The sequence below is a fragment of the Haliotis cracherodii genome, unplaced genomic scaffold, assembly GCF_022045235.1.
Source record: "Haliotis cracherodii isolate W230 unplaced genomic scaffold, xgHalCrac1.p SCAF_2, whole genome shotgun sequence".
Classification (NCBI taxonomy): domain Eukaryota; kingdom Metazoa; phylum Mollusca; class Gastropoda; order Lepetellida; family Haliotidae; genus Haliotis; species Haliotis cracherodii.
The window spans coordinates 14,122,391-14,266,569 of NW_027266275.1; the positions used below are offsets into that span (position 1 = coordinate 14,122,391).

The 144,179-nt window shown below is 39.3% G+C and overlaps 1 protein-coding gene across 3 annotated transcripts; it reads right to left on the reverse strand.

Moving 5' to 3' along the window:
- Positions 1–10,180: 10,180 nt before the first annotated feature.
- LOC139468720 (allatostatin-A receptor-like) lies at positions 10,181–60,462 on the reverse strand. 3 transcript variants are annotated; one of them, XM_071250845.1, is made up of 2 exons: positions 60,305–60,462; positions 10,181–12,368 (listed from the first exon to the last, which is right to left on the reverse strand). In XM_071250845.1, exon 2 carries the CDS (start codon positions 12,323–12,325, stop codon positions 11,201–11,203), a length of 1,125 nt encoding a protein of 374 aa, XP_071106946.1. In that variant the 5' UTR covers positions 12,326–12,368; positions 60,305–60,462; the 3' UTR covers positions 10,181–11,200. The 3 variants fall into 3 exon arrangements, with proteins under 3 accessions (XP_071106946.1, XP_071106947.1, XP_071106945.1); XM_071250846.1 differs by lacking the exon at positions 60,305–60,462 and adding an exon at positions 32,133–32,357; XM_071250844.1 differs by lacking the exon at positions 60,305–60,462 and adding an exon at positions 32,121–32,357.
- Positions 60,463–144,179: the final 83,717 nt, after the last annotated feature.

The following is a 144,179-nucleotide window of genomic DNA, read 5'->3' on the forward strand; positions in this document are numbered from 1 at the left end:
CATTTTATAAGGAGAACATTCGAAAATAGAATTGTCTACGTCCCATTTTCATACGGCTTAATGCTAAAAGCTTTCATGCTGTTGTTAAATGCGCGAGACTTATCATTTATGAACGCATATCACAATTTTATCATGATTGATGACGCTTTTTGGTGTTATTGTCTGGGTTTCCTGGAGCAAGCATAATGCTAATGATCGCCATGTGTGCAGAAAATCCGTATCCCCATTACCGCTATAAAGCAGCGTGTCTACAAATCGATCTGCGCGATGATGCCACGCCGGTTGGAAATAATTCAGCATGTATATGTTTGAAAGATTTCTGAAATAAGGATCAGATACTTGATCATTTAAGCTGCTGCCGTACGCTATAATGGACAACAGTGCGCAAACATAAGATACTGTTTTTAAATGATGAGTTACCGTTTAACAACATTTGTGTTCGAGGTTGGTTTTCATGATGCCATATGAGTAAATGGATATTCCACTGAGTTCAGTAAAAATCATCAACATGGGACCAGAGGGCTTCATTATAACTTAATGTAACGCATGCATCTCCGTGAAGTACTAATGATCGTATATATAAGTGTATTGCTGTTACGTGTCGATTGCCGAACAATATGTTAACCCAGAGCTCTGTACGTCAATGAAGTTATTGCGAAACCAAGAAACAACCAACAAATGGTATACAATTAACAATTGTATGACAAAATTTACTAGGTTTACAAATCAACACCAATTATTGCACAGTAACTACACAGTAACTACAGGTTGTTCGATATTATAGGTTGTTTAATAGTATAAGGCAATATGTAATATGATGGCAGTGGCCAGTATCAAATACAAAGATACAGTTGTGATAGCAAAAGTCAGCGATGATTGTTTACACCCAACGAGGAAGGTGGCCAAGCTATCGGGATGGGCCTAAGCAGGGAATACGGAGTGATGAGTGATCCTCACACGAAAGCTGGTCTTGATATGATAAAATGCGAGAGATACGTAAACACGCTCTTGTCCCACTATATATGCAGTCAAACTAGCCATTGGAAACTTCTACACAGTGCCCTCACCAGTCCGGCGGCACCAGAACACCACCAGTTCACGGTTTACTGGAAGATTACATACCATACTAGCTTCTAAATATAGTAACATCCTTACGACTGCTTACATTAAATAGTACTTCATTCCTGACGACTAATCTTCGTCCAAATACAATGGAACGAGCGTCTTCCGAATCTGAACAGATACAATGTAACACAGTTACAATCATTGTTCAACACTAAAATACACTGCCATATTACATCTGCCAATATCATATTCATTGCGGTGGAACGGGTGGTCCAGATGTCCATGGCGCCGCAATTTACTATGGTCGTAGGTTTGAATCCCAGATTCGCCATAATTGTTTCCAGATATGTTAACGCCATACTCTTTTTTTTGCCCGCCAGAAATATCATATAATGGGTTCGAATCCCGGTTCGCCCCGATTAAGTTTCCAGGTTTTTCAGCATAATTACTTATGCTCGTGGACCAAAGATGTTAACGTCTAAGACCTGCATCCCGTCGAGCTTTCCTCCAATATCAAGCTTACATGAAGGGATATTATTTAATTGCTGTTTATAGTGGCCGTAAACGCAACTCACGCACTCATTCACATACATTGCATTCCCGTATGAATGTCAGTCAATGTATGTCAATGTCATTATATCAGTTACTATGCTACTTTACTTTAAATCATCCCTCACCATTTGGAGCCATTGGTATCATGCGTTCTTTTACAAAAAAACACGCCAATTTATTACTGCGGGGTGGGGTTACATCCGCCCAAATCAACTTTTCAGACGATCAACTCTGATCATCCTATTTATCCTCTAAAGATGAAGATTGTTATGTTCTGAGTAAAACGAGATAAAATACAAGATTATCGTGCCACCTTGTATCATCACTGTTTGATTACCATTTATAAACACAGATTCATGATACAGTTGGATTCGTACATTGAACTCATTTGGGTACTCAATTGAGTTCGTGAAATGGACTCTGCTTTGAGCCGAAACTTTCTGATATATATTCTTTGGCGTTGACGTTTTATGATACATCTTAAGGGTTTCCACGCTTTTATTTATTTGATGGTAGTTCTCGGCAACATGATGCTATTGCATTGGGAACCTTAATTCAATTGTCCTACGAATATAAATGCTTTTTGAAACAAAACTTAAAGAAATAATGTATTTATCCGACTACGCTAAAAGCGGTAAAGGAATGCATACAAAATAATTGGTTTTCCTTCATAAAACATCGGCATGTCTTATGAGCATCAAATTGTAAAAAATAGGCGCACAAAATTTTAAATGACAGTTCGCGACACGCCTTCATGTCGGAGTATGAGGTTTTACCTTCTTATCGTCGACTGCGCATGCTGAAAAGGAAAATATACAGAGCCCGTCCATCATCCGTTCCAGTCAGTATTCGTTTTCTTAACAACCAAACCATGTGATACTATTGTCTATAGATACCAGATTTACCTAACTTTAGTACGTTTTAATTTATACCTCACTTGCTTCCCTTTTAAACACTTTGGTTAACTTTATTTTTTTGTTGATCAGTGCTTTTATGTCGTTTTGTTTTATGGTGTTTATGTGGGTGTTTAACCTCTTACATATGCTTTTACGATGTAAACCACACTTCCTTCTGAATAACAAAGTATTACGTTATCTCTTAAAAAGCCGTATTTTGCTGTGAGCCAAAAACGTATAATCGTTTACGTGATTTAAATAAAATGATGGATGGTCAATGTGGAGTTAACAATTGTGTGTGAATATGTTCTTCAGTGTACTGGAAGTAAAATCACGTTTCCAATGCAGAGCTGTCTTACATGTATAATATAATTATCCGTTTTATACTGAACTGCAAAAAACGTCACTTCACCAAACATACTTCATGAAAGTTTCCCATTGACATATCAATAGAGTTTTGGAAGGTAGCTCTCGCTATTAACATAGCCATATTAGGAAGACTGCATTCTGCTGGTGACCTGATAACGTTGCTGTTATCTGTAGATGGTTCTCACATGGATATTAAAAGCATTGACAACCGTTCTTCTGGCCATCATGCAGTCGTCCTAAAGTCTGGTTCCTCTGATCTTCGTTAGTCTTGGCATGGCGCTAGTTTCGATACAAGAATGTTGGATCCACGTATTGGGTGCTGCTTATCAAGAAATTACACAAGGGAAAGTGAATTTTGATTTTTATGGAAAGCATTCAGGACTGTGTACCATGGCAGTTTGTTAAGCTGCGTTTTAAAGACCCATTATTTCCATAAATCGTGTCACTTTTTGGCCGTTAACATTACATTTGGATACAGACTGAAATAAAAAATGAGATACCTCCAAACCATGCATTGATATTTCAATAGAAAATGATCATGAAGTACTAGTATTTTCATAAAGGGGCCTTTCTTTCGCGGCTCAGTATACTTCAATGTTTTATACATTCATGAAGAACGTATGTAGACATACTAATTATAACTTGCGCTTATTGGTACACGTTGCAAAACGTTTATTTTTAACAAGAATAGCAGTATCAGGTTAACGATACATAAAAACAAACAAGCAGAATCACAAGTAGATTGCAAAGTCACGTGTTCGTATCTGTTATCGTGTTTAGTTGAAATCATTGGTCTACATTTGTGCATTTTACACACACACACACACACACACACACACACATTATGCTACTGGTCTTCAGAGGGACACGTATAACATCAGCAGTTTATGATGCGCTTAGTTTAGTTGATACCAGGCGTACACACACATGTATCTGTACCTGAACACACCTCTTGGTTACAATGCCATGACCAGGATGAATAGGAAAATGTGAAGCTAGTATTGTGTCCTAGCATAGTTTGTGTTATTATGAACTTGTGCTTGCTAAGTTTCTTTATATTCTTCATCTGTTTACAACAAACTCTTTTACTCCTTTTGTCTGAGTTTGACTGATTCTTAAATCATCGGGTCCCTAAGGTTATAAACTGCCTATTTTGACGCTGCGTGGAGACCTACCATACTTCTTAATGTCGTTGTCAACAAATTACCATTCCATTAGAGATTTCGTTTTTTTCGATACGTCTGTTGTATTTTCGATGGTTAACAGAACAGTGACTTTTAACTTTTAAACTGTCTACATGGTTTGGAGCTATTGAAAGACACGGACATACGAAGCCTTGCCAAGAGTAGAAAAAAATAAATATTTCTTCAACAGTATTTCGTAAATTAGTTTTCGTGTCCAGTTTGGTTAGCTCGGGTTCTTGTTTGTGACTCTTTCCAAAAAAGTTAGTTTTTATTTGGTTCAAAGCCACTACGAACAGTATCCCAGTTATATCACCGCGTGTCAGCTTGAGGTGAGAAGAAATGGTGCTGATTGTAGGTCTTTGTCATTTTGGGAAACATCTCAAACGGGTTTGTGTTGGCAAACCTAGAAATAAATATAATGAGGGTGCATGAAGGATTCAAATCTACGTCCGTTTCCAGAATGAAAAGTCAGTTTATAATAAGATCGGTTTTGAGTGGTATTCCGCTCTTCGATAAGCATGATATCTATCTATCCTGTCATTTTTTAGGTTTCGGATTTTGTGTGCATTATTAAAGCTGATTATCTGTAATCCGTCTATTAAAAACAGTATCTGGACGTTGAGGCTACCATTAAAGACTTGGCAATATTTTTATTTTTCTATGGTAACTGAAAAACGGCTATGCGTTTCAGGTTATCAAAGTTCATTTCTGTGTCGCATGATACGGATCATATTCAAAATGAGACAAAAGCGAAAAACACTCGCAAACCTTTTTTAACCATGTGGAGTTCAATACTTATTTCAATACCTGCGTCATGCTTCGTCATCGAAGTGCCCCCTCCCACTTCCCTAACGCTTAACAATTGCAGTCAGGCATCGCTAAAAGGTGGCAATTCAGAGTCTACGTTCAATACATGATTTTAAAACAGAAAGTGCTAAAAATGATATCATCAACTGCTATTTCTCAACATTCACTTTTTAGATAGCTTCTCGTTATAACACAATTACATGTAGCTACAGCCAGTACTTGACAGTTAGCAGTAAAAAGAACAGAAACACTGGAAATTTAAATAAAACGTTTCGTTTAATGGTTTGTTTTGAAGCAAAATTACGTGGGAAAATGTGATGCTTTTATAGGCACTGTGAAACCTGTTAACGGAAATAGACCGTTTATACAACATAAGATACAGTTTATTTAAATAACATGAAACTCTTTGGACATGTTTTCTTGTAAATATGTTTGTTGGAAGCTGTATTGTTTCCAGTAATGACATAACAATATACTTTATATTTGCGATGTTCAGCGCCCAAAGATATTGTTCGGCATGATATGGAAACGACTGTAATAGCGAGACATGCAAAAGCACTTTACCCAAACCTGTCCCGTATTTTCTACTGCGAGATCTAAATTTAGAAGAAGGGTAGAAAATAAATGCTGTAAATAGAGAACACAGGGTTAGTCACAATAGAAATGTTGACAATGTTAATGCAAAATTCATAATATAATTCAATGCGTAATTTTTTTTGAATAGCGAATCTGGTGTTCCTATAGGGAGGGAGCATTGCTATTGGAAATCAGGTTAATATCCATGTCAATCAATTTATTGCTTCCAAAGCAGTTGGCCATCAAAACCTAGCTATGTGACCTGGGAATCTAAAGTTTACTTTGGCCTTTCCTTTTCCAGGTCTTAATCTCGTTTTAGAGTTGTAATAAATTTAATAGTGGTCGTAATATGGAAATATTTAGATTTCATTTTCATATAAATATAATTCAGAGCTGAGAAAATGAATTATTCAAAGTGGTGCTATGAATAATGAAAATATGAAATAAACTGATGTACACATTTTTCGAATTGGGTCTTTCGAACCGAATGTTCCCAAAATCACAAGAAAAATGTTTCTTGCGTAGCACATGCATGTGCGATGTTACTCTCTCTTAACTTAAGAGGGCGGTGGGATAGACCTAGTGTTTCAAACGTTCATTCGTCACACCGAAGATTCGGGTTCGATTCCCAACATGGGTACAATGTGTGAAGCTAACTTCTGGTGTCCCCGCCGTTGGAATATTGCTAAGAGCGGCGTAAAACCATACTCATTCTCAACCTAAGTATGAGCATTCCACTGCAGTATGATAAAGTATTATCGCTAAAGTATGAAAAGTAGGAACAATCCTACATGTCATATTATATCGTCAGAGGAAACATGAAGGTGTATTATCCGATTGTTTAATCCAGTTATCAATTCGCAAGCGATTTCTGAAAAACAAACCAATCGAGTAATCCATTAAAATTAGATACACGTTCTATTGATATTATCTCCATGTTATTAACCGTCGAATGCATTATATGTAAGTTGATTTAAGCGTCCACATGTTCGGACTGTATAGGGATATTATGAGTAACAACTGCATGAAAACGCACCAAGCTGAGAGATATCGATACCGTCTGTATTGATATGGCAATGCTCAAACGCTTAATCAAAGTGTACAAATACAAAATAATACCATAATAAACTTCAGACGCACGAAATGCAGTGAAGCCCTCGCATTCGCATCCTGTCTATTCTGTAAAACTTCAAAGATTACTGGAAGCTAGTTAACGTCGGTTATGAAACTTATATATTGAGACGAAAGTAAGCAACATACCATTGGTTTATGAATGCCATGCCGTGATTGGAAACGGTAAATCCTTAAAAATATTTGTATCAGCCAATCCTGAAGAATAAAGTTCCATAAAACAAACATGCACGAAATCGCGTTTTTTTTAGACAAATACATACTTTCGGTGGTTCCATTATCGTTTCCTTCTCAACATCACGAAGAGGTTGCCATTGGTAATGTTAAAGGAATCTTGCGGGCAAACCATGTCATTATGTAATGTCCTTAAGATGGGGTCAGGAAAGGCTTTGAGAGGCTGTATTTGCTTCTAACAATCCATATGTCGATCATTGTTCTCATTACGGCCATACCTTTTGCAAGCTGATGCATCGTGATATTGCACGTTTCCATTTCCAAATTTGACGCATCATTTACAAATAAAATTGTCTCATGCAATTCCCTATTATGACTTGTACCATATGTACCCGTGTTTCTGGTGAAAAATACACGTTGGGATAGTGCAACCGGTGGGACAGGATACGCTCATCGTTTTGCGAACACCTGGTATCATCACTATTTCATAGTTATTCAATAAACACAATTATAAACAAAAACACATTTTTTCCTGATGAAAATGATCGTACAATCGACGCTGCTTTAAGCAATGTATTTCTTATGCTTATGGAAAGGGCGTGGTCGTTTTCATTTACACGTGTAAAGATCACGTTAACGCAATACATATTAGATGATTTTAAAACCTTGGCATTTCAGAAAACAAGGTTTAGGTGAGGGAGTAGGTGGGTTACATGTTACATGTCTGGGGCAGTATCACATTTATATCCATATAAATATTTATATCTAATAAGCGTAATATCGGAGATCCAACATTTCTACCATGTATTCCATGTATTCTTGTTCCCCATAACACTTGGCTGCTGTTAAACATGTATGATTCATTCTCCTGTTAGGAACCGTCTGCAGATGTGGGTCATTTTTTTAATAAAGCGACATGGGTCATACCCCTGTTGAAACATTTATTACTCAGATCAATGCAAGTATTTGCATTAGGTTTGTATTGTGTATAATGCTTCGAGCATGAACGTTGTAAATCTTGTGCATTTGTAATGATTTTGTCATCAACTGACTACAGGGGCGTATAGTGTTGTCATATGTATTCTCCAGAGAAGGTAGGGAATATGCGAAAATAACAGATGATTACAGATATTCAAGGAGGTATCGAGTTAAGGTAAAGGTTGGATAAGAAAAAGGCGGTGTATTGTGAGGGTGCAAACAACCAAAATAGACGACAGAGGTGCGTAGTCAGAAATTTAACGTTTGAGATGACTTAATCAATAATGGGCCATGTCCCCGCGACTGGTCAATCATTCTCTCACACGGCTCGGCATGGTCCGAATGACAATTTGAGGGAACTTGTCCACTCCTCTTGCGACTCCTGTCCCAGTTCGCCTAACGTAGTGGTGGCCTTTGACGTACACGTCTCCCTATCATACACAAAGCGTGCTCTATTGGGGAAAGGTCAGATTCATGGCTGGCCATTGCATTATGGTGTTGTTTCCTGCTGGAGGTCGTTACGATGCGTGCACGGTGGGCACGAGCGTCATCGTCTGAAAGACAAAACATGCAAGGTGCGCAAACGGCACAGCTATTGGCGCCAATATGTTGTCTCGTCGATACTGACCAGTGACTGTTCTATGGACAATATGCAGTGGAGTTCTGGCAGTCATAGTAATGCTGTCCAATATCATTACAGATCCACTCCCAAATCTCTTGCCTTACGTTGGCGTCTTTGCAACGTTCGTTAGGACGCCTCCAGACACCTGCACGTTATCCAGAGTTTCCAGCTTAAGCCTGGACTCGTCCGAAAACATTACAGAAAACCATTCGCGATTTCCCAAGTTTCCCCGCTCTAATTGGCGTCTAGTTAGAATGTGTCGATTTGTTTACGCTGGTGCAACACGTGGTCGCCGAGCATGCAGATTAGTTGCATGCAGACGATTTGTAATCACGTTGTCGGTAATTTACACTGCGGTGGCCCAGCGCAAGGGAGCTCTGATTTAATTGGCTGTTTGGGCTCGGTTTCTCAACGCCTGATTCCAAAGTGTGCAAATAATGTCGTAATTGTCCATATTTTCACATTTTTAAATGTGCCACTAGAGAAGTTGAACCTATTGAATGTCACTAATGAGGCAGGATACGCCTACCTGTTCCGAACACCTGGTATTACCACTAATTGATCGGGATTCATAAACACATGATCACAGTGAATAAAATGAAAAAGTTGAAACAGGATTGGAATAACGGCTATCCTACATTATAAGGTTTTTGTTCCATCTGACAAGTTCTCAAATGGCATAACGATTATATGTAAGCATCACTACATTAATTGTTTGATCAAAGACCTTAGTATAATTGACATATCACATAATGCCACATATCTTGCCAGTATGTCAACAAAGGAAGAAATCTGACAAAACCAAGCATTAGTACCATTAATTTCCGGGTTGACACAACAACCTGAAGGCATTTCTATTCCTCTTTTGATTCCAAGCTCCATAAAAGCCGTACTACAATAGACACGTTGCTGGGTCGAGCCAAAGTACATTTTGGTAAAAAACAGGCGTCACCATGGGCACAATTTGTGTTCCTCTTCTTGAGGTTCGCAATCGGATTGGCTTCTCGGAAATAGGGAGTTTGGCCAAGAGAATTAAATTAGGCTTCGGATATATCGGTGATCTGATATTGTTCAATAACGATCAAATAGCCAGTTCTTTTCCTCTCATTTACCTACCTGACCTTTTTATAAAAGAGACCAGTTTCATATATAAATCTATGCATAACGATTTAGATTTACAATAAAAAAAACTAGACTGTATGACAAGATGGATGACTTCACAACTTTCTTATAATCAGTTGTCCTTTAATGTTGAGCAATATTCAGACAGCTCCAGACGTCTATGTCAACACAACGAAGATTTTAAAGAGTGTTAGACGCCTATTGCTCAACATTTCAATGTTGGCTGCAACATTCAAGCCTTCCTAAAGCTTTCAAAACGTTCTGTGGTAGACATGTGGAGGACATTTCCAAGTTTGACGCATCAGTTACAGAAATGACGACTGATGCAATTCCCTATTTTGACTTGTATCACATGTTCCAGTGTTGTTCACGTGAACACCTGCCTTGCCTTTGTATGCGCCTGTGACGATTGCCACCGGTGGAATTGGAAAAGCTCACCTTTTCGAGAACACCTGGTATCATCACTATTTGATTGTGATTCAAGAACACACTAAAACCTCATGGTATAATCGTATCTGCACAGTGGAATCTGCTTTCAGCAGACATTTCTTATGAATATGGAAAGGGTTTCGTAACTTTTATTTTTCACTTCAAATCCCGAACTAAACACACAAAAATCTGTAAGCTGAGCTGGGATAGTCCTATGAAATAACAACTCATCTGGAAAAATCTTAAGTTTTATTTCCAAACAACAATAAGCCCAAAGTTGCAACTTGAAAGGAACACAATTTTGTGATGAAAATATATTTCTACAATTTTCGGAATCAAAACAATTAGACGGCTGGTATGTCTGATCAATTAAAATATACAACCATTTACATATTTCCACGAAACATACCAATGATGATGGTACAAATGTTAGTATGTGATTCTACAGACTATAAAAAGCGAACAAGCATAAAGAGACTGCTCTATAATGATGATCTGTTTACAAATAAATTGCAGGTCTGGTTATGGCTACAATACAGGCGTATAGCAAATACGACTTTACATGTTTTACCGGGCACAGGACATAATACGCAATAAATCACACATTCTTTTATTTTCATGAATATATATTAATCGCCTACACTGCATACCGTCTCTAATTTATAACAACCTGATCGGAGATCACTGCACATCTGAATGCCACGAAGCGCTAAAAGGGGTCAGTTTGGGCGCTCAGTGTCAATCAGTTGTACAAATGGTCCCAGAACAATAATAGTGTATATACCCGAACCACACTGTGAAAAATTGTCCAGTGTTGACTCACCATGGCCACATTAATCACTAAACATTTAAATATCCCACTGCAAAAAATGAAAGACATACCATAGTACAACTACATTCATATATGACCAGTCGCAAACACGTGAAATCCTCAGAGGGATAGACAGAATATGCAGTTGTCTCTCTGAAGTTATCGCGTTCCATCGACACTCATCTGTCCAGCCACCTGATCTAGTCATATGTATATCACGTGAATCTGGTCACGTGTCAGTCACATGGTACTTTAGGTGTATAACATCAACGAGCTGCATCAGCGATAAGCAGCTATGAATGGACGGCGAATCTTAAGTTTGACACTCGCAGCGTTCACGCGCGTGTCTGAAGCAGATTTAGACACAAGATAATATTTTTATCCGGACTTTTGCATGGAATTTATCAGGTACACAGACCTACGCATGAAATCATACGCATTTATGTCTGCGTTGCATATAAAAGTCACATCCAGCTATGTATTGTCACACGTTATTCAAAGTTGTCCTTGTGATAGTAGTGCTTTTGGGATCCTTTTCATTGCGGGTGTTTGTCCTTTCGTAATCCATTAGCCGCGTTACCGAGAAACAACAGATAAACTTTCGAAAACTTCTTTTAAAGTTTTCAGACAAAAATGCGTACAGAAATGGATTTACACAGCTGTTCATATAAGCCAGACAGTTTGCCGCCATTTGTAGTCCAACGAACCCTCTGTCGTTTGGGTAATGGCCAAATGCTCGGATTGTAAGGATAATCTGAATTGGTAGCCAGCAGAGTGCGAATGAGACAACAACGATAATAACCATTCTAGTAACTCGCTTCTTAGCCCGAATACTTTCCGCAGATTGGTTGCCACCAGGAACAACACCATACAGTAGTCGCTTGAGCATAAGGCCATACATGAGACAGACTGCGCCGAGGGGAATTACGTATCCAAAGGCAAGGAAGCACGAAAAGAAGATCATGCCAACTTGAGGATCATTTACACTATCCAGGTTTAGGCATGCGGATCTGTTTTGAAATTCGTGTTCGTAAGCGAGTTCACCATACTGGAACAGGATTGGAATGTTGGCTAAGAGAATCGCTCCCCAAGTTATTACAACGGCCAGCCATGTGTTTCTCTCGGTCCTGTATCGCATTGACCTGATAGCATGCACTACTGCTAGGTACCTGTCAAGAGACATGAGAACGAGAGTGTAGACGCTGGCATTGGCACAAACGTAAGCCATGAACTGTGTCAGCTTGCACCACGCGTTCCCAAATGGCCAGACAGGCAAGGCGTATCCAGCTGCTGTAAATGGCACACAGAAGATGATGAAGAAGAGATCTGCAAAAGCCAAACTGAGGATGAGGATATTGGTTGTATTCCTCATTTTTTTGTCTGACACGACCACGAGGATGACCATGAGGTTTCCAATTAGTCCCAGAATGAATACTACCCCAAATATAGTTGGTACGATGATGCTGACCAGTCTTTCAAATTCATACATAGGTGATTCTGTAATGTTGCAACCAACTGACATGCACGAAGCATTCTGACTGATGTTGGACGGGGTGACTGTTGTCAGCTCCAAGAGTTCAATCTCAAGCTCAGCCTGACCTCCAGACATGATGTTTCTTGTTGGGTCCCAGCAGGTACACTACACAATCATTCTGAAAAAGAAGGTCAATAGTTTAGTTAACTATACATATTATGTACCAGACAATATAAACTCTCTCGTAGCAAGGAAAACCACACTTAATGTCCTTCACATTCGTGATAGACGACACTAATTGTATGAGAGAAGGAAGTTTCAGCATCTACACAAATAACTCTATTTTAGTACGTAACGGTTTAAATTATCTCCGTTCCTTAGTTTGATATCACAAAGACATTAACGTAAATAAGATTACATTCTTTGACGAACTCCAGACTAACATTAAACCGGAGTATTGTTACTGCATAGTTTATTTTACTTGAAAGAGTAAAGGTTCTTACAGGTACTGTAAATTCTAGATGTAACCATTACGAAGAGATCTATTAAATCCGCAAGAGTCACGCAAATGAACAATTAAAGAGGATGCTATTGTTCTTGGGTTACAACAGACTGTATTGGCGATATTTCTCAATTACCGAGCCCTTTGTATCTCACGGTGACTGCAAGACTAAATTAATGATTGTAACTTTTTGTAATGAATATGAAGTCCCGGTATAAAGATGTGTGAAATGTGATTCAAATTTAAAACCAGGCATTGTTTTTCCTCAGCACATACTTTCAGGCAAATGCGTTCCCAGACAGTCTTATTTCAGTATGGTATGAACATAACCTTTAATAATACTGCGCACCAGGAACTTTCGAATAATCTTACAAATGAACCTTTCATAATGCGACAATCCGGACGAAGTAGATGTCTTTCCATTTTCATACACCTGATTCATTCTCACGCTGTTGCATTATTGCGGGAAAAAGTAACAAAACGCCAGTACACAAGACGCCGTTCGTTAGAAACCACCACCAACCTGTAACACCAGCCCGAGGACATAGCTGAAAACCTGGCATAGATTGGCTTTTGTTATCATCCATCCTTCCATCCCAACGTGCTCACTACATTCAATTAATGTGGGGAAAATAAGCGCTAAGTAAACATTTTATACAGATGGTGCAAACACCGCTTTCAGGCCTCTTTCGAACGCAGGCAAGACTGGACGCGTCGGTAAATGACAAAATGAGAAAGGGGCTAAATAAATTAGGCCCTGTGTAAAAGCAGTGAAAATCATATTATTATTTCAAATGGGTGTCCGGTCTTGTAGGGTGATTCCAGGACAGCCAGTGGATCGATGTGAAGTTGTCCGGCTACCTGATGGACACAATTAGGCTCTGTCCATTGGCCAACACCTCGCGCTTAAACCACAGTCTCTAATGTTCCTCAGACGGTCCTTATGTGCTTTAGCTGTCGAGCACCAGTAATATCTTAGGGGGTTATTCAAAGGATTAGGTAGTTAATGCGGAGCAGTACACTCTACACTAAGTGGGGCAGGGATGTAGATGACATTGTATAAGCGCCGGAGGTGGGACTAGGATGGTAATAACAATTTGGGTGGAAAATGTTGGTTTTATTATCCCCTGGGCAGAATCGGTGATTGTGACTTCAGGACGAGATCATGTTCCTGATGACGTAATTGGAACACAGACGAAGAACTTTTAAAATGCAACATGTAGTTATGGACCATACAATGTTATTTTGAAAGCATTAGAGATGTCGCCTGAATGTATGTATATAAATGAAACACACAGTTGCCTACTATAGAAAAACACATATGTAATCAAACAGGATGACACGACGGTTGTCCGCTATATTTTACCACATGTATGGACCTATTCTGAGGACAGTCGTCGCTAATTGATATTGGATCTCTGTGGTCTAAAAGGTTATCGTAAACTTAAACAAATAACCCAGAGATTTTCACGAAAAGGATACATGTAAAAGGGTATCGTTGAATGTCAGCTTCTGGTGGATTGCATCATTTGAGGCCTTTCCTTTACTGCTTATTTATTTTCCAGTGTGAGAGTGCTTTGTTGTCATCGACCCTTTCAATTCAGACGACCTATTGATGGAATCGTGTTTAATGAATTTCCAATTTGTATAACAATAGCTGTCCGACCGATATCGATCTATATACATTTTTACGTAGCACATTTACGTTGTGTTTTTGCTATTTAGAATCGTAATGTATTGTAAGATATTAATATTGCCATGACAAGAAATACACATCTGATTTTCAAGAAATAAGGACGAATGAACACTTTTCGTCTAAATACATTTTTACGACAATCGTGTCATACTTAGTCCATTAACCATCATGGATGACATTTACAACCGTTTTCCACGTGATAAAAAAATAAATTGTTCAATCGGTTGAAAAATGTGATTACAACTGATGCGTTTTCTCTCGTCGTTGATTATTTTTTGAATGGCCCTCAGCCAACTGAAATGTACATCCGACGAGTGACATGTCTCATTACACGTCACCTGTATTAGTTAAACGCTTTAGATTTTCACGTTGGCAATTTATCCCACCGCCTCATGTTCGATTTACTGAATCTGTGTGGCTGATTTTGAACAAACGCTGCTCCTTGAGGCTGCGGTGGAACTGGAGCAGTAGTGACGAAGTGACCAGATGTTCCTCGCTGTTCCTGTCAGTATTCCTGATCATAATTATTGGTATGATCTAACACAACATCCAATCTGTGTCGAATAATCGCCTCACATATGTTTTCGTTCACAATATTCAAGTGGCTGAGATCGGTTTCACCAGTGTTAAATCACGACATGTTAGCTCAACGTAGTACCCAGTGTGACAAAGGGCATATACGGTTAATACTTTTGTAAAACCCAAGATCTCCAAGACAACCCAAGGGTCATAGTCTGGATGAATATTGGATTGAACTTATGGTCAGCGGATCCTGACACTTCTGATTTTAAAATAAGGATAAATATTTCTGTGCTTTAGACTTCATGAACACCAATTACACATTTAATATTTGACATCCTTGACTTTCATGTGCCGTAACGTTTACGTGGACAGGTATAATAATATGACATATTAAGCTAACATTTTACTACCATCCACTACTAGATGAGTCAGGTGGTAACTTATTGTGATATGAACTGGAATGTGTCACATGACACGAAAAACGTAAGGAAACACTTCATGCCTTGACCCAGTGGACATTTGTCACGTGGTGATCACAAATATACTCTTCAAAGAGTTCAGAACAATTTGTCAACAATGAAAGCAATCTGTTTACTGAGAAAAACTATGTAACATGAATGGCTTACTCACTGCTAACATCTATGCGATATATGGACAAGATGATAAGGCAAGAAGAAGGCGTCCCTATTGACACCATTTGTTCTCCCCTCCTAACAGATCTCTGATGTCCGATGCAATTTCATATTTTGACTTGTCTTTCATGTTCCCGTGTATGTTCAGATGAACTCTTGACATGTGTTTGTGACTGGCGCCCACCTTTTCACGAAAACCTGGTATCAACACTAGTTGATAGAGTAAGTGATTTTGAACACGCGTTTATTCTTTAGTCGGAATCATACAGTTAACGATTGCTTATGATAACGGAATGGGTTTTGTCACTTTTATTTACACTGAATCTCCGAGTGGAAGGACCAACCGAGTCGACACGTAGAGGGAGATTAGGCAGAGGCCAACTGGTCGACCTCATTGGTGTACATCAAGTGAGTGAGTGAATTTGCCAATATTGGAGTTATAAAACGGCGCGTCAGCTTAATATGGAAAGAAACCCAGAAGATGTGCAGCTCTTTATAAAACATTTACAAATTTGGTAAACCCCAAAACGAAGCATATGGTGCTGCATAACAAACTTATAACCTTAGTCAGGGCGAAACGGGAATCGAACCCACGATCAGGTGTCTCTCCATAGCGAATTGCGACGCCTTAGACAATTGGGACGCCCTTTAATTCATCTCATTCTAATGCAACTTAATCTGTAAACACACGTTGACTTACATATATGAGTTCCGCAATTTACGGTTACCCTTATCACAGAGAGAAAATGTCACTTTTACACTTTTTAACATGCACTGGGCATAAACAACCGCCGGTCAGGGAGCCCCTTTAAGCAAGCATCAGGGTGCACAATTCAACAGTATTGATTGATAAGACATAATTGTCTTTACTGTTACTCACAAACTTCTATAAATGCAAATCAAACAGTTCTTTATGCTTGTTGTTATAAGATTGTAAAAAGGTGAGACTCATTGAGAGAACAACATACACTACTGAACTTCAATACACAACAAGCTATCTTTTCAAAGTCCTTTCAACTGTCCTAAATCTTAAATACTTCCTGTTATCCCTTATTTTAGAATATCAATACACAGCAAGGTAAGATACTTTCCACATTCATTTCATTTCGATCGGAATGATATCTATCTTAAATAGATCTACGTCTTATCTTATCATACACTCTTAAAAAAAGAAACGCACAGGTAGTATGAAGTTCATTGAACCTGACTACACTAAAAATCCGGTATATGAATTGGAAATATGTTATTGTAAAATGTTAGTGGCCTGATATTCGACAAACGGTGCGTCAAAACGCAGCCATTGTTGATTTGCAAAGTCTTAAAGGGCATTGTTTTCACACTTGTTAAAAAATTGTCATGGAGGAAAATAGTAAAGCAAAATTCACGCGCAAGTTATGGCATTCGTAACTCGTTGTAGTGGCTATAAAAAGTTCAACGTCCACCAAGCCGCACACAGCTCGTGTCACGGTAGACTACCCTTAAAATGCCAACATCAACGGCTTGCCCTGGCCGTCGAGATCTCCAGATCTCAACCCAATCGAAAACCTCTGGGATGAACGCAATCGACGTGCACGTCCGAACACGCCGCAGACACACCCACAACTGACCAACGCGTTACAAGCAGAAGGGCGCAGAATTACGCAGGACAGAATTCGTACACTTATCCAGTCAGTGCCGATGAGATGCAGAGCCGTGATTGTTGCCCGAGGCGGTCACACGAGTTCAGCGCAACCTTGTGGCCTTATGTGACATGACAATGAACAGTTTTCGATGCCGTTGTACAACGACAACATGTGACTATCGAGCTCCAAAATTTCATATTTGTATCTGATATTTAATTAAATATATCGACTTTATTAAGTACAATACATATACTAAAAATCTACCACTGTAATTTAATAACATTGAAAGATACTAATCTGATTAAGTATCTATTTCAAATTGAAAGGATATAGTGGCAGTAGGCAAGCAGACATTCAGTTCATTTTTAATTTGAACTCCCGTTAACTGAAGTTTATAACGGAAAAGTCAGAACCGTTAATATACAACCGGTAACAGATGGTCATGAAATATGAATCACTAAAAAGAACTATCTCGAATTATACAGGTAATAATGTATAATATAATATTAATACTTGTGGAATTTACGGAACATAGTGGATAGTCTACTGTTAGTGAGTGTTTCAGGGGAACAAGCAAAAATATATGAAAGTGTCCAAAATTCGTAGACGTTGTACCACTTTTGTAAAAACCAACGAGGGCGGGTATTGGTGCTCACGGACTGAGGATAATAATCTGGGCGGACCGTGGATTCGAACTCGATGAGAGGATCTATGCTCGATTAAGGGACGCAACTCTGCAAAACATATTGCGATACACTTTAATTTGACACTCGTGCCCGTCAAGTGGGAAAAGATAAGCACGTCAACACGCATTGATATTTGAGATATATATATGACAATAATGTTAATCCAATGTTAGGGTCATTGCCTGTTTCCAATTAGCTTATAATAATTAACCCTGCTTGCGAAATGATGGAAGTATAAACTATCTTGTACGATCACATATGCTTACATTGGGGAATCTCTAACTCTGACCCAAGCCACAACCCCACCCCCACCCCCACACACATATACTACACCCGACTTCCACTCTAACGGAATGTGGCCTATGACACCCATATCAAATACCTCACCATCGAATAAAAGTTTCTTGTTTGTTTCCTTTTTAGCAACCATCAATCCAACATGGGTGTGTACTTTCCTTTTCCCAACAGTTTGTAATCGATAATATGTGACATTTCACATGGCTGTACATTATTCGCATTAAGGAATTTCTCATGAAAACTGAATGTGCAAAACCATCCAAGATGAGATCAGCGAGTCTGTCGTTTGGGTGTAACGCAGTATTTCAGTTAAATAACTGCATATATTTGCAGGCAGAAAGCCTTATAGTGACGTAGGTCATTGACGTTTACTACAATGAGAGTGACACAATGGAAGATGTGTATGGAGCTGACAAACAAAGGATCTGATATTCGAACCTACCATCAGCGAATCATAGCAAGACTAAGGAACACATTCTGGCGCCGTATCCGTCTGGGCCACCCATGCCCTCTCGAAATGAGAACACGATGCGACAATCCATGAGCTAACAGTGACCTTGCCGAGTGTGACGTGACCCAATCCAAGAAAACTGTATTGTGTTGATTTCACTGCTTCGGTTTGGAGGATACAGTAAACATGAACTTCTTAAGTGATCACACTGATCTCTCTTTTCCAAAACGCTAATGACAGGAAATAAGCTCAGCTGATCCATCGGGAAAAGCGAACAACGTCGAGTCCTCAGCTGCAACATCGACGGCAGTGGTTGGCTTTTATATGTCATTGCAATTTTCAGCCTAAAAACGACTATGCATGTTAATTACCAATAGTTAAAGGGCTTCTCATGCTGTTCTGCGTTCCTAGAGCCATGTTTACACACACCAACTAGCAGGAAGACCATAATTTATTGATACTGGGATATGGGATGTAATGATTGATCGAACTGCCGACGCATTGCAATTATCAATGGCCCAAGGCCAATACGTCGATGACAAGGTAAAACATCAATAGTTACATCGATGCAACGCTAAATCATCGTTGACAGATCTGATAAAATGAAAGAAAACATAAACTTATAATCAACAGCTCTGGATATAGGCTCCCCCCAACGTTAGTGTACGTTACTTGCAGTCAAGTAAATAGAGAATACCCCTCTTCTTATCAGATACCCTGCAAACGTTATTTGCAGTACAATAAACAGAGGGAAGTAAACTCCTTCTTATCAGATACCACACCAAACGGTACTTGGAGTTAGGTGAAAGTGTGAAAGAAATGTATGGTTCAGGATTGTTGAGGTACCAGCTCACGCAAATGTACGGTTGTCTGAACTTCGAACACCCGTTGATTCTCTGGCTGAAGGAATAGGGTTCAATAGGAAAAGCCATATCTCATTTGCTGAGTGAAGGTCTTCTATACCATCTAGGTCTATGTAAACATAAATGCCAAAGGGTAACTGTCACCAGGTATGACATTCACTGGTTCTTCACTTTGATCATGTCACAGTACAAGGCCATGTTTGTCAAGTCTACATATGGTATCCGCTGTGATTCTAAAAAGTGTTATTCCCATTACCTTCGTGACACATCTCTGTTTTATGGGATGCTTTTAATTATCCTGGGATGAGAAACTAATTGCTTGTGCCATATTGGCAGAAAGACCAGTGATGAACGGCCTACTTGTTGAAACATGGCTGCATGGAGGCGAAAACAAGTTGTCATATGGATGCAGTCGCGTGTCTAAAATAATATCAGAAATAAATGAAGATTGAAAATATTGGCCAAAACAGCCGGCTGATTATGACTTTAAATAGAACCTCTCAAAGACCCTCGAGAATGTATTTGGTTAAAATAAACGTCAAAGCAGACTAGCTCCCGTGGGCACCATCTTAAATCAGTCTCATTACTGCGAGTTTATTTGCCAGAGAATATTTCAAAGGACCATATCACTCACATGACTGGAAACTTACATATATCTTGTCTCGGCTTCGGTCGAGCGAAATGATTTCATCTGGTGCCGAAGGAGAGTAGTCATCCCATGTGACTCATAAAAGCGGTAACCCAAGAGTTTGCAGAAAATAGACGCCCTTTATGATAGGAATACACTATGATACGGCGGAGGATCCTGTGTTTAGAGACAACTCCAGCTCCAGATTATTATCAGTATATCATAAAATACGATGATATGATGCAGGTATTCGGCAAAGGATGCGACGTGGTGTAAAATTGTCTGTGACTGGAATAAAGACACAGGCTAGGATATGCTGAAATCAATACCTGGTGAAAACAAAGGACATTTTAAGCCTTTCACCCGTGCTCTAATCTCGGTATGATTTTATACCATCCCCGTGTGATTGAACCTTTGACTGTAAAAGAAAGCCTCCTGTCTTTGTGGGGTAGGCAGTTAGGAGACTGACGGTGTGTAATTAATGGTCTCGTTACGAATTGTTCTAGAAATGAAATACTCCATGTTACGCTCAACAACGACATCGTATTATTCTCCCGGAACGTTTCTACCCTTTTCGTTCCCTGTCTGAATACACTCACACACCCTTGTCATAAGTGCATTTTCTTTGGTCAACAACTTTCAGAAATATATGTACCTGATACACTTAATTTAAACATTAGATTTCTTCTGTTGGTCACCTACGGATTTGCAGGTGGTTGAGTGCCAAGAATGTGTCCTGTACGTAGCCATATCAGGGCAAATGCAATCTCACCTTGATCAGAAGGAACACTAAATAATCGACACATGGCAATAGGAGCCAGGGCGAGTTGGGAAGTGACAGTTCAAAATTCACAATCCAAATAACAGCGACAAAATCATTTACGTAATCACAAGAAAAGTCTACTAAAAGTAGAGTCCGCTGAACAATTCCGACCATATCACGAGCATATGTTTATGAATCACTATCAAATAGTGATGACGCCAGGTGTTCGCGAAAAGGCTACCATATTGTGCCCCACCGGTACCATCGTCATAAACAAATGCAAGTTCAAGTTGACTGTTTACCAAAAGCATTGCATTCTTGAACTGTGTTGATTCCGGGTCGGAAAAGGGGCCCATACCCCCCTGCTTGTCATACGAACTCACGCAACTTGAAATAGTTTGGTCAACTCTCTGTGACTTGTCTGCGTGAGTGTCATCTCGAAGTGGTGGGCCGTTGCTCATGCTTTCGGTCACTGGATGACCCAGATTCGATTTTCTACAGACCACCGTTATAAACCAAATGATGGCATGTTGCTGCTTGTGACGTTTAACAACGTTCACTCACTCACTCACTCAAATTACTACCCATCATTGCCAGCCAGCCATAGTCACCTGGAATGATTTAGCATGGGGAACTAGCAATTCATATATATTCATTTCTCCACTTGAAATATGCTCCATTTTAAGCATATTGTCGATTTTGAGCTGCCATTTTCTCTTCGAAATATAATCCATTCAGTTATAGAGCTAGTCAGTGGAGTAGATGTAAAGTTGCTGTTGCAATATGTCTGCTTCATGTGATGCAGGTCTTAGGCGTTTACCACTTTTGGTGAAACCCACGAGTTTAGGTATTGTGTTGACAGACGTACTTACGAACCTACATTTAATCACTAAGGGCAAAGGTTGGCAGAAAAAACATTTACACAAACCTGAAGGAATATTAATGCTGTTAAGTGAGCGGAACCCATGAAGGCGATGATTTCCCTTTGAGCAATATTCCAGCAATATTACGGGACACCAGAAATGGGCTTCACACATTGAACCCATGTCTGGAATCGAACCCGGGTCTTCGGTGTGACGAGCGAACACTTTAACCACTAGGCTACCCGACCGCCCCTTGTTATAAATCAAGCTGGAAAAGTATTTACAATGGTCATGCAGAGTTGTAGATTAGACAGTATGCATACAATATGCATAAATTGTCTCAAATATAATGAGATACCAGTTCAACATCTGGGTGTTAAGTACAATCGATTAAATACCGACAGCTGAAATCATGTGATAATGCGACATATAATTTTTCAAGTATGTCCTACAAAGCGAGTGTACACGGGAAAATATGACATATTATCAAACTGTATTTTGACAATTACACTGGTTCTACACTGATCAGCTGAACTTGTTCATATAACTACAATCATATAGTCTGTGACACCTGATATATACATGCAAAGGGTTGAAATAGTTTCATGGTGCATAATATCATATGGTCCTTAGGTAAAACTAGTCACTTCACCCCATCTCACAATTAATGACTGCATAGCTCACACAGTTTGCATACTAGTACGTTAGTGTCTGACGCCGCACAGCACCGTCCAGTGAACCAGACACCCCAGTGACCCGATAACTAATGTTGTTATTCTTTAATTATGTCTGCTGCGCACCAGTGTAGAGATTCTAAAGTTCACGGGTAAAGAGAAACACTTGAGAAAAATAATAATTGTGCAACAAAGTAGTAGCATATTTGGGGCAGTTTTAACACATCGGCTCGACCCGTGAAGATCCGGGGTGGAATAGGTCTTCAGCGACCCATTAGAGGTGACTGTGCTTGTTGTAAGAGGCGACTAACGGGATCGGTGGTCAGACTTGGTTGATGCATGGTAGGTGACTTAGTAAACAAGCAGTACATCGACCCAGTACAAATAAATAGGTGACGTCAACGCTAGAAAATAATCAGTCTCGGTTATCTGCCGAAAGCGATTCAATAGGGCTTAACTGGCAAAAAAGTGGTGAAACTACATGAATGGATCACTGAAAATTAGTGATGACATCAGGTGTTCGAGAAAACAGCCCTGCTCTAGCAGCATCACCCGTCACACACACAATTTACATAAAAAAATGGGCGACTAACGGGATCGGGTGGTCAGGCTCGCTGACTTGGTTGATGTATGTCATCGATCCCAATTGCATGGATCGATGCTCATGATATTAATCTGGTCCAGACTCGATTATTTACAGACCGCCGTCATATAGCTTGAATATTGCTGAGTGCGGCGTTAAACAACAAACCAACCAACCAACATAAAAACATGTGTTTCTTTGTTCCATTGAGCCAGTGTTCGTGGCATACAACGGGGGCCTGTAAGCAATCGAGTCTGGACTAGACAATCCAATGACACGATAACGCGTTGACAGATTGAAACAAAAAAACGATGTTAATTTGGAATTACGTCTGCCGCATACAAGTGCAAAGATTGTGCTGCTCACAAGTAAAGAGAAACTTAAGAAGCATGATTTTTGCAAACGATAATTGACAACGTGTTAAAATGGTCTTTGTTTTTACCAGATATGGATTTCAATGTATCTCAGTCGGTATCATTATTCCAGTCACAAACAATTTTACACTACATCGTATCCTTTACAGGATACCGTTATGTTGGTAAGTGGTTGACAAACAAAGACATTAGCTCTCTAGTTACCGTTATGGCAGCATTGAATCTGGAGGACAACGCATTGTATTGACTTCCATATCACGAAAAGAAAAAAAAGCTTTGTGACTGGAAGTTTGTCTGATCTTGTATGTTAAATGAAATAGAGGGTACATGACGGACAGCACAGTATCGATGCTTAATGGCTACAAATACCCTTGATGTACACAATAGATGACATCATGTGTGTTTAATATTGAACTATATGTGTCGGTTCAGTCTGGAATCAGACACCTCTGCAACCGATTTCATCATACATTGATGTACATTCAGCAATCAATACCTCATGTTGCTGGCAAATTGAATATAGCAATGCAGACAAACATGAAACGTCCCTGCAAAGGGTATTGTTAAAGTGACGAGTCGTTAGGGGGATGTCTGCTAGAACATGTATGAAATAGGAGTTAACAGTACTTTGGCTTTATTCCTACTGCTTGTGATGTAACTTTGACATTTGAAATGACGCTTGCAGTAGCATGTTGTCTAGCCAAACGTGAAGTCAATACGTTTGTCGTGATCGCTCACATAAATACCATGTTTAAGCTGTTTACTATTTTATAGAGATTCATCAAAACATACTTATGATATAGTCGGAATCGTACAATAGACTTTAGCGGAGATTTCCCGTGATCATGGAAAGGGTTGTGTCGCTTTTAGTGAACAATTGACTTGCCTTTGCATGTGTTTGTGACAGTTGTCCCCTGTGAAGTAATATACGCGCACCTTTTCACGACCACCTGGTATCATGACTATTTGATAGTGATTCATAAACACATGCTTAAGGTTTTGTCGGAATCGTACAATCGAATCTGCTTTTGGCAGAGATTACTTATGAACATTGAAAGGGTTTTGTCGCTTTTAAGTACATGTATCGCTAATCCCTGACTTGTCTTTTCTTTTCTGAAGATATCAATTACAGTGAAGCCTCGTACCTCTGAGGCCCGTTAGTCCGGAAACCTAGTCTTCAAAGCGATGTTGTTGGGAAAGTCTATATATACACCTGGGAAAGAAATAAGTAGCAATCCGTCCCTGTTTTCATGTATCCCGAAGCTACATGCATCTTTTGGAAATATATATGTATGAAATAGATCTCATTTTGATAAACTGCCCAAAAAGCTGATCCTGCTACCTGGTGTTAATACATTAGCACTATCAACGTTTGGCTTTGCTCTAAAATTTGAAGACATACCTATTCCTCTTTTGTTCTAGTTGTCAAAGCTCCATAACAGTCCGTACAACGAGCGATACATCGTAAGGTACAGTAAATGTACCACCGAATTCCTGTTTCAAAGATTAACCATAATCTTAATACAATCAAGCAATTACTGTCGTTATTTTCACAGAGATTAACTGACACAAGTGGAAAATATTCACGTGGATTCTTAAAACCTTAAAGGATTTGCTTGAACTTTTGCAAACCTTGAACTAAACAAGTTTATTTCTGTAAAAACATAAAACTCGTATCAACGTTGTGCACCACTATCCCAAATGACAAACGTGAAGTTAATTCCTTGATACATGGTGACGACCGATATACTTACTTCACTATCACCAAAGGTTCACGACAAAGAAAGCACTGGCATTGGAAGTTTTCTGAGATAAACTTTGAAATGCTGGACTTTCTTTATAGATAACAGACTTAGGCATCCCCATGGGCACCAATTATTCTTCCTCCCTAGCTGATAAGTTTCTGTTGAACGCCTCCGTGGTCTAGTATATACGGCGTCTGCCCTGAGAGCGGAAAGTCTGGGTTCGATCCCCGGCCATGTCATACCCAAAGACATTAAAATGGTACACTTGAAACAAGGACAGGTGGAGTCAGTATACTGTGGCTGACTGGGGTATAAAACTGCGACATGATATCTCAGTGACCTAGCAATAAAAAACCGGGATTAGTCCCGAGTGGTACAATTAAGCAACACAGACACAGACACGATCTCAGCACTAAGATAATCGTAACGCCCATACTTTAACATAGGCTTACAATAGTCTTAGCGCTAAGATCGCTTTGTGCAAGTGGCCCTGGTATCATCACTATTTGAGAGTGAATCATACACATATGTTTATGATGTAAATATTTGGAATAGTACAACGGACTTTTGAGATGTCATTTTACTTTTGTTTAGAATTTCAAAACCATAAAAGTACATGACATACTGGTAACATATGTGCATTCATATTTATCATTATTAATGTTTTAAACACAAACCTTTTGGAATCGAGATGTTAATAAAACTTAGAGTGAATGCAATTACTGTACGTGGTATTCCGAGAGCATGTGATCAATGTAATATTTCCACAATACTGGGGGCACGGGTGGCCCAGTCGTCTAAGGCGCCGCGATTCGGTGTGCAGAGTTACGTCCCTTGGGTACAACAGAATTATGGGTTCGATTGTGGGTTCGAATCCAGGTTCGCCCTGATTATGTTTCTAGGTTTGTCAGCACCATACCCGTGCTCGTGGGATTCACCGGAGTTGTACACGTCCGAGACCTGCATCACTTCGGACTTTCCTCCCACATTAAGCTGACACGCCCTGATTAACTGGAATACTGTTCAAAGCGGCGTTAAACCCAACTCACCCACTCCACAATACTACCAGTAGACCTTCGTTCGTTACTGTATTAGCTATATAACAATTACAATTGTCCACCAACATCGATATACCTTGATGTACCATCACCTGTATTGACTATCTACCGCGGGCAAATATATATTAACTATATTGCTTGCAATGAATACCAGGGAATGAATCCGATCGCATACAAACTATACAAATAATTAAAAATAACCACTTGTGATATATAGTATTATAGTAGAAAAAACACATGTTTTATTGTTGAGTGATGGAATATATTTGTGTGCGAGATTGGATTGTGGATGATCAAGTGTGTATTTCTATTCTTGTCAAACATTTGTTCATCTGTAACAATTAAAAGAGTTTTTCAGAACTAAAGTATGACCTTTGGGAGCATCTGCATTTGAGAATTCAATTTTGTTTAAATTAAGCAAAAATTAAACGTCTCACAAGGAACATTGTCAGTCTAATTTAATACGAGTACAAACCTTTATAGAAAACATTATGTAAGCTTCATGTGCGCGTGTCCTTTTCCCGATGGTTTTATACACGATAAACGTCGATATTTCAGAACTTGCAACAATTGACGTTGAATATTGCCACACGTGAGCAATATGACTATACTACATTACCTTTTCAATCGTCAGCTATACTAACGTATTATGCTGAGTTACGCTGACTTGTTAAATCCCTTGCTAGATAATGCATACAATGAGGCGAACCCAGATCTGAATTAATGCCCGTTTTATGGTCCATTTCGTCCAACATGGATAAAGGAGTACCAGTATCAGATACGTAGTATTCAGATGTAAAGGCGGTAACGACAGGTGATGAAGCAAAGTAATGTTAGTTTCTCTGTATTCCCATGAGCCTGTCGATTCCAAAGAGACCCTTTAATTACAGTGAAGGGACGAACATTGACCAGTAGCGTAATAAACGCTCGTGTTTCTTGCTGATCCAAGAGCATTAAGCTGGGACACTTTCAGGCCACCTTCGACGTTTGATATTAGTCGTTCCATAAATTCATGAATAAAATGCTTATGGATAATCAATACAAGGTGGTTTGCAACAGTGATTCTTCCGATCCGTTAATCAGCATAGGAACCGTGATTTGTATGACGTTGTTGGCATATATTTACATTACACAGTCGATCTACACAGAACGGAAGGGGATCATGAGGAGAATCTATGTGTGCTTTTGTGTTTGACCTTGCGTCTGTGGTAAAAAGGAGGATGGGTAATAGGAGAGAGAGAGAGAGAGAGAGAGACTGACAGAGAGATTGAGAGAGAGAAAAGAGAGAGTGAGAGAGAAGAGAGGGGTGTGAAGAGAGACAGAGAGAGGAAAAGAGACTGCGAATCAGCGAGAGTGAGAGAGAGAAGACAGAGAGAGAGTGAGAAGAGAGACAGAGAGAGTGAGAGGAGAGAGAGAGACACAGAGGGAGAGAGAGAGAGCGGATGTTATTGGTGGTTGGTGTCTGTGTATTGAGAGATTGAGAGGTCCAGCGGGGTTTCCTTGGGTAAAAGCTTTGATATTGTGATTGTTTTGAGGAGAGCGTGCACATTTGGACGGATCGTGCGCGTTTGGTCAGAACGTAGCTTTAAAGTCAGTATGTCAAGCATGGTACTACCCCTTGTGTGTGAGGGAAAAATCTAACCAATGTCGTTAACCAATTTAGTCGCTCCAAAGAAATACTAGTATGTGATTTGAACTCATGACTAGAGGATCTTTGCCTGCCGCAGCTCTGTGCACGACGTAAGCCGTTGAAGATGTAGTAGAAAGGGTAGACAGTAAACAAGCTAACCGCGTTACTGGTGATGATAAAGTCTGCAATGCACTAGAAAAACATTCGTAGCAGTCACACCGATGGCAGTGTCAAACAAGTCACACTCACTCCATCACTCACTCGCATACACACGTATTTCATTTCCCACTCTCTCGCACACTAATACATTCCATAGCTCACTCGCGAACACACTCACTCCATAACTCACTCTCTCGAACACAACACACACACTCCATCACCCACTCTCTCACACACAAATACATTCCATCACTCTCGCATACATACTCTCTCCATAATTAACTCACTCGCACACAAATACGTTCCATTACTCTCGCATACATACTCTCTCCATCACTAACACTATCGCACACAAAAACATTACATCACTCTCGCATGCATACTCTCTCCATCACTAACTCTCTCGCACACAAATACGTTCCATCACCCTCGCATACATACTCTCTCCATTACACTCTTTCCGGCTCACAAATAAATTCCATCACTCTCGCATACACACTCGCTCCACCACTCTTTGATATTAATGCTTGCATACACTCACTCTCACACACACAAACGCACACTGACACTCAGGTTCGTTTTCTCGTTCAAATGCGCACAACCGCAGTCGCACAACAGATGTTGAATATATTTTAACGCCGCTTTAAACGGTATTTCAGTCACACATCGTACCATCTTCTGAAATTTATACCCTTCACACCAATGATATATTCATAACCGGGGGACTCTGGAGTACTGGATCAACACCTACGGTAGTATTTCTCACCACATGTACCACGTGTGTCAATTGTCAGTCACTGCCATCAAATGTATTATTGGCATAACATCGTTACTCGCGTAATATTCCTCGATTACTGTGCATAACCGATAATTTTGTATGTGTCAAAAAAGAATTATTGAACAAGAATATCACAGCTTGTTGCCGCCGCACCATATCAGATATACATGTATCATGCTGTCCATATCTATTAAACAACACATGTGTTACAGGTGAGGTGGTGAAATAACGGTTAACATCGCATTCAGATAATTGCAATTAAATGTATACAGCGACGTACATGCATACACACGAGCGTGGGTGTATGTGTATGTGTATGTGTGCATATGTGTGGGTGTGCGGCTGCTTGTACTAACACAGTATACTGACTCCGAGCGCCAGACAGGTTAACAAGAAGTACCCTCTTTTAACGTATTCTGGCCGCGGGATCCAACCACCGATCTTCCTCTCTCCGGGGGGTTCGATCCCCGGCCGCGTCATACCAAAAGACGTTAAAAGATGGTACTTGTTGTTACCCTGTCTGGCACTCGGCATTAAGGGGTTAAAGCAAGGACTGGTCGGCTCGGAGTCAGTATACTGTGTCTGAGTGGGGTATTCATGTTATACTGCGGCATGGTATCTCAGTGGACTAGCACTATAAATCGGCATCAGCCGGACTAGTACAAGCAGCCACACACACACGTGCATGCACGGCGCTATATAAGTGCAATAATCTTGGACGCGACGTTAAACCCAATTTCACCTCACCTCACCTCTCTCCGGGGGGGGGGACGTTCTAACCACATACCATGGATACAGTGTTTTACGTCGATCTAGTCATTGCCGTAGTATTGATTCATGCTTAGTTTTAATGCAAATTTTAACGTTCACGTTTCAGTGGATACATCCTCTATCAACATGCAATCAAAATATAATTCAGGCAACATATGTTTTGGGGACAATAGGTCGATTCCTTTTTCGTTTGCTTTTGAACAGGATAGTTTATGTAGCCTAGTGAACCTTATAAACACGAATACAACCGACAAATAATTCTTTTTAGCTCACATGTTCCGGATCCATTAATTTAATCAGTAAATAACCGCTATTATACTGTGCTAACAAAATGAACGACGTCATTTTAATTCAATACTTACCCGATAAAGTACGCCGATACGTCATTCAACCTTTCAGAACACATGTTACTCGGATCAATTATGCAGCGGTGCAAGTGCTGTGACTCATAATAAGATATTCATTTTCGATCATAAATATTTTTTAACAATCGTTGCGTTTTAACTCGAATATCACGTTATTATAAGCACCCCTTACTGAACATGTTACATCGGGACGATAGTCATGACATTGACTTATGGATCACAAACATACATTTCCGATGTTGAAACTAGCCATGTGTATGCTAGTCAGGTAGCTAGTATGATAGTACCTATTATATACACAATAATTATTTTAGGGCAGCTCAACGTTATTTTAAAGCAACGTTCTGTCACCAGTACATATAAGACGCACGTGCATTTTGATATTGATATCATTTTTAACTTTACATAAATACGTTGATTGGAATTGCAAAGATTCATTCTTATAATTACGCATTCAACATATGTGAGGTCAAATCAGCTCCGATGACATCATACCTGCTTTTGCCAATTCGTAATGAGGTGAATCGATTCTCTGTAGCTCTTTATCACAGGACAACAGGTCACATCACAATACAATACATAGATACAAAGAGCGTCTACTATAAACAACATACCCTTTACATAATGATTTCACCAAAGTGGTAAACGTCTGAGGCCTGGACCACTTAGGGTTTTCCTCCCACATTAAGCAGACACGATATAAATGGAATATTATTCAAAGCTGCGTTAAAACTAATTCAATCACTCACATAATGAACCAATATCAATTTATCAAAAGTTTTGTTTTATGAAATTATTTGAAAGTTAATCACCAGTTTGAACAGAATTCTCTTTAAATTAGAGAATAACCGTTTCCAACCGTTAACATTCTGTTGGAGTAATCATATTATCCTTTTCGGTGGACGGTTCACAGGTAGACAGGTAACATTGCAAATGGGCTTAACATCATTTAAATAATTCAACCTTTACCGCCCACCGTCAAACAACCACACTGAGTATTCCCACATAACGGTATATCGCACCTTTATGAAACACGTACTTTGACATTTCCATAACCGTGTGTGGAATCAATACTACACTTCTTCTTTTCGAAGCACCAATAGATACGAGTACACACCACCGGTTGCAACGACTTTGTAATGAATCTGTTGCAACACAATTAAGACCAAACCATTTTATCATCGTTAACTGAAATGATAGCATTCAAGGCTGCACTTCGTGACCAATGTCGACAAGTAGAAGCTGGGCACCACTGATATACGAGCAAGGGATAATGAATTTCTAAAGAATCCGTAAAAGTATGCCTGATCATTGTACACATTGATATCGCCCAGTTCCATCTATATACTCTATTCACTGATTCTTTCGGTGTATCTTGTTACATACAGTATAGATTTCATTGGTAATGTCCCGCAGCGTTACCGCGTGGTTCAAATTTCTATTGCACGTCCAGATTTGGAAGTTGACAGTAAGCCTTGAGCGAAAAACCTCAACTCGATACTGGACTTAATCCCCTTGGAGGCTATCGTTCCAACCGAGTTCTGCATTAAGGATATTCGTCAGTGTCTACGAGTCAACCTTAACTGTAAGTGTAACGCTGTGATAACATCAGCTGGTTCACACACTTGACTTTCGGAGAAAGAAGTGAATATGCAACTGGAGTGTCACTGTCGTTCAATTTATTATATTCTACGTAAGACGAAAAACATTAAGTATAGAACCTATATACCATATATGCATTACAGAAGCCTGGTGCCATGGTATGGCTAGCTATAAGGGTATTTCTCTGACGTTCGTTATGCCATATTCCACATCTTATATCAAGTATCAATACACGGTGGAAATGAACTAATATGGCACATCGTCCATGTACAAGATGCACTTTTAAACGATACAAGAAGCTGTATTTAACATCTGATATTATAGTATCGAGAACGTTAGCTATAAAGCTATGTTACCAATGCATCTGTACTATTTTATATCTTGGAATATCATTTCCCTGTCGCTCTTTATGTACTATTTAACCGAAGCTATTAAATATTCGATACACTGTTGCTGTTTATATACTTTATGCGCATTATGCAAAGACATAATTCCAATCAGCTCCTTAAAACCGATAATTAAACTTGATGGTTTTCTTTAACGGAACGGAAGGGTGCTTCCACTTGAATAGGAACCGTTTTTGCCTTAACAAGAAAAATAAACAAAAAAGCTCTTACCGACAGCCCAATACCACAATTAAATGACAAATGAGAAAACTATTCCTACCTGTCCACGCACCTGTTATATGAATGGTCCCAGTTCCTTTACAGATCGTGACTACTGCCACGAACAGCACAGAGAGGTGGTCGTCTCTCTCCGACTGCTGACAACCAATGAACGACAGCTAGTGTGTCGACGCTAATCCATATCCACCGCACTCAAGACAAATCAGCAAAATTATCATACAGAATGAGATTAGGAGGGCTCCCTTGGAAGATCTAGCCTCTGGCTCTTCCGAACCGCATAGGAACCAAACCTAATTCGAGGGTGAAAATTGGGCTGGTAAGAAATTACGGTACTGCTTGAGCAGTCCGAACTAATATAAAAGTATTACTGGCGATCCAGGGCTCTGCTGCATGGCGAGAACGCGGGCTTCCTCAATGTCCGTGAAAAAATCAATGACTTTTGTTAGCTGATCCTTCCTAAGAGCACTGATGACAGTTGAATGGTAACTTAAGTTTGAAATTTAGTTTTCACGGTTTGATTGGCCATAATGTCTAAATACTGCTGGATGAAGTACCAGCCTGTTGGCCCTTAATAGGTGGATACCTGGCGGTTCGGCAAGGCGAGTACTGCAGCGTTGATGTCAGTGTGTACATTTCATTTCTAACCGCTACAGCAGAGAGACACAATACAGTCAGTGTATGTCTTGGTTGTTGCTGCTCTCGGCCTGAACTACTGAATTACTGAAGTAGCAGATTGGTCATGTTGGTGTCCGCGCGTGTGCGTGTAATGCATGTTTTCGCACGTGGTGTGTTGGGGGTGGGCCGTTGGTGCTGACGGGTAAGTGTGGGTGGTAGTGGATGAGGGGGTATGGGAGAGGGGTTGAGTGAGGTAGGGATGGTTCTGAGCAAAGACCGTGTTATGATTTTAACAATGATGCCACAGTCAACTAATAACATTGCCGTCATAAGCAGCTGACTAACACAACGCGTTGTGATCATGTGATCAGTTGCAGGTACCATTCCGTCTGAACGCCAGCTTGTTCACTGGCATATACATAATACATACTATGACCGTTACACAGAATGCTTTCCACTATAAATGGAATAACGATATCGGTGAAATAACATCTGTGTAAACAGTCGATGAATAAATTACCGGAAGGCTTACATTAATAAATATATCGATGTTTTAACATTCTAAATATTTTTTGCTTACAGATTAGGTTGATGTTTAGATATGTTACCCCGTGTCTCAGTTTAACCAACCCTTTCACTAGCCCCCCCCCCCCCCCCCCCCCCAACCCCACCCCTGTCTAATCTTCAGTCTTATTGTAGTCCGCCATTCGCTATCCTACCCTCCCATAGGAACCCTCTCTTCCAACATTCTCTTTCCCTACCCTTGTTTTACTTCTTTGCCCGACAGCTCCAATAACCGTCTCCGTGGTGTAGTGGATAAAACGCCCACCTGGAGAGCTGGAGGTCAGTGGTTCGAACCCCTGACCGCTTCATAACAAAGGACGTTAAAAGATGATACTTATTGTTACCCTACCTTTCGCTCGACATGAAGGGAATAAAACAAGTATTGGCCAACTCCATTCGTCTTTGTCGGAATTGGGTATCCTTGTAAACCGTATATTAGTTTGCTGGCACGATAACACCGACATACGTGCGGATTAGTACACTCAGCCAGACACACGTACATGCACGTCGCTATAAACACGTTCACGTAAGTGCAATATTCTTGAACGCGACGTGAAACTATATTTCACCTCCACCATCTCACTGGTCAATTAACTTGATATTGAAAAGTGGGTGAGAGGACGTTGTTCAGTCAGCACTGTTTCGGATACAATAACTAAGACTAAACAACTGACTGAAAATGCAAGCCTGACTACCCGATACAAGTAATCACCATTTACAGAATTGGGTGCTGGGAGCTACGTACTTTGACCGGTGTCCAAATGAAAAAGGTTGATGCCAATACAACATTGTATATAGAAACACGATGTCGTACATGCAGAACAAAATCAGTCTGTAAAGAATTATAAGATTATATTTTAATTGTTCCAAGAAACATACACCATCGAGATATTGACGTCGGATCACGGGACATCCACTTCCATTTAGCTCCCGAGTGCCACAACGCTCCCGTTATACTGACAACTGAGATTCTCATCACTTCTCGTAGTACCGAAATCATCCTAGCCACACGACAATGAAACACCAATCGATAATAGACTAATACTTGTGAAATCAGTTCTGGAGCAAATCGAAACAATCAAGCTGGTCTGTCTCTCTTGAAAACTAAGATCTTTAAATTTCATTAAAATGTTTAAACCAACGAATGATTAAACAATTGACCATTGTTCAGAACGTGGATGCGAGTCTAACTTAGTTTGACGTCTGTGAATTCAAATGGGACATGGTGAAAAGACAAAGTCAAAGTTTCATTCAAACAAGTGACAGGATCACAGCAAAAGGGAAGTAAGGTTTATCAATCTGGATCCGCGACATGCTTGATATATCTCCAGGAGCAGGACTCCGTTGTGAATGGTAAACAGTTAGAGTAAATACAAATAAATGAATTATTAATATAGTTTCAAATCCTGAATGCGCACATATTGAAAAGAAATAACCGCTAAATATCAGTACACAGTCGGGTACGGACCTATTTCGCGTCCTTGAGCATGTTTAATACGGATCATTATGTCCGATCTTTATTAATTGACTGTACGATATATATTCATGCATAACATTTAAACCAGTGGCGGTGATAAAATAGTCGAAAATATTAATGTTCACATGTGTCTGAACGAATACGAATCATGGTTTTATTTTAGAAAAGGAAGTGTTGAAGGGTTTGGGCAGGAGCACCATGCCAACTTGCCATGTGATTAAGAATTATATCATGAATTGGTTAGAAAGGGACAAAAGCTAACTGTAAATGTTCATAAATCAATCATCATTTAGAAGAACATTTTCGAAGTGTGATTAAAAAACTGAGTTGCCTGATCGTGCTAAACACGTGTTCTTTAGGTTGTCTGGTCTTTATGTTTTTTCTGCGAAGATCGTTAAACATTTTCTGCTTGATTTTCTTCCAATTTCGATTCCTGGAAATAACTTGAGTCTCTTCACCTACTTGAACACCTTTAGAAAGTTAAAGTCCAAATAAGTGCACTAAACAGGGCTGGAAAAGAAATCGAAAATGCTGTCTAAGCAGCAGCATCTACAGCGTCATACCTAAATGCCGTTCGCGTTGCTTTGAACTACTCACGGTCCAGATAATTCACACAAAGCTCCAGCTCACTTTTCAAACTGAATATATTTTTAACTTTATGCCTTGAAGAAATCGGAATCCCCTAGTTGTAAGAAGTACTTTCAAAACGTTTTCCACTCAATGAATCAAGTGGTTCCATTAAAAACTCGAAACTGATGTTTTTGCAGCATCGCCTACAACGGCCGCGGGTGATTGCCTATCCCGATGCACAAGTCTGAAAATACCTACGGACATTAATTATTCATCTTCTGAGATGAAAAGTTTTAAAATTTAAAGTTCTTGTAACTTTTTTTCGCAAAAGAAAAGAATGTTGGGTTTGTGAACAACACCCGCATACAAATTCGGTTAAATTCATTTGTTGTTGAGCAAAGAATTCCAAGAGGTTTACGAATGAAGATGGACGACGCGCCAGGAAATAAAGCTCAAATGAATTCCAACCGGCTTCATGTCGAGCGAGCGACATGAATCAATCCACACTTTATGGTGATTCATGACTTTGAACAGTCAGTTCACAATTACACCAATTGAAAGTAGCCTTGACATATTTCTGAAACAGCTAAATACGGAGTAAATACCTTTCTCTCACTCGAACACTCATTATGTTGTGAGCGAATGATCTTGTGACACCATTCAGGAAGCGTATAAAATGTCAGATGCACCAGTACACAGCTTACACCACTCCAGGGAAATATGGGATGATGAAATATGCATCAGCTTATTTTAACATTGACATGGATTAGTGCATTGATTTCCTGTCTGTCTAATGATTCGGATTAATGTAAGCTTAGATCAGTTTTAGAAAGCTATGGTGGCATAAAGATTTTACTAAATATAAAACGCCAATGCCAGAGAATAATCAGTCTCGATTATCCACAGCAGCAGATTCCAATGCGCGTAAACGACAAAATAGCAGTGCAAATGATATGAATGGATCACTGAATGTCAGTGATGACACCAGGTGTTCGCGAAAAGGGTAATCAGGTCCTCCTCTACCGGTAGCACCCGCCACTCACACAACACTAAAAACGCAGCTTTAAGCCTATATTTCCCACCATAAAGGGATATATCTCCACTACATATGACGGAGGATGTTACAGCCATTGTCAATGAAATATAAGTATTGGTATCCATGCTTTTTGCACACGCCACATGTAAACATCAAAATGCAAAAGTAAACAAAACATTTCAAAGCCGCAAATATAGGTAATACATCACATGATGATTAAATTCAACAACATTCTTCAAATGACATAAAGACATGTTTGAGGTATTAAAGCAGCATACCACACACTTGTCGATGTTTCTATTGTACTGCATCATAAGAAGAGCTTCAGTTTCATTGGCATGCAACTAATATGGTGCCCTCTCGCGACACCACAAAAACCTCTTTCTTCTCACGATCATTATTACAAAAGCTACACGAGGAGTGAGTGAGTATTCAAGTTATATCACAGCGTGTCAGCTTAACGTGGGAGGAAAGGCCGAAGTGATGGAGGTCTTAGACGTTTACCATTTCCGTGAAAGCCACATAATCTGGGCGAACCGGGATTCGAACCCACAATCTGAGATTTCTGGCGTGGCCAAGGGACGCCACTCTATTCAACGAATCACGGCGCCTTAGACGACTGGGCCACCCGTGCCCCCGCTTCACGAGGAACGGTATTGCAGTTACATTGGGCTTTAGTGAAAACCTTTCCTACTGCCATGCTGTAATCGTGTTTAATATGACTTTTCCGCTTAAGTAGATGATTAATCTTTTTCAAAAGCAATGATAATTGGTATAATGATCAAATTGTTATTTTAAGCACGCTCAGAGGTTTCTTTAAATTACACGTCAATGACGTCCGTGATCTTCTGGGGCCTTGCACGTGATGGAAAACAGATTCATTGATGTGTACAGTGACAATATGAAAGGACGTAGCTGGAACTCAAATTCCAACACTTCTAAAACACTTGATGTAATCGATATTTCCTTGAGAAGAATAAGCACAAGGGGAACCTCTTCAAGTGATTGGTATGAAACATAACTGTTTAGTCAGTTGCGACTGGATGTTCGAAAGCGTAGGTGAAGATATCATCTAGAGCACATTGTACGTGTCAATAGCAATATAGAGCCATTGGTTTATGATCTATTTTCGCCACATCGTGCTCAGCAATACTTACAATTATACCATGCCGAAGCCTATACTTAAAACCTGTTCAAAATATGCGAACACATATTCCTCTCTATCCATTTTACATCACTCTGAAAAGCACTTTGCCGAACAGGAGAGTGCTGATTGCGTCACTTGTCTCGGTTTGACAGTGACAGGGATTTAAAGATTCGTCTTTCAGATCCCCTAAATCTACAGCTTAGTCTGCTGTTTTATTTTAGAATTCGGTAAAGTATTTGTGAATTTTCAATAAACCAAATTACAAAAAAACACCACAAAAAAACACTTCGAACATAAAATAAATCTCTTTAGAGACATAATATCCTTGTGAGAACTTGCCAATGTGCCAAATTGTCCATGATATTAAATTTATGTAATGCATTATCAACTTGGTAAAACTTCATATACTGAAAGAGCCTTCATAATATGAACGACGAAGATAATCAGCAAGAAGGATGAATACACGAGCATGATGGACCCTTTGGCACGAGCAAATAAAACCCCTGCCAGTACCTGATGGATGAACTTCACGCGTGATAATACCTGAATATAAAGGTGAAATTACCGGAACTGGTAGAAGTAATTAAAAGGTTCACGTCTCTGGTTTAGACATCAAGTCTGCAAATCTGACACACCTTCCGCCTTCATCTATCACGTAATAGAGTCATTACCAAGACACGGTGGTTCTCATGGATGCCACAATATGAAATGACCGCATATTATATTTCAAGAGTAGCTGTCTTTCAAAGACAGCCTAGTCTAAAATAATCCTCTCTGTTGGGATACCCATAATGTAATAGTCTTTCCTTTCTGAAGAAAGCGTCACCTGTTTCGTTCTTCACTTATCTGCTAAGTAACTTTCAACGAAAGACATGCTCTTCAATCTTTATGAATTTATTTTTGTCGGTCAATAATGTTTCGTCATAAAGTGAACACCAGGGAAAATGTTTTGCAGAAAATTGATCAAATTTCTACCGACGATGGCCCTTACCGGTTTTATAAGGGTGGTGCAATTTGGTGAACATATAAGCCACGTCGATGATGCACGGTGTCCAATAACCATGACGACGTGAGTTATCGTTACCTTCTGCATCACATGTAAACTATTGTTTTTGTACGAGAGATGTCTCATTAAAAGGTATTTCTGCAGTTTTACGAAGATCGCTTTATGGTGACAGCAGTCTAGCTCTATGTTATCACAGAACATTAAATACGCTATGTCTTCGTTGAACGACATCATGTGATTGGATTACTGCATCGATAGTTGAGGATGGTTGTCCCACAAAACGTTGTTTGAACAAGTTAAAACAACATTCATTTGGATATATCCCCACTGCTGTAATGGAACAGTCCAAGAGAAGTATAGAGAGTGATGGTTGGATTAACGGCGCTTTTAACAATATTCCAGTAATATCAAGGCGTGGTGGGATGGGGGTGGGGGGTGAATGCAGGTCTCAGACGTTACTATTTTGTGAAATCCACCAGCACAGATATGGTTCTGACAAAGCAAGAAACATAATCGTACCGGGATTCTAACCCACGAACACAGGATTCTGGGGTGGCCAAGGGACGCCACTCCGCACAAAGTATGTGATTATTTGATTAGTTGCATATATAGTTGTTATAAAAAGTAAGTAAGAAGAATTTATGATCAGATCAATCATCAATTGTTCCCAATTCTGTTGACTTGCCTTGCCTTGCCTTTGCGTGGTTTTCTTTTTGTAATGGGTCCCGCTTGTGGGACAGATAGACACCTTTTCGCGAACACCTGGTGTCAACACTCTTTGATATTGACTCATAAGCACATGCTAATGATTACGTCAGATCGCACAATGGACATTAATGATCATGGAAAGAGTTTGTCGTTTTTGTTACTTATAACACCCAGCTTTGAATATGGGACTGACTCTGCAAGTACTCGGATCAGGGGCATGGTTGAAAATATTAAAGGACCTGTTTTCTAATTTTTACGGTACTTGTAAACTATCACTCCATGATTACGACACACGGAATATCCGAATGAGCTCTGATTGATATAACAGTTACGATCACCACCACGGTATAAGTATTGACTGCAAGCTTCTTGTCCAGGACCATTGCATCACCAACAAGTGTTAAGTTCAAGTAGCTCGACCTAATTGTGCAATAGCATGTCAACACTGACTACATCAAGCTCAGTTCTCTTATTGATCTCTCTGGCCAAAGAAATAAACTTTCAAGAACAGTATTATCCTTTCCAGAAATCTTGTAATTTCGTTTCAGAATATGCATGCATGCTGTGTTCAAATGAGGCTTGATCATCAGGTTTTATGCTTAAAATATTACTCTCATTCAGCATTTCATTAAAATGGTATTCTTAAATGAGAGCTAATGATAATTCTATATTCTGTTGTACGCGGGCGTTTCATCAGTACGCATGGATTGTGTACAATATGTAAAATCAATAGTGTGCCTGGGATTTTGAAATTGAAAGAAAAGGTTAAAAGGTACTTATCTGGGTACTCGAAAGAGTAAGTTTGCGTTTTTACACGTAAAGGTTCCTTCGTGAAAACGAGAGCTGTGGTTAAAGTTAAGATTGGATAATCACTTTCAGATGTGTGCATGGCAACGCGGAAGCCATGATATGTCATCCGGCCTACTGGACTTGCGTACGCTATACGGTTGTGTTAACATGGGACATCTAACGTTACCTCATCGTGTATTCTAACTGACTACAAGCGTGTCTTATGGCCTGCTACATTTCACGTATTTAAAGGATAACACACTTATTCAATGACCGTTCGAAACTCTGATCTTGATGAAGCGACCCCCTACGATCTCTGGGGCCAAAGGTATCGACGTGAAAACAGCATTTCCTTAAACTACATCGTTCCCCTATGTTCTGTTGATATATACAGTGTACGTTGTGATTGATCCCTTTCATCGATTCGGCAACAGAACATGGCGCACAGCCAAAGCAGTATCGTGACTAAACGGTGTAATAATCAGGACAATATGGTTCCCCGACCAGCCACAACAGCTGCAAGTGAGGTTAAGAGAGAATAGCTGCTTATTAACCAATATAGCAATTGACCGAAATAGACAAACACTCGGTGTTATCGACTGTGGGAGTGTGTCTTTGCATGCCAACTAGACTGCTTCATCCGTGTTTATATAACAGTAGTTAGGCTGTAGGTTTAAGGTTTTCGGTGAAGTTACAGTTCAAGTGTAGATGCATAAACCTAGCAAATGAAGCGATACATTCCGCTAATGAACTCTTCATAACCTAAATGCCAAGCCACAGTAGTGGGATCCCGTGAGCACTTCAACGAATACCTCTTACGGACGAACCGTTGAATTACAAGGCCTCCATCAGCTAACAAACCGCAGCACAATGAGACTTCTCGTGACTTACAAGACGAGTGTGCTTCACATCTCTCTCACTCCGTCCAGGAATCTCTATTGCTGAAGGTAATGGGGAAGAGGAACCTGGTTCATCGGTACTATGCCAATGTGTTCACGTGGTGTAGAACAGTTCAAATAGCTTGACAGGATTCATTGACCTTCTGGACCCGATACAGACGGCTGTGATGCTATACATTGTTAAAAGGACAAGTAATACATCTTCCAGACAGGACGATGGTGTGCGACCAAGGGTAGGGTTATCGCCACTAAGCCAAGGTTACATGAAACGGCATATATACTCGACATTTGCTAAACAACGGATTTGTTACCAACAGAAGAAGCCTTGCATATTATCTCGTACGCTCCAGACGTGTTACTCGACAAGTACAAACAGCAGATGTGAATTGAAAGGCAATACCTAATAAGTAGCGCATTTTTTATAACGTTCAAGGCGTAATCTTTTTAGATATCGTTGGAAGACGATAAAGTATACTTTTGTCGCTTTATAAACGGCTAAATGCAATAATTCGTTACATTTGGAGACAATCACTAAAACCTGGTAGTACTACCATTGCAAACAGCTTATGGACCAACACACCGAGGAAGAACTTTGATCTCATTTGGTTTTAACATCGAGGGGGGCGGTGTTCATTATCAGAGTATAATTATAACGATCTCAGTTGATATTGTCTGAACGGTTAAAGCATTAATAAAATTTCCGACCTCACCCATCACACCACAACACACGCACAAACATACACAGAAACACACACATGCACATGAACACAGACAGACACACAGACTCACATATACACACACAGAGACAAACAGTATCAGTAAAATCAACTTTGATTTGATCACGCTTGTAAAAACCAAGTTACCTACATGTGTTGCCAGTTTGTAAGTCATGTCAGTGAGTGAGTTGGGTTTGACGCCACTTTTAACAGAATTCAAATTATATTGCGGCGTGTCAGCTTAATGTGGGAGGAAAGCCAGAAGTGATGCATGTCTTAGACGTTTACCACGTCGGTGAAACCCACGAGCGCAGGTATGGTGCTGACAAACCAAGAAACATAATCGGTTCGAACCGGGATTCGAACCCACAATCATAGGTTTCTGGCGTGCCCAATTGATGCAACTCTGCGCAGCGAATCGCAGCGCCTTAGACGATTGGGCCATCCGTGTCCACGATATATATGGATTTACCTAAAAGTACATTATTCGTTTGTTACAACTTCACTGAAAAAAATGTAACTCAATGTTTCCTTTACCTCAAGAGGATTGCAACAATTATACGTGGTTAGTAGGTAGGTTAGAACTTGAAAACAATGTATTTCCTATAAGGAAAACATGATTCGTCAACATGTTATTTCAACTTACATCCGCACCACATCCACACGCACGCACGCACGCACGCACGCACGCACGCACGCGCCCACGCTCGGTTCAATGGTAACCCCCTGTTGATAACTACTGTGGCATTTTGTACCCCTTTTGAGTTATATTATTTTTTAAAAAAACAGGGGAGTGATCTGATCCTAAGGGGAATTGATTGTATCCTGAAGGGTGTGATTTGATCATGGGATAATTTCACTCGAGTGTGTCAGTTCCAGCATCAGATCAAAAATATGGGGAATGATGTAATCCTGTCACAATGGCGTCGAACGTTTGACCTGCTCCCGTAGTTATCTACATGATGACACCACCTACGCATACTCCAATTCCTTAAATCGGCTGCAAACACAGTCAGTAACATATCTTACAGACAATTGGTGTAGGCAGTGTCTATTTCACGGCGACATTCCTATAAAGTCGACTCCTCTGTACAGCATTCCCGATCGAGCAAGGTTTACATAACAGGTATGCCTGACCAAGCCTAGCTATATAAGCTGTAGACATGTCGTGACCTGACACTGCTACCGTAAAGAAATAACTACTTCAATGGCACTGATAACTCCCAACGGGGTTAGTTCTTTAACAGGATTGCTGATCGGTTACTGATGTTGTCTGGGGAGTATTTACTTCTTTCATTCTTCACAGGGATGTTTTGGAATCGGGTCTCATCCTTTCCAGGGAATTCTCAGTAATACAATTTGTACAGTCGCCAATCGTGTTTTGATAACGTCATACATGTAAGTCTGGGACAAAATTTGCACGAGATCAATGCCGTAATCTCTGTTCACTTAAACTAATACAACTCGAACTATAATCAACATTTGTCGACATGCGTTAAGGTAGAACATGTGGTGACAATATTGTCGTATATCAGGACCCATTTGAGCCAAACTTAGGGTAACTCGATTTATGTCAGACGCGTGGTGGTTTAAAAGGCAAGTAAAGTCAACATAGCAACTTTACAAAATCTAATATTATAGGATATGCCTTATCACAAATGCTTGACCAAAATAAAATTTGAAAAACGGAAATGGCATAAAATAGAGTGTGAGTGAGTATGGTTTTACGTCGCTTTTAGCAATATCGCGGCGGGGGACACACATTGTACCCATGTCGGGAATCGAAACCGGGTCTTTGGCGTGACGAGCGTACGCTTTAACCACTGTGCTACCCGACCGCCCCTGGCGTAAAACTACGGAAGCGTAGTAGGGCCACGGTGAAATTTGTTTGTCTAGGTATCTCCTACGTAGGACTTAGTATCTTCTACGTAGGACTTAGTATCTCTGACGTAGGACTTAGTATCTCCTACGTAGGACTTAGTATCTCCGATGTAGGACTTAGTATCTCCTACGTAGGACTTACTATCTCCTTTGTAGGACTTAGTATGGCCTAGAAATAATCTCCTACGTAGGAGACAGTAAGTCCTACGCGGAAGATACAAAGTCCTACGTAGGAGATAGTAAGTCCTACGTCAGAGATACTAAGTCCTACGTAGGAGATACTAAGTCCTACGTAGAAGATACTAAGTCCTACGTAGGAAAAACTTAGAGAAAAATAATTTCACCGTGGCCCCACTACGCTTCCGTTGTAAAACAGACGATAAAAACCAACAGGCGAAACGTCCCCCAAACGAAATTTTCATAGGCGGCGGGGATTCCCTTTCCTTGAGACTAAAACGGGATCCCGGTGTTTGATGCGCTTTGTAATATTAACGCTGGGGCCGGCGCCCAGTCTGCCTGGTGGTTTATTTGGTGTCGCCCTTCTTGACAGCAGCTATTGTTTTAGGTACATTGGTGATGGTTTAGACAATAGGGGATTAATAGCAATGGTAGTATTTGTATAGATGCTTTGAATCGCACATCAACCAATAAAAACCTTTGACACGCGCCGGCGCCCAGCGCGCCCCCCAAATATGAATTAAGGAGCGTGTGAATCCAACACTTTCACTTGGACATTTAAATACCTTCTACCAAAGTTATGATATTTCCCCTCGGAAATTGACTTACTATATAAAGTAAATTGATATTCGCAAACATCGCACTTTACTTGTCCTTTAAGTTGTGCTTTAAAGTCCGCACGGATTTTTCAAGATTATTTCATCATCTATTCTGTTTATCAATATTTCGAAATTCTTATGATTAGAATTGTGTACGATACTATCGATACGTCTTGTGCAACTTTGACGAAACCGAATGATGTGTGCATTGAGGTGAACAATTTAAAAGATTTATACACCAATACCAGAGTACTCTGAACGCTGCAAATCCTAGCCGTGGGGAAATGTAAATAACAGAAGATATATTCGGCGACACGCACCATTTGTCAACTCAGTCGAGGAATTCTTGTAAATTAGTTCTGTATTTATTTAAATTGTATGGATTTTAGCAGCCACAAAAATCGATCTTTGGCTTTGTAGAATTCAGACTCGCTATAAATTTCCTCAAGGCATTTATCATCCATCAGAATGCACTGCACACACGTTTGGCGCACTACTGTGGCAAGAGAGACTGACAACCCAATTGTAACAGTGCCGTGAGGGCTGCATAACGCCGCCAGATATGATACTTAGCTATGAGCGTGATGGAAACAGGTCCCAAGGCCACGTTTACCCTAATGAATATTAAACAGGTCCAACCTATCACAGTTGTGAAAGGCCAAAACCAAAATACACAGCGTACAAACACAGACCAACGACGCCTATGGAAACCGGCTTCCGCATTTTTCCATACTTGCAAAAAACATGATGGCACAATTATCACGTTGACATATGATAAAATTACATGTTTTTAAGTGTTGTATATCTGTCGTGATTGTCTTTCTAGAATGGTATTTATGTCAAGGAATGAGTGTTCGCTGCAGACAGACAGGACAAAATGGGCTACGTATGGATATTGATTTTAAATAAACTGCATCCACATGTCATGATATGGATGTCAGTCGCAGGCTCTATATTTATGTTATATTGGTTTGGTAAGTGTATCATGTTTCACATGCCTGAAGTACCGCAATCAGTCACTGGAGTGCGTTACATATACTTACTTATATGGTGATGACACCCACTTAAGTGCAGTCGAAATGTCGGATACAGTAAAAAATAAATACAACAGCGAAAGTAATTTGACAATCAATTATAAGATGATAATACGAAACTATCACGACAATGCCAATGCGTTTCGAAGCTGACGTGTCAATGAAAACACATATGTCACATATCTTGCAAAGTAACCAGTACTTTCAATGCACTTGTCTTCTTCAACATTGGCCGTGTTATTGGTTTCTTTAGCGAATGAGGTGAAGGAATTTGGGTTATCGCAATTTTGAACAATATTTTCACGGCGTGACCGTGGAGAAAAGCGATGTGATGTGATTCAGGTCTTAGATGTGTATCGGTTTGATGAAACCACCAGCATGAGTATGGTGCTGACAAACCTAGAAACATAATCAGGGTGAACTGCGATTCGAACCAACGGTCACACGTTTCCTGCACATCAAGGGGATGCAACTCGAACAAGGCAAGTAGTCATGTACACAGGTTTTACAGAACGGTTATCAGCCTTATTGATAGCTTCGACTTACAATCCGAGAGCCAGGTGCTACTTGTATGATGAGATAGGACGTGCTATAGATGCACGCGAACGTTAATGATTAATATATGATGTAGAGCGTCAACCTGGCATTAACAGTTAACGATTATATATGATGTAGACTGTGAACCTGGCGTACCTGAAATTGACCACATGCAATTTACGACATGTAGTAAACAACTTCTTGTATAAATTGTGTTATAATCAAGACAAATATCGTAATATTATTATGGGTATTAGAACGATTATCATTGATCCCTTTACAATACGTATAATAGCATATTTATTGGATGACTCGGTTACCGTTACAAAAAGAGCTTTTTATCTTTTTAACTGCAATTTTCTACTGTCAGTGGGATACGGTTTGAGGGAAAGGGAATATATACAAAATCTAAATGAATTTCAAATATTTCATGATTACTTCGTTGAAACGTAGTTTGTAGTGTTCTGTCATTAGTGAACATATTTTGTAAAATAATCCAGTATACATGGCCTTACATAAGCTGGACATGATCAACACCAATGTCAAATATGCCTCTTTGCGAGAGAACATTCACTTGGAATTAGATTGATTTTAAATTTGTCAGTTGCTCCAATGACAAATACGTACATCTGCCTAATCCTGCTATATTTCAGTCTGTGATGTGACTGCAGTCGAAACGGAACGACGGATACCTTGAAATATGTGATCCTTCCACTCATCTTGCGGCGGAGTTATGACACAGTGTTAGGGGCCTCGTGCACCTCAATCATTTCAACTATAGCTGGTAGGTAGGGTTTAGATTTAGAAGCTGCTGAGGTGTCGCGAAAAGTGTTGTCAAGATTTCTTAATGCGCGATAACGGATGCTCGATGATCAATGATAAGTCGTAATTGATGACAGTGATTGGAATGTATATTGATCAGAATTCTTTGATTGACGATAGGAATCCTAATGTGTTCAATCTTCTTGGAATAATTTGCTTCACTGCTGCTGTGACATGTTTCATGAGTTTAGGCCATCACCAATGGATCATTTTGACATTTTAACTCAATTGTATCAGGAATCTTAACACTTAATTGTCGTTTCTTGCGCGAATAGAATGTGACGTATGTAGTATAGAAAATAAAGGTAATGTAATTTTAAATAAAATACTATTCGTGATAGGTGGAACGAATTTGCGTGTGTCAGTGGATGAGACTTGCGTTTGTATATGTGTCTGTGTGTGTGTATTTGTTATAAGATATCCTGTACGAGCGATAAATGTGTACACCTCAGATTGTATCGCAACTGTTGTTCTAACAACTGTGTTCGTATATCCATTGTTACGCCTGTCCGTGGAAATGAAAGCGACAAAACCCTTTCCATCAATCATATGAAATATAAGCTGAAAGCTGAGTCCATTTTACACATTGTATCATACATGTAATCCCTATGAAAATGAGTTGATTCCAAGTGTTCGCGAAAGGATGAGCTTGCTCCATCCGGTGGCATCCGTCACCAAAACAAACACGAGTCAGTTCAAAATTCGGAATTGCATAATGTTTACCACAGATGGGTCAAATTTGGAAATGTCCTCTTCATGTCTACCATAAAACGTTTTGAAAGCTTTACTTATGCGTTGAATGATGTAACCTTGATTAAACAACTTTTGAGAAAGAGTCGTACATGACGTATTTTGAATTTTTCGTAGAAAGAGCATGCTCGGTTGTATCTCAAAAGTTTTGAAATGTAGACACCATAGGCTGGAGCTGCTGGAATAGTGCTCGAGAAAGGAAAGGAAACGTTGACTTTTGGAAAGTTGAAATCCTCCCTCATCTCATACAGTCTAGTGGATAGTTGTTTGTTACTCTGAATCTTTATGCATATATCTAAATCTGAAACAGACGAGGCTTTTTCACAAGTCTCTTTTGTTTCTAGTTTAGGTGGGTGGGTGAACGCCTAGACCAGATTTGACTTTTTCTGGGATTGCAAAATTCCAGCAAATCCTTTGAGAAGCAACATGGTATTCATTCATTATAAGGATTATGGTTAATCTATGAGACATGGATTTGGTGGTACGCTTGCTGGACCGAGCAAAAGATCTCACTTTGTATGGAGTTTATGAAGTTTGCGAATCTAGTACAAACAAGGAATGGACACGTCTTCAGGTTTTAGAGTCAAGCTAAATGCGGATAGTACTGATGCGTGGTTTGGGCAGAATTTGTCCTCAGTAAATATATTGATCTTATAGAAAGCATCATTTGATGTCACTTATACTACCTTCTTTGATCGTGCAAGTAATGTAGTGATGCTAACTTATAATGGCTATTTTATTTTAGGCCTTTTCAGTGGGGACAAACCTCAGCAAGACGTTGGATGACAGCTGTCTGGGACAAAATGGGCTTATTCCAATCCTGCTATCTCTTTTCCAGTTTGTACATTTTACCAATGACACCCACATCACGCACTGACGTAACCAACTCCGGAAAAAAAACTTAAACAGGTTCATCTGCCCTTTTGGCTCATTTCAATTTTCCATCCATGTCTGTTGAAGTCACCATTCCAGGATTGTTAGCTCTCCTTTGTTGCTTGAATAGCGAACGTTGATGACAACGCAGCAAGCGATTCGACAACATCCATAAGGATTTCAATGTTGTGATCCTTCATCCCAATAACTGGCGAAGGTTGTTACCAATAGCCAAGTCACCTGTGGTTATACAACAGATGGCTTGGCAGCCGTATGATGAGTCCCAAGTTGCGGTATTTACGTAACTAGCTGTCAAGCCTATGGTATATATAAGCTACAACACGCTCTTAGGAAAGTGATGGATAAGGCAGACATGAAATAGTTGTTCTTTTATTGACTTTCACGACGGTTCATGTTGTCCTTTTGTTCACCCCGTCATTTAAAGAATGATCGTTGCGGGTTCTGTCAGATAGTATCAGCCTATGCTTTAGTCATGATCATGGAGAGGTTAAGGGCTTTCAGCTATTACTACAGAAATTATACCAATAGTAGGCTCTAATAATATAGTGTGATAACAAGATTACAGATCCATCGTCCTTTATCCGTAAATAAGATACAGTCGGTTAATGTCAGACGGTCAAACATATTGTTTGTTTCATGATACCAAATCATATTATTTATCAGATAAGGAAAATTAATTGGGCTTCTTGTCTGAAGGCAAGACACTTACGTTTATTGTGTTTGAGAGGATATATCAAATACTTCTGGAACTATGCCTAGCAAGGAAATGAAAATGAACGGCAGAGGGCTGGCCATCGGCTATAAACATCATCCAAGTGTTCACCTTCAAATGTATTTGTTACAACATGGTATTTTGGGGATAGGGTCGGAATCGTGCAATCGTTACATGATATTCCTTATGATTATGGTAAAGGTTTTATAGCTTATATTTAATTGAGTGAGTGAGTTGGAGTTAACGCCACTTTGAACAGTATTCCAGATATATCACGGCGTGTCAGCTTTACGCGGGAGGGAAGCCCGCGTTGATGCAGGTCTCAGACGTTTACCAATTTGGAGAAAAAACACCAGCTTGGGTCTTGTGCTGCCACACCTAGAAACATAGTCGGGGCGAACCGGGATTTGAACCCACTATCATCGGTTTCTGGCGTGCCCACGAGGGCTCTGCACAGCCAATTGCGGCTTAGACGGCTGGGCCATCCGCTCCCCTTTTTTGAATGAGAACACAGGATGACGATGCTTTAATTTGTCGCTTAGAATTTGCTTGATCCTGCTTTGGATGCGTATATATACACATCTGGGTGTTACATGTAGGTAATACGATTATGGTAACCAATCACTCCCATGCATGCAATAAATTATTGTCACAAAGGAGTTATTGTTGCATGTGTCTAAAAACTACCATTGAAGTTCCAGTCTTTTCATTCCATACTGACGGTTTCTTTTGTTGTTTCAACCTTACAGCAATTTCTTGAACTTTTGGGGACATATCTCCTATCACACTTCTTCCATTGGTCAACAATGCATAAATGCAGTGGGAGACGGTGTATTCTAAATTGCACATTTCCCAGGACATCGGTAACGGCGCAAGATTAAAAAGAGTCTCTGCGAGAACTTAATTGGCTGATAAAGCCTACAGCATCTGCCGAAGCACATTTCCCTTGGACTAAGTATAATGGATAGAGCACTTCTAAAAAGTCCGTGGGACGTATTCTCTGAATGTCGTCTCCAGGATTGGAGAGCTTCAACATGTTCCTATTTGTGCCCGCTTGGACGAAACAAAGTATAAAGGTCAAGTGCTGTGTGCTCCACAGTATTGCCATGATCATGATCTACGCGACCACAACTTTGTGGAGACTTACATAAATCGGGCGCTGAGATTGTCTTTTTATGGACTGAAATAATAGTAGGGTTAATGAAATTAAATATGCCATCTATACTGGCACACGATGAACACGGTTAATCATATTTTCAGACATGATGTGATTTTGTGCTCAAGTCCATCGCCAAACATATCGAATTAGATTCGAACCCGAACGACGACGACATTGTGTTTGATTACCTCATGCCTAAATACGCACAACGTCGTAATTCGATATTTTGGGCCATTTTGCCAATTGTTAAATAAATTCTTTTTCAAAGTTTTTCAGTATTCATTGATGCAATATTCTGTGTTCTCTCTGAATAGATAAATCAATATCGTTTTCAACTTCACATATCATGTAAAATAATTCAAACAACATGTAAACAACTTCAATCGAATAACGTACTTAATGTTCTTACTTGTGAGTACCGTAAGTCTGCAAAACCGCAACACGCGGTCCATTCTGCCTTAGTTAATAATAACCACTGATGAATGTTTCTCAAGAATTTGTAGCAGCAGTGTGCCTTAAATATGTAACATAACAGATTGAAAATGATAATTTGTCGCTGCGTCCTTCAACGCAGCAATGAATTCAACAGAATCTCTTTTTCACCTAAAAAATATCTTCAGCTGATGAAGTCTCTGGAATGCCTTTTCTCACTTGGATCAACTTTTAATTAAAAGCAGATTTTACTTCTCAGGAAAGTGACTAAAATGTCGAAATTGGAACTGCGGATTTGACATGAATATCCCACCGATTACAAACAAACACAGCCATAAAAACACCACACCTAAGAGATCAATATCCCTTGGGGCATGGAGGCTATAGAACGCAATGATGTGGTCTGATGTGGAATTTCCGCTAAATTTCTCATAAAACGGAACCAGACCTTCTTTTCCAGAAGATCATATTTCCCTGGTTTTTAATTTCACTTATTTTTATGAAGGTATCTCAGTGAACGAAACCTTAAATTGAATCACTTTAATGACTAGAGCATGTTTTTGATAACTTTCTCATGAGCCAATTCTTCATGCACATAAAAGTGCAATAGGTTTGCGGTTCTGCGTCGTATCAGATTCCATGTTATCTCATTGTGAAAATTCAGAGATTGCCCACAAAATATGGTACGGAACCAAAAGTTACATACTTGTACAAACAATGAGTTATGTGTTCTCGATTAGCCAATTGCAAAATGATACTGTTAATTATTTGGTGTTAATCAAAGACTTGTGATATATCCATCACTACTCATAACAGTGAGTGAGTGAGTTGGGTTTAACGCTGCTTTTAACAGTATTCCAGTTATATCGCGGCGTGTCAGCTTAATGTGGGAGGAAAGCCCGAAGTGATGCAGGTCTTAGACGTTTACCACTTCGGTGAAATCCACGAGTACGGGTATGGTGCTGACCTAGAAACATAATCGGGGTAAACCGGATTCGAACCCACAATCATAGGTTCCTGGCGTGCCCAAGGGACGCGAATTGCAGCGCCTTAGACGACTGGGCCACCCTTGCCCCCACTCATAACAGTACAGATGAATACAGCAACATAAAATACGTACATAAGAACAGCAAATTTGGAAACAATAGGATGGACAAAGCATTTCCTGCCTATAAACATTGAGCGGAGTCAATAATTCATTTTCAACATGATAATATTGCAAATTATGCAGCTGTTATGTGGTTTGAAAAAATGTATGTTGTTTATGATTTTGGTAGTCCACCGCGTATTACCTATGGACACGATCAATTAAAACCGACGCCAATCTTGTGCCAATCTTGATTGTTTTCTCAATATCTGCAATTGCCATAGTGAGCAGTAGGACGGGGGATGTTGCATCCAGCTCAACATGTGCTTTGGTAACGGATCATACCACCATCTGTTAACCCATTATTGGGTGAATATCTCTCTGACACTCAACTATTTGATTCTGCTTGTTTGCATAGGCAAGCTAATGGTGCCTAAAATTGGTCGTATGCACGAACATCAAAGGATCATGACGCCTTGCCACTGTAATCCTTTACCCAAACTGTTTAATTTTGCGTGTATTAGCTCCCATGGAAGCATCTTCCATTTCCTTCTTTATTCTGTCAGAACGTGATGATCGGTCCACTTAGGAAGGCGAACAATTCATATTTGAACTCACTCGTTGAACGAAAAAGGAAAAACCATAAACCGTTGGTCTATATACATTTTGCATCAGGATCTTCAATGTTGCCAAACATGTTCCTGAAGCTTTTCAGCACTGCAAACAATTGTGAAGCTGCTGAGGGCACCCGATGTTGAACCTCTTGATGTACGATAGCATCGCGGATTATTCCCAACATATGTTCTAAGCTAGAAGAACAAAACTGATTCAATTTCAGTGCACGAAGCATTAACGCTTATATTTTTGGAAACCTTAGCTTCCGTGGTGAATTGAAATGTAAAAGTGCGACCAGTTCATCGTTCGAGTTGATGGACTTGTTTGTTAATGGCAGAGTGACACATTTTCTTCGTTCGTAGCTTCATATTGCTACATCTATAGGCATAGGTTTCTATTACCAGTCGTACACCAATTTCAACTGATACTGCTATCATTTTACGATATATCTATATAGGTTATTGTTGGAAACAGTTTAAACAAAGCACATTTTCCTTTCGCATTCTTGAAGGAATAAACAGGGGGATAAGAGTTATGAATACTTCAAAATAAAAACAAATAAGCGATGGCGAGTCCACTATGTTCATGAATTACTAAGTATCGTAAATACTTCGTTGTAGTTGTTGGTCGTGCAAATATCTATGAACCGCGTAATATACCGGAAGTACGCGCAGGACCGTAGCGTTTGGCGCCATCTATTGGCGAAGTAGTAAAGGGGCATAACTGAGGAATGCTGGCCATTAGTGATGATTAAACTTCAATAGTATTCTTAAAGAGAACAATGGAGTGAAGTTTTCATTTCGACTTTCTAGTTTTGCAATTAACGACGTAAAACATTAAAATAACAGGGAAACTCATAGGCCAGTTTAACAGTGTCTTGTCACTTGCTGGAACTCTACTGTACAAACAAGCAGTGTTTCTCAAGTTGGGGCTAATATCAATGGCACACATGGGGCATATGGGTATTACAGCTTCCTTACGCATCATAATACGGTCAAACAACGTTGTGTTGAAGTTTTATGTGTGAAACGGTTATCTCGAAGTAAAAGCATGGTATTCCTTCTTTATCATTGTCGGTTATGTCGAATCTCGGCTCGGATAACTAAATATTTAAGTAGGACCCTTTAACTTCGACACGTCGGTGATTGGCTGTATTTTAAGATGGTACATATAGGTGATCCATCCAACTTATCATCTAGGTTTCACAGCAACACAAATCAATGTATTGTCATTCATTAATAATTTTACATGCCATCGATTGTTCATGACGTCACGCGATGTCACGTGACGTCGTTCGACGAAAGGGTTGGATTGGACGATGTCTCTTAACGTCACCGGCCCAAAAACTGATTTCTCTTGTTGGCATTTTTACAAAAGCCAATATAGGTTACAAATTGGAGAAGCCTAATATATATTTTATCCTTTAATGATGGTTGATAACATGGTCAACGATCTTCGAGGGGAAATGATGACAAGTCTCTTAGTAATGTTTATTTCACATAGGCCAATTGACAAAATGAGAATAATTTGGCATATCACTTTTAAGAGCCATGATCACATGGACATGTGCAATGCCATTATCAACTCCAAGATCACTTTGGTCTTCAAATACAGTGCTTTGATTATACGTGTAGACGTATAATGTAAAACGATTGAAACCACACGGGTTGTATTTGCATAAACCGATGATACATTAAGACATTATTTGATTTGTAATTATGAAAATTTAACTTTCATTTCATCGACACCAGTATAAATACACTGTGTTTATTCTGATTTACACATGCGTGTTCATCAAAATAAGAAACGTCTTGACCGTTTTCTATCGGACATACATAGAAAGAAATGTGACAATAGGAACCATCATCTCAAAACATTAAATAGCTTTTAGACTTATGTTTATACAGATTTGAAACTCGACATCAAGCATTAAAAACGATCAATGAGAATGTTTTTGTAAACATTAATACCTCGCTTGCGACAGTTGGACTGATGTTACTTGTTTTGTTCATCGTGATATTACAATCCTTTAACATATGTATGTGTACTTTGTTAAATGCTTTTAGTATCTATGTACGGGCACTGTTTGGAGCTTAGTCACGTAATGACAAATATGATCGTTCTCTCATCCAGCAGCACACGGATATACAGGATGATGCATCTTAAGGGGTTTCCGGGAAGCGTGAAGCTCATCGATTGTGCCTCTCATAAAGTTTGGAGAGTTAATTAAGTGTAATGTGTTTTATATTATCTTTTACAAACTTTCAAACCAGTGTGCACCGAAAACCTTTTTGCAGAGCGGTTTTCTAGTATTGTTTTTATATACTGTCGAGCAGTGATATGTGTCAGAATTTCGCTTACAAAATTCATATATATTCCAATAGATTATATTCAATAGCGGTCAGCCAAAGCAAATGGAGTTGTTTGTGCATTAAAGTTAGTACAACAAGTCAGACGCCAATAAATACTTTACACCCAAAGCTATTAACTTTATTTTCAACGTATATACCCACTCAGAACGAAGGGATAATTCTTTTTGAACTTCCTGATGTAAAACGGCTTACATAAATATTAATTGTACAACCCTTAGCCATCCCATTTTGGCCGAAACACGCTAATGACCTACTATCTTTTCATAGTCATACTCATTATGTCTCGTAATAGAGTTGACAACTGACACATTATTACAGAAAATGTGTTATTAAATGCTTGCAGCTGAATATTTTTGCCGTTAGTTGCAGACCAAATTACATTATCAGTGTAATGGAAATCATTAAGTATGAGGAGGATTTCAAGATCTAACGCAGCCTCAGAGACTTGTTTTAGGAACTTGTGGGGTCTATAGGGTTCTTTCCATTTACTTGACAGTGTGAAACAACCTCAAACAGGACCTTTATGAAAAATCACTTTGTGTATAATTAACTTGACTAAGTTCGCACATAAGCGGTTACAAATGGGGTGATTTAAATTGGTTTCTATGGTGGTGTCGTCAAACTGTCGGGGATTTCCGACAAGACGTCGGAAATAGATTTTACTAAACGCATTTTGACACTCTCGAATGAAACAGTAGCGAATTTGAAGAAAACATGCAACATGAAAATGGTTATTGTCATGGTCCCTTGTACATTAAAAGCACATGGCGCGTGTGGGATTTGGCTAATGTGCCAATACAGTCTAGAAAGGATTAACTCATTTTGCAATATGCCGACAACGTTTAAAGGTTTAATGCCTGAGTAACTAAAATATTTACGTAATCCTTTATAAATAATGCTATTGGCAATATTTAAACATTCAATGTCTCATGAGTTTTCTGCCTGTAATAACTAAAATATGTTTGCTAACCTGATTCGTAATCTTGAAATTTGATTTTTTTCTTAAACTTGGAATATCTCAGCGAAAACCATTTTCATATTAGCAATATTCGCTTTCAGGAAATTGAAATATTGTTCATTATTCGAAGGACTTTTACGTGAAGTGTTTAGATTCAACTTCATCAAAACCTGTCAGCTTGACAAAAGACATGCTGTTTATTATTTTCCCGAATACTCTTTAGAAAACGTCTATTCCTCAGGTTTAATTAACTGGCTGTAAGGCGACAGAATAATCTAACGGGTGCAACCGATGGGGCAGGATAAGCTTTTCGCGAACGCCGGGTTTCATCAATATTTGAATAATAAAGGTTACGGGTGGTCTAGTGAACTAAGCCGCTCCAGTTCGCTGTGCAGAGTTGGATCCTATGTTTGTGGTCCCGCATCCCGGTTCTATGTTCGTCAGCACCCATACCCGTGCTCAAGGGTTTCACCAAAGTAATCAACGGCTGAGACCATAATCGAATTACATGTACATCGCTTTCCTCCCACACCAGGGGCGGTCGGGTAGCCTAGTGGTTAAAGCGTTCGTTTGTCACACCGAAGACCCGGGTTCGATTCCCAACATGGGTACAATGTGTGAAGCCCATTTCTGGTGTCCCACGCCGTGATATTGCTGGAATATTGCTAAAATCTGCGTAAAACCAAACTCACTCACTCACTCACTCCTCCCACACCAAGCTGTCACGCCGTGAATATTGGAAATATTACTCAAAACTCACTTTTTGAATAATTATATATATTGTCGGAATCGTAAAATGGACTCTGCTTTAAGTAAAGATTTCTAATATATAAGTTTTTTCTCGGTTTTATTTCAAATAACGGTTTATTGTGTTGGAAGTATTCTATAAAAGATTGAGAGATTGAGCGGTTGACGATTGAATGCGTATAGGCGATGTGAAACAGAGGAAAATTAGAATGAAGTACTTTCTCCAACGTAGTATATATTGTTCAAATATCTACACGACTGTGAAAGGGTTTTGTTACTTTTCATTAGGTGAATAAATATGGAATAGGATAATAACGAGAAAGTCATCATTGCATGAGGATTCGATCATTGTTCAATTTCAGAAACAAGAATTTGGTATGATGAAATTTGAAAATGATACAAAGTTGTTTCAATTGCTGTCATCCATTCTGTTTGTATTTAATTGTAATTACTGCTCTTCTGCATTGAACTAAAACGGCACAATCACCAGGCCTCCAATGAACAGTTGCAGCATAAATCATAAATAGTGCCTGGTATCATGTACTTTTCCATTGTGTTAGATATAATATTGTACGAACGCTAAACTGTGATTTGATTTGAAGTAACCACAGCAACGCATAACAATGACATGAGTGCAAACAGATAAGAAAATTTAAGAAAATACAATATTAGCGTTTCCTTGAGGGAACGCTTCCTTTAAGAAACCCTTTATTCTAGGCAATGGCCATGTGCGTTTACTCCGTTGCAAACAGAAACACGCAACGTAATTTCAAAGTGGTTAGATGAAGTATTCGATAACCAACCAAACAGACTCCTTGCCTATCAGAAAAGTGAATCAAATCTTTTTTATGATTCTTAACATATCCAGAGATTTGAAACCTCTAATCAGATTACCAAAGACCAATTTCCATCACGCATATAGCTGTCTGTGGTGATGTGGATGATGCAAAGTTGTGATTTGTAGGCTCCTTAACTACTGATTACAGAAAAAAAAACACTTCATGTTATCACATAGCTAGATCATATGACGACACGCCATGCATGTCAAATAGACTACAAGCATTTCGGATGTGATACAACCACGAGTATATGTTCCAACAATCTGATAGTGATCATTTCAGGACGTGCACTTTTGCTTCAAAAGGACTTTTATGGAGTCATACACACAACTACGTGCACATTGTGCTGTTGAGTCGACCAGTGTAGGTCGTCAACATTGATTACGACAAGATGCCATCAACCCATTCTACGTCTTGGTGTGGTTTGTTTGTTACCATCAATTTCCCCGTTCTTTCTAAAACATATCTGCTTTTTGTATGTGTTATACCGCATAGAATGCCGCTAGCTTTGAGGCGCTACTTAAGCGGATAGCTTTTAAGGCAATCGTTTCAGTAATGTTTCCGTCTATGTTTTATTCAATGGTTCGAGTTGTTCCGAAGAACACTCAGCTTGCCGAAAGTGTATGAAAGACGGAAAGGGTTGACTAAAATAATACACACTGTTTGCAGTGATTTTGATAAGGCTGTAACCACACAATGATCATGTTGACAATCAGTTTCACTACTGGGGCTAATTGCATTTTTTATAACATAGATATTGACCTCGCCGTTTGTGGACCAATGATCATGCCATTATATCGAGGTAGGCACGTTTGTCAGTGATGGTGCCAATTAGGAATTCTATTCAGATCTATATTGGTGTAACCCAATAGAATTTCTACTTCAGCCAAATCTGATAAATGCTCGCAGTGTAATATGAGAACTCAAGGGTGATTAACTTAACCACTATCCACAATTAAGAACTTACATGTTAAAGATGACAGCTGCCTCTAATTATCATTGATCAACTATTGAGACTGATCTGACTTCGGTTCTCTTTGAAGATTGCGTTGATTGATATCTTACCCAAAACATTGTCTCTTTAGAACTATGTCATATTGCAGTTTGCCGCTAATGTAATGTCCTAATTTTCCATAAGCTTTTAACGTTGCCAGTGTTAACACATGGGACATATTGGCAAGTAAGGACTTAGCCAAACATTAACGAGTATGCTTACTTCTTGTTGTAAACATATATTAACTGTGAGATAGCTGGAATACTCACTTTGTAAAATGATTTATTGAATTACTGTATCTTTCAGACAATATATATCAGAGAATACTGCCTAGATTATCTGGTATGTGTAAAAATAAAACGACAAAACCCTTTCCATTATCATAAGAAATCTCTGATGAAAGCATAATCGATTGTACGACTCCAACAATATCATGAGCATGTGTTTATGCATCATTATCAAATAGTGTTAATAGCAGGTGTTCGCGAAGAGATGAGCGTGTCCAGCCCCGCAGTTGGCACTCGTCACAAATACATGCAGAGGCAAGTCAATTGTTCACCTGAAAAACATGCATAATGCATGTTTGTGATATAATTTAAAGTTTCAACCTAGAGACGCCCTGACTTTCAACAAAGGTTTACATGCAGAATTACAACATTTCCATACAAATAAGATTAACATTGCAATTAGTTTCAACGTTTGGTCTGAAAATGAATTTTTACCTTTAACCCCAGTGATAATATCTTAATCCAGGAATAACCTGATCTATTTCCAGTTCTCTTCATTATCACCTCTGCAAACATCACTGAACTATCTGCAAATGTCTGTAAATATTAGAAGTGGGGATTTGTCGACATGACTCGTAACGCTACTCAGTTTGGGATCAAATATTCAGCTAGCTAACAATATTCAGTCCTAAGACGGTCTTTACCTCTGGTTCTGTATTGACTCATGAGAATTGCATTAAGGTTGACTTTCATTTCGCGCAATACGTCATCTAACAACCCTGATAAGGACTGATATTCATTCGCACGGCTTTTAGTCGTGAGGGTCCAGAGAGAAACATTCCTTATTGGAATCTGAGTGATCTCTGGCCACACCAATATCGAGCCACCACACATGGGAAATAGCCGGTGAAGTAATAAGACGTCAGAGTCTCCTGGTGTAGGTCTTCATTTCGTTATTGAAAGACGGGAGAGAGGCAATTAAACGTTTCTCTGTTATTAAGACAGCAGGTTAAACAGGAGTCTTTGGAAATAGACCGTAATTATCCCCGGTCAAAATCTTATGATTGCTACAATTGCGATGTACTTTTGAAAATTGTTTTCACTCGATTGAAAGTTTGAGCTCACAATTGACGTTAGTGCTGTGACATGACCTTGTTTAATATAACCAACTGTTGACTTGTTGTAAATGACATAAATGAACGAAAGTCCCTACGTATGTGACTGATACGTATATGACTCATGTAATCACTGAATAATGACTAAAGAGTTAATTCATGATAACAACTGGTGATATAATTAGGAAAATAGATACATTAATATGCATACATAAGCCATTCAAAGACATGTCGATTGTTCCGATGTTAATATTATGACTTCGTTCATACTGGATCACTGCATTCTAGTAAATAAACTAGTAAACAACAGATTATTTTTTCCAGGAAACTGATACCAGCCTTGAAGGTATAGTTTCGTCACCTGGGTATAGCATGTCTCAATTACTAACAGGAATGAGGAAAAAACACACCTTGAAACAACTTGTGGATTTGGAGTTCAGAGCTCTATTGTTGTACATTAGAGTATATTCTCTAACTTTCTGAAAGGAAAATATACTTCCAATTCTTTCATGACTCCCCTAAAATTCCAAGATTGAAACAACATATCCTTCCAACTAATCATCATTAAAGGCAACGTTGTTTTATCAAGCTGTAACTACTTTTACCTGTTTTGGAATTTTCCGACAATCAAAGCAACGGTACACACTCGCCGTACCTTAGTCCATATACCTACACCACTTTCGCTATATAACACAAACGTTTTAGATGATTCCTCAAAACAAAAAGGTGTACAAAAAGACGCCTACCTTTAACTCGGTGAGATTCGATCCTAGACGGTTATCAAACTCCCAAACTGCTGCCCGCCTCTCCAGCGTCGATATGGGGGCTATGAGAGCTCCTCCTCATCAATATGTAAGTTCGATAGCATGTAGATATTCGTGATCATCACAAACGCTGCAAGAGCTTTGACGACAAACGTGCCTCAATCTTCTATACTAATCAATATCTATTACGCCCGACCAATCATATTTGCTGTTACAATAGCTCTGGGTAATATAGTCAGCGTCAAATCAATGCCTATTTGTCAGCGCCCCATGGATTGGCTGTTTTAGTTCTGGCCGCTTTCTCCCCGTACGTTTGTGTGTCTCAAGGGAGGCATCTATGTTTGCTAGTAGCGCACTGTCTTAACAACTCGTGTATTTTGTATACCGGAATATAATACATGCAATAATAAGTAATCAATTCTGAACTTAATGACTCATTTTTTATTATTCATTTTCATCATTATTCACACAATATTTTATGCATAATGACGTGTTTGAGATATTATTTTTATGGTAGCCTTCTTTCACAGGATAAAATGTACATCTAATTCGAAGACCGTTTAAAGTTACAATGATAAAAAGAAGAAAAAAGAGGTTTTGTCAAACTGATATATCATGAATTATTGTGTTCTCATTTCGACACCACAGACTATATAAGTACACTCAATATGTGTAGCTTCGATAACCAAACCATATTCGATTTCAATCACTCACAGTTATTGACTGTTTTAACAATGGATTACATAATGTAGTATAAAATTATGCCTTGCTGTATCCAGTGACAACTGTATTATTGTATGCATTTCATTATCCTGATTTAATAGTAAAGGTATCATTGATATGCATACATTTCATTGTAGAATGGAAAATGCATTCATATTTTCAGTCATAATACTATCATGTAGTTTATGGGAATCCTTTATCATGAATAACATATCGTTTACCAGTGGGAACCAGACAACTATTGTTTGGTAGCAAGAACATCTGTCGGGTTACAACATTAATAAAGAAACGCCTCTGTGGTGTAGTGGAACGAGAGACTCGGCGGACGGCGGAAGGTCGGAGGTTCGAGTACATGGCTGCGTCAACCCAAAATACGTTAAAAGATGGTAGTTCTTCTTACCCTGTTTAGCGTTTGTCTTTAAGGAGATACAACAAGCACCGATTTGTACTGATTTAGTATAACTTGTCTGAGTGAAGTATTCACATTAAAACTGTTGAATGGTATCTCAACTTATTGGCGTAATATAACGTTATAAGTCCAGACAAGTACATATAGCCATGAAAGCCGCTATATGAGTGCAATGATCTTAAACCCACTTTCACCCCACCGGAATTAGAAGAGACTAGTTTGCCTCAATTCCGTCAGGGTTCAAACACATTGAAAGCTCATTATCTCATATACACGATATGTCTTACCATGCATCCTGCTTATAGTAAATAATTGCAAACAAGGCGAAGAAATCCTCTAATAATTAACATTAATTTAGATAACATAATCGCGCCTACAGACCTGGATAATTCGAACTGAAATTCGATTACGATCCTTGAACTGTCATCTATTAGTAAACGTTGACTTCACAAAACTGGCAACACCCGCCTCACGCAATACCAAACCATTAAATGAATTAGTATGGTCATATTGACACTTCAGATAGTATGGAATTAAACTCAGTGTCCATAAGACGTCAATATTTGAATTATGAAACGACCCGTGAACATCCGGGTTAGACCAGGGCTTCAGCAACCCATGCTTATCATATATGTATATCTACAACGACGGTATAGATACATTAAGATGGGGGCGGTCGGGTAGCCTAGTGGTTAAAGCGTTCGCTCGTCACGTCGAAGACCCGACTCGATTCCCGACATGGGTACTATATGTGAAGCCCATTTCTGGTGTCCCCCGCTTTGAAATTGCTAGAATATTGCTAAAAGCGGCGTAAAACCAAACTCACTCAGGAGTCCCAAGGAAGTCATACTTCATGCACCTTGTAACCTTTTATGAATAAATATACCTTATCGACTTAAATAAAGGTACAGCATATTTAAGTACTTTAACACGCTTCTGCTACAATATACACCACTTAAGCTTATCCTAACGACGTCGATGCTGAATGGTTTACTCTCATGATGCGTATGTTAGTCTCGGAATGGACGCTGTGAAGATGCTACTCAAACTTAAACACATAGTTCAATGACGATACAACCAAAGTAAACATCTGCTTGCACGGTGATAAAGTAGTGTTAATCACGACCATTCTTCACATCAAAGAATAATAAACACAATCGATGAGTACTTTCAGAACTAGCTACGCGGCCAGTGTGCAGCAGCAAATGCTTAAATCGGACTGACGGTTGTACCAAAGAAACAAACAAGCTCATATACTGTTACTTTAAGCAACCAAAATACCTGGAGATGTGCCGGCCGCTGTGAACATATCATCGATGGATTTTCTTCTCAGTGAGTGTCGTTGCGGTATGGCTGCAATGTTTTGGCTGCTGCCAAGGATATGAATATTTTGTAGACGATTTTGGCCCCAGGTGCTTGACCAATGTTTGTACCATGTTGAGAGTAAATACAAAACTGGACTAGAAAGATGGCTACAGTTTGTTGTAACTGCATCGCAAGACAGTTTCTGTGTGTATATTCAGAACACCGATGTCATGTAGAAATACAGAACTAACAAAATGAACTATGTTTATTGTGTTGCTGCTATATATATTAATATCGATGCTATGTCTTGAAGTGCCAAAACAACAATAAGGGAACTAAGTGTGTTAACTGATGTTTGGATGACATTTAGCTGGTGACTGTTTAATTAAACGATGACTCTTGGGGTTGGTTACATACTCACCTATGTGTTGCTGTCACTTCCTCATTTCAAAACTGCCAGTAACCTAAATACGCTATATAGAAATATACATTGCCGACTAATTACGTTATGTGATGTTTAAAAACCAAAAACATGATGCGTGTACATTTCTTACTCAATGTTGGTCATATCATGTTCCCAGCACAAGCAAAGTTAACCATTTCAACAGACAGCTGTTCTCACGTCTATCGAATGTGGTGTACATAAGCATTACACACAATACGTGTGTTTGGAATGTATAAAGTGTGGTCCGAAATTTAACTCACATCGTTGCCAGCATGCACAACTGACTTTAAGTATTTCCCAATTTTCGGTCGATTGTATATACGTGGTTATGGTTGCAAATGGATAAACAAATCATGTTTTAAGCAATGGCGCAAGTGCAATACTACGCAAAGGTCGAACAACTTGACATTACGTCAAATATCTCACTGTACTTAGGTTCAACAATCATTACAATTTCCACTTTGGTTACCCCACAGCTGGTTTCTTTTAACATATCTTCTTTTTTATTTTTCTGAAATGGGCAATGCAAGTGATGAGACTCTCTCTAAACGTCTGTGTAAACATACGTCTCGTATTAATACAGTAATTGAAACAGATGATGCAAGTTTGTAATAGTGACATGGCAACAAAGTCATAAGACTGCCGTCAAGAATGACTAAATTCTAGGTCGCATACCTTAACGAATGAAAGCCTTTTCCCAAACACTTACTAGTAATTGTTTGTAGGCCATCCACACAGCAGGTGACCGCGCGTGGTATTTAGCTACAACGTGTGTATCATTCTCGTACGTTACCTGTGCAACTTGCACCATGGGGCTTGTTCGTCGCTGTCTGTATCATCAATTGGACATTTCGCCTTGACTATCCGATTATCAAGCAAGGATTTGTTTAACCATGTGTTATCTTTTTCCATCATACATCATATATGATGTACTACATCAGGGGGCGATCGGGTAGCCTAGTGGTAAAAGCGTTCGCTCGTCAAGCAAAAGACCCGGGTTCGATTCCAGACATGGTTACAATGCGAAGCCCATTTCTGGTGTCCCCCGCCGTGATATTGCTGGAATATTGCTTAAAGCGGCCTAAAACAATACACACTGACTCACATCATATATGTAGAGACAGACTTTCAAGGAAATCCAATATGTTCTGCTATGGCATTGTTTTTAATATAGCACATCAACTTATTTACTGAATTAAGACGAGTGAGTTGGCTTTACTGCCCCTTTGAAAAGTATGATCAGTTGTATGACATCGTTTCAACTTAATGTGAGAGGAAAGCCCGAATAGATGCAGGCCTGGATATGTTTCAGAGAAACCAAGAAACATATTGATCAACTGGGATTCGATTCCACGATCATAGGTTACTGGCACGCATTAGGGACGCAACTCCGCACAGCGAACTGGGGAGCCTTGTATCTGGGTCAACCGTTATTGAGGATTAATAAAATTCCATACAATAGACACTGTACTCAACATGCCTAAAGCCCTTATTCACCTGATGTGTGATGACGTCACAGAAAAAACGATTACGTCTCAAATTTTTCGTTATATAAAGCACACTACTTCCGCACCACAGGTAATTATCAATTGTGCCTAATAAAACATTTTATTACACGAGTGGTTGTGTGATGCGGGGTTCCTTGTCTTCGCACGAGAATGAATGTTTTATTGGAACACAATTCTGTCCTAACCTGTTCCAGGCATATGATGCTGCATGCTGTAATGTATATGTTCAACGATACTTTATATTGAGAGTGTTTTCAAGCTAGGAGTCCTGATCGAACTGAATGATAAGAACGCCGGATAAACCTTTCAAGAACTTCTGAATCCATCAGTGTGTCATCTCTATGGTCGAAACTCTTACTTGGGACTAATTAGGGGCATATAGAGCACCATATATAACTCAATCTAGCCACTCCATTTAAAGTCTCGCAGCGTTATTAACTGTCTATATATTGCAGGAACATCTTCACATAAAAGATATCAGTACAATCGCGCTTACAAAAGAAATATAGATTTTTTCCCCAAACGAGCATTAATAAATTTTAAAGTGTACCAGATGGAACAAATTCATGCAAGGTTTTGTTATCACAGCAGAACTAATGAATAATATGAATGGAAATATCTCCCCCTACTATTGTGTTTTTCTCAAGGGAGGCATCTATGTTGGGTAGTAGTGCATAGCGTCATACAACGTCCGTCCTTTGTAAGATAGATCACGCAATATGTGTACATCTGAATATAATAAACAGCAAATATCATGTAATAAATTCGTCAATTAATGACACAATATATACCAAACGTAATTCATCATTTTTCATTATTTAGATCATACTCTACGCTTAATGACGTTCCTGAAACTTGCCTTCTTAATCAGCTGCACACAGACATGCACGTAAAAGTATAACGTCCCCTTGAGGATGAAACGGACCTCTAATTCGAAGGCAATCTATGTACATGTGTTACGTTCATGAAAAACCACGTTACAATGAAAGAAATAGTTTCGTCATTGGGATATATCATCAGTATTACGTATTAGTTCATCGTGAAAGTCATTTTGCAATATTGCGTTTTCGTTTCGTCACCATAAAAATAAAAACGTTTCATATTTGCAGCTTTTATAACCACGCCATATTTGCTTTATATCTCTGTCATTTTGTGACTGTTAATACAGGTTTAGTCGTAAACTTTCGATGTTATGTGGTGTTATCAGATGTGGTGTATTCCAATACTATCATGTAGTATTAAAGGTGTCATCAATATGCATGTATATCATATCATTGACGAATGGCACATGTATTCATATTTACAGTCATTATACTATCATGTAGTTTATGGGAAGTTTATATCATGCATAACATGTCGTTCATTAGTGGGGATAAGGACCAGACAAAAGTGCGTTGCAGCAAGAACAACTAAATGCCCACACACAAGCATTTAGGTCACAACTTTCAGAGAACGTCTCTTTAGTGTTGTGGATAGAGCACCTGCCCGGATAGCGGAAGGTCGGTGGTTCGATTCCCCGGCCGCGTCATACCAACATACGTTCAAAGATGGTACCTTTTGTTACCCTGTCTGGCGCTCAGCATTAAGGAGATATAACAAGGACTGGTCGGCTCCGAGTCTGTATTTTGCATGTGAGTGATGTATCCATATGGAACCGCAGCATAGTATCTCAGTGAATTGGCACTATAAAACCGGAATAAGTCCGGTTTAGTACAAGCATCAAGCAGGTTCATGTACGTCGCCACATGAGTGAAATGATTCTGAAACCCAATTTCATCCCCACCACAACATCCAGCCTTTTAATTAGCCGGTGCATCGCTTGTGTTGTGTTGTGTTGTGTTGTGTGTGTAGGAAATACTATTTTGCCCCAATTCATTCGGAGGACATACACATTGAAACCTCATTATCTCGAACTGCCAATAAACCATATGTCTGAACTTGCTTCGTGTTTATAGTAAACACATAGGTAATTACAAAGAAGGCAAAGAAATACCGCTGATAATTAAGACTGATGGAGATAACATGATCACACCTACAGGCCTGGACAACTCGAATGGAAGTCATCCCAGTTATCGTGAGTCGCTATTATGTGACACTGTTACATTCAAATTAATGTGTGCATGCAAACGTGAATGAGTTCGAGCACACGATTCAATAATGAACCTTGAACTGTCATCTATATCGTGACAGAAGTTGATAAAACTTGCAAGCATATACGCTCTGCCTCATTTAGAGATTTTCTTTTGCGTTCAGCTGACACATCGAAATTACTGAAATTACCGAGTAAGACGGATCTAGCTCTTATGCATGCACATCCTCATAATCACTATCTACTGTGATACATTTGCGATGGTAAGTCAACAGGAAGACATACTCCATGAAGCTTGTAACCTTCTATTTTAAAATGACGACTTAAGAAACTTTGCCACTTTAAAATTGAAATTGTAAAACTTTAAAGACAGATGCTGAAACTACATCAATGCAAAACACATCGTCCAAACACAAGGGTGCTCTTTGCAGAAAGTGATACACATCCACGGCACACTTTTTTTATCTAACCTGATGCAACGTTGCAGACGGACCGGGAAGACATCAGGCAGGCTAGGAAAAGGTAAATGTGCCCAATGAAGACTGGTACATGCGTACTTTTCATCTCCGGAATCGACTTCTGATAGTGACGTCATCAGCAAACAATGTCATTTTGGCATATGGTAAGTCGACAGACAATGACCAGGCGACTTAGGGCTCGAGTAATTAGGGATTAGAGGCCTTGCATAGGACCCTTATTGACAGCGCAACATCGTCGTCAGAGATTGAGATGGGCCCGGACTGTACGTCGTTGACAGCGACGTGACTGGCAGAGGGTCGTCTTCATTGAGGAAAGCCGGTTCAAGACAGTATGTTTACCGACAAAGGGGAGAACGAACGGCGGCATGTTGCGCTCAGGAAGTCGTGCCGTATGGTGGAGGAGTGTTGTGGTGTGGGGAGGAATTTGTGGGCAGGAGGTCATCATTAACGGAAATTTGACAGCTCAGCGTTACATGGATGATATTCGTCGTCCAATTGTCCTACCATTTCTACAACAGTTGCCACGTGGTGAACACCATACAGCCCGAATCGTACAGAACTTCCTTGCAGCCAACAACGTCAACGTGTTGCCGTGGCCTGCACGTTCCCCAGACAGCGTGTCCCCCATAGAAAACCTCTGAGATGTCATGGACCGTCCTGTACGACAGCGACCACAACCTCCAGCCCATCGACAAGAAATGATCCAGACTCTCCGCGAAGAATGACGACATATCCACGTGACGTCATTAGACGACTGACTATTCTTCTCTACGCCGGAGCCGAGGGTTGTCATACATGCTATTTATGCCTTTGAACTTGAGCGGTTTTAGATGTGTGCGCCCTATGTCCATTACGTTGAAAGCTTGTTTTGCTTCCCCACCTCACTACACGGGCAACTCTCATGCCAATATCGCATGCTGGATGATTGTCATTGTCAGTGTACTTCATGTATCTATCTTTTATGGTTTTTAAGCTAGATTGATTTAAAACTATGGTAAAGTTTCTTATGGTTTATATCTAATCGAATGAAAGCAATTTCGAATTAAAAATGTTTCTCGTCTTTTTATGAGTAAAGTATAGCATATTTAGGTTCTTTGACACGTTACTGCTACATTATACAACACTTAGGCTTATCCCAATCGACGCTGAAGGTTCTACTCTCACGATGCCTGTATTGGTCTCAGAAAGGACGCTGTGAATATCTTACTCAAACTTAAACACATAGTTCAATGAAGATACAGCCAATGTAAACATCTGCTTGCACGGGGATAAAGTAGTGTAAATCACAATGATTCTTCACATCAAAGAGCAGTAAACACAATCGATTAGTACTCCCTGAACTAGCAGCGCGGCCAGTGTGCAGCAGCAAATGCTTAAATCGGACTGACGGTTGTACAAAAGAAACAAACAAGCTCATACACTCATACTTTAAGCAACCAAAATACCAGGCGATGTGCTGGCCACTGCGAACATATCATCGATGGATTTTCTTCTCAGTGAGTGTCGTTGCGGTATGGCTGCAATGTTTTGGCTGCTGCCAAAGATATGAACTATTGTAGAAGATTTTGGCGCCAGATGCTTGACCATTATTTGCACCATGTTGAGAATAAACACAAAACTGGACTAGAAAAGATGGCAACAATTTGTTTTAATTGCATCTAATTGTTTCTCTGTGTATTATTAAAATAAACACAGAAGTCATGTAGAAAAACATTTAAGTAGAACTACCAAAATGAAAGTATTTATTGTGTTACTGGTTTACAATAAAGGAACTACTTTATTTAAATATGATCCAGGCCTTTATTCCATGTCCTTCCATGTGGTCTGATAGTCAACACATATTATGTACACGAGTGCTCTATGTGTTAATTGGTGATCATTTGAAAGATGAGTGTGTGTGTGAGTGGTGAAGGAAAAGAGGAAGAAGAACAGTGCAGCATACAAATTGCTACGTAGTTCGGGTAGATATGTAGAATGCCGGCCAGTATGATCTATGGGACACTGCAGTGATTCAAATACGTAAAACATTTATTGAGTAAAAGAAAACACTACAAGTGAGTGAAAAAAAGACATCGGTACAGGCACGCCCAGTCCCCCAAACCCAAGTCTGCATGTATCAATACTCATACCTGCAAACATGTATACAAATCCACATAACTTACTTACAGAATCATCTTACTTCATCTTCGCCAACCATCGTATCCCCTACACGCACGCACGCACACATCGCATTCATCTTTCCCCACCATTTCCCTGCAACCATATCGCTATGACTTCGTCAGCCATGATGATCCATGCGTATGCTTACATACATACTCCATCCTCCCACGATTCACCAACATCCATCGAACTATAGATATATCCTCCCTCATGTATCTGTATCCGTGCTTACATTCATGCAGACAATTGCCCATTGTCCATTGCCCATTACCAATCAGTCATAAGTTAAGTGTTGGCGTCCATTTGTCCATTGCTTTTATCAACCATCAGCGCCAGTTATCTCAAACCTTAAAAGTACGAGAATCTGTACTTTGCTTAGAAAGTGTTATCCCAAATATAACATTAGTTACAGTTGACCACTTACAAAATGGCATTGTTTGTTCATAGCTTTCGGCCATGGGAACCGAGCCATTTTTCACTTGTCAGATGGGTGCACAAAGTACGTGATCTGAACAAACAGTTCTCGGACTTTTATATTTTGACGCTGATTGGCCATCAGGTGCCTCACCCTGACAGTGGGGTTCAAATCCCGGACGGGACACAACCCCAAAAGTACGAGAATCTGTACTTTACAATGAAAGTGTTATCCCACATATAACAGTTGTTGTCAGTGAATGTTTATCTGAAGCAAGAAAGCACAACAAAGATATATTCGGCTTTGGGTGGGTAATAATATAACAGATATAACGGATATTTATGACGACTTGGAGGAGTTTCGTAACGCACATCTTCTCAATTCAGGGATTGGTAACTCAAAATGTGTGTGTGTGTGTGTGTGTGTGTGTGTGTGTGTGTGTATGCGTGCGTGCGTGCGTGCGTGCGTGCGTGCGTGCGTGCGTGCGTGCGTGCGTGTGTGTTGTTGTTGTAAATCTGGGACTGTTGGATATTACATAAAACATTCATCTTGAGCGTGATGGTAGTTCGAGTTGGATAAGCATGTTAACTATGAACTTGCTAAGGTAGAAAATGCCGCGCTGGAATGTATTAATGAGATTCCAAGGTACCTGGGGCCAATGGGCTTTTTCGTCACCAGGATTATCCACAGAGGAGCATTAATGGGGTGAACACAATGCGCTACCAGGGAGGTTGTGGGACATCAAATCGGACAACGCTTGTCTGAATGTGGCGTAAAACACATTCATTCATCTACTTGTATTGGAAATTAAATGCTCATCTTAATTGTTAAAGAAATATAAGTTGAAACAATGACATAATAACTACAGCTTAATGTGAGCACGCGTAGCTCTATTGGAATTAAGTGTAATATATAAATAAGTGTAATAAAGTTGTAAGCTTCTTCACAACCGTATCACTATTAAATGACTTTATTGGGTAATCAAGAAAATGTTAACGACCTAAAATTGCCAAATGTCACAAGCCTTCACTTGTACGCCATCTTTAATGCAAGGCGAAAACATTTCAGTGCGCTTGAGGCCACTGAATGCCCCCTGCAGAGTTGGATGAACATTCTGAGGTAGCGCGGCGGAATTGAGGTTATTTAGGTCCGTAGCTCGCGTGCGTGCGTGCGTGTGTGTTGTTAGTGTGTACGTGTGTGGATGGGTGTGTTTGGGGGGTGGGGGGGGTGGGGGGGGGGGGTGTGAGTGCGGGGGGGGGGGAAGGGGGGGGGGTAGATATTTGTAGATGAATTAGCATATGATATATGATTTTCTTTAGGTAGCCAATGCCCCGCGTGTTATATTGACAAGATTCTCAGGTACATGGGGGATTTTCGTCACCGGGAACAGAGCGGATTAAATTCCTTGTAGAAGTGTGTAATCAAACCGCACAGCATTGGTTTTTGACTGACTGTGGCGTTAAAACAAACTCATTTATTTACTTGAACTGAGTGTTCATCTTAATTGTTATGGATAGTCCCGGAGCCGTGATCCGGAGAACAGGGTGTCATTAAATAAGAATACATTAATATTAAGATTCCTAGAAAAACGGAGAATAACACCCAATCCAACAAGCGTCGCTCAGTAACGCTAGAGTAAGTCAGTACAAGATTAAACAATGCCCCATAATTATGTATGGCAGACAAGTCGGGTAGTGCAACATGTATATGTGAAAGCAAAGGTAATAAAATGAAGAGCAAAACTGTTGAAAGTTACCAATAAACGTGTATAGGTGTTATATCGTCACTGCAAAAATAATGACGAGTGTATTTCTTTAGTATTATCATTCAAATACGTGATATCTGTATCAGCGATATTGTGTCTACGTTCCCTCGGTGAGTAAGCGTTAGCTTTACTATCTCGTAGTATATTTATTTGCAAGAAACTGTATTTCTGAAGACATCACGATACAGTTTTTACGATGCACTAACAACAACCTTGTGTTTGGGTGTTTCAGTAGTTTAAATTGCTGCTCTTAATATTGATGATACTATGATACTATAAACAAAATAAGGTTATATCAGAGGATGACTTTAGAACGGTAACATGAGTTAATGTACATCAGATATATACAAGATGACATAAATAGAACAATGCGTAGTACTTCCAGAGTAGTGTAAGGACAACATTTAATTATTGAATTCATCACCACTCCTTCTAAGTCATTTTACCTGACTTGAAAGTAAATGCAAAGATACAATCGTGTGTAAACAATGTATAATTCTGGTCCACTTCCATATTGCTACATAGCATACAATAAGCTTTCGGGTCCCGCTCGGATGGGTATATGTGGCAGCCTAGATATCCATTGAATAGACACTTGTCTGTCTCAAAGTCCCTGAACCATATCATTTTCCCTTCCTTTTATGCAAAAGCCCTAAATGAAGCAAGGCTAGATTTTCCTCCAATTCATCTCGGAATCTCTCATATCACTGGGGCTCCTCTTCAATTTAAATGGGGCTATTTGTTTCTATCAAAATTATACAGTTTTAGAGACTAATCATTAGTCTGAATAGACATCACCAGTTTGAAATCGCGCATGCACAGAACGTAACATTTGGAAAAAAGCATTAAACAATCCGCATGCGCAGAAGGATTGATTTCACTACTTCCGCTAAGCGCTACCAGTACAGCGTCAAACCCCGACCTGTAATCTAACACGCGAGAACTGACCAATGGAATCTGAGAAGTAGAAATACCGGTAGACGCTGTTGCTTGATTGGCAATGTCAATGACAATGTCAATCAAGAAAGGGAGGAGCTACATGATATCGTTCTCTCCAAGTAAGTTCCGATGTCAAATAACGACATTATTTGGACGGAAAAACGATGGTATGAAAGCCTCAAAAAGGTTTTTCCGTCCAAATACCACACACGAACAAACGGCGTTTGCAATGTAACCTAAATATGCTAAATATCAAAATACATTTACCGCGTTATGTGATGTTCAAAATGAGCCAGGGGCCACGGATGGCCGAGTCATCAAAGGCGCCGCGGTTCGCTGAGCAGAGTTGCGTCCCTTGGGCACGCTAGAAACCTATGATTGTGGGTTCGAATCCCGGTTAGCACCGATTATGTTTCTAGGTTTGTCAGCACCATACCCGTGCTCGTGGGTTTCACCGAAGTGGTAAACGTCTGAGACCTGCATCACTTCGGACTTTCCGCCCACATTAAGCTGACACATCGCGATATAACTGGAAAACTTTTAAAAGCGGCGTTAAACCCAGCTCACTCACTCACTCACTCTCTCACTCAAAATGAGCCAAAATCATGTTGCACGTACATTTCCCACTCAAAGTTGGTCATATCATGTTCCATTTCCCAAGCAAAGTTTGGTAGCAAAATTTCTACACTGACAGCTGTACTCACGTCTACACAAGCACAGGCAATAACATAACACGCGTGTTGTTAAAGTATATAGGGTCGCCCTACACAACTGACGTTTAGCGATTGTATATACGTCGTTTTCGGTGCAAATAGAACCACAAATCACGAAGCAACTAATTGAGACAAACGATGCAAACGTGTAATGGTGACACGGCATTAGACTGGTGTCACCAAGTACAAAGTCCTAGGTTGGAGTGCACAGTGAATGAATAAAACCAAACACTCAATTCTCCAAACACTTAATTGTCTGGACGCCATCCACACAGCAGGTGCCCGTACGTGGTATTTACTCCAGCGTGTTATTATTCTCGTATATTACCTGTTTCACTAGCACCAGTCTAGGTAGCCACATAGGCCATGTTCGTCGTTGTGTACATATATATCCTCAATTGGACATTGCGCCTTGACCATCCGATTATCAAGCAAACATTTGTTTCCCCATGTGTTATCTTACTTCATTCTACGCTGTACATGTTGCATCGACACTGAGATATACATGTTGTATCGACACTGAGATATACATGTTGCATCGACACTGAGATATACATGTTGCATCGACACTGAGATATACATGTTGCATCGACACTGAGATATACATGTTGCATCGACACTGAGATATACATGTTGCATCGACACTGAGATATACATGTTGCATCGACACTGAGATATACATGTTGCATCGACACTGAGATATACATGTTGCATCGACACTGAGATATACATGTTGCATCGACACTGAGATATACATGTTGCATCGACACTGAGATATACATGTTGCATCGACACTGAGATATACATGTTGCATCGACACTGAGATATACATGTTGCATCGACACTGAGATATACATGTTGCATCGACACTGAGATTTACATGTTGCATCGACACTGAGATATACATGTTGCATCGACACTGAGATATACATGTTGCATCGACACTGAGATTTACATGTTGCATCGACACTGAGATATACATGTTGCATCGACACTGAGATATACATGTTGCATCGACACTGAGATATACATGTTGCATCGACACTGAGATATACATGTTGTATCGACACTGAGATATACATGTTGCATCGACACTGAGATATACATGTTGCATCGACACTGAGATATACATGTTGCATCGACACTGAGATATACATGTTGCATCGACACTGAGATATACATGTTGCATCGACACTGAGATATACATGTTGCATCGACACTGAGATATACATGTTGCATCGACACTGAGATATACATGTTGCATCGACACTGAGATATACATGTTGCATCGACACTGAGATATACATGTTGCATCGACACTGAGATATACATGTTGCATCGACACTGAGATATACATGTTGCATCGACACTGAGATATACATGTTGCATCGACACTGAGATATACATGTTGCATCGACACTGAGATATACATGTTGCATCGACACTGAGATATACATGTTGCATCGACACTGAGATATACATGTTGCATCGACACTGAGATATACATGTTGTATCGACACTGAGATCTACATGTTGCATCGACACTGAGATATACATGTTGCATCGACACTGAGATATACATGTTGCATCGACACTGAGATATACATGTTGTATCGACACTGAGATATACATGTTGCATCGACACTGACATATACATGTTGCATCGACACTGAGATATACATGTTGCATCGACACTGAGATATACATGTTGCATCGACACTGAGATATACATGTTGCATCGACACTGAGATATACATGTTGCATCGACACTGAGATATACATGTTGCATCGACACTGAGATATACATGTTGCATCGACACTGAGATATACATGTTGTATCGACACTGAGATATACATGTTGCATCGACACTGAGATATACATGTTGCATCGACACTGAGATATACATGTTGCATCGACACTGAGATATACATGTTGTATCGACACTGAGATATACATGTTGCATCGACACTGACATATACATGTTGCATCGACACTGAGATATACATGTTGCATCGACACTGAGATATACATGTTGCATCGACACTGAGATATACATGTTGCATCGACACTGAGATATACATGTTGCATCGACACTGAGATATACATGTTGCATCGACACTGAGATATACATGTTGCATCGACACTGAGATATACATGTTGCATCGACACTGAGATATACATGTTGCATCGACACTGAGATATACATGTTGCATCGACACTGACATATACATGTTGCATCGACACTGAGATATACATGTTGCATCGACACTGACATATACATGTTGCATCGACACTGAGATATACATGTTGCATCGACACTGACATATACATGTTGCATCGACACTGAGATATACATGTTGCATCGACACTGAGATATACATGTTGCATCGACACTGAGATATACATGTTGCATCGACACTGAGATATACATGTTGCATCGACACTGAGATATACATGTTGCATCGACACTGAGATATACATGTTGCATCGACACTGAGATATACATGTTGCATCGACACTGAGATATACATGTTGTATCGACACTGAGATATACATGTTGCATCGACACTGAGATATACATGTTGTATCGACACTGAGATATACATGTTGCATCGACACTGAGATATACATGTTGTATCGACACTGAGATATACATGTTGCATCGACACTGAGATATACATGTTGCATCGACACTGAGATATACATGTTGCATCGACACTGAGATATACATGTTGCATCGACACTGAGATATACATGTTGCATCGACACTGAGATATACAAGTTGCATCGACACTGAGATATACATGTTGCATCGACACTGAGATATACATGTTGCATCGACACTGAGATATACATGTTGCATCGACACTGAGATATACATGTTGTATCGACACTGAGATATACATGTTGCATCGACACTGAGATATACATGTTGCATCGACACTGAGATATACATGTTGCATCGACACTGAGATATACATGTTGCATCGACACTGAGATATACATGTTGTATCGACACTGAGATATACATGTTGTATCGACACTGAGATATACATGTTGCATCGACACTGAGATATACATGTTGCATCGACACTGAGATATACATGTTGTATCGACACTGAGATATACATGTTGCATCGACACTGAGATATACATGTTGCATCGACACTGAGATATACATGTTGCATCGACACTGAGATATACATGTTGCATCGACACTGAGATATACATGTTGTATCGACACTGAGATATACATGTTGCATCGACACTGAGATATACATGTTGCATCGACACTGAGATATACATGTTGCATCGACACTGAGATATACATGTTGCATCGACACTGAGATATACATGTTGCATCGACACTGAGATATACATGTTGTATCGACACTGAGATATACATGTTGCATCGACACTGAGATATACATGTTGCATCGACACTGAGATATACATGTTGCATCGACACTGAGATATACATGTTGTATCGACACTGAGATATACATGTTGTATCGACACTGAGATATACATGTTGCATCGACACTGAGATATACATGTTGCATCGACACTGAGATATACATGTTGCATCGACACTGAGATATATAGAGAGATGGGCTTACAGGAAATTTAATATGTTCCACAATCGCATTGTTTTTGTAAATCAAGTTATTTATTAAATTAATGCATATTTTTGAAGGTGAGTTAATTAATTTTAACGCTGCTTTGAGCAGTATTTCGGTTACATGACAGCGTTTCAACTTGATGTGATAGGAAAGCCCGAAGAGATGAAACGATGGAGAAAGTTCGGACTAACCAAGAAACATGATAATGTCGAACGAGGATTCGATTTCCCGATTATAGGTTCCTGGAATGCTCAAAGGACGCAGCTCTGCACAGCGAACTGGGACGCATTAGACGACTGAGCCACCCGTGCTCTTTATTTTTAAGGTTAATAATGTTCCATACAATGAACATTATACTCAACATGTTCTGCACCATTTATACTGACCTAATGTGTAATTAATCCACATTCGGTAATGCGTACATTTGTTAAACATTTGATTAGCAAGGTTCCAACATACTATATTTGTTTATTTGTTGTTTAACGCCATATTCTATATATATGACGGCAATCTCTAAACAATCGAGGCTGGACCAGAAATTCCAGTGACTGACATCATGAGCATCGATGTACGCAGTTGGGATACGATGACATGCATCAAGCAAGTCACAGAGCCTGACCATCCGATCCTGTTAGTCGCCTCTTACGACAAGGGTATCTTCACGGGTATCACGTCATGCGGACAATATGCCAAATTTCGTTGAAAACTCACTCAACTTCCGCACCATAGGTTAATGAATTTTGGATGATAAGACATTTTATTACACGAGTGGTTGTGTGATGCTGAATAGTCGTAAAAGAATTCGGGTATTAAAGACGTCATAAACCAACTACTTTGACGCCGCTGGTTAAAACATAATTTTGTCCTAACCTGTTCCCGGCGTATGATGCTCCACGCTGTAATGTATAATTTTTTATGTTCAACGATACTTCACAGTGAGAGTGTTTTCAAGCTAGACGTCCTGAACGAACTAAATGATAAGAACACCGGAAAACCCTTTCAAGAACTTCTGAATCAACCAACGTGCCTTCACTTTGGTCCAAACTACCACTCGAGACTAATGAAAGACATATAAAGCACCATATATTATAATTCAGCCTTCTATGTTTAAAGTCCTCTCACAGTGATCCATATCTTGCAGGAACTCCACGTGGAAAACATAAGTATATAAAATCAAGCCTGAATTACAAAATTGGTTCCGAATATTTTGCCCACAAGTGCATTTTAAGTTTGAAACTGTTTCCGCTGGAACAGCTTCCTGCAAGGATTTGACATCATAGCAGAACTAATGTGAATGGAGAATTAAAAACATCATTGGGTAATTAGACACACGTCAATTTCAAATGACAAACAGTTTCAATGCACTTGTCATAAATGTATGACCCTACTGTTCAGAGTAATTGCATGATCATTGGAATTTGCTCATATGAACGAATGCGATATATACATAACTGCATCGACAGTAGACTGTTTGGTTCATATTTATGTATCTTGTAGATATGTCTGTGTATTTAGTTTTATGAATTAGATGCATTAATGTAATGCATTGATTGGTAATTATATATATTATATATATATCTATATATGTCAAACTGAAAATAGTTTAAAACATAAACTAGTACTTCATGATAAGTATACATGTTATCTCGATATCTTCAGATATTCCATACCTTCCCTCTTAATTTGTTAAACACTTCAGTTAAATCTAAACTAAATCTATAATCAAATTTAACTATTAATCGCTACTTAAATACCATCTAATTACATGTGTGAATGCAGTATGTATGTATGTAGATTATGATTGAATGGATACATATGAAAAGGTCATTTTACATATTCTTAATTTTATTGGCCATTTCCTTTTTCTTATGCGGCCTTATTGTTTCAATTTTTCTAGAATATGGCAATCGATGTTATCACGATGCCTGTGATCTGCCAACGCAGACATAGTTGCCAGCTCATTGCCACACAGTGGGTAAGTTATGTGTATATTGTGTTTATATTATATTTATATCATATTTATATCATGTCAATCTGTACAGGCGGTATTTATGTAACCGTCTTAAGTATTTTTATATGTAATTTGGCTTAAAACCACAAGGGTAAGTGTAACTACTGCTCAGCATGTTTGATACATTAATGTAAAATATCAAGTATGAATAATGTTTATGGTATGCATAGCATATTAAACTGAATGAGCCGTTTATGCATTGGTGTGTTGATACTATGTGATATGTTTGTTATATTTCATCTATTAGATATTTTCATTGTATTTTTATACATATTTGCAGAGTTCAGAAACAACTAGCGTGTGTGCAAATAAAATCAGCTGTCAACTCACACCTCAGTAGCCTGTTCTGTGTTTGCTGCCCTAACCGGAGCCTTGCCCGCTACTACATACGCAGATAATCTTGGTTTAATAAATGATATATATTGGACATTGCAATTGTTCAATCTAAACTGCATTTTTTAGCTTGTATATGTTATATTATAATATCCACATAAAAGGCGCAACGATTGTTGTTCTTGGCAAAGTAAACGTATGGGATATTTTGGCCTAACAGATTTGATGGACCAATTTTCTGATAATGTCGTTTCAGTATAACCACAAAAATTATTACATGTTGACAAAAACACTAGGACAATTCAACTGTACAGTACTATTTCATTTCAATTTATTAGCAGCAAAAGTTCAAACAAAATACCGTTGATAGGTGACATATGCACTGTTAATAGCGTCTCCCGGTGTTGTGGTAATTATATATTGGCAATACTGAATAACGAACCAGACAATGCAAGGACGTTAATTACATGTAAATAACATGTCTTCACTATTGATTAGTATGGATTATCACGCAATGCGTAGGTACGCGCACAATTAAAGCATTGTATTGTCGTCTGAAATAGAGGACAAATTAAAATTGTATACAGCTGGATTACCAGGCTACCTTGACATAACTTAATCGTATAGTAAAACCAATTAAAGTTCATCGGGCAAACTATTGCCATAAACTGCCATATATTAGAATTGTATACAAAATACTTGCTGATAATTTCGTAACAATGAATATATTGCATATATAATATAATATACATGCAAATTTATGGAATTCGTAAGTTTATTCATACCAATTGAGCATCGACGTAGCGAATTGCAAATGTTGTGTTCATACATGCGTTTGCCTTAACGCCGGTTTGAACAGTATTTCAATTATGTCACGGCGTGTCAGTTTGATGTGGAAGGAAAACCTGAAGTGATACAGGTTGGCGACGTTAATTATTTCAGTGAGTCCCATGAGCACCGGTAAGGTGCTGAGAAACATGGAAACGTTATCAGGGTGGTTTCTGTCACGTCCAAGGGGGAAGCAACTCTTACAGTGCGAATTGAGGTGCCTTAGACGACTGTGCCATCCGTATCCCTGAAAATATAGGACAACACCCATATGGATGACCCCTGGTCCATAAAGATAACATCGTCAAAAGCGATATACTGAATTAATGGAATTTCCTAGGTTTCATTGTGCTAGCAACATCGCAAATGTATATATAGCCAAAGCCCAAACCTGTGTACTATAGTGTATGAATCGAAATTACTGATTCGGGGGCACGGGTGGCCCAGTCGTCTAAAGCGCCGCGATTCGCTGTGCAGAGTTGCGTCCATTGGGCACGCCAGAAACCTATGATTGTGGGTTCGAATCCCGGTTCGTGCTCGTGGGTTTCACCGAAGTGGTAAACGTCTGAGACCTGCATCTCTTCGGGCTTTCCTCCAACATTAAGCTGACGCGCCGTGATATAACTGGAATACTGTTAAAAGCGGCGTTAAACCCAACTCACTCACTCACTCACTACTGTACTGATTCGTATGAATTAGAATATATCACTAACACTGAGTCTATGATTGCAAAAACCGCAAGGAAACAACTGAGTATGTTTTATAATTTAATATCTGTAAATCCGACAATACAATTTCTTGTCAAGGGTATTTGCTTTATATGTAATTTAATCTAAAGATACACATTGTATAATATAATGCCGTTGAATGTTTTCTGTCGTTCTCAGAGTCTATTGCACAAGCGTAATATTCACATCAACTTAAAATGAAGGAAGCTAGATACAGAAGTTGCTGATGGGAAATTAATTGTATCAGCAAGCTATGTCTTATGTCCATGAAAGACACAGAACTACAGGGGGCACGGGTGGCCCAGTCGTCTAAGGCGCCGCGATTCGCTGTGCAGAGTTGCGTCCCCTGGGCATGCCAGAAACCTATTATTGTGGGTTCGAATCCCGGTTCGCCCCGATTATGTTTCTAGCTTTGTCAGCACCATACCCGTGCTCGTAGGTTTCATCGAAGTGGTAAACGTCTGAGACCTGCATCACTTCGGGCTTTCCTCCCACATTAAGCTGACGCGCCGTGATATAACTGGAATACTGTTAAAAGCGGCGTTAAACCCAACTCATTCACTCACTCACTCACTCACTCACTCACTCACTCATAGAAATACAGTGCTTTCCGTTTTCATGTTCGTCAGCTAAGAACACAGGTATGTTTTGCTCGGAAATGATTCCAACCAAATCAAGACCAAGAGGCTTGCACTTCAACACCAAACAGCTCACCAGGCGCGGGGCATTCAGTTGGCCACCTGTTTGCACTGAGACCGCGATGCATAAAAACACATTTGTTGCTGGAATCCAAACAAGTATCTAAGTAACCATTGAAACCTTATGAATGAAATCGTGTTGTCAACGTACAAAAAACGGACTACTTTAACAAAGTAGCGTCTTGGCAAAATGTCTCATAGTCGTGAATTATATTTTTGATTTACATGAATGTCAACAATGCAAAGATTGTCGCATTGTCGTCCTCTGGTTATGTCTGTCAGTTTTACAAAGTTTTGTAGGGTCCGTAATATTACAATGTCCCACTATTATTCAAATGAATATGTTCACCTAGCTTTTAGTCTGGATGATACAAACACCAAACACAGCTGTTGCTGGGTATTGTACATCGCTCAGTTCAGCTTCTTTGTAATGGATTGTAATGGATTGTAGTACTGCAAATGTAGACAATATATAGTAGAGTAGAAAAGAACTGTCAGTGTCTTCAGTATTCGCTAGTATTCAGTATTCAGTATTACAATCTATCATTGGAAGATGTATGACACATGACAACACGTATAAAGCAATAATAATTCCTGACTACTAAAAAAGACATTCCCGTAGCTATTGATTGATAATCTCTTTTCCTATTAAGCAAATGTCAAGAAATGTTAGAAATCCGCAATAATTGCCTCCAATCAATACAGCGAAATCTGCCTGTTACTTCCAGAACAATAACCACTGATCACCATGGTTCGTGCATTGCAAGTCTTTCTTACGAAATGTTGGCCAAATTCCAGTTGAGTTTTATAAACTTAAATAATATTTTTGTATATGCAGGTCTTTTACGCTGACGCCTGTTTCACTTTGAGGACATCACATATGACCTTGACATCATATAAATAATGGAATATGTTCAAGTACTGGAGTAACACGTGGTTGTAATTACAGAAACCCTCTATGTGATCGCCATCGTTTGTCTCCGCCTGAATCAATAAAAGATGAAGTATCAAAGCGACAGGTGTCATGTTTTGTCATGCAAATATGATTACCGTCGGGAAGTATTACGCCAGTTTGATCACTCAATAATTACATAAGCTTAATGTAAAAAAACAAAGATGTAGTCTATGATACAACATTAGCGAAACCCAATAGTATCACGTGTTTCGACCAAGGTTCTTAATCAGGAAGAATGCTGAACTCGAAGGCAAGTCCAGTGATTCATAATCGATATCAAACCACTTATCCATACGCATCCTCTTACTACTGTAGGAACACAATACTAGCACATGTTCTTGTGTGTGTGTGTTATCATATAATCTTGAATGAATACTGAACATACAACAGTGTTCATACTAGCAGAAAAAGGACACACATTGATGTGATGCTCTTTGCATGTTCAAGCATAAGGTAGACAATGAAGCCTTCCAGTTTATGAATGAGTGAGTACGTGAGGTTTTGTGGTTTACGCCGCTTTGAACAACACACAATATCAAGGTGGGGACACCAGGCATGGGTTTCTCATGTTGTATTCATGTTGAGAATCGAACCCAGGCCTTCCGCATGACGAGACTACCACCAGAGTGCACCACTGCCTCTTCGAGCTTATGAACCTGGTAACATAGATTAATATCTACATCATGAAACGCTGCTATACAGATTGGTGTGTCTGAAATAAATACGTGATTGATTACACGTAACACTGATGTATGATATTCCCTCCCATCTTCAGCTACCTCTTCGCCTATTTCCCTAAAACTTCAGTGCATTAAAGCGCCAAGGGCTGTTGTTGTTTAAACATCCTTCTTCTACTTCCAGCCTAATGGACTCTTTGGATTGACAAATAGCTCCCAGTGCTATGTCTGTGAACACACTGGGTCGTCTTTACCCTGATGGCCTACTTGCTTAAGTTCGTGATAGAAGGTAATGATGTTAATGTCAATCCATTTGTGGTATAGGATTGAATTAATTACCAACATATAACTTTAATATTTAGATTATGACATTATGTACCAACGAAGTTTTAATTATTCAATATTCATAATGATAACACGCAAAATGTTTGCTGACAGAAATATTCAATACATATAGATATGTTCAAACAGATGGCACCTTTGTATACAGTCTATTCACGCTGGGTATTAGTTTACTTCATTGTTCCATATACATTCATTTTCATATCTGGTATTCTAAATTATTTACTTTATATTGGTACATATGAATCTATATTAAAAAGATATCGGATGATGTGGTCTGTATATAAAAAGAATGTACATGATATGGACATACTTCATTACAGTATTATCGAACACCAAGGCTCAGATGGGTGCATACATACATACATTCATACATAAAGATAGCAACATATGTAGCGATCCTGCTGCAAACATACACGTATGATGCGTTTTTATTGGTAATGTTGAACTCCGAAGATTGCGTTTCGGTGATTTACAAAAGGCCTATCTTGAAATGCAACAATAAATGAATAAGATATCTCATGTTAATGACAATAAAATACAGGTTGTTCGCGTTTGGTAATGATATTGAAAACTATTCAGATACGACAAATACTGTTGGGTCAACATAATAAATAACATGGGAGCAATTACATTAGGTACATAACTGCCAGTTCTTGAGCGTCAAGTGCCACTGAAAGATTACTAGTTTCCCTCTGTCAAATAACGAAGGTAAGGGAAACTTTAACTCATAAACGGTGCTGTATTATATAGAAATATGGTAACAAATCGATGACAGCCGAGGCCGATGGGAGAGCTTTGCTAAGGATATCATAGTTTCTGGTTTGTCTGGCAGAGGCGTTGGAAGCAGGACCATTCGTGACTACAACAGAGGCTGCGGGGGTAACGAGAGGTTGAATTAAACGTCGACTTCTTGATGTCATAATCAATATTACAAAGAGGCCAGGGGGAAGTTAGTCTCGCAAAACTGTTATCGAGGATGTCGAGATTAGGAAGTTAATAGCGCGTGTTACCTAGTCCCATCAGTTACAGTTAAGGTTCACGTAAAACAGGAAGAACTTGTTCCGAGGTAAACACGCACTCTGGGAGCTTACCTACGGGGTTCCGTGTTGTATTAGCCACTTCTATCCGGCCTCATCATGGGCAGTAGCTCGTTACGATATGTAGCAGCGCTTGCTTGTATGGTTAACAACCTTGGGAACAAAGAAGACGATTGATCATTGACAATTCTGGTACAACATGTTTCCCCATTAACTTTAATTCATATACGTTCAATGCCATGGGGATTTCGGGGTGGAATTAGTTCCCAGTAGCTTACGCGCTTTTCGTAAAATGGTTGGGATTGTCCAGATGTCTGACGAGCATGATGAGGTGTCATTGTACCTGGATGGCCTGGATCGTTTTCCGTGCTTACAGTTACTGATCGCGATGTAACTAGAATATTTCTGACTTTGGCTTTAGACAACAATCGTTCATAGCCCCACTAGGCGAGGTAAACGTATTGTAAATGCGTTCGCTGAAGACCCGGCTTCACATCCGACATGGGAAGCCCATTCGGGTCCCCTGGAATTATGTTAAAAATGACCTAAGATCCTATTCATATACTCTCCGATGGACACTAATGTCACCAGTCATCAGAACCGTAAAGATCCGGGTTAGAATAGGTCTTCAGCAATCCATACTTGTCGTTAGAGGCGACTATGCTTGTCGTTAGAGGCGACTATGCTTGTCGTAAAAGGAGACTAACGGGATCACGCGGTCAAGCTCGCTGACTTGGTTAATGCGTGTCACCGTATGCCAACTGCGTAGATCGATGCGCATGATATCATCACTGTATCGTCTAGTCCAGACTTGATTATTTACAGACCGTGGTCATGTAGCTGGAAAATTGCTGGGTGCGGCGTTAAGCAACAAACAAGCAAACAAACAAACACTAGTCATCAGAGAAGGCATAACTCATCCTCACTAAGGTTGCACAACAAATGCTAATTAATGTTTCTGGCGCATATGTTTCTAAAATGTTAGGACGGACTTTCAAAAAAAGAACAATTGAAAATGAAAGAGATGAGGTAGGAACAAGTGTACCTTTCCCCACTATATATACCTAGAAACACAACTGGGCACACCGTCAACTCGGCTCCTTTTCACAATGTCATTTGTCACGCAGAGAAGTTCAAGCAGGGGAAGGATAAGGGCACTTTTGGCCCACCGGAAATGCACAAAACTTTGAAATATTGCCATGAAAAGTATCAACCATGTTTAAATGACTGCCAACTTTGTCTTTCTTGCACTTGCAAGTATTGGACTCCTGAAATTGTCAAATTTATAAGTATTGCTACTATCTGTGAAATGGCAGATTTTTAGAAATTCAAAATCTGTATTTCCATCGATGATAATCAGCATGGGTCAAGGATTTGAATATTTGATAAACGTTTCACTGAAACGTCTTTAATCAGCATTTATCCCACACATGCAAATCGTGTAGACCAAAATGGACCTTTCCCCACCTTGTCTTTTGGATCATATACAGCTTTTAAGATCTATAACGATTCCTTACTCAAGCCTAAAACTAAACTAGACAAATAGCTCTGTATGTATGACAATTTAAAATATCGGATTCGCATCTTGTTAAATATGACCTTGACATTTTGTAAATATCGGGTAGTACACTCGTACAAGAAATATTGCCTACAATGGTCGATATTTACGGTATCACATATGATGCACACGCTTGTAATTAATCGGCAAGCTCATTAGACCATAACATTATCGACAAGTTTCGGTACATCATCATTACATAGATACGGTGCATACACATAGGCAAGTAATCATGTGTAATCAGCTATTTGGATAACTGAACTTGTACTGTTAAAGGTCTATTTTTAATGGTAAACGGTACGTGCCCAGTATATAATGACTGAAGCTTTCTATGATACTTACTGAATGTTATTATCAAACAATGCTGATCACTTATCTGTGACCGATCTGATCAGAAGATAATAAGAAAGACCTCATGCATATGGATGATACTTCGACAAGTATTCATATCGATAGTTTGCTCAACATTGAAACCTCATATAGTGTAAAATTTTATTTGGACATTTAGTCTTCTTGAATAATTTTCTAAATTTAGATGCCTTAAATTAAACATTTGTATTAGAGGCTGTCAGCTCACTGCCAGCTACCAGCATTCGAACAGAGCCTCGTCCATTAGCTTAATTTTAATACCAGCTTCCGTTGAACCCAGCGGGGCGGCAGTACATTGCGTTTTGGGACTGCTTTGGTGTTTCTACCCAAAAACAATTTATTCCGTTTCAGCTACCGATTTTAAGAACAGTATCGTGATATTCTCTTTTGAAGTTTTCTTTATTAAACATTTTCTTCAGGTGGTTGTGCGTACAAAACTTAAAATCACACACTATTACATAACGGCAAAAATGTTTCTGTAGGAGGGGAACATTCGTGCGAACGCTTCTCATGTCCTCAGATCGATAGTGGTTTTACAGAGAAAATGCTGCTGGTTGTAAGAGCCATGACTGTTGCATAGAGATCACATTTTAGAAGAATGGTATATGCATTATGTGAAATTGTTAAATGATATTGACGAATTCTATTAAAAATCAATGTGGTGTTAACTAGGAATACAATATTACGCTGTTATTTCGACACAGGAAGAAAAGGGTCACATCACGACATAAAATGTGAACGTGAATTTAGATATTTAGAAATTTAATATGATGTAATTCACAGTCGGTGTATTGCTGCCATTAGATTACACATTTGGTTTCATTCGACCTTGTTGTTTTGATACTTATTTACCTTACCACGTCATGAGTGAGTGAGGCGAGTTTTACGCCACGTGTGTGGCTATTGGGGCTATGTCATGTTGATGGGCTTTCTATATGGAATCTATATTGGCAATATAACCCGGATCTTCGGCGCGACAATTCAGTAGCAGATGGCATGCATAAAGAAATCTGGTCTGTTCATACGTCGATAGTATTATATACAATTCAGTATCATATAGTGTGCATAGAGAAATCAGCTATCTTCATAAGTCGATAGTGTGTACACCATTCAGTATCAGATATTGCGTATAAAGATATCTAGTATGTTCATAATTCCATAGTCGATATACTATTCCTCTTGTGAAGAGTGACATCATTCCTCGGCGAACGAGACCCATGTATCAGATAATGCATGAATAAATTTAGTATCTTCATACGTCCATAGCGTATATACTATTCACCTTGTTAGATCACTTACATCATTTCACGGCGAACAACACCCATGCTAAATAGGACTTGTGTGCTTCAGACGCATATTTGCGGTTCATTTAGCGCGATTACTGTTGAACATACGACATTATGAAAGGGAAGTGTGAACGCTTTGGTAAACGAGGAGATGTTCCAGCTTATAAAACACCTTCTTTCCCCCGATTACGCTTCATAACGTCAACGACGAAGGCAAGGGAGCGCAGAGAGTGCGCTCAAATATGATTTGTTCTCCGTGATGGAACCAGATATTCCTGCGTTGCTGCAGGCATCTTCTGAATAACCATCTCCGTTGTTGTTCGAGGGGGCTCCCGCACGAAATCAGTCTAGACATTGCTGTACATACACTTTTTATTGCAGTTTAACGTTTTTTATGCTTCAGTGATGTTCTAACCATAATCATTGTACATGCCATGCCATGATGAGAGACACAGCGAATACTAAAATCACATATCACACATTTGTTCAAACGCCTAGCCATTCATATAGCAAAAAGGGAGATACAACATCATGTTATACAGCTGATTGCCTTTTGATCTTTTATCGCCCAATCATGGAATATGATTCATTCCCAAAAATTTTGAAATCTGCATGTTTTTGTGATGGAATTATTGACATGTTACAAATAAATAAAGCCTTTGATCCTGTGACTTCATAAGGTGTAAGGTCACTTTGAATTTTATCTAAAATTTTGCGACAAAAACTTCTATAGCCATAAATAATAGAGCGCACCACGTCTCATTCTTGAATGAACAGGACGGCTAAAATAATTCTTCAAACTAATAATAAATGTACTTAAAAGCGATAAAGTCATTTCCGTAATCACAGGAAATCTCTACCAAAAGCAGATTTCATTGTACGTTTACGAATGTATCAAAAGTAGGCGTTTATGAATCACTATCAAAAAGTGATGACACCCGCTATTCGAGAAAAGGCGTATCCCACCCAAACTATCCTGTGTATCCTGCTATAACTCTTGAAAGGAAATATAATTATTTTTCACAGTATTCTAATGTGAACAGGTCGTTCTAATGGTTCCTTTATATGTACATGTAGAATCAGAACAATAAATATATTATTACCTAGTAATTATAACGGGAACTAAATCAAAACAAATGTCGATGATATATTAGAAATGATCTTGTAATTACATCGAAGGATTAATGGGAAAAATGCAAATTACCCTTGTATTTTCATCTGTTGATCATGGTCTTGAGGATGTGTTCTGTTATCAAAATCGTTGTGAGGAAATATTCACATTGCACGGAATTATAGTTTAAGCTTTAATATTTCCCCTCCCCCCTTTTAGTGTCCTTTTACGTTTCACATTTAAATAACACTTATAAGTCTGCTTTGGTGAACACGTGACATGGATTGTGTCGCCATCCAGAGTACTTGGGTCAAAACATTTCATTTATTAAAACGGAGATATTTCGGAAACTTCAGTTTCCGAAACTAGAAATCGATTATTCGCACTGGCAACTTATATCAATGAAAGTGAGTGAGTGGGTATGGTTTTACGCCGCTTTTAGCAATATTACAGCAATTTCACGGCGGGGGACACCAGAAATGGGCTTCACACATTGTACCCATGTCGGAATCGAACCCGGATCTTCGGCGTGACGAGCGAACGCTTTAACCACTAGGCTAACCGACCGCCCCTATATCAATGAAAATACTGTGCTGTGTATATATTGACAAATAACGTGCACAGATTTGCATAATGTTATAATTATTGATATTCTGGAGAGTAGCTGTACAAAAGCTCACATACAGCCCGATAAAACACTAAACCAACTTTCAATCCGTTACGAGGTCGCACGCTCCAAAATAACTTTGAAGCAAATCACATTTTGATTATTTTGGAGCAATCAGACTTCATGTCGCTGGAACACTGAAACATGAGCTATCTCATCCTGGTTCGTATTGACTTCTGAATTCGTTCTAATGGTTCCTACATGTAGGTCTGTTTAGACAAATCAATATACTAAGTAATTATAACTGGAACTAAACGAAGCTAAATGTCGATGATGTATTAGAAATGATATTGGAATTACATTTAAAGATTAATGAAAAATACAAAGAAAATAACTCCGTACCCATTCGATAATGCGTACATTTGTTAAATCGAATCACTTCATTGGGACAGTACTGTATGGATAAACAAGGTTCCCCCGATCCCGTTAGTTGTCTCTTCCGATAAGCATGGGTTGTAAAAGACCTATTCTAACTATTTTACATACTATTATTATAAATGATGCATCGTAAAATAGGCGTGTACATGTACGGTGCTGTTGAAGCTCTGCACAAACCGTTATTAGCATTAAATCTGTTCTTTCCGCTGTTGAAGTTTAAAGAGTATTTTAACACGTTTTGATTATAGGATTTTAACTATATTTGAAATTTTATATTGGCATGTTTGCAGTCGTCACTTCGAGTGCTTGTATTTGTCAAAATCCAGAGAGTAATCATTATGCCGAGTGCGTCGTAGCAATAACTGACATGATGCTGTTTTCTTCACTCAACGTTTTCTCAGATCTTAAGGCCTGAACACACACAGGAGACGATTGTTCCTGGAAAGTTATATCTTTGATCTTTCGTTTCTTTAGTTCCACTATTTATCATCATACTAATGTGCATTTTTCTCACTTCCTATGGGGAAATAGAAACTTAATCGACTAATTCAAAAAAAAAATTGTCGACTTCAAATCTGGAAAAGACACAAAAATGTTCACATCGCTTTCATCTTCTAAAGGCCGCCGTCAATTATATGTTGAGCAATTGCATTGGGACGTCGTTCCACCGCAATTAAATCTCAGAGGAAAGGAATATTAACACATTTCTCAAATCTTGAAATAAATTACACGGTCGCGTCATCGGTATTAGAGCTTCCAGGCCGAGGCAAATCCCATTGTCACGGAAGGTCTCAGAAAGAGACACTAATGATTTTGTACTGCCAATATCGGCAATATGTGTCTGCAGAATCAAATCTCTTTTTTTTTCTTATGTCCAATATCAATTTCTATATATCCCTTTAAGAGTGTGCATAATAAATGGAAAACAACACACTATTATTTGAGCGTTGCCGGAGACGACAGAGCGAAGATAGCGATGGTAATGAGGACGAAGGAGTGCAGTCATTACGCCTCAATGACCATGCACCATGTAGATAGCAGAGATAAACCTATTGGTAAAGCGATATCAGATAACGTCATTTATGAATAATTCTGTGTCTAGCTGTTTTCCCTTTCGAATATACAAATACCATTGGAGTTCAGAAAGTTACAAAGTCGTCGTAAGTGCAATTCAGGTAAGCGTATTCATTCCACAAATCGCCATTTCGGAACACCTAATGTCCATTCCAACAATTCAGCCCTGCTTTGTTCTAATACAGCATGCATCAATAGCAATTGTCGTCCTCTTTTGATGAGGGAGCTACATTATGCGATGGATATATTCATAGTGGAGGAATAGGCAACTTATTAGTACCGCCTCAGATGCATGAGACAGCTGGGATTTGAGCCTCAGTAAGTTAGGTTAGGCAACACGGAGCACAGCTTATTCTTGCATAGAACAGAACCAGGCAACACGGGACCTAATATGTGTAACTAATTGTAAAACAAAGCTCTTAGCTAGACCGCAACAAAATAATCATTTCTGCTTCAGAATTTCCCATTCCATATTACATTCAAAACGTTCTTTCATGTAAGGGGGAAATCCGCACTATGACTGACTAATTAATTAATTCTTTTGGGGAACTGACTCCTCAAACAAATATTGTCGATGAATTACTCACGTATTCGAATTCTAGATGAGAAGCGAAAGATTCATTTCACATTGGCTTACAGAAGCAATCGAAAATAGTGTTATCGGTGTTATGATGGAACAACGACTTATAGCATAGATATATATATATCACCATGAGTAGATATATGAGAAACCTTATTTGTCCAAACGCTGTAAACATACTTTGAGACATATTAAATAGACGAAACTTGGCAGAACTGATCATCAAGGTTTAACTTAAAGAATCACATGTTCTTAAAGTGAAACACAATACTAGTCTCCGAGCAAATGGTAGCCAGTATCTCGTGTGTCCGCCATGTGCATTGATGACTGCCGTGCAACGTCGACACATGAAATGGATGAGGCGGTTGATGAAGGCCATAGGCACTTGAGCCCACGCACTGAGGAACGCCTGACGCTGTTCAGCTGCAGTTGTCGGCCTTGGTCAGACGTCATTCAGCCGTCTTTGAATCTCGTCCCACAGGTGCTCAATGGGATTTAAATCGGGACTGAGGGCAGGTCACTGCATGGTTCTGATGCTATTCTGCCGGAGAAAATGTCTTGCTGTTCTCGCAGTGTGGGCACGGGCGTTATCATGCTGAAACTCGTGGTTACGGCGACGTGCCAAATGAGGTATGGCATGTGGTCTCAAAACTTGATCAATGTACCGAGCTGCTGTGATAGCATTGCCTCTCCCTGGACCGATGTTCTGGAAGACCACATGACCGACCCTCTGTGTAAGTCCAATTCCACCCTACACCCTAATGCTCGGACCACCCCACGAGTCTCTCTCAACAACGCAAGTACCAGAATAACGTTGCCTACGGCGTCGCCAGACTCTCTCTCTCTCTCTCTCTCTCTCTCTCTCTCTCTCTCTCTCTCTCTCTCTGCCATCTGCTGTTGAGATACAGTAACGGCTCTCGTCTGAGAAGAGGACTCTTCTCCACTGCTGGTGGAGTGTTGCTCAGTGAAGACGGTCCCGGCGGTGACGTGGTGTCAGAATGGGTCCTCGGTATGGCCTGTGACAGTAGTGGTGTCTGCTCGCCAATCGTCGACGCACGGTGTCCTCACTAATGTGTCGCAGGTGTGTCCCTATGGTCTGTGGATCAGTTTTCGCAGCAGTAACAAAGCGATCTTGAAGATGCTGTCGCACAATCTGACGATCCTGACGTCAGGTGTTGACCCTTGGTTTTCCACTAGTTGGTCGGTCATCTGTAGTGTTTGTGGTCTGGTACCGTTGCTGCAGCCTGTATATGGTCCTTACGTGGACGTGAAATGCATTGGCTACTTGCCCGGTGGTTTGTCCAGCTTGCAATCGCCAACGGGCTTGGTGTCGCTGATTTCTTGTCAATATTGGCATGTGGTAGAAATTCAATAATGAATGAATGTTATCCGATCTGGGTGAATTTTTATAGAGCTAGAAATGGGGGAACGCATGTGCATTTTAATTTGCACGGAACTCACGTGCATCTGGTTACCATGTCCGTTGCCGTAATGCGTTTGGGCGATCGGTTTTATTGTCATGTGCTTTGTTTTTTTATCACCATATTTCATTTTTCCGGACAAGGTAATGTTAAGGTTTAGAAACTTTGATAAAAACTATACAGATATTTAAAGAACAACTTTTCATGTAATGTTACTTGGGGTGACGTTTCTTTAACAGTTCAGTTTGTATACTGATATTGATTTCATATATACAGAAACAAGTTTTTTAAACATGTTATTTGGAGGAATACATATTTGAACACATTATACTTGTACATACAAAGATACAAAACACAAATACACATGCAAACCTACATGTATATGAACGGTGAGTGAGTAACTTTAAGGTCGCTAAAAACATAATTTTAGTTATATCACACAGCACAAAAAACTCGATTTGTAAAACAGAATTTGATACTGTTTTGACCCTACAAGAAATGATCTTTTTCACAATTCAATTTATCATTTGATTGACAAAACATGAGGTAGGTTGTTCGTTAATTCTAATTTGGCAAGACACGCACCTGTTAGTCATCAATTTGAATAATAATAAATTAAATAAAATACTCAAAATATTTCTAAACAAATGAATATTATGTTTAATGTCGGACATGTGTGTGTTTCACCAGAATGTGGTAACGTAGTTTCTCTTCCTTTTGTCTGTTATGTAACATGTATTGAAATAAAACAACATGCGACAACGCTTTCGTAAATTCAATGTTCATGATTAATCATATACAGTTCCATTAACAGACTGGGTGCATGTCACGTTTGTATTTACAACTCTTATTATAGAACTATGAAAGGAACGTAAACAGTTAAAATATGGTTTATTATTTTATTGTACAATATATTTTATTGCACCCGTCTCTCTGTCATTTACTCGACGTGTTCAATGCGGGAAAGCTTAGTCGACCATCTTTGAAATTATCTAATCAGGAATGACACTCCACGCTCGTGCGTTACGCATCAACCATACGACATGTTTTGGTGTTAATTTTTTCAGACATGCATGTCTTTGCATGGGATGTGTGTCATCAAAACTTTCGATTACTTGGCTGTAACATTTATTTTTCACTATCACCTACGCTTTGCTACCCACGGTTTTTATGATGGAACATTTTCAATATTTACCATCCAGACACATAATCAATTATTTCAATCAGCGTCGAAACATATTAGCCTACATCTCTTGACATCACCGCTATTGCGTGTGACTGTAAATGAAAGCCGTTTCCATTTTCTTGGACTTGTTACCATTGTCGCCTTTCCAAGACATTGAATGATGACTGTACGTGCCCCACGCTGTCCACAACATTACATATACATCACTGTAAATACTCGAATCTGGACTCGCTACACCTGTGGATGATAGCATATATTTATCATGGATTCAAGTCCTTGGTGTGCGATCACACACAATCAGACAGATACATTTTCCCCATGTAGCCTTTTCCCCATGTCGCCTTTACGAAAAACCTATATTTAGGTTTGTTATAAGCGATCCGAGACTAATTTTTTTTCTGCTGACCTAATATGACACCGTATACGGCAACTAAATACACCCTAACGAATTTATTATGCCGAAGGGTTTACACTATTTGGTATCTTTATCGCACGTCATATCAAAATGAACACTTGACTTTTACAACCGGAATAAATGACAGGACCAGTACACATGTTTCCGATACAACGCTTTAATGTAAACACAAACGTTAACAATGGAAAATGTAATGCAATAAATGCGAACGTTTCAACATGCACAGTAATAAAGGTCATAAAATGGATAGAAGTATCATAAAAATGCCCGCGTTTTTTCAGACATCTGCGGCAACTGTAACTTGATAGCAGTCCGACTTTTCCTAACGACTGGCTGCTATCTAATCTATTGCTAAGTGACGTCATTGGCGTCACTTTTCTTGTTTGTGACGTCATACTATATCATATTCTATGACGTTGCTCTTTGTAAATCAGTGACCTCCGCTGTGAGTCTTTTTTCTATAACATTTATTAATAAAGTCACGAACGTGGTTTCTTTAATAAATCATATTTTTGCCCATCGGAATATATGATATTAAAACATAAAACAGTGTCGAATAACGAATTTCTGTAACAGAATTGCCATGTGTAATATGTGAAGTGGGTGTTTGAAAATCCCAAATGGCTGTTACTGACGGTATACGGTCTCATTTTAGGTCAGTAACAACCCTCGTGGATTTTGACTGACCTTATACGGTCTCATATGGGTTGGTAGTTCTGCTCTCTGATTGGTCAATCTCACTTTGAGGCATAATCATAACTTATAAACCGGTTCGCATTTGGTGAAAATTTGTGTTGCACATCATATGCTGGGAACAGGTGCCTTTGATGTTTTGTACTTTTAATTTCTATCATTTCTATATTTCCTTTCTATGATTTGCTTTTGCAAGGCAAAATTTCATTATTTATGTTTTTGTGTTCATTATGGTTTTTTTGTACTCATGTCAAACCTCTAATCATGTCTACATGACACTTTGCAAAATAAGCCATTTATGACTGGTGCGTATCATTTTCACTTGCAATATAATTTATTTACATATGTAAGCATGCGAGGATGCCGGGTAACATGATTAATATTGTTCGGCTTCTTAAATCATGGGGCTAAAGGGTTTATAAATGGTAACTTATATGAATATAAGAATTTTTAGTCTTTATATTTGTTAATATTTTGCATAGAACCCTGAGTGTAAAATTGAAAAATCAAGAATTGCAAATCTATAACAGACTTTCATAGGATTTTGTGTATATGTTTTCATCAACCCTTTGATTGTTCTGTTGGAGGGCACACGGGGGCGTTTTATTCCCTACGAGTTCTGTGGCTTGGCCTTTTAAATTAAAGTTCAGTTCACGAGTAGAATCATTTTAAGGAGGTAAAAAATAACTGCACTTTGAGTAAACCCATAATAGGCTATTATACGATCACGTTATTCATACAAGTGTAAGCAAACAATATCAAAAGAGGGAAAATAGCCAACCTAATCACATGGTTGAAAATAGAACCATTTAGGAAATACAAATATCAAATAAATGAATGACATTTTCCGACAATCATTCAGATGGTTGCCGACTACTGAGAGAACATTATTCATCGTTGAATTTTGCAACGTGGGGCACCGTTTGATGATAGTAACTGGGTTGGCGATTTAAATCCAAGAAGGGCATCGAGTCACGTACGTCTCCAGTGAATATTCTGGACGTGATAAAAGGAAACTTAAATGAATAAGCTCAGAGTGGGAGGATGTCGCGCTGAATGTAGCACAACAGAGCCACTCAACAACGCTGGATAATTATTTTGCCATACAGTAATTTTCAGGGGCGATAAAATAAATCAGAACATATTTAGTTTATAAAGAAATGATGTGTCTAAACCATGTACACGATCCTTGACAAGACCATAATCTCCTTGAACCATTGATTTAATGTATATTTACGTTACCACGTTTCAATATATGAGAAACATTATCAGCAAAAAGAAGTATGTAACTGATTACGATGAAATCCCTGCAAACACATGTATGTTGATGGGTATGTAGAACGAGACAAATTGTCAACCGAAAGCTACAATTAAACGACTTTTTGTTACCTTTCCGCTTCAAAAGCTTCCAACTCTATCATGTCTGCAGATACCATTTTTTTCCGTAAATTGAATTCCGGAACAAATGTTATATTTGGGATAACACTTTCTTAGTAAAGTACAGATTCAAGTACTTACTGGGGTTGAGTCCTATCTTGGATTCGAACCCACACTACCAGGGTGAGGCACATAATCTCCAGCACACAAAGTCAACGATCTAATCCACTCAGCCAGTGAGACTCCCATAAAAATGAAACTCCGACAACTGGTAGTCTAGATCACGTACTTTGTGTACCCCTCTGACAACTGTGAATTGGCATGGCTCCCGTGGCCGAAAGGTATGAGAACAATGAAATTTAGAAAGTGGTCAAATGTAACAAATGTTATATTTGGGATAACTCTTCCTTAGTAAAGTACAGATTCTAGTATTTTGGGGCTTGAGTCCCATCTTGCATTCGAACCCACACTGCCAGAGTGAGGCACCTCATCGCCAGCAAACAAGCGTTTGCGTTCATATGACACAATATTCGTAGGTTGACTTGATCTGGTCCACTTTTCCTGTTTCATTTGACAATGCCTCATTTGGCACTTATCGCTATAGACGTTAGGTCGCACGACCAGCTATTTCTGCGAGACTTGTACACACTCTTATTCATTCACACTTTTATCACGTAAACGTAAATCATGATTTTCTATATCTACATGTGTGCATGCCGAATATTGAGACAGCGTGTTATTTATTTTTTTCTAAGTCAGGTACTCGCGTTTATTTATTTTGCAAGACGGATTTAAGGCTAAGGGGTCGACATTATTTGGTGAAGAATTTATTTTATATGTATACTACTTCTCTTTTATATTTATTTTTATTTGCAACTTTTATCCTTTCAGCTATCTGGAAACATGGATCTTTGTGCGTCAAGCTATTTCAAAAGGCATTTCTCGCCCAAACTCTTTCTTATAACGTTTGATATTTTGGGTAGTTTTCTGCGATAAATCACTTATCTAATATTTGCTTTTTACAATAAACGTATGTGAACTGAAGCTTTATCTGATTAAGCGTACATAAATGCAACTGCGACATATCTTTAAATTATCTTTAAAAATTCTTTGAACAATTAAATTAATACATTTATGAAATATCTACCTTGCACTTCCCAATCAGTGTTGCAAGGGCAAATTTAACGAGACATACGAAGGTGTCGTTACTTTAACACAGAAATGATAAGGTTTTTGTATAAATCCAATAGTTCATCTTCAAATTTATAGTTGTGAAAATAAACAGCCAAGCCTTGACCTTTGCCTCACACCTCCATAAGAGCATGTTATGATATGTCAAGCTCACATCGATCCAGGAGAACATGATATGATATGTCAAACTCACACAGCTCCACAAGTATAACGATATGTCAACTTCACACAGCTCAAGAAGAACATGTTGTCTTTTATGTCAAAATCACACAAGTCCAGAATTACATGTTATGTTATGTCAACCCACGCAGATCTAGAAGTACATGTCATATCATGTCAACCCCAGACTAACTCCAGAACAACATTTTATTCTATGCCAACCCCACACGGCTTCAATGGTACATGCTATGTGCATGTACTCCACGGCTTCAGGATATGTATGTTATGCCCATATATCAGTCGAACAGACCGAGAGGTTCACGTAGATCCCGAAAAGGCAGAATGTATTAGGCTTATCACGACATATGTATTCAAGGCCACATATCATTTCATTTGCAAGACATTCACGTTTCTTCGTTAAAGAGCATTAAATCCATGTTAGATACCCATATATACAGCTCACTCATTTAATAAGGCGACCGTAGCGTTATCGTTAACCATTATCGTAACAGAACAATCGTGTCGTGGAACTGTATGTGAGTGTCAACGATACGGCCTCTCATGTTTTTTGGGTCGTGGGCAATATTCAAATGTCCGGCCATGTGTGATAGTTTGATAAAAACAATAAGCCATTAACACACAACGGATTGTCTTTTATGGCATATGTCCAAGCCATGTTACTCTTGGATATCAGGACAGGGGAGAACTAAAGTATGTACATGTGTACGTTGGCTTACTGTAAATTTTTTCACACGATTCATAAACATGGCTACGAAAGGTGCCTGAAATGTCCGGAGCCTAACTATGACGTGCTACGTTGATAGAGTTGGTTGCTAATTATTTTTCAATTCTAGCCGAATACATCGCTTTGCCAACTGATGGAACAGATCTCGACTTTGCCTTCTTTGGAGGAGGAGATCTGGATATCAGGTGTTTCCACTGCTTTGACTGTTATGTAGTCTGAGCGAGATATACCCAAGACTCACCAATGGTTCAAAATCAAACACGATCAGCTGGCTCCGCTTCAAAACGATGAGATGATGAACCTTTGGAGTGTCTTGTATCAGGAGCCAGATGCCCTGGAATCCAGCGTGCTGGAACCTTGGGTCATGCCAAGTCATTCCTCAGAATGCCCTCAACCCTCTCATGAAAGATTCCTACTGTTAGGTCATATGATGTGTAGTTAGTCGTTATCCATATTCATATAATGTATTTGATCACTATTTTGTATTTGTGGTGGCTGTTAAATGTGTTCCGTATCTAGGATCCCTTGGACACCTCTTCACAGAGCCGTAAGAACTTTCAAGGATCTTCATCCCCTTACGCTGAATCCACTTCCTCATGGATGACAGTTGACGTTAGCCTTTTCAGTTTGAGATACCTAGCCAATTGTGTCCATTTTCATCAACAAAGAATACCTAGTCACTTTGATGCCTGCATACATATGATGCCTGGCTGTGTATTTGGTTCAAATGCAGTTTGTAAGCAAAGTATTGTACGTAATACCTGCAAACTGTTAAGGGTATAATAAGATCTTAGTATACAGTTATCACCGACCTTCATAATCGAAAGGAAATTACAAAGCAGAGCTTACAAAGAAATTCTTGGAGTTAAGAAAGCGCCGGTAAATGGTTGCAATTGAATTGTGCCTTACGTTGCCTTCTACTGTCACACTACTCACATGATACTTTACCCTTTTTCAACGAAGACAATCTTAGATTGCTTCGAGATAAATATTTATGCACTTACAAACACCTCTCAAAGGCGGTACCCCTTAATCATAGTGTCAATTCTTTCCACGCCGTTTGTGCAAATAGTACTTTAAAATTGGTTAATACACCCAGCCTTGAAGAAACACAGACCTGGTTTTACTTATTACTATTGTAAATGTGTTGCTTTGGTTTCCCGAAGCCGCATGTCTGCACGACAGATGTTCACCTGGTCTTTAAGCCCTATCTTAACAAAATTCCCATTTCTTATCAAGGAGCTAAAAAAATCGTTTCAACAGCGATGGAAAATCGGATTTGGTTCCATCCAAGCATTGACGTTGATAAGACCCTGTCTCTACACACACGACAGATCTAATGAACAACAGTATCCATCAACCTGTAATTATGATCACTGTAGACACACTGGGTTATTTTTATTCCTATTTTCAGACCCCTAGTAGAGTGGAAAACATACATGTATATGTATGCCAGTATAGGTGTTTCCAAGATGGTTCATCAGTTGAATGGATAACAGGCCAGGGTATCGGCTACATTTGATAGCCTTATATACCAGTATACACCCACTGGCATTACCCTTGAAACCGAAAGATTGTATACTTGCGATACAACACTGACGAGACAAAATCGCTGTATCCATACTACATTTCATTAAAGCTATTTCTGGTTGACATTAAGATATATAAAACCTTATTGAATGGGAGTAATGTTTCCAAACAATACTTTCAATTTGTGTCCCAAACTCTCCGATGTTGTGTCTCTCTTCCCAGTTTAACACGCATATGTGACAATCTGGCATTTACGCTTGCTCTCTTTTTAATCAGTGTACATTATTTACGTTGCTGGATTAGTATATCATATGTCACCATTCGGAATCGTACAATCGAGTCTGCTTTTAGCAGAGATTTCTTATGAATATGGAAAGGGTTTTGTCGCTTCTATTTACACTTACAAGTACAGTTTTCGGTGGAGGTGAGTGAGTGAGTGAGTGAGTATGGCTTTACGCCGCTTTTAGCAATATTCCAGCAATATCAAGGCGGGGGACACCAGAATTGGGCTTCACACATTGTACCCATGTCGGGAATCGAACCCTGGTCTTCAGCATGACGAGCTAACGCTTTAACCACTAGGCTACCCGACCGCCCCCCGGTGGAGGTGAAATCCACGAGAACGGGTATATGATGCTGACATAATCAGGCCTGGGCGAACCGGTATTCGAACCTTTATCCACAGGTTTCAGATACTAGTACGCCCAAGGGCCACCAGTGACCCCTACCTTAGATGCATTCTTATACCACTTGTATGTTAACAAGTAACAGCTATTCATCAAACCTTAAGAAATAGATAGACCAAAGATATATTTAAGTATTAAGTACCCATCTTTACGAAATAATTTACACATTTTAAATAAAACAATTTCGACCGTTTGCAAAGCAACTGAGTCTGGAAAATATTTTCAAGTAATACAAATAAATTTAAAGAAAAGTTGCTTCTTTACTCCACTTTTCTCTAAGAAATAATCACTGCTACGAATTGACATCACATTTTTATGGTCGGTAATACGTGCAACTGTCCCATTCTTTGTCTAAAACCCATGGGAACACCCCTAGTGGCATATTACGTCATGGATACATCACGTCGAGGATCAGGAAAATTAAAACCGTTCGAAATTGATTGATAGCAGCATTCATCAAATATAGAAATCCGAACAGCACTCAAATTAAACTACAAAGTTTCAATGCAGCTTTTTGACAATTTATAAATTGCAGTTTTGTGCATTGTCAAATGAAGAATGCATAACCGTTAAGCGACTTTCAACTTTTTGAGTGCCGTTATTATAAGCTGAAACGGTTTATGTTGGCTCGTATGATAATGGCGAAAATAAAATAGTATTGCAAGATTTAGCATTTGACAGATAAGATGGAGTTGACAGTTTGATATTTCATCCGGGAATACTGATAAATTGCTTCACACCAATTGAATCATTTCCAGAGCATCAATCACAGGTAATCTAATTATACTGATTGCAAAATACCATTGGATAAAAACCCAGAACTGGTCTGTGATGGGTCGACGGTCAGTAATTTAGTTTTTGCATGCCATTGAAATATAAATGTATGTGTGTGCGAACTGTAACATTTTCAGTGTCTCTTTTTTCAATCAATTTGTTCGATGTTGGCTTGGCAATGTTTTTGAAACCAACACTTCAAAATATCAGTACATGTTTTTCCTTCTCAACATTCAAACTGGAACTGTGTGATGCCCCTTGAGTTTGTATCAGATGCTGGTATTTATAAGAAAATATTTTTACACCGAAAATATTATCTTGGTTATCTTAAGTTGTCATATTAGCTGTTAAGTATCCTGTCACCTGATACTTAAATGAGCAACGTAAACCTACGAGCATGATCAGGCTCAGAGTTTGGTAAGATAATATTCCAACGATATATTGTCTGTCTCTAAATAATCGAGCCTGGACCAGACAGTGATTGACATAATGAGCACCGATCTACGAAATTAGGAGACGATGACATGCATTAACCAAGTCAGTGAGCCTGACCACCCGGTTCCGTTAATCGCCTCTTACGACAAGGATTGCTTGATGAAGACCAATATTTTTTCCTAACCCGGATCTTCATAGGTTGTGTGTGCTATTTGTTTTTTTATAGGTACAATGATTTCATTGCATAGTGGATGGTCTTGACTAACATATTGTTGACTGGTCATCAGCCTACTACTATCCGTGCTCAGCAACGTGGTAAGGTGTTGTACCTGTTTCTCTTTGGACTTTTCCCCATCATTAATCTGATCTTGAAAATACTAGTCTGTAAAATCGGCGTTAAATCAATATAAAATACGTGGTGTGGATGGCCAAGGCATCTAAGGCTTAGTTATTGCCTGAATAGATTTGCGCCTCTATGTGGTGTGCGGATACACCTTTCGTTCGAATCCAAGATTACGCCCCTCGGCATGTCGCTTCCAAGAGAAATTGTTCCCGTAGGTGTAAATGAAGTGGTGAATATGCGTCCTGTGAAGTTCCTCTAACGTTAAGCTGACACCCCATGATAACTGAAACATTTTTTTAAAAAGCAGCGTTAAACCCAACTCACTCACTCACTCACTCACTCACTCACTCACTCACTCACTCACTCACTCACTCACTCACTCACTCACTCACTCACTCACTCACTCACTCACTCACTCACTTTAAAAGCATCACTTAAGTTCAAATTGCGTGGTTAACCAATAGCTGGTAACTGCCACACACATTGTTTATGCTCTACGATCAATAACGACCCAAATCGCGGTGGTACTGGAAAGGTGCAGAAGACACATGTGTCAATGTGGTTTCTATGGCACACTGGTTCCTTTTTAAATACGGCAATTCAGTTCACGTTACTCTTTCAAAAGGAGTCCTCCAACCCAACTACAAACGTCAAATTATGAAACGCGACCAACGAATAGAGGCCACGTCACACACACACACACACACACACACACACACACACACACACGCACACGTCCTTTCATCGCATCTATCGAAATGTTCGATAGCATATCGTAGTATTGATAACACCTATTGTTATTTTTACTCGTCATCGATATATATTGCCATCCGTCTATGAATAATTACTGCATGTTCATCTATTTTTAGACCATAATTAGGTCAAATAACTGTTTCGGTCAAACACTACATACAATGTCAATTAGAACATTAAGTATCTATATATATATTATGATACTTAATGTTCTAATTGACATTGTATGTATATATATTATGATACCAACCGAATGCTATATAACATGATTCCACTACATCCATTCATGTGAAGCCAATTATAACGTCATTAACTCTCCAAATCAATTCTATTTGAGGAAAGCATTCTCCAACGACTAACAGTCAACACAGTTACTTGTTTGCTACTCACATTAACGTCCGAAGCTGGGATGTTAATGCACTCATCTGTTTGTACAATATCCTTCTGGGAGATACAGTACAATTGCAAGCATTCATAGCTGCCATTGAATCGTTCTGCATCAATAATCTCAATCGTTATAATTCCATCTATCCATATGGTTTAACTCACATGTAATTAATGACCAACATCGCTTGATTAGACACACAAACCTTAATTCCCAAGTTGAGTTCCTGTTTATTAAATTGTCATTATGGAACCTCATTCTCAATACTGGTGAAAGGCTTAGTCAAATACCAAATGACCACTAACACAAGTCATTTGTTTAGCTGGATCAGGAGCTTATTGGAAGTGACGCCAGAGTTTGTCGATTTGTCATCCCACTGTGAGACGAACTGATGCTGGGCAATATTCTCTGGTTAATGATGCTTTTCTATAAAAAAACATCCGCCTTTCGGGGTAATTGAACCTCGATGCCACTGCTACTCATCTGTCCAGATACGCCAATAGTTTTCCCTAAGCCAGTAATATTTCATGAAAAGATTGAAAACTAACCACGGATTTTTTTTGGCACTCACTGATGTATTGGGATCAACATATTGTTCGGACGAGGGGAAAGACACATTTGCTAACGAGTCGGACTTAAAAGTCAATTTTCTAATGATTTCCTCAGTGTTGACCGTTGTAAAGTATGTTATAGTTTTAAGGTCACGCAAGACGGTGGGTTTTGCCCATCTGCCCTGACAATGATTTAAACTGATTGCCGAAAACACGCTGGCCTTTTTCGGCATAGATCCTCCAAATTGAGTATGTTACATAAGCAATCGTTGCCACGGTCCCTCAAGTAACTTGCTTGGCATGAGCTATCCATCAAGCTAAAATTAGAAGTAAAAGGACAATCACAAGAAATGGCAAATCTGAACTCGTTTCTTAACATGTTTACATGAACGTCTTTATTAGTTTTCAGGATCAGGGTAAAAACGACTAAATGCATATATAGTATGAAAAAATAAATACACCTCATCCATCAACTGCAGGCATTGTCTCCATATGGTTGTATTAAGTTCAGCGTTCTTTTGGTGTCCGCATTTCACAGCTTTTGAGGAACAATTTTGTTTGTTTGATTCTCGGGTACAATTGAACATGCTCTGTTGAAAATGGTCATACGATTCTTGCTGAAAAGTAGTTTGATCAACGTTACACCATTCAAGGGCCCAGCAAAGCGTTCAAAACGTTTTATGGTAGAAACGTGGGGGACATTTCCAAATTTAAAGCATCAGTGACAAAAATGATGTGTGATAAAATTCCCTATTTTGAATGTACCATATGTTCCCATGTTGGTTTTGCAGAACAATTGACTTGCCTTTGCACGTGTTTGTGATGGTCCCCCCGGTGGGATGGGATATGCTCACCTTTTCGAGAACACCTGGTATCATCACAATTTGATAGTGATTCAAAAACACATGCTTATCATATACATGTCGGAATCGTACAATCGACTCTGCTTTTGTCAGATATTTTTTGTGGGCATGGAAATGGTTTTATCGCTTTTATTTGCTGGATTTGTCTAGATAGTGATGAAGATGCATGTGATATTGCGAACTTTGCATTTGGCTCTTATCTCATATAGGCATATGAAAAAATATACTTCTTTGATGCATCTCTACTGTTACTGATGTTAGTGTTGTTTTTATAGGAAAGATAACTTTGTAGAATAGAGAATATTTAACCCCGTTCATGTACATGTAGTTAGGTATTGTGATCACCAGGTATTCCAAGTGTTATGTTAAACGTGTATCATGAGTCTCAGTATAATTGAAACCATATCATATTTGAGCATGAAGCACATGTCAGCATCACTTCTGATGTAAACTGGTGTCTCGTTTTTGCGACTGCACCATCGTCCATCATTTCAAGGTAATGATATGCCACGTGTCATAAAGAGCTTATATCAGAATTTTCAACTGTAATAAACGCCCATAACAGGTATAAGACTCTGGAGAGGACGAGAACAATGTCACAGAGGAATATAAAATGAATGTATGCGAGCGTGTGACCCTTTCTCTGAGTACACTTTTTACTGCAAGCATTACAGTTTGGTAATAAGTTATGTATAAAAAATGTAATCATTATGCGGTGATATTCAATTTGGTGAGTGTATTTATACAGTGTATTTTAATTCAACACAATCATTTTATAGCTTATGTGGTATGAAGTGTGTCAAGGCAAAGTGGTCTACTAAAGTTACACTATATGACATATGTCAGGGCATTTAGAGAGTTTGTTCGGCGTCTGTTAAGTTAATATCATTAGTGTTGTTGTATTGAATAAAAGTCAGGTCAACGGAATGTCAGTAACCCTGATACGTGACACTGTATTGTCGACACATCCCAAGGTAATTTGTCACATATAACATGTTGAAACAAGGTATGGCATCATCAGAGTACATATAAGTGTTAATGCAATGTGAAATTAAGAGATTCGTCTATTTTGTTTCATTGCTGATGTTTGAGAGCCATGGTAGAGTTCCAAAGCCCCAGTGTTTTTCATTGTTGTTGTCGAACATTGTTGGCTGATCCCCCAGCCGCCTGCAAGATCTTCTGACTGTGCTGTTCTACATACATGGCTACTCATCTAAACTGACAGGCAATCACTGTTTTCTTTGTTTTGAATTTAGTCCCGCACGACACCTCTCACCCAGAATATGTGAATATAAAATAGTCAAGAAAGTAGTTAACGTTGCTGATGACACGAAAGGGGATGCCTGTTATGTGTCAAATACATCGGGAGCACGTGTCGCATCTAAACAATGAAAGACAATGTGGCTAAAATTTGTCGAAGATTAACATATAATATTATTGATGCGGTGTACTTTGTCGTGTACTAATGTTGTGTGAGTTCGTCTTTAAATTGGTTAAATATAGGCTGTTCGGTAAAGTAAATATTTCTATAAATCATTTAAACAATGATTAGTGCATTTATAGGTTGTAGTTCTGTGGTAGAAAATCGAATATGACAACGACCTATATGACAGTAATTTTGAGTTCTGTTTTATTTTATTTTATAATTAAAATGAATCCAGATTTGATAGTTTATGACTGTGAAATGAATGATTGACTATTGCCGCTGTGAGCGTTTTGTAAACAACTCTCAGAAGATACATACATGTATGGTGCACTTGGTGAAATGTAGATCAAGTTGTACTGTCTGAACTTCATTTGCAACATACAAGTAGCCCTTCAAATAACCATTGATGTCAGAAGTATATGATTATAAAGGAAAGCTTCAAAAGTAAATGTGTGAAATATAAGAGGATGTGTGTTCTTCATGTAAATCAATTAGTCCAATCATCTTATGTTACCTGACACTTTCTCGTTCAAGTAAAGTTCCTCTCTGACGTTACAGCCAAAGAACATAGAAGCAATGTCATGTTACACCCTCTGCATCTTCACATTGAAATCCTTCGTTCCAGACATATACAGAAATATGTTTGGAACGAACGATTTTATCAAAATTCGCACCAAAATGTCGTTTTCGCAAAACCTTATCTGACTGAAAGAAGCGCCCAAAGCATGACAGTACATGACGACTGTTGATCAAAATATCTACAACAAAGAACATCTTCAAATGCAGTCTGACACTGCCAATTCTTTATATTGTAGACATGTAACACATTATTGCACTCAGACTCCGGCCCTTCTTAAACATTCTATTCATCCCTTGGCAGTGTTCCTGAGTGGTCTTTCCTCTTGCTGAAAGTTAATCTCACTCGATCGCTTGTCCCTCACGAACATTTACATTGACCACGGCAACGTGCAAATATTTGAGCATTTCGACCCTCAACATAAACGGATTTGGATTCTGCTCCCCATCCAAGAGAGTGTTTGGATGTGTGGCCGGGGTTATCGTCAACAGATAATGGAACTGGAATGTCAAAATGGTATGCTGTGGCACCAGAGGCTAAAGTGGAGTGCACGACTAATGCATCAGAGATTGGGAATTGACTCAGCTGTATGGATGTGGGAGCAACCTGTGGTTACTTTAATAGGTTGTGATTTTCATGAGGTTGGAAACGTGAAACTGCTGGCGTGCATGTGTACTGACCTAAGAGGTGAGTGAGTGAGTGAGTTTGATTTACGCCGCTTATAGCAATATTCCAGCAATATCACGGCGGGGGACACCAAAAATGGTTGAACCCATGTCGGGAATCGAACCCGGGTCTTCGGCGTGACAAGCGAACGCTTTAACCACTAGGCTACCCGACCGCCCCTCTGACCTAAGGAAGAAAGTGTGACGTTTATGGTACATATAGGATACTAATCACACAACGAGAGATTCTCTAACTACTCAACCTCGATTTTAGAAATCCATTGGCTCCTTCACGAATGAGTGAGTGTAAAGATGTTGTGAACGTGGCAGTCAATAAAATAAGACAACTTTATACGGCGACCAGTAGATAATCGAGTCTGCACCAGACAACCTGATGGTTGGTATCGTGATCACCGATCGCCGCCACCAAGACGATGACGAGCAGACAACTACGTCACCTCGCTGGGCTGCCCGATTCTTTTCTGTTGTCCCTTCCAAAATAATAGTTTACTGGGGATTTATTCTACACCCACCCCCACAGGGCCGTTTTATGGAATCCGGTAATCCGCATCATAATGGTTCCTGTCACGTCCTAAATTTAGTATGATTATAAGGAATATGATGTTCGTGTCATGTTGCAAAATACTACGATTTAACTAGAAGAGCTTTAATCAGCCGTGAATATTTCCTTGCCGTAAAATCCCATTAAATTACATTCTTGCGTGTCATCATTACCCGACGTCGTGGAAGTTATTCATATCATTGCCATAAAGCCAATCAATCACGCATCCGCACAACCAGCCAATCAAGCGACCAACGAAGTAACAAACCAACTCACCAACAAATAATACTATAACGACTATATTCAAACAAACAAGATGCATGCAAATTTAGAACGTCATATGTGGTTTCAAAAAACGGACACATTCCTTTTTTCACATTCATATTACATTGTGACTTTTGAAGGATATTATGTCGATATTTACTGCCAATTTGTCACGACTTATACGCCATTTAATATATATACATCAACATATAATCACAAAGAATGAAATGTTAATCTGTAGCATATGTTAACAAACAACAAACTACCAAAATTACCAGTACAATTATGTTGGTCGAAATATTCCTAATCACATGTAACGTGTTGTACTGATATGCAATGAACATGAACATGCGCTCTTCGATAGCCTAGAAGTCTGCACCCAAAGCCGCGAAAGCCCAAATCACTCACTCACCCACTCTTCGATAAAAAAACCCACAGTTACATCTTCCCGGTTGAAAAAGGGAGATAACTATTGAGCACATTCCCCACTTTACCGTGAACATGTTTGATTTCTAAAACAATTTTGGATGATGAACATTTTTAGATTTAAAAATATTTTATTTTGGCATCTCTTTTTACGTAAGTCAATATCTGAGCTCTCAATTTCTTACTGGACATTGAGACATCGATATTGAACAACTACCTATTGAAGTACCAACGTTATATTCGTGCGTTAAAATACCAATCAAATTCTCTCACAAGAAAGGAGAAGACACCAGATGTCATTGTCCTTGCAAGGATAATAGTTCACAAATGTCTCTTCAATTTCTATGATATAAAATGCATCATTACACAGTACGGTCAAAACTAGATAATGTGGACTGAATTTTCACCAGTTAAAACGTTCGTAATACCAAACAAACACCATTTTTCTTTCTTATATGGACGTTTGAAACAGTAGATGTCAGGAAACAAGTTTCCGGACAATGATAAAAAACCGAAGGTGTATCATTCTTCATCTATATTGTATCTGTAAGCATCACCAATCAATATGTAATTCTGTCTAGGATGAAAGAATATATCCTTTTTGTCATTTATACGCCTCTCTTTGAACAATGTTTTCTCAAAGTAAACCTGATCAGACAATATAGCAAAATCCCTTTTGAACACCGTCTGCTAAAACATTATACGAGATTAAAGACATACTGTCTGAACGATCAACACGACCCTCAGCTCATGGAACCTGATTCGGAGCTGTAGGACATTGAAGAACCCTACGCTGAGCCGTCTGGGAACAACACATTGTACTGAACTCCAGGAAGATAGCTGCACCGTCACACGTCTTCGCCTTTTGTAAGGCAGTAGACAGTCGAATGTGGGATAGTCCCTTGGCTGTTATATTATGAAATAATTTGCTAGGGTCATAAGTGTTAATACCATGGCCATCTTCGTGCCCACTTGAAAGTATCAAAGACCCAATTGAGGACTATCGAGACGAATTCTGAACCGCTCTCATTCAGTATTCACGTTCAGCCTAGCAATCGTAACACTTAGTATAGGACACTGTTTGAAATAGTTTCGCGAAAGACACTAAAGGTGTCCCATATTTCCTCCTATTCTATCGATGCTAACAGACACGAAGCTTTGATCCAAGATGTTTCAAAAGTTAATCAGGCACAAGGGCTAGACGCGATCGATCTTCTATTACATAAAGGTCTAGATGGCCGTTCATGATCACTCCCCAAGTACTAACTGCTATGAAAGCAACAATCAAGTAGGTATTTTAGTGTGCCCCGAGGAGTCGTATAAGATGTGTCTGTGTTGAGATTTGAGTGAACAAATGATAAATCTCACGAGCGTTGCTTCACGGGAGACGTGTTTCCAAAGAACAGACGTCAAAACATATTACTCATAAACACAAGACCTTTATGTGATAGAAAATTTTGAATTAGACCCAACTTAATTGATTACTTTTTCGTCGGAATTGCTTGTTCATATACAATTTGTTTGACTTGTGTAAACTTGCTGGCATTATCGTAAAACGTAGTATGGACAGTATTTCTGTGATATACTCTTTAAAAAAAGTAGGGGATACAAAGAAATAACTTAACATTTCCAAAATGTGTGTAATCGATAGTAGTTTCTCGTAATTGTTGAATGATAACGATCAACGACTTGGAACACATAACACCAGTAGTGAGGTATGGATTGTATATCATAGGCCAGCTCCCCAGAGTGTGAGGAAAGCACCAATTATCGTAGATCGTAGATGAGTGCCACGCCGTCGAAACCCAGTGGCAGGGATACGGTGCCACCAGCCAAAAATCATAGACTGATCGCGCCTAGGATGGGAACCTACGACCAGCTAAACTAGGCAGCTAATTACAGAACCCAGCACGGCATAGCATGTTGTGAGGACTGAGAACAATATGAATCCAATGTTCTTGTGGATCAATGCGGCGGAATTCGTACCCTTTCAGTGTCCTTTTCGATAAGCATACTGATTTGATATTCAACTAATTTAAGGTTATCAATCCAAACATACTGCAGATATTAACCTTATAAATAGGATCATAAAATAGCTTGATATTAAAATCAGTCAGACATAAGACACTTTTCCGCCATACCTTTATTAGATACGGTATAACTGTCACCATTAAGCGGGCGAGGTTTAATGTACACAGTAAACCAAATAGCTGTGTATTAATACCGCAATGCCTATCACAGTATATATGGTCCTTAAATGGTCGTATGACCCGTGAGGATCCGGGTGAGAGCAGGTGTACAGCAACCCATGCTTTGCTGTAAAAGGCGACTATGCCTGTCGTAAGAGGCGACTAAAGGGATCGGGCTGTCAAGCTTGTTTCAAGCATGTCATCGTATCCACATAGCGTGGATCGATGCTCATGATGTCAATCACTGTATTCTCTGGTCCAGACTTGATTATTTACAGACCGCCGTCATATAGCTGTAATATTGCTAAGTGCAGCGTTAAACAACAAACAAACAAACAAATAAATGGTCGTATGTGACAAATCGTGACCTGCTAGAATCGTACGGAAGAATTGGGTCGAATATGGAGATGAGCTGCATGTAGACGATTTCTAATCGTCTGGCCCGTAACCTGAACCCCATCAGCCTGATGAAAGTTTGATGCAATTTGATTCGCCATTTGAGCTCGACTTCGTAGAGCCTGGTTTCGGATCAATCGATCCTGTATTCTTGTCGTTGACCTTGGACGCCCTGAAAATCAACATTTTGGGTTTGTTGGTACCTGTTCCATAGACTGTTAAACATTGAACGTATTGGCCAGTGCACGCTTACTTCTGCCAGTGCCCAGCAAGCCAATAGCCCGTAGACGCTCCACACGTTGCAGAAGCCGCTAGTTCATACACAAACAATGGATGAAATCAAGTAAATCTCAACTGTATGATACGCAGAATCAACAAGATTAACTGAAATAATAGTCCACAGAGATTAATCGACCTTCAGTGAAAGTGAGAAAATCAGGAATGACACCCTAAGCACGTGTGTGGCGCTTCTGCTTGCGGCACGTGCTAACATTATGATGTATTTCAGTGTTATGTTTTACAGACATAAACGTTCTTGCACTTATCTTTGTTAAAAAAAATGGTATTAACATATACATTTTATGATCCCCTTCTCTTTTGTTTGTGTATTTTCCACATGACGTAAGTTACCAACCAATTCTCATTCCAAAAGGTGTGGGAACACTCAGATATTTTCCATGAAACATAAGTTGCTATTAAAGGCCCCATGCAACACGTCAAGTACAGACCTCGAATCAATTGCGAATCTGAGGTGACTGCTGACTGGATACCCATTTAGGTTGCGTTTGGGTTATTGTTACTGAGGCTGGGAACATGCCTGGCTTTGCCAAATGTCAACACGAATTTCTCTTGATGTGCAAACATTCTTCACCCCAATGCAACAATGCGCATACATCATTAAATCTGTAAAGCGAAGGTCGTGCTATTGGTTGAGATTTCACTGATTGAACTAGTCATTAATGTGAACATCAAAAATAATATTTACATACAACCAAAATTTCTTTAAAAATATCTACTTTATATAATCGCATTCTAAGCAGTAGTCATTGTCACTCAGGAATGACACCCTCCACACACACACACACACACACACACACACACACACACACACACACACACACACACACGCACGTACGCGCACACACACACACACACACACACGCACGCACGCGCACACACACACACACACACACACACACACACACACCAAATATCAAAATGCTTATATTTAGATAATCATTTATGTTGTATAAGCAATGGAGATTAATAGTACTTACTTACTCAGGATCTCCGAATAGCTGTATGTTATTAAGCGGTCTTTGAACTACTAGGTTAAACGTCGAATATTCATCCCAGAAACAAGTTCCATCATTACCCGGAATTCAGCGGAGACTCCGCTATGGTATAAATGTACATTGATTAGGAGTATTATGATATACATACAGTCAACTCATCCTTGTCATATACGGGGATATTGGGCATATTTCTTGCTTCTAATCTATTTCTTTAAGTTTTTTGTTTTGTTTGTTGTTGAACACCGCCCTCAGCAATATTTCAGCTGGACGAGTTAGAACAAATTTGTTTGCATATTATACACTTTGGATGGCCTCCCGATCCTCTTCATATTTCTACGATGGGTATAGTGCTGGGGATCCCACACATTACTAGTGGTCACAGCGAACACCCCACCTACCATTATTCCTTTTACTACAGATAGTTTGCCAAGTACATTAAACATGAATTACAATACAGTAAGCTACGGTTATAACGAACTCAAAGGGACCACAAATTCAATCGATCAATGCTTTAATTTAAAGGCGACTGACACATTTTTGTAATCACAAGAAATCTCTGCTAAAGTAGAGTAGATTTACGATTTCGACATGTATCATGAGCATGCGTTTATGAATCAATCTCAAATGCTGATGACAACAAGGTGCCCGCATTCTGCTCCACTGGTGGCACCCTTCAAAAACACATTCAAAGGTAAGTCAGTCACGGGAACATACGTATGGTACAAGTCAAAGTAAGGAGTTGCATGCATCGGGCATCATTTGTATCATTCTTTCGACAAATTTGGAATTGCCCTCCACATGCCATCTAATAAAGCTTTTGAAATGATATGATCTAGCAAGTTTTGAGCAAGAGTCGTTTGACGCTGTTTCAAATCTTCGTCGAAGGAGCATGCACTTAACTTAAAAGTTGTGAAATGTAAACAGCGAAGGCTGAAGCTGCAGGAATATTACTCGACATGAAAGGAAAGTTAATTATTGGACAGTTGAAGTCATCCCTCTTGTCATACATATTGTGGGGATCTAAATGGACCTAAATATGACACAGATGAGGCAGTCTCACTAGTCTCCTATATTTCTAGTTCAGGTGGATATTGTAATTCAAACTTTGTGAATTGCGGACAGCAAAGACTGGATCTGCTTGAATATTGCTCGACATAAACATCGACACTCTGAATCTTTATGTATATATTTCTAAATATAAAAATGTTGAGGCGGTTCACCTGGTCTCTATTATTTCCCGCTCAGGTGGATAAATCAGTGGAAGGAAATTGGCTATTTGACCATTGTTGAACGATATCAGATCATCGATATACCTGAAGCTTAATCCCTTGCCAGTCTGAACATCATTCTGACACGAGTGCACAGAGAAACAGATCAGCAAGAAGGGGAGCATAATTAATGCCCGTGGATATACCTAAATCTTTCCTAAATAGCCTATCTACAGATTTCATATTGATGTCATCTACGAGGAAGTCCAGCATTGCACATATGGTTTCTCAGTAGACTTCAGATGATATTTGTTTTCACGTTTGACAAATTGCCCTGAACCTTTGAATATAGTGATATAACTATATGGTCCCCACGATTAGTGAAAAATTCCCATGGATCAAAGAATGGAGTTTTTGCTAACGTTCGTCGTTTGGGATAGTGGTGTACAAAGCTGAAAATAAAATGTTTTGAAATAACAGTATATGAACTAGCTCTTTCTGAGATTGCGAAAATTCAAGCAAATAATCCTTTGAGTTTTTTTACAATCCACATGGTCGTTCCATATGTCTTACGTGCATTCTGTGAATATGTAGAAAGTCCTTGATTGTATTGTTAATCTTTGAGAAAAGGATTTGTGTGTACATTTGCTGGACCCAGCACCATATCTCTCTTGGTACGGATTGATATGGGACCATTTAGTACAGACATGCATGTTGAGTGGGTTGTAATGTCCAACTGTATCTTTGATAGTTCGAGCAAATACAAAACATTCACTGACATCTATTAGGTGGAATTAAGTATCGTGAACGTGAACATTTGCTACTCAGAGCTGCATTCCGTCGTTACACAATACAGTTTGAATCCCAAGTTTTGGTCACGATCACTTTGGACTTTCTATCAAAGTGATGAAGTTTGCTACATGCGTCACATTTAGCTGTTACTCAACATAAAACTGCCTAAAGCCACATCTAGCCGAGCTCACTTACACACTTTCAGTGGTATAAGGATTGGTTAGTACCCTGTTGCTAATTGTTGAAATGGTTAGAAATTGTCAATATTAAGCATTTCAAACGAAAAGGACCGAACCTAATCTATCCATTCGTCGGCACTTATCATTTAACAATATTGTGTTAATGACAGTATTTAAGAAGATAATCACGAATAATACCAAAACGTCATGTGAAAGAGATCTGGGTGATGCAATTTTCTTCTGTGAGCCTTCCACACTTTTATCTCACGATTTGGGTTATACAATGCAGCTCCTGGGACAAGTAAACAGTTGCTTTAGGACCAACGCGAGCATGTTTATCAATCACTTGCCCATGGTGACGGGCTTATTGTGAGCAAGGATGTGAATTCCACATCGACAGAAATTCTTCCTTGGCAGACGACTACATTCATTAGCCTTCGTTTCGAATTTTGTTGGGTTTAATCCCGTTGTCGACAAGCACATTTTGTCAAATCGGTCTGTTATCAAACTTTAAAAAAACCTTTTCATTGCAAAGTGGTGTTTAAGTTACAACTCATTCCTGTTTTCAAACAAATGAGTCATAGCTTAAAGCAGAATTCTGATGTCATTACAGTGTATAGTATCCATGTTCGCACAGTGCCAGTCGTGTTCATTTCATTAGTGGTCTTCAGCTACCAAAGTACACTGATGTCACCGTGTCTGCATGCACAGTGGTAACATATCAGAGGTAACAGTATCAACAATCACAATGGTAACATATCAGTCACCGTATCGGCAATAACCATGGCAACATATCTGAGGTCATAGTAGCTGCAATCGCCATGGTAACATATCAGAGATCACAGTCGAATAGCAACATATTACAAATGGAGTTTGGTCAAATACTAAAGAAAACGTTCATGTTCAGACTGTAGGTACATAAACTGTATATTGACTCCCTGATGTTCCTCTTCACAAACAGGGCGCAACCAGCGATGTTAATAATTATTAAGGAATAACTCTCCTCAGTAAATTCAGTAAAATATTTACTTCAATTATCAATAAGAGACTTGTTTTCTGGGCGGATTCTTAAAATAAAAATAAGTGAGTCACAAGCAGATTTTAGAAAGGGATCTTCCACCACTCACAATGCTATTATCCTATATTCTATAATAGAGAGATATCTATCAGTAAAAGGAGGGAAGTTATATGCTGTATTTGTAAATTGTGCAAAAGCTTTTGACTCTGGTCCCTCTTTAAGTTATTGTGTTTTATACATAACAATATGACGTTGTGTGTCCGGAACAATGGCGCTAGATCGGATATTTTTTTAAGTAGCATTTGTGTACGACAAGGGTGTATATTACGTCCCTTTCTATTTTCCTTTTTCATAATCAGTGAATAAGCATATCATATCCAAAATAACTGCACTGATGAATTATAACTACATCCAGAAGCTATTAAATTATTTCTGCTTCTTTTCGCTGATTATATAGTCATGTTCTCGAGCACAATACCTGGCTAGCAAAAGCAAATACATGTATTAGAGAGTTCTTGTGACAGGTCGAAACTTACTGTAAATATGGATAAAACCAAAGTTGTAGTTTTTTAAAAATGTGGTAACGTATCCGTGTGCCTCACGTGATCTATCAATTGTAACAGGCAGATGTGTAGGTATTGCAAAAGAACATAGACTTTGTTGGATTTGTAAAACTGATTGTATTGAAGATGAATATCACATTTTATGTGTATGTCCAGTGTATAATGATTTAAGAGCAAAATATCTAAATAACTATTTCTACCACAACCAAAATGGTAACAGTTCTTTGTAAATTAATTATATGTGATTGTACAGAATCTATGAGAAATGTATAGATGTTTATTGATCATGCTATGAAACTAAGAAAATGTATGAATTTGTAACACGCCCCAGACAATGTACTATAGGCCTTTTGACTCATCAGTACCATGAATAAAGACTGATTGACTCCCTGATATTTTAGGCTAGTGTGATGATAAACCCCGTGCTAGAGAAGGCATACACTTGAAATTTGGTTTTGGCCAAGACATTATTAACGTTATTTAAACGTTACACGGTTAAAAACAGTCGCCTTAACACTGCAAGCTTGAGGTCCAAATCACAAATGTGATGCTCCTATCAAATACATCACCATCTAACAACCATGTTGTGTTTGTGTCAAACATAGATCTATACTTTCTTTCGGCCTGCAATTTATTTGTTCTCATGTCTTACATATATAATACGGTGATATATACAGTTGAATCAAATAACATATACCCAAATACCATATACAAGAGCCACTGTCCCATGAGGAATTAAAAGACTCCTTCTGAGTGATTAATTCTGTCTGCTGCAGATTGCAGGGTCAGTCCATGACCGGGGTCATAATGTGCGTAATTAGCCGTGTGCAATTAGCCAACGTCACTTACAAAATTGGTCTCTTGGTAGCTGCATATACGATGGATCTTCCCAAGCAATTATTGTGAGTGAGTTTAAATTTAAAGTCACATCGCCAGTGTTTCAGACATATGGTGACTACCCAATCAATTATAAGTGTATGCTATAAATATTATAGATACTTTGGTGACCGAGACAGTAGTGTTTCTCAGGTATTTAGAAGTTTTGGGCATTTGAAATTGTATAGATGGAAAGGCGTTTGAGTGGAATATGTCTACATCCGACATGCGTGGCATCAGGATTTACGTCCAGTTTAGACAGCAGTCCGGATTAGACAGAAATCTAATTCCAGCTAAGAGTTATGTCCTTTGGTATCTCACGCGAAATGAACAGTCAAAATCGACGACGTGTGAACATGTACCTGTACAATAATAATACCTACATACATATGTCTTGTGGAAAGGCTGACACCTCAGTGAATACAATATGTACGTACCAGACGCAGCTGATTTATTGACATCATACATGGTGGCGATAATTTGAATCCATGCCACTACCCTTGTCTAGTATGTTTTGATTACAATGAAATTATAATCCATGCAATTGTCTAGTACAGTGACAAAAGACGTTGCAAAACTGTACTTAGCAGATAACATGATTGTATAAATACTAGGTAACAAAAACAGACGCACTTCCACATAATGTTACCACATCGTGTAGCCAATGTAATATATTCAGTGCTTCCGTGCAAAACATACTCTGGTTGTTGTAGGTTAAATCAGCCCTCATTTTATTGCACTACTTACGAAAACATGCAGAGATGCATTGGTATTACCAGGGTGTATTCGGTGTGTGTGTGTGTGTGTGTGTGTGTGTGTGCGTGCGTGCGTGCGTGCGCGTGCGCGCGCGTGCGTGCGTGCGTGCGTGTGTGTGTGTGTGTGTGTGTGTGTGTGTGTGTGCGCGTGCGTGTGTGTGTGTGTGTGTGTGTGTGTGTCCAGATGAATGCCGGTTTCATCGTGCTGGCCCACTGAGATACCATGCCGCTGATTAACTTGGATATCCGACATCCTTGTTTCATTCCCATAATTCCGAGCGGTAGGCAGGGTAACAACAAGTACCATTTGTTAATATCTTTCTCTCTCTCTTGTAACATGTCGCTCTCAGGGCAGACGCTCTATCTACTAGTCCACGGAAGCGGTTGATATACTTATGAGTGAGTGAGTGGGAATTTATGGCACTTTTATTAACGCCCTGGCAAAATCACGGCTGGAGACACCACACTGGGTATCCCACATTGTGCCAATATGGCATGGCCACCATCCATTTGGCTACCCGACCCCTTTATTAACAATAATTAAATATGATACCAAGGAGCACACCCTGTATATATTGTGATTGAGGTTATATTTGGGTTTGACGCCACGTAATACAATACACCAAAAATTATTCACAGTGTAATTGTTTGATTGGAATTCCAGAAGTTGGAGAGTAATATTTAAAAAACAAAACATACAACTAAATGAGAAGTTGTTATCCATAAAGTTCTGTTATTCACAGTGTTCTTATATGATGCAAGAAGCCTGGCAGGAGACGCGACGGACAATAACCATGCGGCTTCCCATGAACGCCACTTGCAAAGTTACATAGCGATGATAATCGGAATCTTAGGTTATCGTCTCAACAGGTGTTCATCTCCACCTATTTTTTTATGATGTACTATGTTTTCTTCCAAAACCATATTGACCTACATGTATGACTGTGCGTAGAGTAACTAAGCTGTGAATTCCCGAGAACGATGCATGGGGATGACATAGGCTACACACACGTGGTAACAATCAAGGTCTCTAATCACCGATAAGTAGTCTGATTCTAAAGGACAGCTTATTACAACGGGCATGCACGTACAGATAATTGCTTGTATCTATTATTCTTCATTGAGCAATGTGCTACAGAAAAATTGTAGCACGTGTACATGTGCCAAAGCAACGTCCAAATCACCGGTAACATAAAGGAGTCATGCATCTGTTATTTAATCTAAACAATTAATTTTAATAGTAAATAGTAAAAGAAACGAAAGTGTTAATCTTTTTCTAACACTTGCAATAGATATGCATTTGATAATGTTAGGGTGGGTGGATATTTCTCGAAAGGCATTGTGATTCCGACTGTTAAAACAGACAAATTGCCCGACCCCAAAAATACCTGTTATTTCATTTTTTATTTGTTGGTGAAATTTCAAGATACTACTTGACATTTCAAGATACTAAGTTGACATTTAGTCACAAATACTACTTGTTCACAACTTGCCGTCGCCAGTGTAATTAAGTGAACTAACAAAACATGTACACGACACATATGTATTCCAAGGTAAGGCATTATCTTGAAATTCAACTTTGAATTTAGAAATTTAAATAAAAAAATAAAAATAAAAAGGCAGACGACCCTTACATGCTTCCATATGTTCAAAAAAGGGTCATAGTTTTCAATTTAAAAAAAAACATATCTGGATTCATTAATTCCATTAATAATGTGCTTTCAGCATTACGCCCTTGAATTAGAATGAAACAGATAGCCATGATGTATGATGTCAACACGACCAGTTTAATCTCTCGTGGCACAGCATATGTCTGATTGTATTACATTTGTATAATGAATGCATGCATATCATTTACCTTATGCGCATACCATTACTCTGACTAGTAGGTCAACCGTACTGGGTCTGGGTTTGTTTGGAAATGCTGACAAGTACGATCTGAGAATATATCAATGACAAACTGAAGGAAAGATTAAGGATGAATAATGTCAGTCATGAAATATATATGTGTGTGTTAACATCGAAACGTGACAAAATTGTATTTCTCTGGTAGTAATATGACCGCATATTGATGGAAATTGGAATATCGTTATGCGATGTATTCATGGACATAGTGCGATATTTATATTGTAATACTATAGTCATATTTACATTGCTTCTAAATCAAAACCAAACAGAATTTGCGTGCATTACCCTTTCACATATGCGAGAGGTTGTCACATCAGTATAAAAATAGACCTCAATGACTATGATATTTCATCCATTTATGTATTCTGTATATATCGTCTCGTATAATCCACAAATGTATTGACCTCATGTCAACATACATTGGCCAACGTAGATTGTCCATCGAGACTAATGGAGGTCCAAAGGTGAGTTCAGAGTAGTGACAGACATAAGTGTATATAGGCTCTTCCCCACCCCATCCCCAGCCGGTGCATGCACAAAACATGACGTTTACCACTGTTTGTTGGTTTATGTATTATATCGCGAACGCAAATACAGATATGAATTAATCCGGGATGTCTGACATCGATTCCATATCGTAGATGGATGGGACAATTGTATATGTTAAGCTCATTACTAATCGTAATGTTATGAAATGCCCTACGGATGTCACCTCAACAGGATCTAGGTACAAATAATATGAATGTACATGTATGACCATAAAACATTTCCATAAAAGAAGAAATCTCTTCTAAAATCTGAATCCATTGTGAGTTTCCGAATATTTCATAAGCGTATGTCATAAGCATCATCAGCGGAAACATATTCCACAAGATCAGACAAAGGTAAAATGTTCTTGAATTTGATATTTGGAAAGGGAATCGATGCCTTAAATTTAAGTAACATTCTCTTTCAAAAATCAGTTTCCAAAAACGTCTCACAAAATTTATAATTTCAGGAATCGCCACTAATTTTCCACTCCGTACATCATTTCATCCAGGTCGTTCAATTATAGGAACGTGTTGTAGAACGTGGACATGACAGGTCATGATGTAAATTCCATAACATGTGGCTACCTTGCCGTAAAAGGTGTCTATGCTTGTCGTAAAAGGCGACTAACGGGATCGGGTGGTCAGCCTCGCTGACTTGGTTTATACTTGTCATCGATCCCAATTGCGTGGATCGATGCTAATGATATTAATCACTGGATTGTCTGGTCCAGACTCGATTATTTACAGACCGCCGTCATATAGCTGGGATATTGCTGAGTGCGGCGTTAAACAACCAACCAACCAGCCAGCCAGCATGTGGCTACCAAGAATCATCATACTACTACCAACCTCAGATCTTTTAATCACAGATGACTTCTTTGTTGTTGACAATAACAACCTTCGTCAGTTATTTTAATATTGACCGAAATATCGTGAGCAGTCTCCTTCCAATTTGGGTCACAACTTTAAAATCACTGTGTATGCTGTCGAAGCATATGCCCAAATATGAGCCAAAAACCAAGAACGTGTTGAATATCTTTAAGCGTGGGTTGGGTCAATGGTAGAATGTACATAATGGAAAAGAGGAACCAGAATTGGAATTAACCGAGCCAGCTGTCATTGGCATACGTAACATATCAACTGATGCCACAAATACGGCTAGTATGTAAACTGAGGAAGAAACTGCCAAAGCCATGCAGTCAACTTTTGACTTAAAACCTGACAAAATGTCCATTCCACTTTTGTCCCGGACTCCAAAGCTCCATACAAATCTGTACAATGATAGATATAGTGCTGGATACAGCAAGTGTACCACAAAATCCCTGTCTCAAAAGGATTAACCATACTAATTAATGCAATCAAGGACACATTTCAAGTGGAGTGACAAGTGGCGATTAAGACAATTAAGCGGATTCTCAAACGCTCAAAGGATGTGCTTGACGCTAAGACAAGAACCAAGTAAAATTATGTCAAAACATTTGATTTTTCAACTTTGTACAACACTACCCCAAGTCACAAACTGGAGTAAAAGCTTCATTCCTTGATCCACGGGTCTGTTGTTACAAAACGTGGTGACCGTCGATACAGTTGCACACTATCTACAGAGGTTCACCAATATTTGAATACCGGACTTGCTCATGATAACATCTGTGTAAGATTTGGGACTAAGACATTTAGGCACGATACAGAAATCCCTATGGGCACAATTTGTGCGCACCTTCTTGTGGGTCTGTTCCTTCATGCAAAATCAAAAGAAGGTAATTTGGCCAAGAAGTCTGATTTAGGCATCAGGTATATTGATGATCTGATATCATTCAATAGCCATCAAATAGCCAAGCCCCTTCCACTGATTTACCCACCTGAACTAGAAATAAAGGAGCCCAGCGAGGCTGCCTCATCTTTTTAATATTTAGATTTATGCATACAGAGTGACAAAACACCCTCCACAAGATTGTATGACAGGGCGGTGACTTCAACTTTCCAATGGCCAAGTTTCCTTTATTGTCGAGCAATATTATTGCAGCTCCAGCCTTGGGTGTTTACATTTCACAACCTTTGAGGTACAATTGTGTATGTTCTTCCTACCAAGATTTCAAAAAGCATCATACAACTCTTGCTCGGAAGTTGTTTGATCATGGTTACAACATTCAAGGCACCAGTAAAGCTTTTAAAAAGTTTATGCAAAAACCTGGGGAGGACATTTCCAGATTTGACGCATCAATGACAAAAGTAATGTCCGATGCAATTCTTTAACTTGACTTCTACCACCTGTATCTACCTGACCCTTGTTGTTCTTTTCATGTGAATAACTGACTTGCCTTTGCGTGCATTTGTGACGGGTGGCACCGGCGATGGGGAAGTATGCGCTCACCTATTTGCGAACACCTAGTATCATCACAATGTGGCAGTGATTCAAAGCCATATGCTCACGATAAAGTCGAAATCGTACAATCGACCCTGCTTTCAGCAGAACTTTCTCATGAATATGGAAGAGTTTTGTCACTTTTATTTTATGAATCATTGTCAATAAGTGATGATACCAGGTGTATACATGGTGAGGATATGCTGTTACCATCGGTGAAAATGATGTTCATTTTCGTATCAACCTCATAATGTTGAGAACAGGTCTTCACGAAACTGATGATCAGATACCGTGCTGCCGGCAGCAGCCATGATTTACGTCAACGTCAAAACGAAATTGGACCTGTCACATTCCACAACTTTCCGAACAATGGACACAGTTGTGTCGCTCTCAAAATATAGCTGTTATATGTATGATGTCTCCTAAGCAAGTATGGTGTTACGGCAATGAATAGACCAGAAATGTCATTGGCACACTGTCGTGAGTAACAGATAATACCAACATGAGTTGATGACATTGTAAAAGCCCGGGTGAGTAAGAAGTTACTACATATGGTCACCAACATCCCTATGATAAAGAGGTTAGTGCACTGCGTGAATCATTCCGCGTCAGAGACAAAATCGGCTCAGCGGCGCTCTGTAATGTTGTTTACTATAGGATATTGTTCAATTTGTGATGAGGCCGATGTAATATAGTCAAACATACATTGTTTGATAACGATTATGACATGAGAGGTGCTGAAGTCATATTAAAATAATTCGATTTCAGGTATTTTAATAAGTGTGATAGGTAATGTCAAATGTAGGAACACAGGTTTAAATTTTACAGTCAGACAGTGACACCAGTACATATAATGGCTGTCATTGAAATGCCAGAAACGATGCGTATATAAATGAGGCCCAAATACCAAGTCTCACTTGTATTCCAAAAGCCATATGAGGTACAGAGGACAATGTGTAAAACGGATGTTAACACCACACATAAAGCACACAGAAACACGTCATGCACATAAATATACTTATTAACAATGGAGAACCTGACCTATGACCAAAGCCAACTCATAATCACTGGTATTTCATTTGCTTTATGTATTAGTTCTATATCGCTAATGACTATTGCGAAGTCAACGCATAAAGAACTATACGGATTCAGTTTGTATCAAGGTTATTTGTAACGCTGAGGTCAGCAATATTCCAGCTATGCAAGGCAGCGAACTGTAACTTGTTCAGTCTGGACAAGACAAACCAGTGATTGTTATTGATACAACCACTGAGGACGTACTCTAACCCGAAATCCGCATGGGATATAAGTTAGTACCCCAAATTAATGCTGTAACGCCACGCCTCGTCGAGATGCAACTACTTCATATCCTGTAAATATTTCGATACGATGCATTACCCCTGAACCAGTGTCATCTCCGTGAGCTGTATACTATCACAGTTTTCCCGAGAGACAAATTTACCATAGTAATGGAATGTCAAACATTCAACTAATGTATGAACATAGGTATGTTTAATTGAAAAATACTCACACCTTATGTTCCCGTTCCGGATGCATGATGTTGTTTGCACAATATAATCACTGTAATGTGGTGTTTGGTATTTGTATTACAAATGACAGCCTGTTGCAGACCCTTTACAACTGCATGAGAAATGCGATGGAATCAATCACCTAAATGTACCTTTTTTCATATATCGAATGAACTAGACGTAACACCATACAAACAGGATTGGATTCTACAACGAGGTTAATTACGAAATGCCAAATCTGTATACAATAATAGGCAACATGATCTTTGTGTGACGTTTGGATAGGATACGTATGACATATTAGTGACGATTTTTCTAAATACTGTTTCAGTAGTAACGCTTCGGTTTGGTGCTTGATAATGTTGATTGAACTGGCACTGAAACGTCGTTGCCATTAAAATATTCGATAACGTCATGAACACCTGCACATGAATTAACACTGAGACCTCGCTTCAATTAAGGTGCTTGAAATCGTTGTTACAACACAAACTAAGACAGAGCTTGAATTAATGTGTCTGATGACGATGTTAGAACTTACACCTAAACGTCGCTTCAATGAAAGTGTGGCATCAACTTTGAAACGTCGCTATGTGTACAGAGAAACCCTGTTAATCCTGTCTGGCACATTGCGTGAGTAGCGGGTGCTACCGGTAGAGCAGGAATTGCTTATCCTTTGACCAACACCTTGTGTCATCACTACTTTTCAGTGAACCATTCGCATCATTTTGACCACTATTTTGCCTTTTTCGTCCAGCGAAATCAGTTTCGTCGAATATTCGAGACTGGCATATTCTCTGGCTTTGACGTTCCATATTCAATACACTTGGTCAAGCTAGTATAGACATAACCACACAGGCCTCAACAGCTTTCCTTGATAGCTTTTCTCAACTGACGTAGTTATATGGCATAGCATTGGCCACTTATAGTCTGGCCTAGTTGCAAATTGTCATCATGGTTACTCCTTTACTGTCACTGAAAACTGAAGCCATGAATTTGCGAAAAAGACGCCACCCGCTTGTATTTGGGGATGAGGCCAGAATATTTCAACTGTCTGCTTTGAATTTTACTCTTGATAAAAGTGATGGTGTCACCCTTGGGAACCATTCGTATACAAAAATATGTCAGGATTAAGTCGACAACTTGTCAAAATATCCCCAGATATCTTCAGTCGGGACAGCTTCTGGCGTCATCATTCTGGGTGTCCACCGTGCAGACAACTTGCTCGTGTGAACTTTGCCTGCGAAGTTGGACTGAACTGATCCCAAACTGATCCTGGCAGTGTCAGTGATATGCACGTAACACGTCGATCAGCCATAGCCATGCGTAATTCCTTTGTGTGCAGATACGTATTTTCACCTTGGTTCTCACGTGTCCAAAACAAAACTACCGGTATGATACTCGTATCAAGTACAGCACCATCGGATAACCATTTCTTCTTTTTTTCATTTTTAGCCACCATCTAACATGTGTGTATATTTTCGTTTGCTCTCCAGTTTATTATTCATCATGTGGGGTTGTCATTGTTTTCTTCAACCAACATTTCACCTGATGGATGTAATTCGTTATAAAACAATATAGCAATATTTTAATAATTTTTCGTCTTCACGTGTATCGTTTGCTGCTGATTAAATGAGAGGAATATAGATACGACCGAAATGCAAAATTACAAGCTTTGTTCCTTCAAACTACTCATATTACCAGACATATTACACAGTTGCAGACTACTAGAGTATAAATTATAAGCATTTCGATGCTCATTATCAACGTGAAAATGTTTCATCGTGATCACTAGACACCCCGAGCCTTTGGATTCAATTAGTCATCGGTATTTTTTAAAATTATTGAAATATTTTACTTAAATGTCTTGATAGACATAACAGAAAGTAACATCTAAGTAATGTCAGATGAATCTACTCTATGGCTGCTTTCAATTTTTTGCTGGACGATTATCTTTCTTTAGTGTAGCATTACATTTGATTTCCTTTCCAGTTTATCGTACGTATTGTACACAAGGCGGACAATAGGGGCGTTTTCACGTGGTATCCTCAAGAATGTCAAGACTATAATATTTAGAAGATGATTAAAATAGTAATGAATGATCGTCGATTTGTATGACGAAATTGTAAATACACTGAGTCGGATGAATGTCTCTGTTATATAATTTTTTTAATTAATTATCATTTTAGTCTGATCTGATTCATCGTCACTGTTTGTCTCTGAAAATGGCAAGTGAGAAACGTTTCGGAACGTGTTTACATGTGTTTCGGAACGTGTTTACATGTGTTTCGGAACGTGTTTACATGTGTTTTGGAACGTGTTTACATGTGTTTCGGAACGTGTTTACATGTGTTTCGGAACATGTTAACATGTGTTTCGGAACGTGTTAACATGTGTTTCGGAACGCGTTTTCATGTGTTTCGGAACGTGTTTACATGTGTGTCGGAGACGAGTGAGGTTTTATGTATGTGTTTCCTCTGGCCACCTTAATGCATCAATGTCAAATGACATTATCTTTCCCAAATATGTTTCAAGTCAATGTCTTCGTTAACGGTGACTATCTGATTACACCTCATAAATTACATCCGTAAAAGTTTAAAGTACATGTTTTAAAACAATAAGTATCCGTTGAAAGCATCGTGGCTAAAACAATCAAAGGCAATCTTTGTCATTTGCTTTCGTTGACACTGAATAATTGAACCTAAATATCCTAAATCCGTCCATACCCGTTCAAACAATGAGGGGAACGCGCGCGTCCCAGTCGTCTAATGGGCCGTAATTCGCTGTGCTGTGTTGCGTCCCTTTGGCACGCCAGAAACCTATGATTGTGGGTTCGATTCACTGTTCGATTATATTTCTCCGTTTGTCAGGACCAAACCCGTGTTGGTGGCTTTTTTAACCAAAGTGTTAAACGCCCGAGAACTGCATCACCCCAGACATTCCTCCCAAATTAAGCTGACACGCCCTGTAATACCTGGAATACTGTTCAAATTTGATCCATTATAGATTAAAATATACATTGTCTAAAAGGAAATATGTTTAAATCAGATCCACATTTATGTATGGGCCCAATCAACCATATTTGGCGTCCTAAATATCTTAGCCCGCAAGTACACTACATATAATAACTATAATTGCTAGCGGGTAGAAACCTTATTTCAATCTTCCAGGCTGAACATGTACTTTAAGCTCTCGTCTCAGTTTTGATACTGGAATCTGCCAACCAACTCTGGGTACAATAACAACATCCCGGCGAATACAACAACGTGATCTCACCAAGAAGGTCACTGTGACACCCTCACATGCCCTCTCTTCAAAGATGTTTTTGCTGACACACCGCACGATCTGGTCAATTCAGCGCTCAATGATTCGGTATGGGTGATGTGAAATGGGGTTAAACGTCGCGATCAAGATGATTGCACTTTTTAGCGGTTAATATTCAGTTTTCATTTATGGTTAAAAGTGACGACCTTCAAAGCAAGATAATGAAGGGCTAGATGGTGTTACAGACATGGGGCACTTAAGAGTAGTTGGTGTCAGTAAATTTGATTCAGTGTCATTGCATGTAATAACGGAAGCTATTTCACTTCCAGCTTTACATAATACATCAAATCCAATTAAGGATGGCCCACTTATGTTGCCTAGCCAACTTGACAGTTGCGTGTAAAAACAGGTACATCAATTGTATTTTCCCTGTTGTATTGGCATACATCTCCAACCACAGCACCCCAACATTGATGATGAGGTGTGGTGAGATGAAATGGGGTTTAACGTCGCGTTCAAGATTATTTCAGTTATATGGCGACGTGCATGCAGGGTGTTTGGGTGCTAGTTCTAGTAGGATTTATATCAGTTATACAGTGCTAGACTGAGAAACCATGCTGGAGGTTGAGTTCGCCACAGGCCCATTATACGAACCAGTCCAGTCCTTGTTTTATCTTCCCATGGACATAGTAACAACAAGTACGATCTTTAACGTATTTTAGTATGACGCGGCCAGAGAATCGAACCGCCGACCTTCATCTTTTCGGGCAGACGCTCAATCCATACCTCCCGAAGGTGGTTGATTCTGTCTGGGATAGGTCTCTTGTTCAACATTGACTGCAACTGATATGACATTGCGAGTACATACACGACACCCTTCCACATACAAAGGGATCACAATTCCTAGTAACATGTATAAGCCGGGCTAGGGTGTTATTTGGGCAAGCTTGCCTTCCCTGTAGACGTTTAACAGTGTGACAAGAGATTACTTCGGACGGTACATAAACACCAAGAACCTCGTACAAGATGACCCATAAGAGCTTATGTTTGATAACCATCGAAGGAGTTGGTGGTAAATGTTATCATCTGAGTTGTTACTTCATAAGATTTTTGTCCACAGTCAAGAATCCCCGCTGTTCCATTACCATTGACTGAAGGAACAGATAGACTATAGTGATGTTACTTACATCTTGGTATTTATTTCATACCAGAGAATAAACAGTCCGGATTATCAACAGATTCTATAAGGATAAGAGGCAAACTAATGACGAGAAGTTTATGAATGGAAATCAGTGATGACACCAGGTGTTCGCAAACTGGGCAAGCATGTCCTTTTCTACCAGCATCACCCGCCACTTACACACTCATCATTCAAAACGTAATTGCGAGTGAGTAAGGACAGTAGTCTCCACTTAAAGGTCATAGCATGGAATGACATTACTGTGATATTTGTATAAGAACAACGCATATTTACTGAACCGCAAAAGAAACGTCACCCCAAGTAACACTGCATGAAAAGTTGTCATTTAAATATCTTGGTAATTTTTGTCAAAGTTTCTAAAATTTAACATTACCTTGTCCAAAAAAATGAAATTTGATGATAAGAAAACAAAGCAGATGACAATAAAACCGATCGCCCAATCGCATCACGGCCACGGCCATGGTAACCAGATGCACGTGAGTTCCGTGCAAATTGAAATGCACATGCTTTCCCCCATTTCTTGCCCTATAAAAATCCACCCAGATCGGATAACATTCATTCGTTATTGATTGCTACCACATGCCAAGATTGACAAGAAATCAGCGACACCAAACCCGATTGAAAGCTGGTCAAACCGCCCGGCAAGCAGCCAATGAATGCATTTCAAGTCCACGTAAGGACCATATGCAGGCTCAAGCAACGGTACCAGACCACCAACACAACAGATGACCGACCACGTAGTAGAAGACCAAGGGTCACCACTTGACGTCAGGATCGTCAGATAGTGCGACAGCATCTTCAAGATCGCTTTGTTACTGCTGCGAAAACCTCGATAGACCACGGGGACAAACCAGCGACACATTAGTGCGGACATCGTGCGTCGACGATTGACGAGCAGACACCTCCACTGTCACAGGGCACACCGAGGACCCATTCTGACACCACGTCACCGCTGGGACCGTCTTCACTGAGCAACACAGCACCAGCATTGGCGCCAGCAGCAGTGGAGAAGAGTCTTATTCTCAGACGAGAGCCGATACTGTATCTCAACAGCAGATGGCAGAGAGAGTTTGGCGACGCCGTGGGAAATGTTATTCGGATGTTTGTGTTGTTGAGAGAGACTCGTTGGGTGGTGCGAGCATCATGGTGTGGGTCGCAATTCGTCTTGCGAAGAGGGTCGGCCCTGTGGTCTTCCAGAACATCGGTCCAGGGAGAGGCAATGTTGTCACAGCAGCTCGGTACATTGATCAAGTTTTGAGACCACACGCCATACCTCATGTGCCCCAACCACGAGTTTCAGCATGATAACGCCAGTGCCCACACTGCGAGAGCAACAAGAGATTTTCTCCGACAGAATAGCATCAGAACCATGCGGTGACCTGCCCTCAGTCCCGATTTAAATCCCATTGAGCACCCGTGGGACGCGATTCAAAGACGGCTGAATGACGTCTGACCAAGGCAAACAACTGCAGCTGAACTGCGTCAGGCGATCCTCGGAGTGTGGGCTCAAGTGCCTATGGGCTTCATTAACCGCCTCATCCATTCCATGTATCGACGTTGCACGGCAGTCATCAATGCACATGGCGGACACACGAGATACTGACTTGTGATGCCATTTTCTCAGAGACTAGTGTTGTGATTCACGTTAAGAAGATTTGACACTTTAATTTCAACCTTGATGATCAGTTTTGCCAAGTTTCATCTTTTTAATATGTCTCAAAGTATGTTTACCACGTTTGGACAAATAAGGTTTCTCATATAATCTATCCATGGTGACGTTTCTTTTGGGGTTCAGTATATTAAACCTGCTCAATTACTTCTGACTAAACTACTACAATTAGTACCATGCATGATTTGCGAGAGATGAACTATTTAACTATTTTAGATGTGAATGCTGTATTTCGTGGTTTCTTTTTCTCCATAGATGACATGAATAGCTCCTCTCTATGTGAAAGATATAAACAGTAGTTGTAAACAGTTTATTATAAATCTGAGACACCCACAATGATATTGTCACCATTTATGTTAATTTTGTAATTATGATGAAGACTTACATTTTTCAAATTCGCCTTTTATTTATATTACTGTCACATTTGGCTAGGTTTGTCTTCACAAATGTATGACAGTCGTGAGCCGACATAGAAACTGAGGTTATCGCGTATGGAAATGTACACTGAACAATAAACATATTATCCTTAGATAAACTATTTCACCATTTCAGTTACCCCATATCACATTCGTGTGCTTATAGTTATCACATAACTTCAATTCCCTAGAATGTAAGGCAAATGAAGATATTACCCTATTTCACAGGCAAGAGATAGTATTGACGTTTGGCGTGTGCTAAATGCTTTCAGTCGATCTCAACATATCGTATTACATCGAATGACCATCGAAAACAAACAAAGCCTGAAAGTCCAGCTGTCTGACTTCTGACAGTGTCCTGGTTGTCCGGAAATTAGTCTAGATACCACAATGCTGTCTAACAGTTGAATTATCGACAACCAAGTGCGAACCATGTGCTGTGCCATAACATCATTACTGAAGACCATAGGAGCATGCATGCCCTACCTCTTCCAGGAATGCCATTGGTTGCCCTACCTCTTCCAGGAATGCCATTGGTTGCCTCGTAAATCTAAGGAATAACATCATTGTATGAAGCATATGTTAATTCGCATTTTACACTACATCTGCTGTTTATGTCGTGTTATACTACATATTGTCGTAGATGTAAAACGTTATTGAGAAACACGAACCAGTAACGCTCGCATCTCAGTGACATTGCACGTGGGATAAATGATCGATTTTGATCACATGTCCTGTCTTAATTGATGAGTTATGCTTTTCCTTTGTGCGAAGAAGTCGATTTTTATGGATCCAATGTTCGAACGTTAACGTTGATTAAACCAATCTAATATAATTACTGAGCGGAGTTTCTTCTTTAGCATCACCGCCATGTTGTGCTGCTAAATGCAATATGACGTATATTCTCCTCAAAGGTAAAAGGAAAAGTCCTTGAAATTGATTTGGAAGTGATACACATAAGGAAGAGAATTTATGGATGTCAACTTCGTAATTATGAAGAACACAACGTTTCGGGGTATATGCTTACTCCTTCATCATTCACCTGATGATGGAGTGAGCATTTTCTCCGAAACGTTGTGTTCCTCATAATCAAGAAGTTGACATCCATAAATTCTCTTTCTCAGGTACAAAACAGTTATGTTTTCTTTAAAGAATACATAGTTTAATCAAGAATACCCAAATGCATTCCCGAACAGTGTAGATTGTGGCTGGGGCTTTAATGAAAAAGAAATTGTTTTCTTTGTCGGTGTTTGATGTAATATTTCAGACTTCTTGAAATTCTAAGACACATTCTAATACAAGAACCTAATAAGACATCTGTTATTAACCAACGATTATACACATGTGGTAGATAGTAGTTCTGTATATATTAATCATGTTTTATTAATTAACTTTTAATTTACTATGTATGTTGTCAATAATGGTATTTTGTATATTTCAGATATTGCAGTAATCAAGAATTATTTATTGTATTTCTCATTTCAGGCTGCATACTTAAATAGTTGTAAGTCAAGTATTATCATTAAAGCCCTATTCTAATGTCATGTTTTACTTAGTGGGTCAGTCAACTGCTTGGTGGTCAATCAGAGTGTAAGCCCAGGCGTCCTCTGGATTGGCTAGTTTTAAATCTCTGTGTCCCACTTTCAAACCCCTTTGTTTTCACCCTGCACTTGGCATTACTACTTCACTGTTCACTGGACTGGAAGAAAGGATATACTTATATATAAAGGTTAGTAGTTAAAGTTATAATTGTATTTCATGCTAGTATAATTATGCAAATCACTTAAGTTTAATAAATGTCTATATAGATCCTTAATTATATTTAAACATGTCACATTTACCAGTATTAGTGTGCATGGTGAGTGTATGTATACTAGATATATTTCATTTCACTATATGTGTGTCTGTGTTAATCTAGGACATTTGAGTATTCTGTAACTTGTATTGTGTATTAATAAGTTGATAATAGTTTACATGTTATGTTCATGTGTGTAGATAAACATACCTTCATGATGTATTTTATATCATGAACAGGTTTTCACGAGGGATTTGATATATTTACAAGGGATTGTGACCTCCCAAATACACCCCAGTGGGATTCACCGGGTATATATATATATATACTTATATATTGCTTGCATTGTAACATAATATTATATTTATTGTACCATATTTATATTAAATGTGTAAATCCATTTAACTTACATATCTAAGCTTATAATTGTGAAATGTTATAAATGATATATCATGTATAGCTTATAAGTGTAGTAGATTATTAATTAATCTGCTTGGGTTTTGATGTACTAGATATAATTGTATGTTTATCATTGTATTCATTGTTCCAGGGTGTCGGTTTATCACGACAGAATAAATAATCAGACCTCACACCCTAGCCTGTGTCATTATGTTATCTGGGACACATATGCGCATATAATGGCTACAACAATGGAGCCCCCAGTGAGGATCTGTTGACGACTGATGTTGGGTGGAGTGACAATTCCCGTGATCCAGTGACCATCCCAGTGATCCAGTAATGGACTGCATACCCATGTGAATACGTGGTAATTATGAACTATTTGGATGCAGAATGTTATCAACTTGTACCAAGATTCACGCAATCATGGACTCGTTTCCAAAGCTAGCTATGAAGCAATTGCTTTAGCTCTGTCTCATCAAATGCGCATTTGTTCTATTGTAAGCAAACAGTCATAATTGTGTTATACTCTACAGAAGATGCATCTTATATTTCTTTTAAAATTCAAATGGTGTTCCCTGTCATACTTTGTTACTGATTGTATACTGCAGTGTTATTCCTGTGTTGCAACACATTTTTTTCTTTTGTATATTCAACCATGGTGCCATTACTGACTCAGTTAGGTGTGTCAGTTTGTTGAGTCTTACCCTGAAGGTCACTGTAAACTGTATTTCTTTATTTATTAGTGTTGACTACATGTACTCGGATACACATGCATTAGTGATGCATGGTATTTCATTGTGATGTGTATGAGTGGTGTGCTTTGTGTTTACATAATGCTTAGATAAGATTTAAATACTTGCTTAATTAATAAATTGTGTAGGCATTCATTTTAGGCATTATGCATTAACCAAACCAAAACAGGTTATCCATAAACCCAGAATGACTCTGTGACTGACTCACTACATATATTTATCAACACCCTGCACTCACGGCACCTTGCACACATCTATGCACCAAGATGGTATAACAGGTGGTTCTGGTCGTGTCCCACTTATATTGTCATTAGTGTCGTCAAGCCAGGTTAGTTTGCTTTGATCTCACTCACTCATTTTATGTGATTGAACCCACCTATCCCATACTTTAGTATTAATTGGTAGTTAGACATGTTCATATTCTTTTCCAGGTGATCAACTCAGATGACTTTGCTGCTTCACTTGGTTATATCAAGTCTGCTTTACTGCCCTTCATTTCGTTTTCAGCTCATAATGCCTTCTTTTTAGCTATAATCACATTCTTGTCAATTTGCTTCTTTCATCGTCACATACATACTTAGTCACAAAGGTGACAAAAGCGCTGGCGCCATATTGCACTTTAGTTTTTTCGTCTTAGTGACACTTGTTAATATAAACTCTTCTTAGAACATTTGTCCGCGATTATATCCACTCTGTCCAATATGGAACTCAGTAAGGAGGAGTTGGGTAACATGGTGAAACTGTTTAGAAAGATGGGGATGACACCTAAAGATGATACTCCAGAGGATTTAAAGGATTGGATACATGGAATGTCTCAGGAGGAAGGTATTGCTATCAAGATGGAAGACTCGTCTGATACCTCACAGCCGCAAACAAGTCATAGCCATCCGACATCAGTGTCTTACCAGCATTTCCCCAGATTACCATTCTTCAGTGGAGAACATGGGAAAGATACAGAGTATGATCTTTGGAGATATGAAGTGGATTGCCTCATGGAGAGTAAGACATACAGCCCCGAGGTAATATTGCAAGCCCTTCGCAAATCACTTAAAGGAGAAGCAGCTTTGGTTTCCATGAAATTAGGTCATAAGGCATCTATTGCAGAGTTGTTGTCCAAATTTAAGAGTGCTTTTGGAACCTTACGGAGTTGTTCCTCCTTGTTATCAGAGTTCTACAGTACCAGTCAGCATGATGACGAGGACGTGGCAACCTGGAGTTGTAGGTTGGAGAGGTTATTGTTCCAGCTTACTGAACTAAAGCACATCTTACAAGAAGAACAGGATGATATGCTAAGGTCAAGACTTTGGGATGGTCTACACTCATCGCTTAAGAGTCTAGCTGGATACAAATACGATGCTATATCCAATTTTGACGAATTAAGACTATGCCTCCGTGAACTTGAGTTTGATCTGAACCATGGGAAACGAGAAACACCCAAGATCAGGCCCAAGTCTGCAACTGTGAAGATGGCCTCGACAACTGAGACTGCCAAAGAAAGAGACCTTTCGGAACTAAAGGACATGATGAAAGAATTGAAAGCAGAAATTTCAGAGATGAAAGAACAACAGACACAGATGTCTGCTCAGGTATATCAGTGTCAGTCATTTATACATCCCAATCCACCAAGCTATGAGGACAGACAACACCAGAATGGTTCATGGAGGGGAAGAGGCAGAGATCCCAGACGTAGAGAGTGTGGACAAAAGGTTACTTGGAGGGGTGCACAGTCAGGGGATGCCCCACAGGGTGCGGCTGCACCACTGTATCAGCCCCCCAGCCCACAGCAGTCTCAGTCGACAGGTGGACGTATCACGTCACAGTGGAATAACACACAACCTCAAGGAAACACACCTATTTGCTACAGATGTGGATATCCAGGCCATTTAGCCTATGGTTGCCGTGTCTTATTGGATCATCAGAGGCGCCCTTTAAACTTGCCCGGGCCTATGGGGAGGGGCTACCATTAGGCAATTCTCAACGCCCCACACACAGGCAACTGCCTCAAGGATTAGTAGGAACTTCTAATGAAGTTGAAGTTTACATTGAGGACATTCCAGTGTGCGCCCTTCTTGATACTGGAGCCACTGTATCAATACTTTCTCAATCTTTTTATGAGAATCATCTTTCTCATATCCCATTAGTGTCTTTGGATAAGTTGCTTGATATTGAATGTGCTGGTGGTGAGCAACTCCAATATCAGGGAATTATCGAGGTTACAGTTAGGACTCCTGGAGGTGGTGTTAATGAGGACTCTGTATCTTGTCTGTTTCTTGTGGTATCTGACACCAGATACAATGCAAAGGTGCCAGTTTTACTGGGCACAAATGTGTTATCACATTTTCTTGAAACATGCCGAAACCAAAATGGAGATAGGTTTTTACAGAAGGCCAATTTGCATACCCCCTGGTACTTAGCATTCAGAAGTATTGTATTACATGAAAAGGAATTGGAGAGAAACCATGGGAAACTTGCTTTGGTTAGGAATGCAGAACATAGAAGTGTTGTAATCCCTAGTAATAGCACCACAGTCATCAAGGGCCAACTGAGCAGAGGGTTAGCATATCCTCAGGTATGTGCATTGCTACAACCAACCATCAGTTCTGCAGTACCACATGATCTTGACATTGCCCCAACTATCATCCAATACAACCCTCAAGGACAGGATACCATTGAAGTGCACATCTCAAATGTCACTACCAAGGCTGTCGTCATTCCGACTCGGGCTATTTTATGTGAGCTGGAACCGGTCACAATTCAAGATCTACCACCTGGTCGTCCCATAGACTCTGACACATTGATTGATCAGATAGAGATGGATAAGGAGGGCCTAACACGTGATCAGATTGAGGAAGGATTAGACACCATACTCAAATTCAAGGACATCTTTTCCAAGGCAGATGATGACTTGGGTCACTCAACACAAGTTTGGCATCGGATTGAGCTCTATGACCACACGCCCTTTAAGCAGAGACATCGTCGTATTCCACCAGCTATGTTTGATGAAGTTAGAAGTCATTTACAGGAGTTGCTATCTGCAGGTGTAATAAGACACTCACACAGCCCATGGGCATCTAATGTAGTCCTTGCTAAGAAGAAAAATGGAAAACTCAGGATGTGTATAGACTTCAGGCAACTGAACCGCCGAACCATCAAAGATTCCTATGCACTCCCCAGAATCGAAGAAATGCTTGACTGTTTAGGTGGTATGACCTACTTTTCTGTCCTTGACATGAAGAGCGGCTACCATCAGGTAGAGGTGGAGGAAGATCATAAGCAAAGAACCGCATTTACAGTAGGTCCTTTAGGGTTTTTCGAGAATAACCGGATGCCCTTCGGCTTATCCAATGCTCCAGCTACTTATCAACGACTGATGGAGAAGTGCTTAGAAGGTCTGCACTTGAATATATGTCTGATCTATATTGATGACTTGATCATTTTCTCCAGGACATATGAGGAGCATGTCGAGAGGCTTACGCTTGTGTTCCAGCGGCTGCAGGAATGTGGACTTAAGCTAGCTCCCAAGAAATGCAAGTTTTTCAAGAGAAAGGTCAAATACGTCGGGTACATTGTTTCAGCTGATGGCATTGAAGCAGATCCTGAGAAGATTGACAAGATTCGTCAATGGCCTACGCCAACTACACCAGAACAAGTTCGACAATTCCTGGGGTTTGCAGGCTATTATCGAAAATTTGTCAAGGACTTTTCAAAGATTTCAAAGCCTTTATCTGAACTACTGCCAAAGACTGGTTCCAAGAAGTCAAGAGCCCAGAAGCTGACCAAACAGGAATGGACATGGGGTGTTTTGCAGGATCAAGCTTTCAATGAGTTGAGGATAAAGTTATCAACACCGCCAGTGCTTGGTTACGTTGATTTCTTGAAGCCTTTTGAACTTCATACTGATGCCAGTACCCAAGGTCTCGGTGCAGTACTGTACCAGGAACAGGAAGGTCACTTAAAGGTCATTGCTTACGCCAGTAGGAGTTTGAACCATTCAGAGAGAAATTACTCAGCACATAAATTAGAGTTCTTGTGTCTGAAGTGGGCTATCTCTGATAAGTTCCACGACTACCTGTATGGTAATGACTTTACTGTAGTGACAGATAATAATCCGCTCACATACGTACTAACTACAGCTCGACTTGATGCTACGGGTCATCGCTGGTTGGCAGCCTTGGCAAGCTACAACTTTAGCATCAGATATAGACCAGGAAAAGAGAACGTGGATGCAGACACTCTATCCCGGCTGCCCACTGAAGAAGCCAATACTGAGGTTGATCAAATCACAGCAGATTCAGTTCGTGCAATCTGTGAAATGATCAATGTAAACAGCTTGGTAGAAAGTCTCTGTATGTCCACAGATGTAACAGGAGAGAAGGAAATCAATGTAGACGAAGATCAGTGTAACATGAATGCCAGTGATTGGAGACGTGCGCAAGCTAGAGACCCTTGTCTTGCAACCATCATTGAGGGACTGGAGAACAGGATCAAGCCTGACAGAAGGTCATATATAGGGAACTCAGAGATGACAATATTGTTGAAGAACTACGACCACTTCAAAATCCAGAAGGATGTTCTCTACCGTGTTGTTCAACAGCATGGAACTGAACAGAAGCGACTTGTTCTCCCTTCACGGTGTCGAGCAGCAGCTTTACGAAGTCTTCACGAAAATATAGGACACCCAGGCAGAGACAGGACAGTTTCTCTCCTCAAGGAAAGGTTCTACTGGCCTGGTTTGACCAAGGACGTTGAGATTCACATACAATCTTGTGGCAGATGCATGAAGCGCAAGTCCTCCACCTCAATTCGTGCACCTCTGGTTAGTATCGCAACATCTCAGCCACTTGAACTAGTGTGCATGGATTTTTTGACATTGGAACCCTCTACAGGTGGTCAGCAATATGTTCTTGTGATAACAGATCATTTTACTCGTTATGCACAGGCATATCCATCAAAGAACACTTCAGCAAGAACCACAGCAGAGCTGTTCTTCAACAACTTTGTAGTCCATTATGGTTTGCCCAAAAGGATTCATTCGGACAAGGGAGCTAACTTTGTGGGCAAGGTGATGACTGAGCTCTGTCAGCTTCTAAAGATAGACAAGTCCTCCACAACACCTTATCATCCCATGGGTAATGGAATGTGCGAGAGGTTTAATAGGACATTGTGCAATATGCTTGGAACACTTGAACCTGAAGCCAAGAAGGATTGGAAGACCCATGTTGCACCACTAGTGCATGCGTACAACTGCACACGACATGAATCTACTGGACACTCTCTTTTCTATCTCATGTTCGGTCGTCATCCCAGACTTCCTATAGATCTGGCCTTTGGACTAGACATAGAACCTGTCACCACGAGATCAATTCTCAAGTACACCAAGACCTTTCAGGAAAAGCTGCGTAATGCCTATGAGATAGCTACTAGACAAGCCAAACAGTCTCAATCCCAGCAGAAGTCCTACTACGATCAGAGTGCAAGAGCAGCTGTATTAGATGTGGGTGACCGTGTCCTTGTTAAAGTAGTAGCTTTTGACGGTCGTCACAAACTAGCTGACAAGTGGGAAGATGACATTTACATTGTCACAAGCAAACCAAACCCTTCTATACCAGTGTATGTTGTTGAAAAGGAAAACGGAGGGGACAGGAAGAAGACCCTTCATAGGAATCTGTTACTGCCCATTGGTTCTCTTCCTAGACCAGAAACATCTATTCCTGTACCCAAACCACGGAAAAGGAGGTCTAGCCCACGTCTGCAACCTACTATGAGAGAGACAGCATCAACTGATAATGATCAAAACACCACCGCAGAGAGTGAAGATGATGACTTTGTACTTGTCCCCATCTCTTCATCCGAACCGTCAGTTTCAGCTGCAGATGTAGTTGATAGGCCAGCTGAGGTAGAGGCAGATATAGATAGTACTGCTGTGGATGATGAAGATGCAGAGGACCAGTCACAGGAAGTTGCTCTAGATTTGGAGCAGGATGTGGGTGCATCTTCAGCGGTGGATAGTTCCAACAATGATACATCTGACACAGCACAGACATCACAGGAGGACGAAACATCTAAAGTTCTGAATTTACCTTCAGAACCAGGGATAGCACAAGATGTTAGCGTACCTCAAGAGAGATTGGTCACACCACCAGTACCATGTCCCAGGACATCCAGTCGTTCCAGGACTAAACCACAGTGGATGACCAGTGGTGAATATGTGATGTCAGCAGCTGTACCAAAACCTGATTGGAAGTCCAGAGCAGAGTACCTCACTTCATTGATGCTCAGTGGTATTCTGACGAGTGATCCTGGACAAGTTCAAGACACTCTACTTCACCTTATCTCAGGCAAATGATGAGGACATCATTTAGTCCCAGGAGGGGAAGTGTCTGGTAGATAGTAGTTCTGTATATATTAATCATGTTTTATTAATTAGCTTTTAATTTACTATGTATGTTGTCAATAATGGTATTTTGTATATTTCAGATATTGCAGTAATCAAGAATTATTTATTGTATTTCTCATTTCAGGCTGCATACTTAAATAGTTGTAAGTCAAGTATTATCATTAAAGCCCTATTCTAATGTCATGTTTTACTTAGTGGGTCAGTCAACTGCTTGGTGGTCAATCAGAGTGTAAGCCCAGGCGTCCTCTGGATTGGCTAGTTTTAAATCTCTGTGTCCCACTTTCAAACCCCTTTGTTTTCACCCTGCACTTGGCATTACTACTTCACTGTTCACTGGACTGGAAGAAAGGATATACTTATATAAAGGTTAGTAGTTAAAGTTATAATTGTATTTCATGCTAGTATAATTATGCAAATCACTTAAGTTTAATAAATGTCTATATAGATCCTTAAATATATTTAAACATGTCACATTTACTAGTATTAGTGTGTGCATGGTGAGTGTATGTATACTAGATATATTTCATTTCACTATATGTGTGTCTGTGTTAATCTAGGACATTTGAGTATTCTGTAACTTGTATTGTGTATTAATAAGTTGATAATAGTTTACATGTTATGTTCATGTGTGTAGATAAACATACCTTCATGATGTATTTTATATCATGAACAGGTTTTCACGAGGGATTTGATATATTTACAAGGGATTGTGACCTCCCAAATACACCCCAGTGGGATTCACCGGGTATATATATATATATATATATACTTATATATTGCTTGCATTGTAACATAATATTATATTTATTGTACCATATTTATATAAAATGTGTAAATCCATTTAACTTACATATCTAAGCTTATAATTGTGAAATGTTATAAATGATATATCATGTATAGCTTATAAGTGTAGTAGATTATTAATTAATCTGCTTGGGTTTTGATGTACTAGATATAATTGTATGTTTATTATTGTATTCATTGTTCCAGGGTGTCGGTTTATCACGACAGAATAAATAATCAGACCTCACACCCTAGCCTGTGTCATTATGTTATCTGGGACACATATGCACATATAATGGCTACAACACACACTCTTACACTGAGGAAATCTGAAGCTCGCTTACCAATATATTTCTGTATGTTAAGCGCACCATGTTTGTCATGACAAGCAAACTGACTTTGAAATATTAAAGTATTTTTTAACAGTTTTGCTAGTTCACGTAAATGCAAGGAAACAAACATGATCAAACTTTACAAATACTGAACTTTTGAAAAGATTCGTGTGCTGTTATTAATGAATCAGTTTTTGTCTATTCGCAATCATTAAACCAGATTTCTTCATAAGTGACTATCTTTCAAAATTGTGATATACATATTGTAGAATACACAATTTAGAGCATAAACGGGGTGCACGGTTGACCCAGTCGTCTGAGGCGCCGCATCTCGCTACGCAGAGTTGCGTCCATTTGGTACGCCAGAATAATTGTGGTATGATTATGGGATCCGACCCCGATTCGCCCCGATTATATTTCTAGGTTTGTCAGCACCATTCCTGTGCTCGTGGGTTTCACAAAAGTGGTAAACGCCTGAGACCTGCATCAATACGGGCTTTCCTCCCCCATTAAGCTGACCGTCACCATATACCTGGAATACTGTCCGAAGAGGCGTAAATGTCAACTGAATCTCACTCACTCACTCAGTCACTCACTCACTCAAGGCATAAACCGTCATCAGGAAACATTTTCTTTCTCGTGCTATACGGAGATATTTACTTCCCACTTAAAGGATATCATGGTCCCTTAAGGCGGCACATGAGACTCGGTCCTAACTGTACCTACATGCACACATGCCTCACGTCTTCATTTCGCTCCACTCAAACGTTGTTCCTTAACAGATAAACTTACGCAATTTCCGGAACGGTTTCTAGCTTGACAAAATAACGAGCACTTATGCTAGATTTTGCCGACTGAATTGTCTCTTGAAACGTATCACCCACTTTTTACTGGAGGTGCCATTAAAATAGACGTGATTTCGGAAACCAGTTGAAATCATTAAAATCAGTTGTAGCTCAATCCGTATAAAAAGTGATAAATAGTCAAATAAATATTTCCTGTCGTAAGTGCCTGCTTATTACAGTAAATGCTGCCTTGCTTTCGCTTCATCAGACTATGTCTGACAATGTAATTGAGCGTGAAGACCCGTATGAGAGGATGCTCATTCTCACGTACATTTATCTATAAACGTGTAATACCTTCGTAGTTCTAAGGCAGTTTTTTTATCCACTCTTCCTCAATACAAAGTGGCGACAATACATCACATGATCGTTAAAGAACAATGGAACAAAAACATGAAACTTTATGCCTGTAATAATTACACAATAAACTGTTTTTCTACCAGAAACAAAATATTTGGAAGCGTTTAAGTTTTACCTGTAACAATAACGCCACGAACGAGGCCATTAAGGTACTTAGATAACTACTATATGACAATTGCCATACATGTTACCATACCATTATAGTATACTACAAGCCTAGATGAGTAGGTATTATATTATGATAATGTATCTTTTCGTGTTTGTGGTGAAAAGGACTAGTGATCCCGTGAAACTGAACCAGAGCACAACAAGAAGACGTTCACGTATATAGATCCAGAGGAATGCTGAGTGCAAGATCAGGGCGCGTGTCCAACACCCTTCGACATTCGGCTATTCCTCTCAACAATCAATTCAGGTCCTTCAACGCAAATCGGAATCAGATACTTTACCATTAAGCAAACACACGTTGGAAATAAAAACGTTTGAAGACTGACATTATTTCATATATCTTTGTTTCCCTTTCAACATAATATATATAATGAGTTGGATATATCTTTGATATGTAGATATTGAAGTATCTATCATGGATGTTTATTCACCGAGCGGCTATATACAAAATTGTCTACCCACAACCTCATACTTCATACTAGACTATCCTTCCAATGCTCTTATGCTGGCATGAATGCTTCCTGGAACCCGTGATGACACAGTTGACGTCCAAGGCCCTCTATATGGAACACAAACAGCTTGATTGAATTAATGTGTGAGCAAATGTTATTATGCGTGTATTATGAGTTACAATGTGTAAACATATTTTCCATCCAGCCAGAATACGTCAGTTTAATGCAAGTATGTGAACACAGTAAAGGTTAGGGAAATAACGTTTGAACCTAGGGTAATGATTCTGAAATATATCATGTTATCAGTCTCGCGTGCGCAAACATGAAAATTGTCTGAACAATATATAAGAACTCAATTATCCTACTTTCTAATTTGTTATTGTCACTCTACCAGACAGTGTCCATATCTTATCTTTGTCCACAACGACATCTGCTTATTTCGCAGACAGTAAATGACAAAAATAAGTATTTTGTAGAGATGGGATATATACGTATCAATTTTCGAGACCTATTCAATACAGCAGTATCTGGAGTAAGTTTGCAACTGATCGCAATCAAATAATTGTTGAACAAAATACTGCATCCCAATTTAGATCCACTGCTACATGATTACTATCTGATTCATAACAGTCTTTGAGCTTCAGTGATAAACAGAGAAGTATCTGTGTATTCCTGAGCAAAAGATCAGGCCAGCAGGCATTAGAGTTGTTTTTGCATCACAGTATCGTCATATTAAACGAAAATACGTTCGTCATTGCTATCAAGAGAAGTATCCGACGACTGTTTATTCA

Bases quoted from the DNA above. Each gene is read 5' to 3' on its own strand.
- LOC139468720 (XM_071250845.1), bottom strand. From the start codon at position 12,325: ATGTCTGGAGGTCAGGCTGAGCTTGAGATTGAACTCTTGGAGCTGACA.